The sequence below is a fragment of the Sminthopsis crassicaudata genome, chromosome 3 (assembly GCF_048593235.1).
Source record: "Sminthopsis crassicaudata isolate SCR6 chromosome 3, ASM4859323v1, whole genome shotgun sequence".
Lineage (NCBI taxonomy): Eukaryota > Metazoa > Chordata > Mammalia > Dasyuromorphia > Dasyuridae > Sminthopsis > Sminthopsis crassicaudata.
Window position 1 is genome coordinate 187,329,498 of NC_133619.1, and position 144,179 is coordinate 187,473,676.

The 144,179-nt window shown below is 34.5% G+C and overlaps 1 long non-coding RNA gene and 1 pseudogene across 1 annotated transcript; both read left to right on the forward strand.

Annotated features, from left to right (window-relative positions):
* Window positions 1-27,990: 27,990 nt before the first annotated feature.
* On the forward strand, window positions 27,991-103,187 carry LOC141561973 (nuclear cap-binding protein subunit 3 pseudogene; annotated as a pseudogene).
* A 17,637-nt stretch (window positions 103,188-120,824) lies between these two features.
* LOC141559420 (uncharacterized) lies at window positions 120,825-135,502 on the forward strand. Its single transcript, XR_012487401.1, has 5 exons — window positions 120,825-120,879; window positions 121,598-121,722; window positions 129,318-129,442; window positions 133,620-133,696; window positions 134,684-135,502. It is a non-coding gene; the product is annotated as an uncharacterized LOC141559420 (long non-coding RNA).
* Window positions 135,503-144,179: the final 8,677 nt, after the last annotated feature.

The window sequence follows — 144,179 nt, forward strand, 5'->3', positions numbered from 1 at the left end:
AGAAAAGTCTCTTTTCTAAAGACAACAAAAGGAAAAGTATCTAAAAATGTTTTCTTGAATGAGGCTCCAGAAAACAATCTCACAAAAAAACTTTATTTCAAGGGAATTGATCTATAAAAGAATCTAAAAAAGAATGTGTTTTTTTTTGTTGTTGTTGTTGTTTTTTGTTTCTTAGGTTGAGGCTGTAGAAAAGAATCTAGAAAAGAGTTGTTTCTAGAGAGAGAATCCAGAAAAGAATCTAGAAAATGTTTTCTAGAATGGGGCTCTTGAAAGGAATCTAGAAAAGACTTGTTTCTACACAGACGATCTAGAAAACTATGTTTTCTAAGTTGAGGCTTTAGAAACGGATCTGGTAAAGAATTCTTTCTAAATAGAGAATGCAGAAAAGTTTGTAGAAAATATTTTTGTCTAGATTGAGATTCTAGAAAATCATCTAGAAAAGACTTGTTTCTAGAGAGAATAACTAGAAATGTATCTAAACAAATATTTTCTAGATTGAGGCTCTACAAAATAATCGACAAAAACTGTGTTTCAAGAGAGATGATTCATAAAACAATCGAGAAAAGTAGGCTTTCTAGATTGAGGGTCCAGAAGAGAATCTAGAAAATAGTTGTTTCCAGAGAGAGATTCAAGAAAAGAATGTTTTCTCCATTGAGGCTCTAAAAATTATCTCAAAATGTATTATTTCCAGAGAGAGGATCTAGAAAAGTTTCCAGAAAAGGTTTTTTTTCCTAGTTTGAGGTTTTCGGAAAGAACCTAGAAAAGTCTCTTTTCTAAAGACAACAAAAGGAAAAGTATCTAAAAATGTTTTCTTGAATGAGGCTCCAGAAAATAATCTCACAAAAAAACTTTATTTCAAGAGAGTTGATCTATAAAAGAATCTAAAAAAACATTTTTTTTGTTTTGTTTTTTAGCTTGAGGCTTTAGAAAAGAATCTAGAAAAGAGTTGTTTCTAGAGAGAGAATCCAGAAAAGAATCTAGAAAATGTTTTCTAGAATGGGGCTCTTGAAAGGAATCTAGAAAAGACTTGTTTCTAGACAGACGATCTAGAAATCTATGTTTTCTAAGTTGAGGCTCTAGAAAGGGATCTTGTAAAGAATTCTTTCTAGATAGAGGATGCAGAAAAGTTTGTAGAAAATATTTTTGTCTAGATTATTTTTCTAGAAAATCATCTAAAAAAGACTTGTTTCTAGAGAGAATAACTAGAAAAGTATCTAGACAAATATTTTCTAGTGTGAGGCTCTACAAAAGAATCGAAAAAAACTGTGTTTCAAGAGAGATGATTCATAAAACAATCAAGAAAATTAGGCTTTCTAGATTGAGGCTATAGAAGAGAATCTAGAAAATAGTTGTTTCCAGAGAGAGATTCAAGAAAAGAATGTTTTCACCACTGAGGCTCTAAAAATGATACCAAAATGAATTATTTCCAGAGAGAGGATCTAGAAAAGTTTCCAGAAAAAAAATTTTATTTTCCTAGATTGAGGTTTTCGGAAAGAACTTAGAAAAGTCTCTTTTCTAAAGACAACAAAAGGAAAAGTATCTAAAAAAGTTTTCTTGAATGAGGCTCCAGAAAACAATCTCACAAAAAAACTTTATTTCAAGGGAATTGATCTATAAAAGAATCTAAAAAAGAATGTGTTTTTTTTTTGTTGTTGTTGTTGTTTTTTGTTTCTTAGGTTGAGGCTGTAGAAAAGAATCTAGAAAAGAGTTGTTTCTAGAGAGAGAATCCAGAAAAGAATCTAGAAAATGTTTTCTAGAATGGGGCTCTTGAAAGGAATCTAGAAAAGACTTGTTTCTACACAGACGATCTAGAAAACTATGTTTTCTAAGTTGAGGCTTTAGAAACGGATCTGGTAAAGAATTCTTTCTAAATAGAGAATGCAGAAAAGTTTGTAGAAAATATTTTTGTCTAGATTGAGATTCTAGAAAATCATCTAGAAAAGACTTATTTCTAGAGAGAATAACTAGAAAAGTATCTAGACAAATATTTTCTAGTGTGAGGCTCTAGAAAAGAATTGACAAAAACTGTGTTTCAAGGGAGATGATCCATAAAAGAATCAAGAAAAGTAGGATTTCTACATTGAGGCTATAGAAGAGAATCTAGAAAATAGTTGTTTCCAGAGAGAGATTCAAGAAAAGAATGTTTTCTCCATTGAGGCTGTAAAAAATGATCTCTAAATGAAATATTTCCAGAGAGAGGATTTAGAAAAGTTTCCAGAAAAGGTTTTTTTTCTAGATTGAGGTTTTCAGAAAGAACCTAGAAAAGTCTCTTTTCTAAAGACAACAACAAGAAAAGTATCTAAAAAATGTTTTCTTGAATGAGACTCCAGAAATGAATCTAAAAAAAAAAAAAAAAAAAAAAAAAACAATGGTTCAGATGATATGATCCATAAAAGAATCTAAAAAAAACGTGTTTTTTTTTTGGGTTGTGGCTATAGAAAAGAATCTATAAAAGAGTTGTTTCTAGAGAGAGAATCCAGAAAAGAATCTAGAAAATATTTTCTAGAATGGGGCTCTGGAAAGGAATCTAGAAAAGACTTGTTTCTACACAGACGATCTAGAAAACTATGTTTTCTAAGTTGAGGCTTTAGAAACGGATCTGGTAAAGAATTCTTTCTAAATAGAGAATGCAGAAAAGTTTGTAGAAAATATTTTTGTCTAGATTATGGTTCTAGAAAATCATCTAGAAAAGACTTGTTTCTAGAGAGAATAACTAGAAATGTATCTAAACAAATATTTTCTAGATTGAGGCTCTACAAAATAATCGACAAAAACTGTGTTTCAAGAGAGATGATTCATAAAACAATTGAGAAAAGTAGGCTTTCTAGATTGAGGCTCCAGAAGAGAATCTAGAAAATAGTTGTTTCCAGAGAGAGATTCAAGAAAAGAATGTTTTCTCCATTGAGGCTCTAAAAATTATCTCAAAATGTATTATTTCCAGAGAGAGGATCTAGAAAAGTTTCCAGAAAAGGTTTTTTTTTCCCAGTTTGAGGTTTTCGGAAAGAACCTAGAAAAGTTTCTTTTCTAAAGACAACAAAAGGAAAAGTATCTAAAAATGTTTTCTTGAATGAGGCTCCAGAAAATAATCTCACAAAAAAACTTTATTTCAAGAGAGTTGATGTAGAAAAGAATCTAAAAAAGAATGTTTTTTTTTTGTTGTTGTTGTTTTTTGTTTCTTAGGTTGAGGCTGTAGAAAAGAATCTAGAAAAGAGTTGTTTCTAGAGAGAGAATCCAGAAAAGAATCTAGAAAATGTTTTCTAGAATGGGGCTCTTGAAAGGAATCTAGAAAAGACTTGTTTCTACACAGACAATATAGAAAACAATGTTTTCTAAGTTGAGGCTTTAGAAAGGGATCTGGTAAAGAATTCTTTCTAAATAGAGAATGCAGAAAAGTTTGTAGAAAATATTTTTGTCTAGATTGAGATTCTAGAAAATCATCTAGAAAAGACTTATTTCTAGAGAGAATAACTAGAAAAGTATCTAGACAAATATTTTCTAGTGTGAGGCTCTAGAAAAGAATTGACAAAAACTATGTTTCAAGGGAGATGATCCATAAAAGAATCAAGAAAAGTAGGCCTTCTAGATTGAGGCTCCAGAAGAGAATCTAGAAAATAGTTTTTTCCAGAAAGAGATTCAAGAAAAGAATGTTTTCTCCATTGAGGCTGTAAAAAATGATCTCTAAATGAATTATTTCCAGAGAGAGGATCTAGAAAAGTTTGCTGAAAAGTTTTTTTTGTCTAGATTGAGGTTTTTGGAAAGAACCTAGAAAAGTCTCTTTTCTAAAGACAACAACAAGGAAAGTATCTAAAAAATGTTTTCTTGAATGAGGCTCCAGAAAATAATCTCACAAAAAAACTTTATTTCAAGAGAGTTGATCTATAAAAGAATCTAAAAACGAACGTTTTTTTTTTGTTTGTTTGTTTTGTTTTGTTTTTTAGGTTGAGGCTGTAGAAAAGAATCTAGAAAAGAGTTGTTTCTAGAGAGAGAAGCCAGAAAAGAAAGTAGAAAATGGTTTCTAGAATGGGGCTCTTGAAAGGAATCTAGAAAAAACTTGTTTCTAGAAAGACGATCTAGAAAACTATGTTTTCTAATTTTAGGCTCTGGGAAGGGATCTGGTAAAGAATTCTTTCTAATTAGAGAATGAAGGAAAGTTTGTAGAAAAGATTTTTGTATAGATTGTGGTTCTAGAAAAGCATCTAGAAAAGACTTGTTGCTAGAGAGAATAACTAGAAAAATATCTAGACAAATATTTTCTAGAATGAGGCTCTAGAAAAGAATCGACAAAAACTGTGTTTCAAGAGAGATGATCCATAAAAGAATCAAGAAAAGTAGGATTTCTAGATTGAGGCTCCAGAAGAGAATCTAGAAAATAGTTGTTTCCAGAGAGAGGTTCAAGAAAAGAATGTTTTCTCCATTGAGGCTCTAGAAAATGACCTAAAAAGAATTGTGTCTAGAGAGGGGATCTAGATAAGTTTCGAGAAAAGATATTTTTCTAGATTGAGGTTCTCGAAAAGAACCTAGAAAAGTCTCTTTTCTAAAGATAACAACAAGAAAAGTATCTAAGAAATGTTTTCTTGAATGAGGCTCCAGAAAAGAATCTAAAACAACAACAACAACAACAACAACAACAACAATATTTCAGAAGATATGATCCATAAAAGAATCTACAAAAGACTGTTTTTTTAGATTAAGGCTCTAGAAAACAATCTAGAAAAGAGTTGTTTCTAGAGAGAGGATCCAGAAAAGAATCTAGAAAATGTTCTCTAGAATGGGGCTCTTGAAAGGAATCTAGAAAAGACTTGTTTCTAGATAGACGATCTAGAAAACTATGTTTTCTAAGTTGAGCCTCTAGAAAGAGATCTGGTAAAGAATCCTTTCTAGATAGAGGATGCAGAAAAGTTTGTAGAAAAGATTTTTGTCTAGCTTGACATTCTAGAAAATCATCTATAAAAGCCTTGTTACTAGAGAGAAAAATTAGAAAATTATCTAGACAAAAATTTTCTAGAGTGATTCTCTAGGAAAGAATCGACAAAAACTGTGTTTCAAGAGAGATGATCCATAAAAGAATCAAGAAAATTGGGATTTCTAGATCGAGGCTCTAGAAGAGAATCTAGAAAATAGTTGTTTCCAGAGAGAGATTCAAGAAAGGAATATTTTCTCCATTTAGGCTCTAGAAAATGACCTAAAAAGAATTGTGTCTAGATTCTTTTAAGGAGCCTCATTCAAGAAAATATTTTTAGGATACTTTTCTTGTTGTTGTCTTTAGAAAAGAGACTTTTCTAGGTTCTTTTCGAAAACATTAATCTAGACAAAAATCTTTTCTAGAAACTTTTCTTTATCTTCTCTCTAGAAAGAATTCTTTACTAGATCATTGTCTAGATCCTCAACTTTGAAAACATAGTTTTCTAGATCTTCTATATAGAAACAAGTCTTTTCTAGATTCTTTTCTAGAGCCCCATTTTAGAAAACATTTTTCTAGATTCTTTTCTGGATACTCTCTCTAGAAAGAACTCTTTTCTAGATTCTTTTCTTGAGCCGCAACTCAAAAAATTCTTTTATGGACCATCTCTCTTGAAACAAAGTTTTTCTAGATTCTTTTCTAGAGCCTCATTCTAGAAAATATTTTTCTAGATACTTTTTTTAGTTCTCTCTAGGAACATATCTGTTCTAGATGATTTTTTAGAATATCTTTCCACGCAAAAATCTTTTTAAGAAAGTTTTCTCCATCCTCTCTGTAATAAGAATTCTTTATTAGTTCCTTTTCTAGAGTATCAATCTAAAAAATACCTGCTTTTCTGGCTTCTTTTATGGATCATCTCTCTTGAAACAAAGTATTTTTGTTAGATTCTTTTCTGGAGCCTCATTCAAGAAAATATTTTTAGATACTTTTGTTGTTGTTTCCTTTAGAAAAGAGAGTTTTCTAGATTATTTTACAGATCATCTTTCTTGAAAGTTTTTATAGATTCTTTTCTAGAGCCTCTCTAAAAAAAAACAAACTATTTTCTAGATTGTTTTCTAGAGCTTCAACTTAAAATAACTGTTCTTTTCTAGATTCTTTTATGGATCAACACTCTTGAAATAAAATATTTTTATTAGATTATTTTATGGATTCTCATCCAAGAAAACATTTTAGGTACTTTTCTTCTTGTTCCCTTTGAAAAGAGACTTTTCTAGATTCATTTGGAAAACCTCAATATAGAAAAAAGTCTTTTCTGGAGACTTTACTAGATCCTCTCTCTGGAAACAATTCTTTTAGAGATCACAATCTTTTCTTGATCCTCTCTTTAGAAACAACATTTTTCTAGATTCTTTTCTAGAGCCTCATTCTAGAAACCCTAATTTTCTTGATTCTTTTATGGATCATCTCTCTTGAAACACAATTTTTCTTGATTTTTATCTAGAGTCTCATTCTAGAAAATATTTGTCTAGGTACTTTTCTAGTTATTTTCTCTAGAAACAATCTTTTCTAGATGATTTTCTAGAACCTCAATCTAGACAAAAAGCTTTTCTACAAACTTTCCTGCATCCTCTATCTAGAAAGATTTCTTTACCAGATCCTATTCTAGAGGTTCAACTTAGAAAACATAGTTTTCTAGATCGTATATCTAGACAAAAGTCTTTTTAGATTCTTTTCTAGAGCCCAATTCTAGAAAACATTTTCTAGATTCTTTTCTGGATACTCTCTCTAGAAATAACTCTTTTCTAAATTCTTTTCTGGAGCCTCATTCAAGAATACATTTTTAGATACTTTTCTAGTTGTTCTCTTTATAAAAGAGACTTTTCTAGATTCATTTTGAAAATCTGAATCTAGAAAAAAATCTTTTCTGGAAACTTTTCAGCATATGGTCTCTTGAAACAATTCTTTTCTAGATCATATTCTAGAGCCTCAAGCTAGAAAACAATCTTTTCTTGATCCTCTCTCTAGAAAGATTTTTCTAGATTTGTTTCTAGAGCTTCAATCTAGAAATCATTCTTTTCTAGATTCTTTTATGGATCATCTCTCTTGAAATAATGTTTTTTTGGTTAGATTCTTTTCTGCAGCCTCATTCAAGAAAACATTTTTTAGATACTTTTCTTGTTGTTCTCTTTAGGAAAGAGACTTTTCTAGATTCTTTTACATATCATCTCTCTTGAAACGAGGTTTTTATAGATTCTCTTCTAGAGACTCATTCTAGAAAATGTTTTCTTAATTCTTTTCTATTTCTTCTCTCTAAAACAATTCTTTTCTAAATGATTTTCTAGAACCTCCATCTGGACCAAAATCATTTCTAGAAACTTTTCTGCATTCTCTCTCTAGTAAGAATTCTTTAATTGATCCCTTTCTACAGCCTTAAGCCAGAAAACATAATTTTCTACATGTTCTATCTAGAAAAAACTGTTTTCTCGATTTTTAACTAGAGCCCCATTCTAGAAAACATTTTTTTGATTCTTTTCTGGATCCTCTCTCCAGAACCAACTCTTTTCTAGATTCTTTTCTAGAGCCTCAAACTAAAAAAAAAAAACCTTTCTTTTCTAGATTTTTTTTTTTATGGATCATATCTTCTGAAACAATGTTAGTTCTTCTATCTAGAAACAAGTCTTTTTTTGATTCTTTTCTAGAGCCCCATTCTAGAAAACAGTTTTCTAGATTCTTTTCTGGATACTCTTTCTAGAAAGAACTCTTTTCTAGATTGTTTTCTTGAGCCTCAACCTAAAAAAAAAACAAAAACAAAAACAAAAAAAAAAACATTCTTGTCTAGACTTTTGTATGGATAATATCTTGTGCAACAATGTTTTTGGTTTTTTTTTTCTTAGATTCTTTTCTGATGCTTCATTCAAGAGAATAGTTTTTAGATACTTTTCTAGTTGTTATCTTTAGAAAAGAGTCTTTTCTGGATTCTTTTCTGGAGCCTCAATCTAGAAAACGTACTTTTCTAGATTCTTTTACGCACCATCTCTCTTGAAACAAAGTTTTTCTAGATTCTTTTCTAGAGTCTCATTCTAGAAAATATTTTTCTAGATACTTTTTTAGTTCTTATCTTTAGAAACAAGTCATTTCTAGATGATTTTCTAGAACATCTGTCCACACAAAAATCTTTTCCAGAAAGTTTTCTCCATCCTCTCTCTAGAAAGAATTCTTTAGCATATCCTTTTCTAGATCCTCAATCTAAAAAAACCCTTCTTTTCTAGATTCTTTTATGGATCATCTCTCTTGAAAAAAAGTTTTTTTTTGTTGGATTCTTTTCTGGAGCCTCATTCAAGAAAACATTTTTTTGGAGACTTCCGGCCAAGATGGCGGCGTGGAGGCTGACAGCTGCTTGAGCTCCTCATTTTCTCTCAGAACTTACTTCATGACAAGCCTCTGACTTAATGCTTGACCCAGAAAGAAATCCACAAATAATCACCAAGAGAAGACATCCTTGAAAGTCGCCAGAAAAGGTCTGTGTTTGCTCGTGGGGCAGTCACTCAGACTGGGCACAGACATTCAAGCCAGAGTGAGACAGGCAGCTCACACAGCTCAGACCAGATGGGGAGGGGTACAATCTCTGCCGTTTCTGCGAAAACACTTTTTTCCCCAGAGTGGATACTCTGTCTTGGCAGCAAGCCAGGAGCAGAGGAGAGGGTGTAAATACCGGAGGTGACAATTAAAGCCCCAGAAAGCCAGCTTCTCTCAGAACCCGGCCACCCCCAACCCCCACCTGGACTTACTCAGTGCTTTCTCAGAGCCTCAGAGTGCAGACTCAGTACAGTCATTGCTGTTCTGTTAGTGGCTCTCTGCTGCCCTACCGCCAGTCTATAGAAGAAGCCCATTAATACCATCCAGCCCCATCCCCCGCAAAACAGACCAATTGTTTCTCTTGTCAATTTGTTTTCTTCGATTCTTACTCTGACAAAATGAACAAAAAGTTCAAAAGGGCTCTAACCATTGACAGCTTTTGTATGGAGAGAGAGCAGACTTCAAACACTGAGGAGACTAAAAACAGACTGTCCCCAGAGGAATCCCCTAAGGGGGATATGAGCTGCTCCTCAATACAAAAGAATCTCATAGAGGAAATCAAAAAGGCTCTCACAAGAGAGCTGGAAGAGAAATGGCAAAAGGAAAGGGAAACTTGGCAAGAGAGCCTGGAGAAGTCATCCCATGCATTCAAAGACAGAGTGGATAAAGAAATCAAATCATTGAGAAACAAGATTAGTGAGCTGGAAAAGATAAACAACTCCAAGGAAAACAGGATTAGTGAGCTGGAAAAAGAAAACAGCTCTCTAAAAAATAAAATGGATAAAATGGAAAAAAATTCCATAGAAGATAAAAACTCAATTGGACAATTACAAAGAGATATAAAAAAAGTGAGTGAAGAAAATACATCATTGAAAATTAGACTGGAACAAGTAGAAATGAATGATTCAAGGAGAAACCAAGAGGTAGTCAAGCAAAACAAGAGAAATGAAACAATTGAAAAGAATGTCAAGTACCTTACTAGAAAGACAACAGTCCTGGAAAACAGATCCAGGAGAGACAATTTGAGAATAATCGGACTCCCTGAAAAATGTGGGGAAAAAAAGAGCTTGGATACCATTTTCGAGGAAATTATCAAAGAGAACTGCCCAGACGTTCTGGAAACAGAGAGTAAAATAGACATTGAAAAAATTCACTGATCACCTACTGAAAGGGACCCTAAAATCAAAACACCAAGAAATATAGTGGCCAAGTTCAAGAACCATCAGACAAAGGAAAATATATTGGAAGCTGCTAGAAAAAAATCAATTCAGATATGGAGGATCCACAATAAGGATAATCCAGGATCTAGCAGCATCCATATTAAAAGAACGAAGGGCCTGGAACATGATATTCCAAAAGGCTAATGAACTTGGTATGCAGCCAAGAATAACATACCCAGCAAGAATGAGCATCCTTTTCCAGGGAAGAAAATGAACATTTAACAAAATAAATGAATTCCATCTATTTTTGATGAAAAAACCAGACCTACATGAAAGGTTTGATCTTCAAATACAGAACTCAAGAGATTTCTAAAAAGGTAAAAAGAAATCTTGAGAACTATACTTCTGCCAAAAAAAATATGTAAAGAACATATGTACAATTTGTCTTAGAAACTACAGGTGGAAAGGAAATTATATCATAAAAAAGGGTAAAGTGGTGGTACTACATCTCATGAAGAGGCAATGTAACCTATTATATCTAAGAGAAAGAAAGGAGGGAGATGAACATAGTGTGTATCAATAGACCTATTCAATTTATGGTGAAACTTCTTCCACTTAGCTGAAAAGTGAAAGGGAAGGAGTAAGCTAAGGGGAAGGGAATACAGAAATTTCGAGGAAAAGGGGTAAAATAAAGGGAGGATCTTTAAGGTGGCAGAGGGATCCTAAAAAGGGAGGGCTGTGAGAAGCTGGTTTAATACTTGTTGGGGGGTAAGAGGGAAGGAAAGGGGAAAAGCATAAGCAGGGGTTAATAGTATGGCAACCAATATAGAATTAGTCCTTCTAACCATAAATGTGAATGGGGCAAACTGCCTCATAAAGAGGAAGCAGTTAGCAGACTGGATTAAAAGTCAGAATCCTACTATATGTTGTTTACAGGAAACACACCTGAAACAGGGTGATCCATTCAAACTAAAAGTAAAAGGGTGGAGCAGAATCTATTATGCTTCAGGCAAAGCCAAAAAAGCAGGGGTAACCATCCTCATCTCAGATCAAGCAAAAACAAAAATTGATCTAATTAAAAGAGATAAGGAAGGCCATTATATCCTGCTAAAGGGCAGCATCAATAATGAAGCAGTATCAATATTAAACATATATGCACCAAGTGGTGCAGCATCTAAATTCTTAAAAGAGAAATTAAGAGAGCTGCAAGAGGAAATAGATAGCAAAACTATAATAGTGGGAGATCTCAACCTTGCACTCTCAGAATTAGATAAATCAAACCACAATATAAATAAGAAAGAAGTCAAAGAGGTAAATAGAATACTAGAAAAGTTTGATATGAAAGATCTTTGGCGAAAGCTAAATGGAGACAGAAAGGAATATACTTTCTTTTCAGCAGTTCATGGAACCTATACAAAAATTGATCATATACTAGGGCATAAAAACCTCAAAATCAAATTCAGTAATAGTAAATAGTAAATGCATCTTTTTCAGACCACAGTGCAATCAAAATTACATTTAATAAAAAGCCAGGGGAAAATAGACTAAAATAATTGGAAACTAAATAATCTTATACTAAAGAATGATTGGGTAAAACAGCAAATCATAGACATAATTAATAACTTCACCCAAGAAAATGACAATAATGAGACATCATACCAAAATGTGTGGGATACAGCCAAAGCAGTAATAAGGGGAAGTTTTATATCTGTACAGGCCTACTTGCATAAAATAGAGAAAGAGAGAGCCAATGAATTGGGCTTACAACTAAAATTGCTAGAAAAGGAACAAATTAAAAACCCCCAGACAAACACAAAACTTGAAATTCAAAAAATAAAAGGGAAGATTAATAAAATTGAAAGTAAAAAAAACTAGTGAATTAATTAATAAAACTAAGAGTTGGTTCTATGAAAAAACCAACAAAATAGACAAACCCTTAGTAAACCTGATTAAAAAAAGGAAAGCGAAAAAGCAAATTGTTAGTCTTGAAAATGAAAAGGGTGAACTCACCATTAATGAAGAGGAAATTAGAATAATGGTTAGGAGCTCCTTTGCTCAACGTTATGCCAATAAATTCGATGACTTAAATGAAATGGAAGAATACCTTCAAAAATATAGCTTGCCCAGATTAACAGAGGAAGAAGTAAGTAGTCTAAATAGTCCCATCTCAGAAAAAGAAATAGACCAAGCTATTAACCAACTTCCTAAGGAAAAGTCCCCAGGACCACATAGATTTACATGTGAATGCTACCAAACATTTAAAGAACAACTAACTCCAATGCTATTTAAACTATTTGAAAAAATAGGGATTGAAGAAGTCCTACCAAATTCTTTCTATGACACAGACATGGTACTGATACCTAAACCAGGTAGATTGAAAACTGAGAAAGAAAACTATAGACCAATTTCCTTAATGAATATTGATGCTAAAATCTTAAATAAGATATTAGCAAATAGACTTCAGAAAATCATCCCCAGGATAATACACTATGACCAAGTGGGATTTATACCAGGAATGCAGGGCTGGTTTAATATTAGGAAAACTATTAGTATAATTGACCATATTCATAATCAAATTGATAAAAACCATATGATCATCTCAATAGATGCAGAAAAAGCATTTGATAAAATCCAACATCCATTTCTACTAAAAATGCTTTAGAATATAGGAATAAATGGACTATTTCTTAAAATAATAACGAACATATATTTAAAATCTTCAGTAAACATCATATGTAATGGCGATAAACTAGAACCTTTCCCTATAAGATCAGGAGTGAAACAAGTTTGCCCACTATCACGATTACTTTTCAATATAGTACTAGAAACTCTAGCCTCGGCAATAAGAGCCGAGAAAGAGATTGAAGGAATTAGAGTAGGAAATGAGGAAATCAAATTATCACTTTTTGCAGATGACATGATGGTATGCTTAGAGAACCCCAAAGACTCTGCTAAAAAGCTATTAGAAATAATTCAGAATTTTAGGAAAGTTGCAGGATACAAAATAAATCCACATAAATCCTCAGCATTTTTATACATTACCAACACAATCCAACAGCAAGAGATACAAAGAGAAATTCCATTCAAAATAATGGTCGATAGCATAAAATATTTGGGAATATATCTACCAAATGAGAGTCAGGAAGTATATGAGAAAAATTACAAAACACTTGCCACAAAAATAAAGTCAGATTTAAATAATTGGAAAGACATGCAGTGCTCTTGGATAGGCCGAGCGAATATAATTAAGATGACATCCTCCCTAAACTAATCTATTTATTTAATGCTATACCAATGAATCCAAGAAACTATTTAAATAACCTAGAAAAAATAACAACAGAATGCATATGGAACAACAAAAGGTCGAGAATTTCAAGGGAAACAATGTTTTTTTTCTTAGATTCTTTTCTGATGCTTCATTCAAGAGAATAGTTTTTAGATACTTTTCTAATTGTTATCTTTAGAAAAGATTTTAGAGAGAAGAAATAGAAAAGAATTCTTTCTAGAAAGAGGATGGAGAAAACTTTCTAGGAAAGATTTTTGTCTGGATAGATGTTCTAGAAAATCATCTAGAAAAGACTTGTTTCTAGAGAGAAGAACTAAAACAGTATCTAGAAAAATATTTTCTAGAATGAGGCTCTAGAAAAGAATCTAGAAAAACTTTGTTTTAAGAGAGATGGTCCCTAAAAAAAAAGTACGCATGGACAATTTGATTTTACTGATATAAAAGAAAAAAAGAGGGGGTGTAGTAAAGGGAAGGGGGTAGTATCAGAAAAAGGGGAGGGAGTGATAAAAAGAGGGAAACTATATCACAGGAAGAGACATAGAAAATACACCATATCTGAGGGAATTTAGAGAGGGGGAGAAACATTGTGTGAATCTTACTCTCATCAGAAGAGGCTCAAAGAGTAAATAATTGACATATTTGTTTTTCAAAGAATTCTCTCTCACCTCATTAAAAGGGGGGAGAGGAAAAGGGAAAAGGAAAAGGGGAATAAGGAAAGGAACTTAGAAGGAGAGGGGAGGGATATTAAAAAAGGGAGGGCTGTGCGTCACAAGTGGCATCTATAAATTAAATATTGGGGAAGGGGTTCAGGGGGGTCAAGGGAAAAGGCATAATCTGGGGATAATATGATGGCAGGAATTACAGAATTAGTAATTTTAACTGTAAATGTGAATGGGATGAACGCTCCCATCAAACGGAGACGGATAGCAGATTGGATCAAAAATCAGAACCCTACAGTATGTTGTCTGCAAGAAACACACATAAAGCAGGGAGATACATACAGAGTAAAGGTAAAAGGTTGGAGCAGAATCTATTATGCTTCAGGTAAAGCCAAAAAAGCAGGGGTAGCTATCCTTATCTCAGATCAAGGAAAAGCAGAAGTTGATCTAGTTAAAAGAGATAAGGAAGGAAACTATATCCTGCTGAAAGGTAGCATAAATAATGAAGCCATGTCAATACTACACATATATGCACCAAGTGGCATAGCATCTAACTTTCTAAAGGAAAAGTTAAGAGAATTGCAAGAAGAAATAGACAGTAAAACTATAATAGTGGGAGATCTCAACTTTGAACTCTCAGATTTAGACAAATCAAACCACAAAACAAATAAGAAAGAAATTAAAAAAGTAAATAGAACATTAGAAAAACTAGGTATGATAGACCTTTGGAGAAAACTGAATGGCAATAGAAAGGAATATACTTTCTTCTCAGCAGTTCATGGATCCTATACAAAAATTGACCATATATTAGGACATAAAGATCTCAAAATTAAATGTAGCAAGGCAGAAATAATAAATGCCTTCTTCTCAGACCACAATGCAATAAAAGCTTCATTCAGTAAAAAGTTAGGGGTAAATAGACCAAAATGTAATTGGAAACTGAATAATCTCATCTTAAAGAATGACTGGGTGAAACAGCAAATAATAGAAACAATTAATAATTTCACCCAAGATAATGACAATGATGAGACATCATACCAAAATCTGTGGGATGCAGCTAAAGCAGTAAAAAGGGGAAATTTTATATCTTTAGAGACTTATTTGAAGAAAATAGAGAAAGAGAAGATTAACGAATTGGGCTTACAACTTAAAAGGTTAGAAAAAGACCAAATTAAAAAAACCCAACCAAAAATTAAACTTGAAATACAAAAATTTAAAGGAGAAATCAATAAGATTGAAAGTAAAAAAAAAAAAAAAAAAAAAAAAAAACTATTGAATTAATAAATAAAACCAAGAGTTGGTTTTATGAAAAAGCCAATAAAATAGACAAACCTTTGGTAAATCTGATCAGAAAAAAGAAAGAGGAAAATCAAATTATTCGTCTTACAAATGAAAAGGGGGATCTTTCCACCAATGAAGAGGAAATTAGAGAAATAATAAGGAGTTACTTTGCCCAACTTTATGCTAATAAATTTGATAACTTAAGTGAAATGGATGACTTTCTCCAAAAGTATAGGCTTCCTAGATTAACAGAGGAGGTAATAAATTGCTTAAATAGTCCCATTTCAGAAAAAGAAATAGAACAAGCTATTAATCAACTCCCCAGGAAAAAATCCCCAGGACCAGATGGATTTACATGTGAATTCTACCAAACATTTAAAGAACAATTAGCCCCAATGCTACATAAACTATTTGAAAAAATAGGGGATGAAGGAGTCCTACCAAACTCCTTTTATGACACAATCATGGTACTGATACCTAAACCAGGTCGATCGAAAACTGAGAAAGAAAATGATAGACCAATTTCCTTAATGAATATTAATGCTAAAATCTTAAATAAGATATTAGCAAAAAGACTTCAGAAAATCATCCCCAGGATAATACACTATGATCAAGTAGGATTCATACCAGTAATGCAGGGCTGGTTTAATATTAGGAAAACTATTAGTATAATTGACCATATTAATAATCAAATTAATAAAAACCATATGATCATCTCAATAGATGCAGAAAAAGCATTTGACAAAATCCAACATCCATTCCTACTAAAAACTCTTGAGAGTATAGGAATAAATGGACTATTCCTTAGAATAATCAGGAGCATATATTTAAGACCGTCAGTAAGCATAATATGAAATAGAAATAAACTGCAACCTTTCCCAGTAAGATCAGGCGTGAAACAAGGTTGCCCACTATCACCATTACTATTCAATATAGTACTAGAAACACTAGCCTCAGCAATAAGAGCCGAGAAAGAGATTCAAGGAATTAGAGTAGGAAATGAGGAAATCAAACTATCACTCTTTGCAGATGAAATAATGGTATACTTAGAGAACCCCAAAGACTCTGCTAAAAAGCTATTAGAAATAATTCAGAATTTTAGCAAAGTGGCAGGATACAAAATAAATCCACATAAATCCTCAGTATTTTTATACATCACCAACAAAATGCAACAGCAAGAGTTACAAAGAGAAATTCCATTCCAAACAAATGTTGAGAGTATAAAGTATTTGGGAATCCATCTACCAAAGAATAGTCAGGAATTATATGAGAAAAATTACAAAACACTTGCCACAAAAATAAAGTCAGATTTAAATAATTGGAAAGATATTCAGTGCTCTTGGTTAGGCCGAGCGAATATAATAAAGATGACAATACTCCCCAAACTAATCTATTTATTTAGTTCAGACTCCCAAGAAACTATTTTAATGACCTAGAAAAAAATAAGATCAAAATTCATATGGAAGAATAAAAGGTCGAGAATTGCAAGGGAACTAATGAGAAAAAACTCAGAGGAAGGTGGTCTAAGTGTACCTGATCTAAAGCTATATTATATAGCAGTAGTCACCAAAACCATTTGGTACTGGCTAAGAAATAGAAAGGTAGATCAGTGGAACATATTAGATACAAAGGACAAAAAAAGGGTACATCTATAGCAATCTAATCTTTGACAAACCCAAAGATACCAACATTAGGGATAAAAATTCATTATTTGGAAAAAACTGTTGGGAAAACTGGAAATTAATATGGCAGAAATTAGATATGGATCCACACTTAACACCATATACCAAGATAAGATCAAAATGGGTCCATGATTTAGGCATAAAGAATGAGATCATAAATAGATTAGAGGAACAGAGGATAGTCTACCTCTCAGACTTGTGGAAGAGGAAGGAATTTATGACCAGAAGAGAACTAGAGATCATTATTGATCACAAAATAGAAGATTTTGATTACATCAAACTAAAAAATTTCTGTACAAACAATACTAATGCAAACAAGATTAGAAGGGAAGTAACAAATTGGGAAAATATTTTTAAAAGCAAATGTTCTGACAAAGGTCTCATTTCCAAAATATATAGAGAACTGACCCTAATTTATAAGAAACCGAACCATTCTCCAATTGATAAATGGTCAAAGGATATGAACAGACAATTCTCAGATGAAGAAATTGAAACTATATCCACTCATATGAAAGAGTGTTCCAAATCACTACTGATCAGAGAAATACAAATTAAGACAACTCTGAGATACCACTACAAACCTGTCAGATTGGCTAAGATGACAGGAACAAATAATGATGAACGTTGGAGGGCATGTGGGAAAATTGGGACACTAATACATTGCTGGTGGAGTTGTGAAAAATCCAGCCATTCTGGAGAGCAATTTGGAACTATGCCCAAAAAGTTATCAAACTGTGCATACCCTTTGACCCAGCAGTACTACTACTGGGCTTATATCCCAAAGAAATACTAAGGAGCGGAAAGGGACCTGTATGTGCCAAAATGTTTGTGGCAGCTCTTTTTGTTGTAGCTAGAAACTGGAAGTTGAATGGATGCCCATCAATTGGAGAGTGGTTGGGTAAATTATGGTATATGAAGGTTATGGAATATTATTGCTCTGTAAGAAATGACCAGCAGGAGGAATACAGAGAGGCTTGGAGAGATTTATATCAACTGACGCTGAGTGAAAAGAACAGAAGCAGAAGATCGCTATACACTTCAATGCTGTATGAAGAGGTATTCTGATGGAAGTGGATATCTTCAACATAAAGAAGATTCAACTCACTTCCAGTTGATCAATGATGGACAGAAATAACTATATCCAGAGAAGGGACACAGGGAAGTGAATGTAAATTGTTAGCACTACTGTCTAGCTACCCAGATTACTTATACCTTTGGAAGCTAATACTTAATGTGCAACAAGAAAATTGTATTTGCACACATATATTGTATCTAGGTTATATTGTAACACATGTAAAATGTATGGGATTACCTGTCATAAGGGGAGGGAGTGAAGAGAGGGAGGAGATAATTTAGAAAAATGAATTAAAAAAAAAAAGAAACTTGAAAAAAAAAGAGACTTTTCTAGGTCCTTTTGGAAAACCTCAATCTAGACAAAAATCTTTTCTAGAAACTTTTCTGTATCCTTTCTCTAGAAAGAATTCTTTACTAGAACCTTGTATAGAGCCTCAACTTAGAAAATGTAGGTTTCTAAATCTTCTCTCTAGAAACAAGTCTTTTCTAGAGCCACATTCTTGAAAACAATTTTTCTAGATTCTTTTTTGGATACTCTCTCTAGAAAGAACTTTTTTCTAGATTCTTTTCTTGAATCTCAACCTAAAAAAAACATTCTTTTCTAGAATTTTGTATGGATAATATCTTGTGAAACAATGTTTTTTTTTTTCTTATATTCTTTTCTGCAGCTTCATTCAAGAGAATATTTTTTAGATACTTTTCTAGTTGTTATCTTTAGAAAAGTGTCTTTTCTAGATTCTTTTCTAGAGCCTCAATCTAAAAAAAACTTTCTTTTCTAGATTCTTTTATGGATCATGTCTTCTGAAATAATTTTTTTGTTAGATTCTTTTCTGGAGCCTCATTAAAGAAAATATTTTTTAGATTCTTTTCTTGTTGTTGTTTTTAGAAAAGAGACTTTTCTAGGTTCTTTTCGAAAACCTCAATCAAGAAAAAAATCTTTTCTAGAAATATTTCTAGATCCCCTCTCTAGAAACAATTCTTTTCTAGATCATTTTCTAGAGCCTCAATGAAGAAAACATTCTTTTCTGGATCCTCTCTCTGGAAACAACTATTTTGTGGATTCTATTCTAGAGCCTCAATCTAGAAATCCTACTTTTTTTTCTTGATTCTTTTAGGGATCATCTCTCTTGAAACATAGTTTTTGTCAATTCTTTTGTAGAGCCTCAATCTAGAAAATATTTGTCTAGATAATTTTCTAGTTATTCTCTCTAGAAACAAGTCTTTTCTAGATGATTTTCTAGAACCTCAATCTAGACAAAAATCTTTTCTAGAAACTTTTCTGCATCCTCGCTCTAGTAAGAATTATTTAAGAGATCCTTTTCTAGAGCCTCAACCCAGAAAATATAATTTTCTATATGTTCTATCTAGAAAAAAAATATTTTCTAGATTCTTAACTAGAGACGCATTCTAGAAATTTTTTTTTATTCTTTTCTGGATCCTCTCTCTAGAAACAACTCTTTTCTAGATTCTTTTCAAGAACCTCAACCTAAAAAAAAGTTCTTTTCTAGATTCTTTTATGGATTAACTCTATTGAAATAAAGTTTTTTTGTTAGATTATTTTATGGATTCTCATCCAAGAAAACATTTTAGGTACTTTTCTTCTTATTCTCTTTAGAAAAGAGACTTTTCTAGATTCATTTTGAAAACCTCAATCTAGAAAAAAAATCTTTTCTGAAAACTTTTCTAAATCCTCTCTCTGGAAACAATTCTTTTAGAGATAATTTTCTAGAGCCTCAATCTAGAAAACATTATTTTCTTGATCCTCTCTTTAAAAAGAATTTTCTAGATTCTTTTCCAGAGCCTCAATCCAGAAATCGTACTTTTCTTGTTATTCTCTTTAGAAAAGAGATTTTTCTAGATTATTTTACAGATCATCTCTCTTGAAACAAAGTTTTCCTAGATTCTTTTCTAGAGCCTCATTCTAGAAAATATTTTTCTAGATACTTTTGTAGTTCTCTCTAGAAACAAGTCTTTTCTAGATGATTTTCTAGAACATCTGTCCACAAAAAAATCTTTTCTAGAAAGTTTTCTCCATCCTCTCTCTAGAAAGAATTCTTTATTAGATCCCTTTCTAGAGCCTCAATAAAAAAAAAAAAAAACCTTCTTTTCTAAATTCTTTTATGGATCATCTCTCTTGAAACAAAGTTCTTTTTGTTGGATTCTTTTCTGGAGCCTCATTCAAGAAAACAATTTTTAGATACTTTTCTTGTTGTTCAATTTAGAAAAGAGGCTTTTCTAGATTCTTTTACAGATCATCTCTCTTGAAAGTTTTTATAGATTCTTTTTTAGAGCCTCATTTTAGAAAATATTTTCTTGATTCTTTTCTATTTCTTCTCTCTAAAAACAATTCTTTTCTAGATGATTTTCTAGAACCTTAATCTAGTCAAAAATCTTTTCTAGAAACTTTTCTCCATCCTCGCTCTAGTAAGAAGTCTTTAAGAGATCCTTTTCTAGAACCTCAAACCAGAAAACATAGTTTTCTGGATGTTCTATCTAGAAACAACTGTTTTCTACATTCTTAACTAGAGCCCCATTCTAGAAAATATTTTTTTGATTCTTTTCTTGATCCTCTCTCTAGAAACAACTCTTTTCTAGATTCTTTTCAAGAGCCTCAACCTAAAAAAATTTCTTTTCTAGATTCTATGGATTAACTCTCTTGAAATAAACTTTTTTTTTGTTAGATTATTTCATGGATTCTCATCCAAGAAAACATTTTAGGTACTTTTCTTCTTGTTCTCTTTAGAAAAGGGACTTTTCTAGAGTCATTTTGAAAACCTCAATCTATAAAAAAATCTTTTCTGGAAACTTTTCTAGATCCTCTCTCTGGAAACAATTCTTTTAGAGATCATTTTCTAGAGCCTCAATCAAGAAAACATTCTTTTCTTGATTCTCTCTCTTGAAACAACATTTTTCTAGATTCTTTTCTAGAGCCTCATTCTAGAAATTGTAGTTTTCTATATTCTTTTATGGATCATCTCTCTTGAAACCCAATTTTTTTCCGATTCTTTTATAGAGCCTCAATCTAGAAATCCTACTTTTCTTGATTCTTTTATGGACCATCTCTCTTGAAACACAGTTTTTGTCAATTCTTTTCTAGAGCCTCATTCTAGAAAATATTTGTCTAGATACTTTTCTAGTTCTTCTCTCTAAAAACAAATCTTTTCTAGATGATTTTCTAGAACATCTGTCCAGACAAAAATCTTTTCTAGAAAGTTTTCTCCATCCTCTCTCTAGAAAGAATTCTTTATTAGATCCCTTTCTAGAGCCTCAATCTAAAAAAAAAAAAAAAAAAAAAAACCAAAAAACTTTCTTTTCTAAATTCTTTTATGGATCATCTCTCTTGAAACAAAGTTCTTTTTCTTGGATTCTTTTCTGGAGCCTCATTCAAGAAAACAATTTTTAGATACTTTTCTTGTTGTTCTCTTTAGAAAAGACACTTTTCTAGATTCTTTTACAGATCATCTCTCTTGAAAGAAAGTTTTTATAGATTCTTTTTTAGAGCCTCATTTTAGAAAATATTTTCTTGATTCTTTTCTATTTCTTCTCTCTAAAAACAATTCTTTTCTAGATGATTTTCTAGAACCTCAATCTAGACAAAAATCTTCTCTAGAAACTTTTCTGCATCCTCTCTCTAGTAAGAATTCTTTAATAGATCCTTTTCTACAGCCTCAATCCAGAAAACATAGTTTTCTACATGTTCTATTTAGAAACAACTGTTTTCTAGATTTTTAACTAGAGCCCCATTCTAGAAAACATTTTTTTTGATTCTTTTCTGAATCCCCTCTCCAGAAACAACTCTTGTTCACTTCCAAGCCCACCCTCTTTTTTCCACACTCTAGACTTGAGTTTCACGCGCTATCTCGCTCGCTTCTGCGATCCCCCACTCTTCCACATGGTCAAGTGTTGAGTTTCGCAAGCTAACTGGCTCGCTTCCATGCTCCCACTCACTTCTGTGTGCTAAAGGCTTTAGTTTTGCACGCTATCTCCCTCACTTCCGTGTGCTCCCGCACTCTTCCGCGTGGTTAAGAGTTGAGTTTTGTGCACTATCTCACTTTCTTCCGCTCTCCCGAACTCTTTGGAGCATTCAAGGGTTGAGTTTTGCACACTATCTCGCTTGCTTCCGCGATCCCGCTGGCTTCCACAAGCTCAAGAATTGAGTTTCGTGCACCATCTCATTTGCTTCTGCTCTTCCGCTTGCTTCCAGCTCTCAAGATTTTAGTTTTACGTGCTCTCTCGTTCTTTCTGCACTCCCGCACTCTTCCACATGTCAACAGTTGAGTTGTGCGCACTCTCTCTCTTGCTTCCTCGCTCCCACTAGCTTCCGTGCACTCAAGACTATTTTCACATGCCCTCTCGTTCGCTTCTGCTCTCCCACTTGCTTTCAGAGCTCAAGACTTGAGTTTTGGGCGCTATCTCGATCTCTTCCGTGCTCATGCACTCTTCCGCTTGGTCAAGAGTTGAGTTTTGTGCACTATCTCAGTTGCTTCCTCAATCCCTTGCGATCCCGCTGGCTTCCACAAGCTCAAGAATTGAGTTTCGTGCACCATCTCATTCGCTTCCGTGCTCCTGCTTGCTTCCAGAGCTCAAGACTTGAGTTCCACGTGCTGTCTCGTTCTTTCTGCGCTCCCGCAATCTTCCACGCAGTCAAGAGTTGAGTTGTGTGCACTCTCTCTCTTGCTTCCTCGCTCCCGCTAGCTTTCGTGCGTTCATGACTAGTTTCACACACCCTCTCATTCGCTTCCACACTCCCACTTGCTTTAAGAGCTCAAGACTTGAGTTTCGCACACCATCTCATTCGCTTCCTCGCTCCTGTACTGTTCCGCATGGTCAAGACTTGAGTTTGGTGCACTATCTCTCTTGTTTCCTCGTTCCTGCTGGCTTCCACGTGCTAAAGACTTTAATTTCTCGCGCTGTCTCGCTTGCTTGCATGGTCCCGTTAGCTTCCGTGCACTCAAGACTTTAGTTTCGCGTGCCCTCTCATTCGCTTCCGAGCCCACCCGCTTGCTTCTGTACTCTCAAGACTTGAGTTTTGCGTGCTAACTCGCTCGCTTTCGTGCTCCCGCACTCTTCTGCGCATTCAAGAGTTGAGTTTCGCATGCTAACTCACTTGCTTCTGTGCGGTCAAGACTTTAGTTTCACACGCTGTCTCACTTGCTTCTGTGGGCCCCCCTTGCTCCTTACTCTCAAGAGTTGAGTTTCATGCGCTAACTCGCTTCTGCGTGCTAAAGACTTGAGTTTCGCACACTATCTCCCTCACTTCCATGCACTCCCGCACTCTTCCACATGGTCAAGAGTTTATTTTCGCGCACTTACTCGTTCGCTTCCATGCTCCCGCTTGCTTCCGCGCTCCTGCTTGCTTCCAGCTCTCAAGACTTGAGTTTTACGCGCTATCTCATTCTTTCTCTGCTCCCGCACTCTTCTGTGCGGTCAACAGTTGAGTTGTGCGCACTCTCTCTCTTGCTTCCTCGCTCCCGCTAGCTTCCATGCACTCAAGACTATTTTCACACGCCCTCTCGTTTGCTTTTGCGCTCCCACTTGCTTTCAGAGCTCAAGACTTGAGTTTTGGGCGCTATCTCGATCTCTTCCACACTCCTGCACTATTCCGTGTGGTCAAGAATTGAGTTTTGCTCACTATCTCTCTCACTTCCGCGCCCCCACACTCTTTCACGTGCTCAAGACTTGAGTTTCGCACACCATCTTATTCACTTCCATGCCAACCCCTTCGCGTCCAGCGCTCAAGACTTGAGTTTTGGGCGCTATCTCGATCTCTTCCACACTCCTGCACTCTTCCACTTGGTCAAGAGTTGAGTTTCGCACGCTAACTCTCTCAATTCAGCGCTCCAACATTCTTACCCGCGCTCAAGACTTGAGTTTCGTGCGCCCTCTTGTTCGCTTCCAAGCCCACCCCCTTTTTTCCGCGCTCAAGCCTTGAGTTTCGAGCGCTATCTCACTCACTTCTGCGATCCCGCACTCTTCCACACAATCAAGATTTGAGTTTCACACGCTGTCTCTCTTGATTCTTCGGGCTCCACTTGCTTCCTTACTCTCAAGAGTTGAGTTTCTCACGCTAACTCGCTCTCTTCCGCGCTCCCACTCGCTTCTGCGTGCTAAAAACTTGAGTTTCACACGCTATTTCCCTCACTTCCGTGTGCTCCCACATTCTTCCAAGTGGTCAAGAGTTGAGTTTGGCACACTAACTCGTTCACTTCCGTGCTCCCGCTCACTTCCAGCGCTCAAGACTTGAGTTTTACGCGCTATCTCGTTCTTTCCTCACTCCCGCACTTTTCCGCGCATTCAAGAGTTGAGTTTCGCGCACTAACTCGTTTGCTTCTGCAGGCCCCGCTTGCTTCCTTACTCTCATGAGTTGAGTTTCACGTGCTAACTTGCTTCTGTGTGCTAAAGACTTGAGTTTCGCACATTATCTCCCTCACTTCCGTGCGCTCCCGCACTCTTCTGCTTGGTCAAGAGTTGAGTTTTGCGCACAAGCTCTCTTGCTTCCTCGCTCCTGCTAGCTTCCGTGCACTCAAGACTTTAGTTTCACTCACCATCTCATTCACTTCTGCACCCACCTGCTTGCTTCCCTGCTCAAGTTTCGCGCTCTATCTCGCTGGCTTCTGCGATCCCGCACTCTTCTGAGCACTCAAGAGTTGAGTTTTGCACGCTAACTTGCTCGTTTCCGTGCTCCCGCACTCTTCTGCGCGTTCAAGAGTTGAGTTTCACACACTATCTCGCTTGCTTCCACACTCCCGCTTGCGTCCAGTGCTCAAGACTTGAGTTTTGTGCGCTATCTCACTCTATTCCGTGCTCCTGCACTCTTCCGCTTGGTCAAGAGTTGAGTTTCGCACACTAACTTGCTTGCTTCCGTGCAGTCAAGACTTTAGTTTTGCACGCTGTTTCGCTTGATTCTTCGGGCCCCGTTTGCTTACTTACTCTCAAGAGTTGAGTTTCACACGCTAACTCGCTCACTTCCACGCTCCCACTTGCTTCTGCATGCTAAAGACTTGAGTTTCGCAAGCTATCTCCCTCACTTCCGTGCACTCCCACACTCTTCCGTGTGGTTAAGAGTTGAGTTTGGCGCACTAACTCGTTCGCTTCCACTCTCCTGCTCGCTTCCAGCACTCAAGACTTGAGTTTTACGCACTATCTAGTTCTTTCCTCACTCCCGCACTCTTCCGCGCATTCAACAGTTGAGTTTCACGCACTATCTCACTTGCTTCTGTGATCCCGCTGGCTTCCTGAAGCTCAAGAATTGAGTTTCGTGCACCATCTCATTCGCTTCCATGCTCCCGCTTGCTTCCAGCGCTCAAGACTTGAGTTTTACGCACTATCTCATTCTTTCTGTGCTCCCGCACTCTTCCGCACAGTCAAGAGTTGAGTTGTGCACACTCTCTCTCTTGCTTCCTCGCTCCTGCTGGCTTCCATGCACTCAAGACTTTAGTTCCACGCGCTGTCTCGCTTGCTTGCACGTTCCCACTAGCTTCCGTGCGCTCAAGACTAGTTTCACACATCCTCTCGTTCGCTTCCACGCTCCCACTTGCTTTCAGAGCTCAAGACTTGAGTTTTGCACACCATCTCGTTCGCTTCCTCGCTCCCGCACTCTTCCGCGTAGTCAAGCCTTGAGTTTGGTGCACTATCTCTCTGGATTCCTCATTCCTGCTGGCTTCCACGTGCTCAAGACTTTAGTTTTTCGCGCTGTCTCGCTTGCTTGCACGGTCCCGCTAGCTTCTGTGTGCTCAAGACTTTAGTTTTGCGTGCCCTCTCGTTCGCTTCCACGCTCACCCACTTGCTTCTGTACTCTCAAGACTTTAGTTTCGCGTGCTAACTCGCTCGCTTTCACACGCTCAAGCCTTGAGTTTCTCACACTATCTCTCTCACTTCCACACGCTCCCACACACTTCTGTGTGGTCAAAACTTGAGTTTCGCGTGCTGTCTCGCTCACTTCTGCGCGCCTCCGCTTGCTTCCATACTCTCAAGACTTGAGTTTCGCGTGCTAACTCGCTCGCTTTTGCACTCCCGCACTCTTCCGCGTGGTCAAGAGTTGAGTTTTGTGCATTAACTTGCTCGCTTGAAAGAGTGCGGGAAGCTCATGAAAGATAACATGGAGCATGCAAAAGCGACTGAGGAGCGTGTGAAAGAGAGCAGAGAGCATGTGAAAGCAAGCGGGATGTGTGAGAATGCAAGCAGAGAGTGTGTGAAAACGAGCGGCTAAGTGCATGAAAGTGTGTGAGTCAGTGCACAAAAGCAAGCAGGCAGTGTGTAAAAGTGAGTGGGGAGCGTGCAAAAGTGAGTGGAGAGTGTGCGAAAGCAATCAGGGAGCATGCGAAAGCGAGTCAGTGAGCATGCAAAAGCATATGAGTAAGCCCCCAAAAGCGAATGGGAAGCACCCAAAAGCGAGTGGGCAGCACCCAAAATCAAGTGAGGAGTGTTGAAAGTGAACATGGGTGGAGCGTTGAAAGCGAGTGGAAAGTACACAAAAGCGAGCAGGGAACGTGCGAAAGTGATCGGGTGATTGCCCAAAAGTGTGTGAATCAGCATGGGAAGGAGAGAAAAAAGCACACAAAGGCGAGCCAAAAGTGCACAAAAATGAGCGAGGAGTGTGTGAAAGTGAGTGGGGAGTGTGCAAAAGCGAGAGGGTGAGTGTGTGAAAGCCTATGAGTCTGCTTGCAAAAGCAAGCAAAGGCTAGCAAGTCAGTGTGCAAAAGCGAGTCAAAGGCACGCAAAAGCAAGCAGGGAGCAGGCCAAAGTGAGCAGGGAGCGGTCCAAAGCCAGCAGGGAATGTGCAATAGCAAGTGGGTGAGCACACAAAGGCGAGCGGGAAACATGCAAAAGTGATTGGAGAGCATGTGAAAGTGAGTGTGAAACACACAAAAGCAAGTGGGAAGCACAGAAAAGCAAGTGGGGAGCATGTGAAAGTGAGTGGACAGCAGGTGAAAGCGATCCAGAAGTGGGTAAAAGCGAGTGGGGAGCGTGCAAAAGTGATCAGGGAGCGTGCAAAAGCAAGCGGGTGAATGCAAGAAAGTGTGTGAATAAGCGGGCAAAAGTGAGTGGGGAGCATGCATAAGCAAGTGGATAAGTGTGTGAAAGCGATTGGAAAGTGGGCAAAGAGGCTAAGCACGCGAAAGTGTGCAAGTCAGTGCATAAAACAAGCAAAAGCTAGTGAGTCAGCATGCAAAAGCGAGCCAAAAGCATGCCAAAGTGAGGGGGGAACGTGCAAAAGCGAGCGGGTGAGTGCGCGAAAGCATACAAGTCAGCGCGCAAAAGAGAACAGGATGCACACAAAAGTAAGCGGGGTGTGTGTGAAAGTGAGCAGAGAGCGTGCGAAAACGAGTGGCTAAGTGTGAAAAAGTGCGGGAATCAGCATGTGAAAGCAAACGTGTGAGCGCATGAAAGCGTACGAGTCAGCGTGCAAAAGTGAGTGGGAAGCACACCAAAGCAAGCACAGAGCATGTGAAAGCAAGTCAAAAGTGTGTAAAAGCAAGCAGGGAACATGCAAAAGCAAATGGGAAGCATGCAAAAGCAACCGTGTGAGCACGCAAAAGCGTACGAGTCAGCACCCAAAAGAGAACGGGAAGCGCACAAAAACAAGTGGGGTGCATGCAAAAGGGAGCAGAGAACAGCAAAAGCGTATGAGTTAGTGTGAAAGCATATGAGTCAGCACATAAAAGAGAGCGGGCAGCGCCCAAAAGCAAGTGGGAAGCGAGTGGGAAGCGCGGAAAAGCAAATGGGGAGTGTGTGAGAGTGAGTGTGGAGCGTGCAAAAGTGAACCAGAAGCATGTAAAAATGACCAGGGAGCGTGTGAAAGTGGGCAGCTTGCATGCGAAAGTGAGCAAAAGCATATGAGTCAGCCTGCAAAAGTGTATGAGTCAGCACACAAAAGCGAGCGGGAAGTGCCCAAAAGTGAGTGGGAAGCATGGAAAAGCAAGCGGGGAGCATGCGAAAGAGAGTGGGGAGCTTGCAAAAGCAAGGATGTCTGAACTGAAAGCGTATGAGTCCGTGTGTGAAAGGGAATGGGAAGCATGCAAAAGTGAGTGGGGTAGGTGCAAAAGCTAGAGGAGAGCGTGTGGAAGCAAGTGGGTGAGCATGTGAAAGCAAGTGGAGAGAATGAAAAAGTGAGCAAGTGAGCACGTGAAAGCGTGCAAGTCAACACGTGAAAGAGAGCCAAAAGTGCGCAACAGCGAGCAGGGAGTATGCAAAAGCGAGCGTTTGAGTGTGTGAAAGCGTACGAGTCAGTGCACGAAAGAGAACGGGAAGCGCGCAAAATCAAGCAGGGAGCATGCAAAAGCGAGTGGGTGAGTGCTCAAAGACGAGCAGGAAGCACGCAAAAGCAAGAGGAGAGTGAGTGAAAGCATGCGAGAAGCACACAAAAGAGAGCATGGAGCATGCAAAAGCTACTGAGGAGCGTGTGAAAGTGAGCAGAGAGCGTGCAAAAGCAAGTGGGGTGCGTGAGAAAGAGAGCAGAGAGTGTGTGAAAGCGAGTGGCTAAGTGCACAAAAGTGTGCAAGTCAGCGTGCAAAAGTGAGTGTGAAGTGCACAAAAGTGAGTGGGAAGCACACAAAAGCAAGTGGGGAGTGTGTGAAAGTGAGCAGAGAGCACATGAAAGTGATCCAAAAGTGGGTAAAAGCTACCAGGGAGCATGCAAAAGTGATTGGAGAGTGTGCAAAAGTGAAAAGACAAGGACTGAATAGAAAATTTGATCTTCAAATATAGAACTCAAAAGAAGCATAAAAATATAAAAAGGAAAGAAAAAATAACTTTCTTTTAAAAGTTAAAAAGCTTATATACCTATATAGGAAGATAATATGTTTAACTCTTGAGATCTGGATCTCTGTTATGGATATACTTAGAGGGTGCAGGTATAATGTGATTTATATTGTGATGATATAAAAAAAGAAACTAGAGGAGGAAAGGAAATTCTATGGGAAGAGAATGAAAATGGAATCAAAATGGGGTTGGTTAATATCTCATGAAAAGGCAAAAAAAAAAAAAGACCTATTACAATTCAGGGAAAGAAGGGATGGGGGTGAGCATTTTGTGAATCTTATTAGATTTGGCTCAAAGAGAGAACATCAAATACATTTAGCTTCACAGAAAAGCTTGTCTCACTTATAGGGAAGTAGGAAGGGAATGGGGAAAGGAAAAAAGGAATCTAATAGAAGGGAGAATAGAAGTAGGTGGGAAAGGGATAAAAAAGAGGGAGATGTAAAAGAGGAGGCTCTTTAAGGGAGAGGGAGATCAGAAGCAAAGTACTGGGAAGGAGTGAAAGGGGGAAAGGGAAAAGTATAGCTGGAGGAAAACAAGAGGGAAGGTAATACATTTAAATTATGAATGTTAATGGAATGAACTCTCCCATAAAATTGAAATGGATAGCAGACTGGATTAAATTTGTTGTTTACAAGAAATACATTTAAAGCAGAGTGATACATTCAGAGTAAAGGTAAATGTAATGACTGTGTTGGGGGCACATCTTCTTCTCCTTTTAGATAGCCATCTCTTCTTCCTTCTTTTTCTCTTCAGTTCTATGGACAACTCTGAGATGTCTGGTGGGAATCCACTGCTGAAGGTTTTCTCCTGTGCAGATACAAGCATATCCTGGCCCCCACATTAGAACCCTATAGGATCCCTCCCATCCTTTAGGTCCTATTTTCATTACCATGGTCTCATTCTTATTAGGGGACCTTCTTAATGAAGATAAGGTGTTATCTTTGAGTGATTCTCTGTCTATGTTCATCAAAGAATATTTCATAGCTAAACTTAAATTATTTGAATCAAATTTTAAGTAATTTATTGAGTATACTGCTTTATCTTTGTCTTTCTGAGTGACTTTACCTCCAGCTCCTTGTTTTTGTTTTTTGATAAATCTCTTGATGGTGTGATTAGTCCTTTCTACAATGGCCTGTCCTGTAGTGTTATAAGGAATCCTAAAAATAAGATGTATGGAGAATTCCTGTGATAACTGTTTTAATTTTTTTTAAGTATATGAGGGCCTATTATCAGTCTTAATGGTGTGTAGGATACCCATAGAGGCAAAACAGTGAAATAAGTGATTTATTACACATGAAGCAGCTTCCCCTCATTGAGAAGATACAGATACAAAGCCTGAATAAGTGTCAACTGTAACATGAATGCATGTTTTTCCCATATGTGTAACATCCATTTGTCATATATCATTTGGCCTGTCACCCCTGGGGTTAGTCTCCAGCCCTACATGTCTTTGAAAATATGGTACACACGTTACATATCTTTTTATTATGCTTGCTGCTTTTTTGCCAGGACACTCCATACAATCTCCGGAGAGATGTGGCAGATAGAGGCAGATATTCATGAACTTTTATTGCTTCTTCTAGAGGACAGAGAAGAATACATTGTGTAACCAGACCATCCACTACTTTGTTCCCTTCAAATATAGGTCCTAGTCTGTCCGTATGAAAGTGGATGTGCATTATATAAAAAGGATGCATTCTCATTAAAATCACCTCTTATACCTCCTGAAACAATGAGAAGATAGGTCCTGTTGGGGCCTTTCTATATGCTGTTCCTATTTTCTGGATCACCCCAATTGCATAGTGACTATCTAAAATGATATTGATGTGCTTGTCTATTTCCAATGAGTGTAGTAAATATATTAGAGATGCCCAATTGTAGGGAATATATGGCTGCTATTTTGCTTGGTGGCATCAGTAAACACATTAGAGTCTTTAAGTCGATGTGTTTTTGGTTTTGTGGGAAATATCTTATTGCTACTGTTCATAGAATGGCAACTGGTTCAGGATTTTTCCTGCTCTTACTTCTCCTCATCCTAACAAAATAGTCCAGGTTTCCTGAGTAGCTATTAAGTAATCCAACCTATCCTTGTCTTTGCTAATCCATGTAATTCCTGCTTCTCCTGTTAAATGGATAATTCTGAGCAATGTTTTCCTTACTATTTCATCTGTCATGTCTTTTATTTAAAACAAATACAGGGGAGTTCCCTGAGCTATTTGTTTCCTCAATATGTCCTAATTCTAATTATTCTTGTACTAACTGGTATAAAGCAGCTATTTATAATTTGGTCAGAGGCCATTGTTCTACCCATATTGATGTATTGGTAGTCCAAATCATTTTTAGAGTGGTGGAAGTCGCAGTAGCAATGACCCCTTCTAATAATAGGTGGTGATCTTCATCCCTAATTGATGAAATATATCCCTACCCCATAAGTTAATATGAAAGCCATCTATTATTAAAGGAAAAATGGTTCCTGTCTTTCCATCTTTTTGCCACTTTACCAGTTCAGCCGACAACAAAGCCTCTTCATTGCCTCCTATCTCTACCACTCTATTGTTAACTGAAATCATAGGCCACCAAGGGGGCCACTGAGAAGCAGCCACCACAGTCCTGTCAGTTCCAGCATCTATTAATCCTTCAAACTGTTGGTTATTAAAAGTAAGGGTAAGTGTAGGCTGAGTGAATATGATAGCTTTTATAAAATATGTTTGTACAACAGCCTCTGAATTTGGACCCATCTGCGGGGCTAATTCACAATTATTATCTTCTATTTTAACTGTATGTTCAAATTATACATTTAATAGCCCTAGTTTCTACTTACAGTGAAATACTATATTAATTTTAAAGACTATTTTCCTACCTATAACTTTGAAATCTACTAAAATATTTTGATCTAATGCAAAGTAACAAAATGACTTATTGAAGAATTTATAGATTGTTATTGTGTTTTTAAATATTATGAATGTGTACATATATATACAAATACATATACAAACACTCCTTTATACATATATACATGGACAAAAAAAAATTAAATATTCCTAAATCCTCAAAGCAGGAAGGTCATTGAAAAAAATTAGAGGAAAAAATTTACTATCAACTTATGTTTGGCAGCTAGGTAAACCAGAAGCCAAGTTGTCTATTTACTGTAGCTGATGCCAATTGGAATCCAACACACAGTTTGTAACAGCTGAAAGCTGTCAACTTTGAGAACAGCATAAGGACAATATGATAGTCAAAACAGGATGAAACTACAGTCTAAACAAAATGACACATGCATTTGTGCAATTAGCAGCATCAGCAAAAGGAAAGTAGTTTGAAATATTGTCAGTTGTCCAAAAATAGGAGAAAGCTTATTTTATCAGAGCAATTAAGTCAGAATCTGGCTAAATTGAATTAAAGATATAGGATAGTGTGGGGAAGAGCATTGGTAATATGAAAGGAATGGTAAGCTTTCATTAATATCTATCTTATCATACATATCACATTCCCCAAATATGAGTGTAATCATTTCATAAGCCTCTAAATATTTATATAAGCTATCACAGAAATATAGGAATACATTTTTCTTTTGAAAATCTATCAATAAATAAATGAAATTTAAGCTTGTTGAGTAAATTACTTGGAGTATTACAGCTGCAGAACCTAAAGTGAGAAAACATCTATTTAGGAGAGCTTTTCATGTATCTTAGTTGTTGGCCATCTGGCTTCTGCATCTGCCATCACCAATGTTCAAAATTGATCTTTTAATTCCCAAATATTTGTTTCTCAGTCTTCAACCCTCCTGATCTCTGTTGTATTTTTATCCTATTCACTTATTTCCCCTGGATATTCTTTATTCTGGTTTTTCTTCTATAAATCTGATCATGCCTTAATTTCTTTTACTAGTTTATCATCTATATCATACTCCTTAAATGTGAATGTTTCCAAGGCCCTATCCTTGATCATTTTCTCTTCTCTTTCTGCAGTCTGTGGTGTAACTACTTGCTCCTGTGGATTTACTTATAATCTTCATGTTAATGACTCAGATCAATATATCTATCCCCAATCTCTCTCTTGAACTCCCCATTTTCAATTCCCTGTTAGACATTTCAAATTGGATGCTCAGGAGATATCTCAAATGCCTGAAACATAACTGAATATATTTCCCCAAAGTCTACCTTCTTCCAAACGTCTATACTTCTGTTAAAGGCACTATGATTGTTCCAGTTTCTAAGGATTTTAACTTTAACATTATTTTCAACTCATCACTTTCCCTTACTCCATGTACACAATCAGTTGCCAAATCTTGTCATTTCTGTTTCCATAGCATTTATCTCATCAAACTTTTTGTCTTTACTCACATATTTACCACCTTAAGTCAGGCCTGATTACCTCCTATTTAGACTATAAATATCCACCTAAATGATCTCTTTATCTTAAGGTTTTCCCCATGACAGTCTTATTTCTACACATTTGCCCAAGTGATTTTTCCTTAAAACAAAGATCTGTTATTTCCATACTAACTGCTCCCTGTTACCTTGTCTGTTTAATTTATAAAGCTTGTCAACACATCATCCTGATTTTTATTTCCAATCTCATTATATATTACTTTCCTACCCGTACTCTAAAATGTGGACTAACTTTTCTATTCCTCCCTCATGGATGTATAACTCTAGTTCTCATTACTTTGAACAGTCTCTTTCTCTAATTTCTCTAATGTCCTCTCTCTTCACGATTACCTCATCTATGTCCTTTATTCATTCAACAATTTACACATGCATTACCTTCTATATGAAGCTTTTCTTAATTGTTTAATGGTTAGTGCCCTCTACCAGTACTTTATAATTAATTACCTTGTTTGTATTTGCATTTTTTACATTTATTCTGCACAAATGAAAAAGATGATAGAAAGAAGGGAAGAAAAAAAGAAAGGAAGGAAGGAAGAAAAAAAAATTTCTCTTAAATAATGTAAGCTCCCTTAGAATAGTACAGTGGATAGAGTCTGTTCATTTCACTCCCCCCTTTTACTTGTGACTGGTTAGAAGCTGCACTCATCAGAGGCCTAAGGGGAGTTTTGGCAACAAACAACTTAACTGCTTGGATCCTTTTCCTGATATATGTGGTTAAACAGTTAATCAAACAAGGGGCGCATTTAGTAGAGCTAGCAGGAATAGAACAAGGGGACCTATCAGGGACATTATAAGCAAGGTCATCCAGAGGGACCAATTAAAAATGTGACTGGTACCAGGACATTGATTGTAGTTGAGTGGTCTCCCCCACTCTTTGATTGTAAATAGAGATTCCCTTACCTCCCCTGAGTCATTAGCATAGAAATAGGAAGCCTCCCTGAGGGCCATACATAGACCTGCCTGTTTAAGGTAGAGTAAATCCAGGCCCTGAAGATTTTATAGGATCATCTCTGCCAAAGGGTTTAAAGAGTTCTCCAGGAAGGATATTTCATTTTTCTAGGTCCTTTAAGTCCTGGTCCACCTGGGAACCCAAAGCTAACAGCTGGCTGTCACCATGGATCAGGGTAGTGGTCCCAACAGCCGCGGAGCTTGCTATTCCTAGTCATACTAGCAAGTGATTAGAATAGGAGCAGCTCTGCATGCCCTACCCAATAAACCAAAATGTTCTTCAGCCCCTTCCTTAGAGTACAAATAAATTTGAGGGATTACATATACAAGTAAGCAAAGCTCAGGGGATTCTTCCAAAGTATTTTGACCAATACATGGAGTTAGTCTCATGCAAAATAGGATCCTGTCAGGCCTGTATTGGGGAGTTGGCAGTAACCACTACACAATACTTTTTGTACAGGGAGTGCTCCAGATCATAGCATCCCTCCCAAAATTAATCTGAGAATGTGGGTGGTGCATTCTGGGGGCAGGTTCTCAGCTGAGAGTGAAAGATTCTGGTTCCAGTGGGTCTCTGACCCTCAAGTGGCGCTTATGCCTATGTCCACAAAGTAGGAGGTGCTGGGTCCAGGCAGATCCAACAACTTGTGGAGAGGGTGGGACTGATTAGGTTTATCAGCTGGTATGCTACATCAAGGGCTGACATAAAGGTTTTATAGGGAGACAGCAGTCTCTGGGAAATGGAGGCTGAGGGAGTGTTAAGACAATTGTCATGGTTTCCCCCTCCAGCCTAGAAGTGGTCATGGCTGGTTTCAGGAGTAAAGGAGGAGGATTAATACCTGCATTAGGGCCTTAGGGGATGTTTTCCCTCAGGAGGGTCCTGAGATTGTGAAACTAAGATTTTGAACATGGCTCCCAAATCTCTTCCTGCCACATAAAATCTGATATCCCAGGTCCTTTCCAATTCCCAGGCCTCATTATATGATTCTTTCATTGTGACTGCAATGGGATTGTAAATTCCTTCCTTCTGGCATTGTGATGGTGGTGTTAATCTATGCCCCTTAATGTAGGAGTCCTGGCTTTTGTCAAAGAACCAATCTGCTATGGTCTCACAGCCCTATGATCTGCATTGGTACTGGCCCATCCCCTAACAACATCCACCAAGAATATATAAGTACTGGGATTTTCCCCAATCCTTTCTCCATGCTCAAGGACCACCCACATCCATATGAGGGGAGGATCTTGTTCTCATATTCCCTTTCCTCAAATTGAAGGGATTGTTCTTTTCATGAGTGTTGTAAAACAATGCTGGTGGGAGGGGGGGAGGGAATTCCAAGAGCTTCCCAAGAACTGGCATAGATCTAAAAAGAACCATTGCTGCCTGTAAGTCCCATTTTGGGCTGCAACCTCCTCCCACCCCCACCCCTGTGCTTCTTATTTAAGTCTATACATATATATATATATATATATATATATATATATATATATATATATATATCTATGGGGGAAATAGTGGCTAGGCTCCCCCAGTAGGGGGGAGGAGGTATAAGCGAGGATCAGGCTGCAAAATGGGGTAAGATGCAAAACATGTTTTTTGATCCCAGGGCTGAATGAGACTTTGGTCTCCAAGAATCCAGCAGTGAATGTGAATTCTCAATGACATGTATATGACTCCAAGCTCAAGTAGCTAAATAAAGGCAGGTGAGCAGAAATCTCCAAGCAGGGACCATCAATCCAGTTCTGACAGGTTCGGGGGTAGGACCATAAATTCTAACTAACTTAAGGAGGTGTCCAACTAGAGCCAGTAAGTCTGGAATTAGGTATGAGATAGGACATCTGGAATTTTATCTTCTGGAATGCCAGATCTCCATAGGCCTAATTATCTTAATTCTAATGAGCAAAAAAAAGAGCTTGCAAATAGGGGAACTGAGGCAGAACAATTAGGGAAACTGAGTCAGGGCAATAAAAGGGAACTGTGGCACAATATTTCACACTCTTTCTTTTGAATATTCAAATTATTGAATTACCTAAGATAGGGGGTGAAGCAGAAGGGCCTAAAGCAAAGAGAATAGGAATTAGGGATTTCCATTTGTTCAGGTTTTTTGAGAAAAATCCATCAGTTTTTCCCAATTTCCTTTCTCTTCTTCCTTTTTTTAGGCAAAAGGAATCATTCACCCAAAAAAGCAAATAAATTGTCAATAACCAGCCCACATATAAATCTCGAGTGAATTAAAATTCCTATATATATCAGATTAATACAGAAGGTTTCCTAAAAAATCCCTCAAACATAAAAGCAATAGTTACAAAATTGTAACAATTTCCATCCCCAATCTTAAACACACAGTGATATATGATCCAGTCAGGGTTTAACACTCATTCATCAATTATTACCAAATTCCCCATCATAAAGTCCATGGGGGGAGGAGTAAAGCTTCTCACTCAAAAACTGCTTCATTCTGATAAAGGGCAGAGACTCTCAGTTCAAAGCAGGGGAATGGGTGTGGTGTGCTGATCCCAGTCCTAGAAGTAGTTCAATATAGTTGTAGTTTGACCAAAATCTAGAACAAATCTAATAAAAAAAGCTTAGAACAGTCTGAGATACAAAGATATGGTTCACAAGACTGCTGCAAAATGTGAAGAGGCTCAGCAGCTTCCTATGTGAAGAGATGACATTGCTTCACAGGACAGGCAAATAGCTATAGTACCAATGAAAACAGCAGTTAGGTTTCACAGACCACTATGCTAATTGTCCTCTCACTAGCTAGAAACCTATAAAAACCTGAATATCCACAGACACAATATCCAGTAACAGATAGATGACCAGGGCTAAATACTTATTTGCCTAAGTATTTAGGACATAATGGTTACATACAATCAGATTGGAAACAGCAAGATGAGACATAATTGAATTGCATTAACCATTCTTATTGACTATAGTCTCTGATCAGTCACAGGAGGAAAAAATGCAGGGACATAACTATAACATAACATAAGCAATTAAAACTGATCCTTTAGGACATACAGAATAAAATAGCCTTGACTCAGTTTTATTCCAGTTAATTGTCCCACTAACTGTCGAAGGGCAGAGCTTTAAAACTCCCAAATAGCATTAACTACAAGCCCAAGAAATTTTACCTCCAATAACAAATCCCAATTAACCAAATTTTCAGATAAATCCCAAACAGGTATTTACCATAACCTTATATTGATAACAGTAGGAACTTTGTCCCAGTTAAGTTAACAACTTATCTTTCATATTTAAGTAGACAATTTCATAAGTGAACATTATATAAATCATTTTGTTTTAAAATACCCAATACATAGAAACATTCCAAATTGCATATTGTCCATAACAGAAACATTTTCAATGGACACAGGAAAAAAAAAAAAAAAAAAAAAAACTATCATTTTAGAAGCCCTTTAAATGACCTCCAATATAAAATATTAATTAATTTTTTAAAGAAATAACCCTGTCAAATTATAGATCATATTTATGACCATATTCCTAAACAAAGAAACCATTATGTATCTAAAAATATATTCAGTCAGTTAACTTAAAAATAAACTTGTCTCTTTAAAATTACAGTTTTCTTCTTTCAAGGCAGCGTCAACTTGATAAAGAAAAAAAAAAAAAAACAGCTGGAACACACTTAGTAGAGGGGGGATTCCATGTGGCTGCCCTTCCCCCCACTCCACCTCCAAAGAGGCAGGGGGGAGGGAAGGTGAGCTAAACTGTGCCTTTGGACAAAAGATTTCCTCCTGGTTCTCAATTTTCCTCACAAAGAAATCCTTCCATTAAAAACTTTCTTCTGGGGCAGCTAGGTGGCACAGTGGATAGAGCACCAGACTTGAATTCAAGAAGACCCAAGTTCAAATCTGGTGTCAGACACTTAACACTTCCTAGCTGTGTGACCCTGGGCAAATCACTTAACCCCAGCCTTAGGAAAACAAAACAAAACAAAATAAAACAAACAAACAAAAAAAAACTTTCTTCTTTCTGTTCCTACTTAACTTTTCTCTTTTCCTCCTGTTACAAACTTTAAACAAATTCTAACAGCCTTTCTAACTAAATGCTCCATTGCTAAAGTAGCAGAAAGCAGTAGGGGGCAGTGTGAGTTGAATCTTTAACTTTGAAGACAAAAGATCCTCTCCCATTTCTCCCTCCCCCACCTCTTCTCTTTCTTACTCCTAAAACCATTCAAACCTATAATTGCTCCTACAAACCAATCTTTCATAAATCACCTTGATTCACCTTTCCTTTCCCTTCAAAAGTTTTAAGATTCACAATACAGTGAATAGCTAAATAACTCTATAAAACCCACATGTCCAGCAAAGCATAACTTATAATGTTAACATATTACCTGATATTTCAGAAGGTAACAAACTGAAGCAAACCAAATACAGTTGTTTGGTTTTTTTTTTAGTTTTTCTTTCCTCTGCCTGAGTGTTCTTCCCACAGCAATTAGCTCTCTTATCTCTAGAATTTTTTAAGGCCCAGCTTGAATTTTATTGTTTTTTCCCTTCCCCCCAACTACAGCAGGATGCTTTTGGAGAGAAAACTTTTCTTCCATTCTTAAAATAGCCAAGTTTATTTTCTTTTTCCTCTTTAGTAATAAAGGTTTCAATATTCAAACAAATTCCAAGATCTTATTCTCAGAATAAACAATTCTAGCATGCACAGGCTCTAGTAAAATTACTTCCCACAACTTCAGAATCATCCTAAAATTCCTAATCAAATGTTTTCTCCTGCCAGAGTTATAAAGCAACTATTATAAACTTCTTTTTTCCAGGTGACTTCAATCAGATAAAGTTTTTATTGTCCTTTACTCCTCTCTAGCATGCTTTGAAAACCTGTCTGCCAGTTTTAAAATAACCAAGCTTTTTTTTTTTCCTTTTATTTACAAGTTAGTACAATAGGTTAAAAAGTTTAAAATCACAAGCAAATTTTTATACTAAGCACAATTACAACCTTGAAATAACCAAGTCTTAATCATTGTTCTTAAAACTTTAACAGAACACTTACACAGAACACAAATCACACAGAACAAAACATTTAACATTCCCATTTCAATAGGCACACTTAAATACAAAGAGACAATAGACAAACAATTCCAGAATACAAAAGATAGACAATCCAAACCGAAAAATCAGGGCACTCCAATGGTATCCTGTGGAGGCCAGTAGGGGGTACTGATGTCTCATTCAGTGTAGCCACCTACTATCCCTTACTCACCAGAAAATGAACAAGTTCCCAAAATACTTGATGCCACTTGAGCTAAATTAAACCTCACTTTCCTGGTCTGCAAAAGGAGGTTACAGAAGTCCGGGCCTGAGGAATGTCTTCTTGGTGGCCATCCCCTAGAGATGGTAATCCTCTTTGCCTTCCAGGGAAAGGGACTAGCTGTCAGAGCCAAAGGCTATCTCACTGGGGAACTTCTACTGAAATACCAGGGCAAGAGAAAATACAGGACAGACAAAATAATGTAAATTTAAGAGCACCACCAACTGAGTCCCACCAGAACAAACCTAGGGAAGTCAGTCCTGAGCAGTTTCAGGGACACATATTTATAGGAAAAAACCACAAGAATATTCTGAAATATTTATCACACTAAAATTCCATTCTCAGACAGGCAGCAAAGGGAAACAATATTTCTTTAACTTTTATGCTTGTCAAGTTGTCAAATTCTTCGGTTATTGATAAGGTTAAGGTGGCACATCTGGGGGCCTGTGGTAGGAAATGCCACCTGCATGAAGGAATAAAGAGCTGGTGACATATTTTTGACTGAAGACAGAATTCAGAGGTAATATTCTCACAGTCTCAGGAGTGCAGGACAAGGGACAGAGTATGTCCATTACAACACCACCTTGGAAGTACTGAAAACTTTGAAATCCCAAGAATTAGCTCTGAAAACAACACTGTGAGAAAGCCCAAAATCTGAAAGGATGCTTTTCCTACACAATATTGGGAACAAAACCCAATGTTAAACAAAAGTTGAAGATCAAGAAATAAGGTGGAAAAATAAACAAACAACAACAACAAAGAATCTGACCAAAAGAAAAAAACCACTGTGATGACAGGAAATATGAAGCCACAAACTCAGAGATGACAATAATGTCAAAAACAACTACAGTCAAAGCCACAAAAAATAGAGAAAAGTGCAAAAGAATTCCTAAAAAAGTTAAAAATTTATTTTCAAAATCATGTGAGAATAGTACAGAAAAATATAGATAAATGAAATCAAAGAAAGAAAATTATAAAAAAGAAAAGCTTAGTAAAAGAGTTCAAATATATTATATATATACATTTGCATATACAAACCACACACCATGCATGTGTATGTTTATACATGCATATATATGTATACTTACACACATATATGTGGCTATATTACCCTTTGATGCAATTTAGATGTGAAGTTCAAACATTGCTCTCTCCCTTCCAATTTTCCCTCCACTGGAAAAATTCTTCCTTGTATACACAGTCTCCATCATTTTTCCTCTCTCAATCTTTCAGGTCATTCCTGTTTTATTGCCTGTTCACTTTTGACTCACTCTTAAACCATCTTTTAGAATTCTTCTAATTGCCCTAATAATGATTAAGTTCCTAGAATTTACATTATCATCCTAGAAAAAAAGACAAAAAAGATAAAATCTTAGTAAAATTTATATTAACAGATAATATATCTGTCGATATAAATTTTACTAAGATTTTATCTTTTATCTTTATTTTATTATATTATATTATATTATATGTTATATATATATACACACACTAAAACATACATACACATATACTAATACATATATATACACTAATACATACATACACAAATACAGACATACTATGTATTAGGGAATAAAAACCTCACAAAATGCAGAAAAACAGAAATATTAAATGTGTCCTTTTCAGACGATATTATTAAAGGACCATAGAAGCACAGATTAAAAATAAATTAGAAATTGGTAAAAGAGATATAAAAATATTGCCCCAAAAAACCGCTTTCACAGAATTGGCCAAATGGAAAAGAATGAAAGAAAACTCACTATATAAAATAACTCCTTTAAAATTTGAATTGGTCAACTAGAAGTTAATGTCTTCATGAGAGAAGAAAAGAAAAAACTCAAAAAAAACCCTCAAAAAAAAGTCAAAAGAATGGAGGGAAAATTTTAACATGAATTTATTCATCACAAAAAACAAGTAAACTGGAAAATAAAAGAATTATTGGACTTCATAAGAGACATAATCAAAGGAAGAGCTACACATCATATTTCAAGAAATTATCATGTAAAATTTCTTGGTGTTCTAAAACCAGAAAGTAAAGCAGAAATTCAAAGAGTCCAACAAAATGAGAACTAACAGAAATATTATGGGCAAATTTTAGAGATCATAGTTCAAGAAGCATTCAAATACCATGAAATCAAAGTCAGCATTATACAAGATATAGCAGTTTCAATGTTCAGGGACCAAAGGGCTTAGGATTTACTCTATTTCATTTCCCTTGAAGCATAGCACTCAGTTTTTCTGGGTAGTCCATTCTGTTTATAATCTCAGATCTTTCACCTTGAAAAAAATTAATAGGCAAGAAACAGAGTTATCCTGAGATATTGGGAAAGGCAGAGGAAAAATGGGGAAAATATTTGTGTATATAAGGAAGTTTTTACAGTGGAGAAAAAATTGGGGGGGTTTCAATGTTTGAATTTCACATTTAAATTGAATCAAAAGGGGGAAATAAGGCACATACTTGTGTTTGTATGCACATATAGATGTGAGAACGCCTACATGCATGCACACACATGTGGTTTCTATGTATACATATATACATACATAAAACATATGATACACATGCATACATACAATACATTAGGGGAGAAAACCCTCACAAATTAATGCAAAAAAACCAGAAATATAAAATATACCCTTTTCAAATGATGATACAATAAAAATTAATAAAGGGCCATCAAAGCATAGATTAAAAACAAATTAGAAAAATAGAATGTAATCTAATATTATACCATGTAATTTTTAGGTTACTTTTTATAATTTCCCTTTTACTTTTAGGTTATATATGTACATTATTTTTTCATATTTTCATATTATTCATGTTGGGAGAGAAAAATCAGAACACAAAGGGAAAACAAGAGAGGAAAAAAATGAAAATAGTATGTGCTGATCCATATCCAGTCTCCATAGTTGTCTCTCTGGGTGCAAATGGAGATTTCCATTCAAAGTTTATTGAGATTGCCTGAGATCACTTAATTGGTAAGAAAAAGCAAGTCTGTCATAGTTAATTATCACACAGTCTTGTTGTTTCTATTTACAATGTTTTCCTACTGGTGCTTATTTCACTCAGCATCAGTTCATGTAAACCTATACAGGTTTTTCTAAAATCAGCTTGTTCATTATTTTTTATGGAAGGATAATATTCCATTACTTTGATATACCATAACTTATTCAGCCATTTCCTGATTGATGGGCATCTACTCATTTCCCAATTCTTTGTCACAATAAAAGTAGGTGCTACAAACATTTTTCCACAAGTAGTTCCTTTTCTCACTTTTATGATATCTGGGTGCCAATAGTGGCACTTCTGAATCAAAGGTTATGGACTGTTTGAAAGCCCTTTGGGCATAATTTCAAATTACTGTCCAGAATGCTTGGATTAGTTCACAACTTCATCAGCAATACATTCATATCCTCTTCAATATTTATCATTATTATTTTTTGGTCAATTTAGCCAATCTGATAGGTACAAAGTATCTCAGAGTAGTTTTAATTTACATTTCTTTAATCAATAATGATTTAAAACATTTTGTTTATATTACTACAGATGGTTTTAATTTCTTTATCTGAAAATTGTCTACTCACGTTTTTAATCATTTATAAATTGCAGAATGACTTGTATTCTTATAAATTTGACTCAGTGTTCTATATATATATATTCTAGAAATTAGGCCTTTATAAAAATACTGGCTATAAAACCTGTTTTCCAGCTTTCTGGTTCGCTTCTAATCTTAGCTGCATTGGTTTTGTTTGTGGGGGAAAAAACCCAAAACTTTTTATTTTACTGTAATAAAAGTTCTCAAATTTGCATTTCATAATGCTCTCTATTTTTTGCTTAGTTATAAATTCTTCCCTTCTGCAATGATTTAATAAGTAAACTATCATTTGCTTATAGTATCATCTCATGTGTAATTTATATACTCATTTAGATCTTATTTTGATATGGAGTATGAGATGTAAGTCTGTACTGACTTTTTGACAAGCTATTTTTCAGTGTTGCCAGCAATTTTTGACAAATACTAAATTCTTATCCTAGAATTTGGAGTCTTTGGATTTATCACAGTAGGTTATAAAAGTCATTGACAATTATGTCTTGCATATCTAAACTATTTCATGTATATACTACTCTATTTCTTTGTCATTACAGGATATTTTTGATGACTGCTGCTTTAAAATAGACATTTAGATCTGGTGCTGTTAGGCCATTATCTTTTGAATTTTTAAAAAACTCCCTTCATATTTTAAATTTTTTTCCAGATGAATTTTGTTAGTATTTTTTCTAATTCTATAAAATAACATTTGTCAGTTTGATTGGCATGGCACTATTAGACTAATTTAAGTAGAAGTATCATTTTTACTATATTAGCTCAGCTTACCAAGGAGCAATTGATATTTTCTAGTTGCCTGAGTGTGACTTTGTGTAAAAAGTGTTTGTAATTGTGCTTGTATATTTCCTGAATTTGTCTTGGCAGATAGACACCCAAACACTTTATTTTGTCTATAAAGGTTTTAACTGGAATTTCTCTTTCTATCTCTTGCTACTGGGCTTTGTTAGTAACAGATAGATACACTGATAATTTATGTGGATTTATGAAACATTCTGCAACTCTGCTAAAGTTAATTGGTTCAAGCAGTTTTTTTTAGTACATTCTCTTTTTTTTGCACATTTAAAAAAATTAGACTTTAAATTTTCAAAAGATATACATGGATAATTTTTCAACATTCAACCTTGCAAAACCATGTGTTCCAATTTTTCTCCCTGTCTGCCCCCCCCCAGATGGCAAGTGGTCTAATATATATTAAACATGATAAAATATATTTTAAATCCAATATATGTTTATATATATATATATATATTTATACAATTATCTTGCTACACAAAAAAAATCAAATAAAAATGGGAAAAAATAAAATGCAGGCAAACAACAACAGAAAGAATGAGAATGCCATGTTGTGATCCATATTCAGTTCCCATACTCCTCTCTCTGAATGTAGATGGCTCTCAGCATCACAAGACCATTGGAACTGGTCTGAATCATCTCACTGTTGAGAAAGTCACATCCATTAGAATTGATCATCATATAATATTGCTGTTGCCCTCTACAATGATCTTCAGGTGCTGCTCATGTCACTTAGCATCAGTTCATTTAAATCTCTACAAGTCTCTGAGAAATCATGCTGCTAATCATTTCTTATAGAACAATAATATTCCAAAACATTCATGTATTATAAATTATTCAGCCATTCTCCAACTGATGTATAGACACTCAGTTGCCAATTTCTTCTCACAACAAAAAGGGCTACCACAAACACTTGCATATGTGGGTCTCTTTCCCTCCTTGAAGATCTTTTTGGGATATAAGCCTAGTAGAAACACTGCTGGATAAAAGGATATGCACAGTTTGATAGCCCTTTGGGCATAGTTCCAAATTGCTGTCCAGAATGGTTGGATCTTTTCACAACTCCACCAACAATGTATGTATCCCAGTTTTCCCATATTCCCTCCAACATTCATCATTGTCTTTTCCTGCTATCTTAGCCAATCTAAGAGATGTGTAGTGGTATCTCAGAGTTGTCTTAATTTGTATTTCTTTGATTAAGGACCTTTTCATATAACTACAAAATGTTTTAATTTCTTCATCTGAAAATTGTTCATATCCTTTGACCATTTATCAATTGGAGAAAGGCTTGAATTCTTATAAATCTGAGTCATTTTTCTATATATTTTAGAAATGAGGCCTTTATCAGACTCTTAAATGTAAAATTATTTTCCCAGTTTACAACTTCTCTTTTAATCTTGTCTGCATTAGTTTTGTTTCTACAAAAGAACTTTTAAATTAATGTAATCAAATTATCTATTTTTTGTTCAGTAATTGTTTTTAATTCTTCTTTAGCCACAAATTCATTCTTCTCCATAGATCTGAGAGATAAACTATACTTTGTTCTTTTAATTTGCTCATAAAATCACTATATCTAGTGTGGGTCAATGCCTAGTTGCTGCCATATTAGTTTTCAATATTTCCATAAGTATTTGTCAAATAATGAGTTTTTGATCTCAAAAACTAGGGTTTGGGACATGTCAAACACTAGATTCCTATTGTCATTGACTTTTTGTCTTGTAAACCTAATTTTTTCTACTGATCAATTATTCTGCTTCTTAGCCAGTACAAAATGATTTTGATGACTGTTACTTTGTAATACAGTTTTAGATCTGGCACAGCTAGACCACTTTAATTTGCATTTTTTCATGAATTTCCTTGAAATTCTTGATCATTTGTTTTTTCAGATGAACTTTGTTATTTTTTTTAGAGCTGTAAAATAATTTCTTGGGAGTTTGATTAATATGGCACTAAATAAGTAGAGTAATTTAGATAATATTATTATTCTTATTATATTTGCTTGGCCTACCCATGGGCACTTGATACTTTTCCATTTGATGAGATCTGACTTTATTTGTGTGAAAAGTGTTTAATAGTTGTGTTCATAAAATTCCTGACTTTGCCTTGGTAGGTACAGTCCCAAATCTTTTATGTTATCATCAATTATTTTAAATGGAATGTCTCTTTGTATTTCTTCCTGTGGGGCTTTGTTGGTAATATATAAAAATGCTGATGCTTTATGTGGATTTATTTTGTATCCTTCAACTTTGCTAAAGATGTGAATTCTTTCTAGTAGTTTTTCAGTTGATTTTCTAAGGTTCTCTTAATATATCATTTCCAAAGAGTGATATATAGTTTCTTCATTACCTATTCTAATTCCTTTAATCTTATTTTCTTCTCTTATTGCCAAAGTTAACATTTCTAATACAATATTGAATAGTAATAGTGACAACCTTGTTTCATTCCTGATCTTACTAAAAATGGTTTTAGTTTGTCTCCTTTATTTATGATGATTGCTGGTGGTTTTCAATAGATGCTACTGATCATTTTAAGGAAAAGCCCTTTTATTCTTATGCTTTCTACTGTTTTTAATAGGGATAGATGTTGGATTTTATCAAATGTATTTGTGCATCTATTGAGATAATCCTATGATTTTTGTTAATTTGGTTATTGATATAGTTGATTAAGCTAGTCGTTTTCCTAATATTGAACTAGCCCTGCATTCCTGGTATAAATCCTATTTGGTCATAGTGTTTTATCCTGAGGATAACTTTCTGTAATCTGGTTGCCAATATTTTATTTAAGATTTTTGCATCAATTTTCATTAGGGAAATTGGTCTATAATTTTTTTTCTCTGTTTTACCCTATGTGATTTAGCTATCAGCACCATATCTGTGTCATAAAATGAATTTGATAGGATTCATTCTTTCCCCATTTTTTCAAATAGTTAATATGTATGGGAATTAATTGTTCTTTGATGTTTGGTAGAATCCACATGTAAATCCATTTGGCCATGGAGATTTTTTCCCTTAGTTAGTTGATTAATAGTTTGTTTTTACTTTTTTTTCTAAAATGGGACTATTTAAATATATTTTTTTCATTTTGCCTTTTTTCCCTATTGCCTATAGACTATAGACAATCTATATTTTTGTAGGTATTTCTCCATTTCACTTAGATTATTGATTTTATTGACATATAGTTTGGCAAAACAACTCCTAATTATTGCTCTAATTTCCTGATCATTGGAGAAAAATTCTCCCTTTTCATTTTTGAGATTAATAATTTGATTTTCTTCTTTTCTTTTTCTAATCAAATTAATAGGAGGTTTATTATTTTGTAGGTTTTTTTCATAAGAACCAATTCTTAGTCTTATTTATTGAAGAATTTATTTATTAAAGTATTTAATTACTTTTCTTACATTTATTTTATTAATCTCCTCTGTTACTTTCAGAATTTCAAATTTGGTATTTAATTGGGGGTTTTTAATGTGATCTTTTTCTAGCTTTTTTAGTTATAAGCCCAATCCATCGATCTTCTCTTTCTCTATTTTATGCAAGTAATCATCTAGAAACATAAAATTTCCTGATAACTACTTTGGCTACATCCCACAAATTTTGGTATGTTGTTTCATTATTGTCATTCTCTTAGATGAATTATTGATTGTGTCTATGATTTATTGTTTCACTGACTCATTCTTTAGGATTAGATTATAATTTTCAATTAATTTTTAGTTTATTTTTCCCCTGGCCTTTTGTTGCATGTGTAATTTTTATTGCATTATGATCTGAGAAAAATGCATTTGTTATTTCTGCCTTTCTGCATTTGATTTTGAGGCTTTCATGCCTTATACATGGTTAATTTTTGTATAGGTTGCCAAGAAAAAGGTATATTTCTTTCTGTTTCCATTCAATTTTTTTCCAAAGGTCCATCATCCCTAATTTTTGTTAGGATTCAATTTGCTTCCTTAACTTCATTTTTATTTATTTTGTGTTTCACTTTATCTAATTTTTTATTTTTATTTTTAAATTATTTACAAAGCATATGCATAGGTAATTTTTCCAACTTTGCAAAACCTTTTGTTCCAAATTTTTCCTTACTTCCCTCCTCCCCTTCCCCAGCTGTCATGTAGTCCAATACATGTTAATATGTTGAAATATATGTTAAGTCCAAGAGTTGTATACATACTTATACAATTGTCTTGCTGCAGAGGAAAAATAAGATCAAGAAGGAAGGAAAAGAAAAGCTGAGAAATAAAACAAAATACAAGCAAATAACAATAGAGAAAATGATTACGCTATGTTGTGTTCCACACTCTGTTCCCACTGTTCTCTTTCTGGGTGTAGATGGTTCTCTTCATCACTGAACTAGTGGAACTGGTTTGAATCCCCTCCTTGTTGAAGAGAGCCATGCCCATCAGAACTGATCATCATGTAGTCTTGGTGCTGTTCAATATGTTGTTTTTCAAGAAACACATTTAAAACAGAGTGATTCTTTTAGAGTAATAGTAAAAAGCTAGAGTAGAAAAAATGATCAGCAGAAGTGAAAAAAGCAGGAGTAACCATCCAGATCTCATATCAAGCAAAAGCAAAAATTGATCTAATTAAAAGAGATAAGGAAGGAAACTATGTCCTGCTAAGGGGTATCATAGATAATGAAGCAATATCAATACTAAACATATATGCACCAAGTGGTATAGCATGCAAATTCCTAAAGGATAAGTTGAGATATGCAGAAAAAAAAGACAGCAAAACTATACTAGTCTCAATCTTCCTCTCTCAGACCTAGATAAATTGAACCACAAAATAAAGAAGGTAAGGAGATAAATAGAAATTTAGAAAATTTAGATATGATAGATCTTTGGAGAAAACTGAGTTGAGACAGAAAGCAGCATAAATTTTTCTTGTCAATTGATGGAACCCATAAGAAAATTGACCATATATTAGAGCACAAAGCCTTCAAAATTAAATACAAAAAGGCAGAAATAGTAAATACATTTTTAAAGATCATGGTGCAATAAAATCACATGCAATAAAAGGCCAAGAGGAAATAGACCAAAAGTTAATTGGAAACAAATTAATCTAATTCTAAGGAATGAAGGGGTGAAACAATAAATCATAGACACGATCAATAATTTCATCTAAGGTAATGATAATAATGAGATATCCCAAATTTGTGAAATGCAGCCAAAACAGTAATTAGGGGAAATTTATATCTATAGATGCTTATTTGCATAAAATAGAGAAAGACAAGATCTTTGAATTGGGCTTGCAACTAAAAAAAGCTAGAAAAAGAACAAATTGAAAGCACCCAGTTAAATGCCAAACTTGAAATTCTAAAAATAAAAGGGGAGACTAAGAAAATGTAAGAAAACTACTGAAGTAATAAATAAAACTGAGCATTGGTTTTATGAAAAAAAAAACATGTAAAATAGAGAAACATTTTGTTAATTTGATTAAAAAAAGGAAAGAAGAAAATGAAATTGTTAATCTTAAAAATAAAAAAGGGGAATTTTCACCAATTAAAAGGCAATTAGAGCAATAATTAGGAATAATTTTGGCCAAATATATGTCAATAAATATGATAATCTAAGTGAAATGGAGGAATACTTACAAAATATTAATTGCCCAGATTAACAGAAAGGGAAATAAATTATTTAAATAGTCCCATTTTAGAAAAAGAAATAGAACAAACTATTAATCAACTCCCTAAGAAAAGTCAGATGGATTTACATGTGAATTCTACATTTAAAGAACAATTAATTCCAATACTATGCAAACTACTTGAAAAAATAGGAAAGAAGGAATCCTACCAAATTACTTTTATGATTGAGATATGGTGCTGATTCTTAAACCATGTAGGGTCAGAAACAGACAATGAAAATTATAGACCAATTTCCCTAATGAATGTTGATGCAAAAATCTTAAATAAAACAATAGCAAAGAGATTACAGAACAACCAGGTTAATACATCACTGGTATTATCACAAGTAAGATTTATACCAAGAATGCAACACTAGTTCAATATTGGGGAAAGTATTAGCATAATTGACTATCAATAACCAAACTAACAAAAATCATGACTATCTCAATAGGTGCAGAAAAAGCATTTGATAAAATGCAACACCCATTCCTATTAAAAACACTAGAGAGTATAGGACTAAATAGACTTCTTTTCCTTAAAATGATCAGAAGCATTTATTTAAAATCATCAGCAAGCATCATACGTAATTGGGACAACCTAGAACCATTGCCAATAAGATTAGGGTAAACAAGGTTGCCTATTATCACCATTACGATTCAATATTATATTAGAAATGTTATCTTTGGCAATAAAAGAAGAGATTAAATGAATTAGAGTAGGGAATGAGGAAACTTGATTTCACTCTTTGCAGATGATATGATGAAATTCTTAGAAAATCCTAGAGAATCAACTAAAAAACTACTAGAAAAAATTCACAACTTTAGCAAAGTTGTAGGATACAGAATTAATCTACATAAATCACCAGCATATATATATATAGATATATTTATATATCTATATATATGCCTGCTAACAATATGAACACAACTACAAAAATTTTTTTGACACAAATGAAGTCAGATCTAATCAATGGGAAAAAAATATCAAGTGCTCATGGGTAGGCTGAGGAAATGCAATAAAAATGAAATACTCCTAAATTAATCTACTTAATTAGTACCATTTCAATCATACTCCCAAGAAAGTATTTTACAGATCTTGAAAAAATAATAACAATAACTATAAATAATAAAATAATAACAAAGATAATCTGAAGGAACAAAAAGTCAAGAATTTCAAAGGGAATTAATGGGGAAAAAAAAAGAAAAAAGCAAATGATCATGGACTAGCTATGTCAGACCTAAAACTATATTATAAAGAAACAGTCATCAAAACCATTTGATATTGGCTAAGAAACAGATCAGTCTATCAGTGGAAGAGATTGGATTCATAGGCTAAAACAATCAATGACTAGAGTAATCTAATTGTTGACAAACCGAAAGACCCCTGCTTTTGGGATAAGAACTTACTCTTTGAACTGCTGGGTAAATTGGCAACTAGTAAGCCAGAAACTTGGCATTGATTGATAACACCATATACAAAATAAGGTAGAAATGATCTAGACATAAGGACTAATAGTATAAGTAAGTTAGAAGAACATAGGATAGTTTACCTCTCGGATCTGTGGAGAAGGAAGGAATTTGTGACCAAAGAAGAACTGGAACTCATTACTGAACACCAAATAGATAATTTTGATTATATTAGGTTAAAAATTGTGTACAAACAAAAGTAATGCAGACAAGATTAAAAGGGAAGAAATAAACTGGGAAAACATTTTTACATTCAAGGGTTCTGATAAAGGCTTAATTTCTAAGATATGTAGAACATTGACTCAAATTTATATAAGAATTTAAGCCATTCTCCCAATTGATAAATGGCCAAAGGATATGAACAGACAATTTATGAAAAAGTATTGTAAGTCAGGATTAATCAGAGAAATGGAAATTATGACAACTATCAGACACCATTACACACCTCTCAGATTGGTTTAGATGTCATGAAAAGATAATTATGAATGATGGATGGGATGTGTAAAAAACTGGGACACTAATATATTGCTTGTGGACTTGTGGACTGATTCAACTATTCTGGATAGCAATTTGGTACTATGCTCAAAGGGTTATCAAACTGTGCACACCCTTTGATATAACATTTTTTTCTGTTGGGCTTATATCACAAAAAGATCTTTAAAAAGGAAAAGGAACCCACATGTGCAAAAATGTTTGTGGTAGCTCTGGCAAGAAACTGGAAACTGAATGGATGCCCATTAGTTGGAGAATGGCTGAATAAATCATGATAGATGAATGTTATGGAATATTATTGTTCTATAAGAAATGACCAGCAGGGTGATTTATGAGAGGCTTAAAAAGAGATATGAACTTTTGCTAAGTAAAATGAGAAGAACTAGGATATCATCAGCAACAGCTGTGTTGCTGTACATGGCAACGACAAGACTATAAGATCACTTCTGATAAATGTGGCTCTTTTCAACAATGAGATGATTCATGCCATTTCCAATTTTCTTGTGATGATGAGAGGCATCTACTCCCAGAGAGAGGTCTGTGGGAATTGAGTGTGGATCACAGTATAGCATTTTCATTCTTTTTATTGTTTGCTTGCATTTTATTTTTTCTCATTTTTTTCCTGTGTGATCTGATTTTTCTTGTGCAGCAAGATAATTATATAAATACAATTTATTTATATTTATTATACAATAAACAAACCAATAAAAATAAATAATCAAGGAAAACTGTCTTGATGTCTCAGCACTGAAGGGTAAAATAACCATCGAAAGAATCCACCTCCTGTAAGCAACCCAAAAATGAAAACTCCAGAATTACCACATCAAGGAGGAAATATTGCAAACATCCAGGAACAATTCAAATATCAAGAAGCCACAATCATAATTACCCAGGACCTAACAACTTCTGCTTTAAAAGATTAAAGGGCCTGGATTATGATATTCTGGAGGGGAAAGGAACTTGGACCACGGGAACAATTAACTTTCCAACAAAATTAAGTATTGTTTTTCAGGGGGAAAAGATGGACATTCAATAAAATAGGGGGTTTTCATTTATTTTTGGTGAAAACATTAGAGTGGATCAGAAAATTTGATCCTCAAATACAAGACACAAAATAAGCATAAAAAGATAAATGGAGAAGAAAATAATTATGTTTTTAATCTGTGTAAACTTCTTTATGCAATTCTCTTGTTACACAAGAAAAATCAGATCAAAAAGGAAAGAAAATGAATAAGAAAACTAAATGCAAGCAAATAACATCAAAAAGAGTCAAAATATTATGTTGTGATCTATATTCAATTCCCACAATCCTCTCTGGGTGTAAATGACTCTCTTCATCAAAAGATCATTGGAAATGGCATCAATCATCTCATTGTTGGAAAGAGTCAAATTCATAAGAATTGAGTGTATAACATTGATGTTGCTATGCACAGTGATCACCTGATTTTGTTCATTTCACTTAGCACCAATTTATGTAAGTGTCTCCAGGACTCTGAAATCATCTTGCTGATCATTTCTTACAGAACAATAATATTCCATAACATTCATATACTATAACTTATTCAGCCATTCTTCAACTGATGGGCATCCACTCATTTTCCAGTTTCTTGTGGCTATGAAAAAGGCTGCCACACATATTTTTGCACAGGTGGGTCCCTTTCCCTTCTTTAAGATCTCTTTAGGATACAAGCCCATTAGAAACACTGCTGGAACAAAGGGTATGCACAGTTTGATAACCCTTTGGACATAGGTCCAAATTGGTCTCCAGAATGGTTGAATTTGTTCCTTGTTCCACCAACAATGTATTAGTGTTCCAATTTTCTCAAATTGTCCTCCAACATTCATTATTATTTTTTTCCTTCAATCTTAGCCAATCTGAGAGGTGTGTAGTGGTATCTCATAGTAGCCTTAATTTGCATTTTTTCTAATCAATAATGATTTTAAGCATCTTTTCATATGACTTCAAAAGGTTTTAATTTCTTCATCTTAAAATTGTCTGTTCATATCCTTCCACAATATATCAATTGGAGAATGGCTTCAATTCTTATAAATTTGAGTCAATTTTCTATATATTTTAGAAATGAGGCTTTATTGAGAACCTTTTAATGTAAAAATATTTTCCCAATTTATTGCTTCCCTTCTAATCTTGTCTGCATTAGTTTTGTTTGTACAAAACCTTTTTAATTTCATATAATCAAAATTATCTATTTAGTGTTCAATTATGAATTCCAGTTCTTATTTGGAAACAAATTCCTTCCTTCTCCACAAATCTGACAGGTAAACTAAATTTGGTATAATATCACTCTTTATGTCTAAATCATTTCGACATTGTCTTGGTATATGATGTTAGGTGTGGGTCAATGCCTAGTTCCTACTATATTAGTTTCTAATTTTCCCAGCAGTTTTTGTCCAATACTAATTTTTATCCCCAAAGTTGGGGTCATTGTGTTTGTCAAAGACTAGATTGCTATAGTTATTGACTACTTTGTCCTGTAAACCTAATTTATAGATATATTAATCTTTTTCTTAGACAGTATGAAATGGTTTTGATGAGCACTGCTTTATAATATAGTTTTAGGTCTGGCACAGCTAGACACTTTCATTGACATTCTTTTTCATTAATTCCCTTGAATTTTTTGACCTTTTGTTCTTGCAGATGAATTTTATTATTTTTTCTAGGTTCATAAAATAATTTCTCGGGAGTTTGATTGGTATGGCACAAAATAAATAGTACTGTCATTTTCATTATATTTGCTTGGCCTATCCATGGGCACTTGATACATTTACATTTGATGAGATCTGGCTTTATATTTACGGAAAGTATTTTGGAATTGTGTTCATGTAGTTTCTGACTTTCCCTTGTCATATATTCCCATATATTTTATACTATTGACAATTATTTTTAATGGAATTTTCTTTTTCTATCTCTTGCTGTTATATATAAACTTTGTTGTTATATATAAAAATGCTGATGATTTATGTGGATTACTTTTGTATCCTGCAACTGTAATAAAATTGTGAATTTTTTCTAGTAGTTATTTAGTTGATTCTCTAGAATTCTCTAAGTATACTACCATATCATCTAAAGAGTGATAATTTGGATTCTTCCTTCCTTACTCTAATTCCTTTAATCTCATTTTCTTCTCCTATTGCCAAAGCTAACATGTTTGTTAGCCAATACAATATTGATTAGTTAGCTTCAATATTGATTAGTAATGGTGATATGTTGGTGAATGTTTCACTCTTGATCTTACTGGGAATGGTTCCAGTTTGTCTCCATTAAATTTGAAGCTTGCTGATGGTTTTAAATAGATGCTACTGATCATTTTAAGGAAAAGTCCTTTTATTCCTATACTCTCTAGCATTTTAATAAAAATGGGTGTTACATTTTGTCAAATGCTTTTTCTATATCTATTGAGATAATCATATGATTTGTATTAGTTTGGTTATTGATATAGTCAATTATACTAATAGTTTTCCTCATATTGAACCAGCTCTGAAATCCTGGCATAAATCCTATTTGATCATGGTGTATTATCCTGGGGATGATTTGCTGCATCCCACAAATTTTGGTATGTCGTCTCATTATTGTCATTCTCTTGGATGAAATTATTGATTTTTTCTAAGATTTGTTGTTTTACCCAGTCATTATTTAGGATTAGATTATTTTGTTTCTAATTAATTTTTGGTCTATTTTCCTCTAGCCTTTTTATTGCATAATTTTTATAGTGTCATGATCTGAAAAGAATGTATTTACTATTTCTGGCTTTCTGCATTTTATTTTAAGGTTTATATGCCCTAATGCATGGTAAATTTTTATATAGGTTCCATCAACTGCTGAGAACAAAGTAAATTCCTTTCTATCTCCACTTAATTTTTTTCTCAAAGATGTATCATATCTGGGTTTTCTAACATTCTGTTTACCTTCTTAACTTTTTTCTTATTTATTTTGTTATTTGATTTATCTAGTTCTAAGAGAGCAAAGTTTAGATCCCCCACTAGAATGCTTTTGCTGTCATCCCAGAAAATGACAATAATGAGATAACATAGAAAATTTATGGGAGGCAGTCAAAGCAGTTCTTTGGGGAAGTTTTATATGTATATGCTTGCTCACATAGAATAAAGAGAGAGAAAGTCAATCAACTGGGCTTGCAACTAAAAAGGCCAGAAAAAAACAAATGAACTCTCAATTAAATATCAAACTTTATAATCTGAAAATAAAAGTGGAGATCCAAAAAACTGCAATTAAGAAAACTATTGAACGAATAAACAAAATTAAGATTTGATTTTATGAAAAAAATCAACAAAATAGATAAAACTTTAGTTAATTTTATTAGAAAAAGAAGAAAATCAAAGTCTTACTATAAAAAATGAAAAGGATGGACTTTCTACCAATGAAGAAGAAATTAGAGCAGTGATTAGGAGCTATTTTGACCAACTATATGTCAATAATTCGGATAATCTGAGTGAAATGTAAATTTCCCAGATTATCAACAGAGGAAATAAATTACTTACATAGTCCCATTTTAGAAAAAAAGAAATTGAATAAGCTATTAATCAGATGTCTAAGAAAAATCTCCAGGGCCAGATGGATTTACATGTGAGTTTTACAAACATTTAAGGAACAATTTTTCCAAAGCTCTGCAAATTATTTGGAAAAATAGAGAAACCATGAGTCCTACTAAATTCCATTTATGATTCAGATGTGGAGCTGAAATCTAAAGCAGGTAGAATCAAAAGATAAAAAGAAAAGTATAGATCAATTTCCCTAATGAATATTTATGCAAAAGTCTTTAATAAAATATTAATCAAAAGATTACAGGAAGTTATCCCTAGGATAATACATAACAGCCAAATAGGATTTATACTAGGAATGCAGTATTGGTTCAAAATTGGGGAAAATATTAGCATAATTCACTTTATCAACATCACAATTGTTATCTCAATAGATGCAGAAAAAACAATTTACAAAATCCAACACCCAATCCTATTACAACACCAGAGAATATAAAAATAAATGGAGTTTTCCTTATCAGTAGCATCTATTTAAAATCATAAGTATCATATGTAATAGGCATAACTAGGATCATCCCAATAAGACCAGGGGTGAAACAAGGTTGTCCTATATCATCATTACTATTCAATATTGTATTAGAAATGTGAGCTTTAGCCATAAGAGAAGAAAAAGAAATTAAAGGACTTAGAGTAGGTAATGAGGAAACCAAACTATCACTTTTTGTGATGCCATTATACTTAGAGAATCCTGGAGAATCAACTAAAAAATTACCAGAGACAATTCACAACTTTATCAAAGTTATAGGATACAACATAAATGCACATAAATCATCAGCATTTCCATTTTACCATGAAAGTTCGGCAGCAAGAGCTACAAAGAGAAACTCCCTTTAAAATAACTATATACAATATAAAATCTCAAAACCTACCTGCTAATAAATAGTCAAGAAGCATATGAGCACAGTTACAAAAAACTTTCCACACAAATAAAGTCACATCTAAACAATTGGAAAAATGTCAAGTGCTCATAAAGTAGGTCAAGATAATGTATTGAAAATGACAGGGACTTCCGACCAAGATGGCGGCATGGAGGCAGACAGCTGCTTGAGCTCCTCATTTTCTCTCAGAATTTACTTCATGACAAGCCTCAGACTTAATTCTTGACCCAGAAAGAAATCCACAAATAATCACCAAGAGGAGATATCCCTGAAAGTCGCCAGAAAAGGTCTGTGTTTGCTCTGGGAGAGGGTCAATCAGACTGGGAGCAGACTGAGGGCAGGCAAGCCAGAGCGGGGCAGGCAAGCCAGAGCGAGACAGGCAGCTCACACAGCTCAGACCAGAGGGGGAGGGGTACTATCTCTGCCGTTTCTGTGAAAAGACTTTTTCCCCAGCGTGGATACTGCATCTTGGCAGCAAGCCTTGAGCAGCAGAGAGGGTATAAACACCGGAGGTGAAGATTAAAACCCCAGAAAGCCAGCGTCTCTCAGAACCCGGCCATCCCCAACCCCTACCTGGACTGACTCAGTGCATTCTCAGAGGCTCAGAGTGCAGACTCAGTACAGTCATTGCTGTTCTGTTAGTGGCTCTCTGCTGCCCTACCCCCAGTCTGTAGAGGAAGCCCATTAATACCATCCAGCCCCATCCCCTGCAAAACAGACCAAATGTTTCTCTTGTCAGTTTGTTTTCTTCGATTCCTACTCTGACAAAATGAACAAAAAATTCAAAAGTGCTCTAACCATTGACAGCTTCTGTGTGGAGAGGGAGCAGACTTCAAATGCTGAGGAGACTAGGAACAGACTGTCCCCAGATGTATCCCCTGGGAGGGATATAAGCTGCTCCTCAATACAAAAGAATCTCATAGAGGAAATCAAAAAGGCTCTCACAACAGAGCTGGAAGAGAAATGGGAAAAGGAAAGGGAAGCTTGGCAAGAGAGCCTGGAGAAGTCATTCCATGCATTCAAAGACAGAGTGGATAAATCAAATCATTGAGAAACACGATTAGTGAGCTGGAAAAGGTAAACAACTCCAAGGAAAACAGGATTAGTGAGCTGGAAAAAGAAAACAGCTCTCTAAAAAATAAAATGGAAAAAAATTCCATAGAAGATAAAAACTCAATTGGACAATTACAAAGAGATATAAAAAAGTGAGTGAAGAAAATACATCATTGAAAATTAGAATGAAACAAGTAGAAATTAATGACTCAAGGAGAAACCAAGAGGTAGTCAAGCAAAACAAGAGAAATGAAACAATTGAAAAGAATGTCAAGTACCTTACTAGAAAGACAACAGACCTGGAAAACAGATCCATGAGAGACAATTTGAGAATAATCGGACTCCCTGAAAAATGGGAGGAAAAAAAGAGCTTGGACACCATTTTCGAGGAAATTATCAAACAGAACTGCCTGGATATTCTGGAAACAGAGGGTAAAATAGACATTGAAAAAATTCATCGATCACCTACTGAAAGGTACCCTAAAATCAAAACGCCAAGAAATATAGTGGCCAAGTTCAAGAACCATCAGACAAAGGAAAAGATATTGGAAGCTGCTAGAAAAAAGCAATTCAGATATGGAGGATCCACAATAAGGATAACCCAGGATCTAGCAGCGTCCACATTAAAAGAATGCAGGGCCTGGAACATGATATTCCGAAAGGCTAAGGAACTTGGTGTGCAGCCAAGAATAACTTACCCAGCAAGAATGAGCATCGTTTTCCAGGGAAGAAGATGGACATTTAACGAAATAAATGAATTCCATCTATTTTTGATGAAAAAAACAGACCTACATAAAAGGTTTGATCTTCAAATACAGAACTCAAGAGATTTCTAAAAAGGTAAAAAGAAATCTTGAGAACTATACTTCTGCCAAAAAATGTGTAAAGAACATATGTACAATTTGTCTTAGAAACTAGAGGTGGAAAGGAAATTATATCATAAAAAAGTGTAAAGTGGTGGTACTACATCTCATGAAGAGGCAAAGGTAACCTATTATATCTGAGAGAAAGAAAGGAGGGAGATGAACATAGCGTGTATCAATAGACATATTCGATTTATGGTGAAACTTCTTCCACTTCATTGAAAAGTGAAAGGGAAGGAGTAAGCTAAGGGGAAGGGAATACAGTAATTTCGAGGAAAAGGGGTAAAATAAGGGGAGGATCTTTAAGGTGGGGGAGGGATCCTAAAAAGGGAGGGCTGTGAAAAGCAAATGGTGTTCACCAGTTTAACATTGGGTAGGGGGGTAAGAGGGAAGGAAAGGGGAAAAGCATAAGCAGGGGTTATAGGATGGCAAGCAATATAGAATTAGTCCTTCTAACCATAAATGTGAATGGGGCAAACTGCCTCATAAAGAGGAAGCAGTTAGCAGACTGGATTAAAAGCCAGAATCCTACTATATGTTGTTTACAGGAAACACACCTGAAACAGGATGAGACATTCAAACTAAAAGTAAAAGGGTGGAGCAGAATCTATTATGCTTCAGGCAAAACCAAAAAAGCAGGAGTAGCCATCCTCATCTCAGATCAAGCAAAAACAAAAATTGATCTAATTAAAAGAGATAAGGAAGGGCTTTATATCCTGCTAAAGGGCAGCATCAATAATGAAGCAGTATAAATATTAAACATATATGCACCAAGTGGTGCAGCTATCTAAATTCTTAAAAGAGAGCTGCAAGAGCAAATAGATAGCAAAACTATAATAGCGGGAGATCTCAACCTTGCACTCTCAGAATTAGATAAATCAAACCACAAAATAAATAAGAAAGAAGTCAAAGAGGTAAATAGAATACTAGAAAAGTTCGATATGATAGATCTTTGGTGAAAGCTAAATGGAGACAGAAAGGAATATACTTTCTTCTCAGCAGTTCATGGCACCTATACAAAAATTGATCATATACTAGGGCATAAAAACCTCAAAATCAAATGCAGTAAGGCAGAAATAGCAAATGCATCCTTTTCAGACCATAATGCAATCAAAATAACATTTAATAAAAATCCAGGGGAAAATAGACCAAAAAATAATTGGAAACTAAATAATCTTATACTAAAGAATGATTGGGTAAAACAGCAAATCATATACATAATTAATAACTTCACCCAAGAAAATGACAATAATGAGACATCATACCAAAATGTGTGGGATACAGCCAAAGCAGTAATAAGGGGAAGTTTTATATCTCTACAGGCCTACTTGCATAAAATAGAGAGAGGGCCAACGAATGGGGCTTACAACTAAAATTCCTAGAAAAGGAACAAATTAAAAACCCCCAGACAAACACAAAACTTGAAATTCAAAAAATAAAAGGTGAGATTAATAAAATTGAAAGTAAAAAAAAAAAAAGTATTGAATTAATTAATAAAACTAAGAGTTGGTTTTATGAAAAAACCAACAAAATAGACAAACCCTTAGTAAACCTGATTAAAAAAAGGAAAGAGAAAAAGCAAATTGATAGTCTTGAAAAGGAAAAGGGTGAACTCAGCACTAATGAAGAGGAAATTAGAACAATAGTTAGGAGCTACTTTGCTCAACTTTATGCCGATAAATTCGATAACTTAAATGAAATGGAAGAATACCTTCAAAAATATAGCTTGCCCAGATTAACAGAGGAAGAAGTAAGTAGTCTAAATAGCCCCATCTCAGAAAAAGAAATAGAACAAGCTATTAACCAACTTCTTAAGAAAAAGTCCCCAGGACCAGATGGATTTACAGGTGAATTCAACCAAACATTTAAAGAACAACTAACTCCAGTGCTATGTAAACTATTTGAAAAAATAGGGATTGAAAGAGTCCTACCAAATTCCTTCTATGACACAGACATGGTACTGATACCTAAACCAGGTAGATCGAAAACTGAGAAAGAAAACTATAGACCAATTTCCTTAATGAATATTGATGCTAAAATCTTAAGTAAGATATTAGCAAATAGACTTCAGAAAATCATCCCCAGGATAATACACTATGACCAAGTGGGATTTATACCAGGAATGCAGGGCTGGTTTAATATTAGGAAAACTATTAGTATAATTGACCATATTAATAATCAAATTAATAAAAACCATATGATCATCTCAATAGATGCAGAAAAAGCATTTGATAAAATCCAACATAAATTCCTACTAAAAACGCTTGAGAGTATAGGAATAAATGGACTATTCCTTAAAATAACAAGGAGCATATATTTAAAACCTTCAGTAAACATCATATGTAATGGTGATAAACTAGAACCTTTCCCTGTAAGATCAGGAGTGAAACAAGGTTGCCCACTATCACCATTACTATTCAATATAGTACTAGAAACTCTAGCCTCAGCAATAAGAGCCGAGAAAGAGATTCAAGGAATTAGAGTGGGAAATGAAGAAATCAAATTGTCACTTTTCACAGATGACATGATGGTATACTTAGAGAACCCCAAAGACTCTGCTAAAAAGCTATTAGAAATAATTCAGAATTTTAGCAAAGTCGCAGGATACAAAATAAATCCACATAAATCCTCAGGATTTTTATACATTACCAACACAATCCAACAGCAAGAGATACAAAGAGAAATTCCATTCAAAATAAGAGTAGATAGTATAAAATATTTGGGAATATATCTACCAAAGGAGAGTCAGGAATTATATGAGCAAAATTACAAAACACTTGCCACAAAAATAAAGTCAGATTTAAATAATTGGAAAGACATTCAGTGCTCTTGGATAGGCCAAGCGAATATAATAAAGATGACAATACTCCCCAAACTAATCTATTTATTTAGTGCTATACCAATCAGACTCCCAAGAAACTATTTTAATGACCTAGAAAAAATAACAACAAAATTCATATGGAAGAATAAAAGGTCGAGAATTGCAAGGGGACTAATGAAAAAAAGTCAGAGGAAGGTGGTTTAAGTGTACCTGATTTAAAGCTATATTATAAAGCAACAGTCACCAAAATCATTTGGTATTGGCTAAGAAATAGACTAGTTGATGAGTGGCATAGGTTAGGTTCACAGGGCAAGATAGTGAACAAAAATAGCAATCTAATCTTTGACAAACCCAAAGATCCCAAATTTTGGGATAAGAATTCATTATTTGACAAAAACTGCTGGGAAAACTGGAAATTAGTATGGCAGAAACTAGGCATGGACCCACATTTAACACCACATACTAAGATTAGATCAAAATGGGTCCAAGATTTAGGCATAAAGAACGAAATCATAAATAAATTGGAGGAACATGGGATGGTTTACCTCTCAGACTTATGGAGGATGAAGGAGTTTGTGTCCAAGGGAGAACTAGAGACCATTATTGATCACAAAATAGAACATTTTGATTACACCAAATTAAAAAGTTTCTGCACAAACAAAACTAATGCAAACAAGATTAGAAGGGAAGTAACAAATTGGGAAAAAATTTTTTGCAGTTAAAGGTTCTGATAAAGGCCTCATCTCCAAAATATACGGAGAATTGACTTTAATTTATAAGAAATCAAGCCATTCTCCAATTGATAAATGGTCAAAGGATATGAACAGACAATTTTCAGATGATGAAATTGAAACTATTTCCACTCATATGAAAGAGTGTTCCAAATCACTATTGATCAGAGAAATGCAAATTAAGACAACTCTGAGGTATCATTACATACCTGTCAGATTGGCTAAGATGACAGGAACAAATAACGATGAATGTTGGAGGGGCTGTGGGAAAACTGGGACACTGATGCATTGTTGGTGGAGTTGTGAAAGAATCCAACCATTCTGGAGAGCAATCTGGAATTATGCCCAAAAAGTTATCAAAATGTGCATACCCTTTGACCCAGCCATACTACTACTGGGCTTATACCCCAAGGAACTACTAAAGAAGGGAAAGGGACCTGTATGTGCCAAAATGTTTGTGGCAGCCCTTTTCATTGTGGCTAGAAGCTGGAAGATGAATGGATGTCCATCAATTGGAGAACGGTTGGGTAAACTATGGTATATAAATGTTATGGAATATTATTGTTCTATAAGAAATGACCAACAGGAGAAATGCAGAGAGGCTTGGAGAGACTTACATCAACTGATGCTGAGTGAAATGAGCAGAACCAGAAGATCATTATACACTTCAAAAATGATACTGTACAAGGATGTATGCTGATGGGAGTGGATTTCTTCAACATAGAGAAGAGCTAATCCAATCCCAATTGATTAATGATGGACAGAACCAGCTACATCCAGAAAAGGAACACTGGGAAATGAATGTAAACTGTTATTTTTACCTTCTGAATCCAATTCTTCCTGTGCAACAAAAAAATCGGTTCTACACACATATATTGTATCTAGAATATACTGTAATATATTTAACATATATAAGACTGCTTGTCATCTGGGGGAGGGGGTTGGGGGAGGAAGGGAAAAAATCTGAATAGAAGTAAGTGCAAGGGATAATGTTGTAAAAAATTACCCATGCATATGTACTGTCAAAAAAATGTTATAATTATAAAATAAAATAAAAAATTAAAAAAAAATAAAAGAGTCTTTTCTAAAGATAACAACTTGAAAACTATCAGATACATATTCTCTTGAATGAAGGTGCAGAAAAGAATCTAAGGAAAAAACATTGTTTCACAAGATATTATCCATACAAAAGTCTAGAAACAACGATTTTTTTTTTAGGTTGAGTCTCAAGAAAAGAACCTAGAAAAGAGTTCTTTCTAGAGATAGTTTCCAGAAAAGAATTTAGAAAAATGTTTTCTAGAATGGGGCTCTAAAAAAGAATCTAAAAAAGACTTGTTTCTAGATAGAAGATCTAGAAAACTATGTTTTCTAAATTGAGGATTTAGACAAGGACTTAGTAAAGAATTCTTTCTAGAGAGAGGATACAAAAAATATTCTAGAAAAGGTTTTTGTCTATATTAAGGTTTTAGAAAAGAACCAAGAAAAGTCCCTTTTCTAAAGACAACAACAAGAAAAGTATCTAAAAAATGTTTTCTTGAATGAGGCTCCAGAAAAGAATCAAAAAAAAAAAAACAACTTTGTTTCAAGAAAGATGATTCATAAAAGAATCTAGAAAAGTACGATTTCTAGATTGAGGCTCTAGAAAAGAATCTAGAGAAATCTTTCTAGAGAGAGGATCAAGAAAAGAATGTTTTCCAGAATTGAGTCTCTAGAAAATGATCCTGAAAAGAATTGTTTCTAGAGAACGGATCTAGAAAAGTTTCCAGAAAAGATTATTTTCTAGATTGAGGTTTTCCAAAAGAACCTAGAATAGTCTCTTTTCTAAAGAGAACAAGAAGAAAAGTACCTAAAAATGTTTTCTTGGATGAGAATCCATAAAATAATCTAAGAAAAAAATTTTATTTCAAGAGAGTTGATCCATAAAAGAATCTAGAAAAGAAGGTTTTTTTTTTAAGGTTGAGGCTGTAGAAAAAAATCTAGAAAAGAGTTGTTTCTAGAGAGAATAACTAAAAAAGTATCTAGAACAATATTTTATAGAATGAGGCTTTAGAAAAAATCAACAAAAACTGTGTTTCAAGAGAGATGATCCATAAAAGAATCAAGAAAAGTAGGATTTCTAGATTGAGGCTCTAGAATAGAATCTAGAAAATAGTAATTATCAGAAAGAGGATCAAGAAAAGAATGTTTTCTCCATTGAGGCTCTAGAAAATTATCTCTAAAAGAATTGTTTCCAGAGAGAAGATCTAGAAAATTTTCCAGAAGAGATTTTTTTCTAGATTGAGGTTTTCAAAATGAATCTAGAAAAGTCTCTTTTCTAAAGAGAACAAGAAGAATAGTACCTAAAAATGTTTTCTTGAGTGAGAATCTATAAAATAACCTACCAAATATACTTTATTTCAAGAGAGTTGATCCATAAAAGAATCAAGAAAAGTAGGATTTTCTAGATTGAGGCTCTAGAATAGAATCTAGAAAATAGTTATTTCCAGAAAGAGGATCAAGAAAAGAATGTTTTCTCCATTGAGGCTCTAGAAAATGATCTCTAAAAGAATTGTTTTCCAGAGAGAGGATCTAGAAAATTTTCCAGAAAAGATTTTTTTGTAGATTGAGGTGTTCAAAATGAATCTAGAAAAGTCTCTTTTCTAAAGAGAACAAGAAGAAAAGTACCTAAAAATGTTTTCTTGCATGAGAATCCATAAAATAATCTACCAAAAATACTTTATTTCAAGAGCGTTGATCCATAAAAGAATCTAGAAAAGAACTTTTTTGTAGGTTGAGGCTGTAGAAAAGAAACTAGAAAAGAGTTGTTTCTAGAGAGAGGATCCAGAAAAGAATATAAAAAAAAATGTTTTCTAGAATGGAGCTCTAGTTAAGAAGCTAGAAAACAGTTGTTTCTAGATTGAACATCTAGAAAAGTATGTTTTCTGGGTTGAGGCTCTAGAAAAAGGTCTCTTCAAGAATTCTTAATAGAGAGAGGATGCAGAAAAAACTTTCTTTCTAGAGAGATGATCTGTAAAAGAATCTAGAAAAGTCTCTTTTCTAAAGAGAACAAGAAAAGTATCTAAAAATGGTTTCTCGAATGAGGCCCCAGAAAAAATCTAACAACAAAAAAAACAATGTTTCAGAAGATAAGATCCATAAAAGAATCTACAAAAGACTTGTTTTTTTAGATTGATGATCTAGAAAAGAATCTAGAAAAGAGTTGTTTCTAGAGAGAGTATCCAGAAAAGAATCTAGAAAAATGTTTTCTAGAATGGGGCTCTAGAGAAGAATCTAAAAAAAGACTTGTTTCTAGATAGAAGATCTAGAAAACTACGTTTTCTAAGTTGAGATCTCGACAAGGACCTAGTTAAGAATTCTTTCTAGAGAGAGGATACATCAAAGTTTCTAGAAAAAGAATCTAGAAAAGAGTTGTTTCCAGAGAGATTATAAAGAAAAGAATGTTTTCTCCATTGAGGCTCTAGAAAATGATCTCTAAAAGAATTGTTTCCAAAGAGAGGATCTAGAAAATTTTCCAGAAAAGATATTTTTCTAGATTGTTGTTTACAAAATGAATCTAGAAAAGTCTCTTTTCTAAAGAGAACAAGAAGAAAAGTACCTAAAAATGTTTTCTTGCATGAGAATCCATAAAATAATCTACCAAAAATACTTTATTTCAAGAGAGTTGATCCATAAAAGAATCTAGAAAAGAACTTTTTTGTAGGTTGAGGCTGTAGAAAAGAATCTAGAAAAGAGTTGTTTCCAGAGAGAGGATCCAGAAAAGAATCAAAAAAAATGTTTTCTAGAACGGAGCTCTCGTTAAGAAGGTAGAAAACAGTTGTTTCTAGATAGAACATCTAGAAAAGTATGTTTTCTTAGTTGAGGCTCTAGAAAAGGGTCTCTTCAAGAATTCTTACTAGAGAGAGGATGCAGAAAAAAATTTCGAGAAAAAATTTTTGACTAGATTGAGGTCCTAGAAAATCTTCTAGAAAAGAATTGTTTTTAGAGCAAAGAAATAGAAAAGAATCAAGAAAATATTTTCTAGAATGAGGCTCTAGAAAAGAATCTATAAAAACTTTGTTTCAAGAGAGATGATCTGTAAAAGAATCTAGAAAAGTCTCTTTTCTAAAGAGAACAAGAAAAGTATTTAAAAATGTTTTCTTGAATGAGGCCCCAGAAAACAACCTAACAACAACAACAACAACAACAACAACAACAAAAAAAAAAAAACAATGTTTCAGAAGATAAGATCCATAAAAGAATCTACAAAAGACTTGTTTTTTTTAGATTGATGATCTAGAAAAGAATCTAGAAAAGGGTTGTTTCTAGATAGAGTATCCAGAAAAGAATCTAGAAAAATGTTTTCTAGAATGGGGCTCTAGAGAAGAATCTAAAAAAGACTTGTTTCTAGATAGAAGATCTAGAAAATTACGTATTCTAAGTAGAGGATCTCGACAAGGACCTAGTTAAGAATTCTTTCTAGAGAGAGAATACAGAAAAGAAGCTAGAAAAATGTTTTCTAGAATGGGGCTCTAGAGAAGAATCTAAAAAAGACTTGCTCCTAGATAGAAGATCTAGAAAACTACGTATTCTAAGTTGAGGATCTCAACAAGGACCTATTTAAGAATTCTTTTTAGAGAGAGGATACAGAAAAGTTTCTAGAAAAGATTTTTGTCTAGATTGAGGTTTTCCAAAAGAACCTCGAAAAGTCTCTTTTCTAAAGAGAACAATTAGAAAAGTATCTAAACAATGTTTTCTTGAATGACGCCCCAGAAAAGAATCTAACAAAAAAAAAATAATGTTTCAGATTATAAGATCCATAAAAGAATCTACAAAAGACTGGTTTTTTTAGATTGATGATCTAGAAAAGAATCTAGAAAAGTGTTGTTTCTAGAGAGAGGATCCAGAAAAGAATCTAGAAAATGTTTTCTAGAATGGGGCTCTTGAAAGGAATCTAGAAAATACTTGTTTCTAGACAGACGATCTAGAAAACTATGTTTTCTAAGTTGAACCTCTGGAAAAGGATGTGGTAAAGAATTCTTTCTAGATAGAGTATGCAGAAAAGTTTGTAGAAAAGATTTTTGTGTAGATTGAGTTTCTAGAAAATCATCTAGAAAAGAAGTGTTTCTAGAGAGAATAACTAGAAACGTATCTAGACAAATATTTTCTAGAGTGAGGCTCTAGAAAAGAATCGACAAAAACTGTGTTTCAAGAGAGATGATCCATAAAAGAATCAAGAAAAGTAGGATTTCTAGATTGAGGCTCTAGAATAGAATCTAGAAAATAGTTATTTCCAGAAAGAGGATCAAGAAAAAAATGTTTTCTCCATTGAGGCTCTAGAAAATGATCTCTAAAAGAATTGTTTCCAGAGAGAGGATCTAGAAAATTTTCCAGAAAAGATTTTTTTGTAGATTGAGGTGTTCAAAATGAATCTAGAAAAGTCTCTTTTCTAAAGAGAACAAGAAGAAAAGTACCTAAAAATGTTTTCTTGCATGAGAATCCATAAAATAATCTACCAAAAATACTTTATTTCAAGAGAGTTGATCCATAAAAGAATCTAGAAAAGAACTATTTTGTAGGTTGAGGTTGTAGAAAAGAATCTAGAAAAGAGTTGTTTCTAGAGAGAGGATCCAGAAAAGAATCAAAAAAAATGTTTTCTAGAACGGAGCTCTCGTTAAGAAGGTAGAAAACAGTTGTTTCTAGATAGAACATCTAGAAAAGTATGTTTTCTTAGTTGAGGCTCTAGAAAAGGGTCTCTTCAAGAATTCTTACTAGAGAGAGGATGCAGAAAAAAATTTCGAGAAAAGATTTTTGACTAGATTGAGGTCCTAGAAAATCTTCTAGAAAAGAATTGTTTTTAGAGCAAAGAAATAGAAAAGAATCAAGAAAATATTTTCTAGAATGAGGCTCTAGAAAAGAATCTATAAAAACTTTGTTTCAAGAGAGATGATCTGTAAAAGAATCTAGAAAAGTCTCTTTTCTAAAGAGAACAAGAAAAGTATTTAAAAATGTTTTCTTGAATGAGGCCCCAGAAAACAACCTAACAACAACAACAACAACAACAACAACAACAACAACAAAAAACAATGTTTCAGAAGATAAGATCCATAAAAGAATCTACAAAAGACTTGTTTTTTTTAGATTGATGATCTAGAAAAGAATCTAGAAAAGGGTTGTTTCTAGAGAGAATATCCAGAAAAGAAGTTAGAAAAATGTTTTCTAGAATGGGGCTCTAGAGAAGAATCTAAAAAAGACTTGTTTCTAGATAGAAGATCTAGAAAACTACGTGTTCTAAGTTGAGGATCTCGACAAGGACCTAGTTAAGAATTCTTTCTAGAGAGAGGATACATCAAAGTTTCTAGAAAATATTTTTGCCTAGATTGAGGTTTTCCAAAAGAACCTCGAAAAGTCTCTTTTCTAAAGAGAACAATTAGAAAAGTATCTAAACAATGTTTTCTTGAATGACGCCCCAGAAAAGAATCTAACAAAAAAAAAAAATGTTTCAGAAGATAAGATCCATAAAAGAATCTACAAAAGACTGGTTTTTTTAGATTGATGATCTAGAAAAGAATCTAGAAAAGTGTTGTTTCTAGAGAGAGGATCCAGAAAAGAATCTAGAAAATGTTTTCTAGAATGGGGCTCTTGAAAGGAATCTAGAAAATACTTGTTTCTAGACAGACGATCTAGAAAACTATGTTTTCTAAGTTGAACCTCTGGAAAAGGATGTGGTAAAGAATTCTTTCTAGATAGAGTATGCAGAAAAGTTTGTAGAAAAGATTTTTGTGTAGATTGAGGTTCTAGAAAATCATCTAGAAAAGAAGTGTTTCTAGAGAGAATAACTAGAAACGTATCTAGACAAATATTTTCTAGAGTGAGGCTCTAGAAAAGAATCGACAAAAACTGTGTTTCAAGAGAGATGATCCATAAAAGAATCAAGAAAAGTAGGATTTCTAGATTGAGGCTCTAGAATAGAATCTAGAAAATAGTTATTTCCAGAAAGAGGATCAAGAAAAAAATGTTTTCTCCATTGAGGCTCTAGAAAATGATCTCTAAAAGAATTGTTTCCAGAGAGAGGATCTAGAAAATTTTCCAGAAAAGATTTTTTTGTAGATTGAGGTGTTCAAAATGAATCTAGAAAAGTCTCTTTTCTAAAGAGAACAAGAAGAAAAGTACCTAAAAATGTTTTCTTGCATGAGAATCCATAAAATAATCTACCAAAAATACTTTATTTCAAGAGAGTTGATCCATAAAAGAATCTAGAAAAGAACTTTTTTGTAGGTTGAGGCTGTAGAAAAGAATCTAGAAAAGAGTTGTTTCTAGAGAGAGGATCCAGAAAAGAATCAAAAAAAATGTTTTCTAGAACGGAGCTCTCGTTAAGAAGGTAGAAAACAGTTGTTTCTAGATAGAACATCTAGAAAAGTATGTTTTCTTAGTTGAGGCTCTAGAAAAGGGTCTCTTCAAGAATTCTTACTAGAGAGAGGATGCAGAAAAAAATTTCGAGAAAAGATTTTTGACTAGATTGAGGTCCTAGAAAATCTTCTAGAAAAGAATTGTTTTTAGAGCAAAGAAATAGAAAAGAATCAAGAAAATATTTTCTAGAATGAGGCTCTAGAAAAGAATCTATAAAAACTTTGTTTCAAGAGAGATGATCTGTAAAAGAATCTAGAAAAGTCTCTTTTCTAAAGAGAACAAGAAAAGTATTTAAAAATGTTTTCTTGAATGAGGCCCCAGAAAACAACCTAACAACAACAACAACAACAACAACAACAACAACAACAAAAAACAATGTTTCAGAAGATAAGATCCATAAAAGAATCTACAAAAGACTTGTTTTTTTTAGATTGATGATCTAGAAAAGAATCTAGAAAAGGGTTGTTTCTAGAGAGAATATCCAGAAAAGAAGTTAGAAAAATGTTTTCTAGAATGGGGCTCTAGAGAAGAATCTAAAAAAGACTTGTTTCTAGATAGAAGATCTAGAAAACTACGTGTTCTAAGTTGAGGATCTCGACAAGGACCTAGTTAAGAATTCTTTCTAGAGAGAGGATACATCAAAGTTTCTAGAAAATATTTTTGCCTAGATTGAGGTTTTCCAAAAGAACCTCGAAAAGTCTCTTTTCTAAAGAGAACAATTAGAAAAGTATCTAAACAATGTTTTCTTGAATGACGCCCCAGAAAAGAATCTAACAAAAAAAAAATAATGTTTCAGATTATAAGATCCATAAAAGAATCTACAAAAGACTGGTTTTTTTAGATTGATGATCTAGAAAAGAATCTAGAAAAGTGTTGTTTCTAGAGAGAGGATCCAGAAAAGAATCTAGAAAATGTTTTCTAGAATGGGGCTCTTGAAAGGAATCTAGAAAATACTTGTTTCTAGACAGACGATCTAGAAAACTATGTTTTCTAAGTTGAGCCTCTGCAAAAGGATGTGGTAAAGAATTCTTTCTAGATAGAGTATGCAGAAAAGTTTGTAGAAAAGATTTTTGTGTAGATTGAGGTTCTAGAAAATCATCTAGAAAAGAAGTGTTTCTAGAGAGAATAACTAGAAACGTATCTAGACAAATATTTTCTAGAGTGAGGCTCTAGAAAAGAATCGACAAAAACTGCGTTTCAAGAGAGATGATCCATAAAAGAATCAAGAAAAGTAGGATTTCTAGATTGAGGCTCTAGAATAGAATCTAGAAAAGAGTTGTTTCCAGAGAGATTATAAAGAAAAGAATGTTTTCTCCATTGAGGCTCTAGAAAATGATCTCTAAAAGAATTGTTTCCAAAGAGAGGATCTAGAAAATTTTCCAGAAAAGATATTTTTCTAGATTGTTGTTTACAAAATGAATCTAGAAAAGTCTCTTTTCTAAAGAGAACAAGAAGAAAAGTACCTAAAAATGTTTTCTTGCATGAGAATCCATAAAATAATCTACCAAAAATACTTTATTTCAAGAGAGTTGATCCATAAAAGAATCTAGAAAAGAACTTTTTTGTAGGTTGAGGCTGTAGAAAAGAATCTAGAAAAGAGTTGTTTCTAGAGAGAGGATCCAGAAAAGAATCAAAAAAAATGTTTTCTAGAACGGAGCTCTCGTTAAGAAGGTAGAAAACAGTTGTTTCTAGATAGAACATCTAGAAAAGTATGTTTTCTTAGTTGAGGCTCTAGAAAAGGGTCTCTTCAAGAATTCTTACTAGAGAGAGGATGCAGAAAAAAATTTCGAGAAAAGATTTTTGACTAGATTGAGGTCCTAGAAAATCTTCTAGAAAAGAATTGTTTTTAGAGCAAAGAAATAGAAAAGAATCAAGAAAATATTTTCTAGAATGAGGCTCTAGAAAAGAATCTATAAAAACTTTGTTTCAAGAGAGATGATCTGTAAAAGAATCTAGAAAAGTCTCTTTTCTAAAGAGAACAAGAAAAGTATTTAAAAATGTTTTCTTGAATGAGGCCCCAGAAAACAACCTAACAACAACAACAACAACAACAACAACAACAACAAAAACAACAACAACAAAAAACAATGTTTCAGAAGATAAGATCCATAAAAGAATCTACAAAAGACTTGTTTTTTTTAGATTGATGATCTAGAAAAGAATCTAGAAAAGGGTTGTTTCTAGAGAGAATATCCAGAAAAGAAGTTAGAAAAATGTTTTCTAGAATGGGGCTCTAGAGAAGAATCTAAAAAAGACTTGTTTCTAGATAGAAGATCTGGAAAACTACGTTTTCTAAGTTGAGGATCTCGACAAGGACCCAGTTAAGAATTCTTTCTAGAGAGAGGATACATCAAAGTTTCTAGAAAATATTTTTGCCTAGATTGAGGTTTTCCAAAAGAACCTCGAAAAGTCTCTTTTCTAAAGAGAACAATTAGAAAAGTATCTAAACAATGTTTTCTTGAATGACGCCCCAGAAAAGAATCTAACAAAAAAAAAATAATGTTTCAGATTATAAGATCCATAAAAGAATCTACAAAAGACTGGTTTTTTTAGATTGATGATCTAGAAAAGAATCTAGAAAAGTGTTGTTTCTAGAGAGAGGATCCAGAAAAGAATCTAGAAAATGTTTTCTAGAATGGGGCTCTTGAAAGGAATCTAGAAAATACTTGTTTCTAGACAGACGATCTAGAAAACTATGTTTTCTAAGTTGAGCCTCTGCAAAAGGATGTGGTAAAGAATTCTTTCTAGATAGAGTATGCAGAAAAGTTTGTAGAAAAGTTTTTTGTGTAGATTGAGGTTCTAGAAAATCATCTAGAAAAGAAGTGTTTCTAGAGAGAATAACTAGAAACGTATCTAGACAAATATTTTCTAGAGTGAGGCTCTAGAAAAGAATCGACAAAAACTGTGTTTCAAGAGAGATGATCCATAAAAGAATCAAGAAAAGTAGGATTTCTAGATTGAGGCTCTAGAATAGAATCTAGAAAAGAGTTGTTTCCAGAGAGATTATAAAGAAAAGAATGTTTTCTCCATTGAGGCTCTAGAAAATGATCTCTAAAAAAATTGTTTCCAGAGAGAGGAACTAGAAAATTTTCCAGAAAAGATTTTTTTCTAGATTGTTCTTTTCAAAATGAATCTAGAAAAGTCTCTTTTCTAAAGAGAACAAGAAGAAAAGTACCTAAAAATGTTTTCTTGCATGAGAATCCATAAAATAATCTACCAAAAATACTTTATTTCAAGAGAGTTGATCCATAAAAGAATCTAGAAAAGAACTTTTTTGTAGGTTGAGGCTTTAGAAAAGAATCTAGAAAAGAGTTGTTTCTAGAGAGAAGAAAAAAAAAAGTATCAAGAAAAATATTTTCTAGAATGAGGCTCTAGAAAAGAATCTAGAAAAGGGTTGTTTCTAGAGAGAGCATCCAGAAAAGAATAAAAAAAAAATGTTTTCTAGAATGGAGCTCTAGTTAAGAAGCTAGAAAACAGTTGTTTCTAGATAGAACATCTAGAAAACTATGTTTTCTGGGTTGAGGCTCTAGAAAAGGATCTCTTAAAGAATTCTTACTAGAGAGAGGATGCAGAAAAAATTACTAGAAAGATTTTTGACTACATTGAGGTTCTAGAAAATCTTCTAGAAAAGAATTGTTTTTAGAGCGAAGAAATAGAAAAGAATCAAGAAAATATTTTCTAGAATGAGGCTCTAAGAAAGAATCTATAAAAACTTTCTTTCTAGAGAAATGATCTGTAAAAGAATCTAGAAAAGTCTCTTTTCTAAAGAGAACAAGAAAAGTATCCAAAAATGTTTTCTTGAATGAGGCCCCAGAAAACCACCTAACAACAACAACAACAACAAAAAAAAACAATGTTTCAGAAGATACGATCCATAAAGAATTTACAAAAGACTAGTTTTTTTTAGATTGATGATCTAGAAAAGAATCTAGAAAAGAGTTTTTTCTAGAGAGAGTATCCAGAAAAGAAGTTAGAAAAATGTTTTCTAGAATGGGGCTCTAGAGAAGAATCTAAAAAAGACTTGTTTCTAGATAGAAGATCTAGAAAACTACGTGTTCTAAGTTGAGGATCTCGACAAGGACCTAGTTAAGAATTCTTTCTAGAGAGAGGATACATCAAAGTTTCTAGAAAATATTTTTGCCTAGATTGCGGTTTTCCTAAAGAACCTCGAAAAGTCTCTTTTCTAAAAAGAACAATTAGAAAAGTATCTAAAAAATATTTTCTTGAATGACGCCCCAGAAAAGATTCTAAAAAAAAAAAACAATGTTTTAGAAGGTAAGATCCATAAAAGAATCTACAAAAGACTTGTTTTTTTAGATTGATGATCTAGAAAAGAATCTAGAAAAGTGTTGTTTCTAGAGAGAGGATCCAGAAAAGAATCTAGAAATTGTTTTCTAGAATGGGGCTCTTGAAAGGAATCTAGAAAATACTTGTTTCTAGACAGACGATCTAGAAAACTATGTTTTCCAAGTTGAGCCTCTGGAAAAGGATGTGGCAAAGAATTCTTCCTAGATAGAGTATGCAGAAAAGTTTGTAGAAAATATTTTTGTCTAGATTGAGGTTCTAGAAAATCATCTAGAAAAGAAGTGTTTCTAGAGAGAATAACTAGAAAAGTATCTAGACAAATATTTTCTAGAGTGAGGCTCTAGAAAAGAATCGACAAAAACTGCGTTTCAAGAGAGATGATCCATAAAAGAATCAAGAAAAGTAGGATTTCTAGATTGAGGCTCTAGAATAGAATCTAGAAAATAGTTATTTCCAGAAAGAGGATCAAGAAAAATGTTTTCTCCATTGAGGCTCTAGAAAATGATCTCTAAAAGAATTGTTTCCAGAGAGAGGATCTAGAAAATTTTCCAGAAAAGATTTTTTTCTAGATTGTTCTTTTCAAAATGAATCTAGAAAAGTCTCTTTTCTAAAGAGAACAAGAATAAAAGTACCTAAAAATGTTTTCTTGCATGAGAATCCATAAAATAATCTACCAAAAATACTTTATTTCAAGAGAGTTGATCCATAAAAGAATCTAGAAAAGAACTTTTTCGTAGGTTGAGGCTTTAGAAAAGAATCTAGAAAAGAGTTGTTTCTAGAGAGAAGAAAAAAAAAGTATCAAGAAAAATATTTTCTAGAATGAGGCTCTAGAAAAGAATCTAGAAAAGGCTTGTTTCTAGAGAGAGCATTCAGAAAAGAATAAAAAAATGTTTTCTAGAATGAGCTCTAGTTAAGAAGCTAGAAAACAGTTGTTTCTAGATAGAACATCTAGAAAACTATGTTTTCTGGGTTGAGGCTCTAGAAAAGGATCTCTTAAAGAATTCTTACTAGAGAGAGGATGCAGAAAAAATTACTAGAAAGATTTTTGACTACATTGAGGTTCTAGAAAATCTTCTAGAAAAGAATTGTTTTTAGAGTGAAGAAATAGAAAAGAATCAAGAAAATATTTTCTAGAATGAGGCTCTAAGAAAGAATCTATAAAAACTTTCTTTCTAGAGAGATGATCTGTAAAAGAATCTAGAAAAGTCTCTTTTCTAAAGAGAACAAGAAAAGTATCCAAAAATGTTTTTTTGAATGAGGCCCCAGAAAACCACCTAACAACAACAACAACAACAACAAAAACACAATGTTTCAGAAGATACGATCCATAAAAGAATTTACAAAAGACTAGTTTTTTTTAGATTGATGATCTAGAAAAGAATCTAGAAAAGGGTTGTTTCTAGAGAGAGTATCCAGAATAGAAGTTAGAAAAATGTTTTCTAGAATGGGGCTCTAGAGAAGAATCTAAAAAAGACTTGTTTCTAGATAGAAGATCTAGAAAACTACGTGTTCTAAGTTGAGGATCTCGACAAGGACCTAGTTAAGAATTCTTTCTAGAGAGAGGATACATCAAAGTTTCTAGAAAATATTTTTGCCTAGATTGCGGTTTTCCAAAAGAACCTCGAAAAGTCTCTTTTCTAAAAAGAACAATTAGAAAAGTATCTAAAAAATATTTTCTTGAATGACGCCCCAGAAAAGATTCTAAAAAAAAAAAACAATGTTTTAGAAGGTAAGATCCATAAAAGAATCTACAAAAGACTTGTTTTTTTAGATTGATGATCTAGAAGAGAATCTAGAAAAGTGTTGTTTCTAGAGAGAGGATCCAGAAAAGAATCTAGAAATTGTTTTCTAGAATGGGGCTCTTGAAAGGAATCTAGAAAATACTTGTTTCTAGACAGATGATCTAGAAAACTATGTTTTCTAAGTTGAGCCTCTGGAAAAGGATGTGGCAAAGAATTCTTCCTAGATAGAGTATGCAGAAAAGTTTGTAGAAAATATTTTTGTCTAGATTGAGGTTTTAGAAAATCATCTAGAAAAGAAGTGTTTCTAGAGAGAATAACTAGAAAAGTATATAGACAAATATTTTCTAGAGTGAGGCTCTAGAAAAGAATCGACAAAAACTGTGTTTCAAGAGAGATGATCCATAAAAGAATCAAGAAAAGTAGGATTTCTAGATTGAGGCTCTAGAATAGAATCTAGAAAATAGTTATTTCCAGAAAGAGGATCAAGAAAGGAATGTTTTCTCCATTGAGGCTCTAGAAAATCATCTCTAAAAGAATTGTTTCCAGAGAAAGGAACTAGAAAATTTTCCAGAAAAGATTTTTTTCTAGTTTGTTCTTTTCAAAATGAATCTAGAAAAGTCTCTTTTCTAAAGAGAACAAGAAGAAAAGTACCTAAAAATGTTTTCTTGCATGAGAATCCATAAAATAATCTACCAAAAATACTTTATTTCAAGAGAGTTGATCCATAAAAGAATCTAGAAAAGAACTTTTTTTTAGGTTGAGGCTGTAGAAAAGAATCTAGAAAAGAGTTGTTTCTAGAGAGAGGATCCAGAAAAGAATCAAAAAAAATGTTTTCTAGAACGGAGCTCTAGTTAAGAAGGTAGAAAACAGTTGTTTCTAGATAGAACATCTAGAAAAGTATGTTTTCTTAGTTGATGCTCTAGAAAAGTGTCTCTTCAAGAATTCTTACTAGAGAGAGGATGCAGAAAAAAATTTCGAGAAAAGATTTTTGACTAGATTGAGGTTCTAGAAAATCTTCTAGAAAAGAATTGTTTTTAGAGCGAAGAAATAGAAAAGAATCAAGAAAATATTTTCTAGAATGAGGCTCTAGAAAAGAATCTATAAAAACTTTGTTTCAAGAGAGATGATCTGTAAAAGAATCAAGAAAAGTAGGATTTCTAGATTGAGGCTCTAGAATAGAATCTAGAAAATAGTTATTTCCAGAAAGAGGATCAAGAAAAGAATGTTTTCTCCATTGAGGCTCTAGAAAATGATCTCTAAAAAAATTGTTTCCAGAGAGAGGAACTAGAAAATTTTCCAGAAAAGATTTTTTTCTAGATTGTTCTTTTCAAAATGAATCTAGAAAAGTCTCTTTTCTAAAGAGAACAAGAAGAAAAGTACCTAAAAATGTTTTCTTGCATGAGAATCCATAAAATAATCTACCAAAAATACTTTATTTCAAGAGAGTTGATCCATAAAAGAATCTAGAAAAGAACTTTTTTGTAGGTTGAGGCTTTAGAAAAGAATCTAGAAAAGAGTTGTTTCTAGAGAGAAGAAAAAAAAAGTATCAAGAAAAATATTTTCTAGAATGAGGCTCTAGAAAAGAATCTAGAAAAGGGTTGTTTCTAGAGAGAGCATCCAGAAAAGAATAAAAAAAAATGTTTTCTAGAATGGAGCTCTAGTTAAGAAGCTAGAAAACAGTTGTTTCTAGATAGAACATCTAGAAAACTATGTTTTCTGGGTTGAGGCTCTAGAAAAGGATCTCTTAAAGAATTCTTACTAGAGAGAGGATGCAGAAAAAATTACTAGAAAGATTTTTGACTACATTGAGGTTCTAGAAAATCTTCTAGAAAAGAATTGTTTTTAGATAAAAACTAAATTGGACAATTACAAAGAGATATAAAAAAAGTGAGTGAAGAAAATACATCATTGAAAATTAGACTGGAACAAGTAGAAATGAATGACTCAAGGAGAAACCAAGAGGGAGTCAAGCAAAACCAGAGAAATGAAACAATTGAAAAGACTGTCAAGTACCTTACCAGAAAGACAACAGACCTGGAAAACAGATCCAGGAGAGACAATTTGAGAATAATCGGACTCCCTGAAAAATGGGAGGAAAAAAGAGCTTGGACACCATTTTCGAGGAAATTATCAAAGAGAACTGCCCAGACGTTTTGGAAACAGAGGGTAAAATAGACATTGAGAAAATTCATCGATCACCTACTGAAAGGGACCCTAAAATCAAAATGCCAAGAAATATAGTGGCCAAGTTCAAGAACCATCAGACAAAGGAAAAGATATTGGAAGCTGCTAGAAAAAAAACAATTCAGATATGGAGGATCCACAATAAGGATAACACAGGATCTAGCAGCATCCACATTAAAAGAACGCAGGGCCTGGAACATGATATTCCGAAAGGCTAAGGAACATGGTATGCAGCCAAGAATAACTTACCCAGCAAGAATGAGCATCATTTTCCAGGGAAGAAGATGGACATTTAACGAAATAAATGAATTCCATCTCTTTTTGATGAAAAAACCAGACCTACATAAGAGGTTTGATCTTCAAATACAGAACTCAAGAGACTTCTAAAAAAGGTAAAAAGAAATCTTGAGAACTATACTTCTTTCAAAAAAATATGCAAAGAACATATGTACAATTTGTCTTAGAAACTAGAGGTGGAAAGGAGATTATATCATAAAAAAGTATAAAGTGGTGGTACTACATCTCATGAAGAGGCAAAGGTAACCTATTATATCTGAGAGAAAGAAAGGAGGGAGATGAACATAGCGTGTATCAATAGACATATTCGATTTATGGTGAAACTTCTTCCACTTCATTGAAAAGTGAAAGGGAAGGAGTAAGCTAAGGGGAAGGGAATACAGTAATTTCGAGGAAAAGGGGTAAAATAAGGGGAGGATCTTTAAGGTGGGGGAGGGATCCTAAAAAGGGAGGGCTGTGAAAAGCAAGTGGTGTTTACCAGTTTAATACTGGATAGGAGGGTAAAAGGGAAGGAAAGGGGAAAAGCATAAGCAGGGGTTAATAGGATGGCAAGCAATATAGAATTAGTCCTTCTAACCATAAATGTGAATGGGGCAAACTGCCTCATAAAGAGGAAGCAGTTAGCAGACTGGATTAAAAGTCAGAATCCTACTATATGTTGTTTACAGGAAACACACCTGAAACAGGATGAGACATTCAAACTAAAAGTAAAAGGGTGGAGCAGAATCTATTATGCTTCAGGCAAAACCAAAAAAGCAGGAGTAGCCATCCTCATCTCAGATCAAGCAAAAACAAAAATTGATCTAATTAAAAGAGATAAGGAAGGCATTATATCCTGCTAAAGGGAAGCATCAATAGTGAAGCAGTATCAATATTAAACATGTATGCACCAAGTGGTGCAGCATCTAAATTCTTAAAAGAGAAATTAAGAGAGCTGCAAGAGGAAATAGATAGCAAAACTATAATAGTGGGAGATCTCAACCTTGCACTCTCAGAATTAGATAAATCAAACCACAAAATAAATAAGAAAGAAGTCAAAGAGGTAAATAGAATACTAGAAAAGTTTGATATGATAGATCTTTGGCGAAAGCTAAATGGAGACAGAAAGGAATATACTTTCTTCTCAGCAGTTCATGGAACCTATACAAAAATTGATCATATACTAGGGCATAAAAACCTCAAAATCAAATGCAGTAAGGCAGAAATAGTAAATGCATCCTTTTCAGACCATAATGCAATCAAAATAACATTTAATAAAAAGCCAGGGGAAAATAGACCAAAAAATAATTGGAAACTAAATAATCTTATACTAAAGAATGATTGGGTAAAACAGCAAATCATAGACATAATTAATAACTTCACCCAAGAAAATGACAATAATGAGACATCATACCAAAATGTGTGGGATACAGCCAAAGCAATAATTAGGGGAAGTTTTATATCTCTACAGGCATACCTGCATAAAATAGAGAAAGAGAGGGCCAACGAATTGGGTTTACAACTAAAATTGCTAGAAAAGGAACAAATTAAAAACCCCCAGACAAACACAAAACTTGAAATTCAAAAAATAAAAGGTGAGATTAATAAAATTGAAAGTAAAAAAACTATTGAATTAATTAATAAAACTAAGAGTTGGTTTTATGAAAAAACCAACAAAATAGACAAACCCTTAGTAAACCTGATTAAAAAAAAGAAAGAGAAAAAGCAAATTGATAGTCTTGAAAATGAAAAGGGTGAACTCACCACTAATGAAGAGGAAATTAGAACAATAGTTAGGAGCTACTTTGCTCAACTTTATGCCGATAAATTCGATAACTTAAATGAAATGGAAGAATACCTTCAAAAATATAGCTTGCCCAGATTAACAGAGGAAGAAGTAAGTAGTCTAAATAGTCCCATCTCAGAAAAAGAAATAGACCAAGCTATTAACCAACTTCCTAAGAAAAAGTCCCCAGGACCAGATGGATTTACAGGTGAATTCTACCAAACATTTAAAGAACAACTAACTCCAATGCTATGTAAACTATTTGAAAAAATAGGGATTGAAGGAGTCCTACCAAATTCCTTCTATGACACAGACATGGTACTGATACCTAAACCAGGTAGATCGAAAACGGAGAAAGAAAACTATAGACCAATTTCCTTAATGAATATTGATGCTAAAATCTTAAATAAGATATTAGCAAATAGACTTCAGAAAATCATCCCCAGGATAATACACTATGACCAAGTGGGATTTATACCAGGAATGCAGGGCTGGTTTAATATTAGGAAAACTATTAGTATAATTGACCATATTAATAAGCAAATTAATAAAAACCATATGATCATCTCAATAGATGCAGAAAAGGCATTTGATAAAATCCAACATCCATTCCTACTAAAAACGCTTGAGAGTATAGGAATAAATGGACTATTCCTTAAAATAATAAGGAGCATATATTTAAAACCTTCAGTAAACATCATATGTAATGGTGATAAACTAGAACCTTTCCCTGTAAGATCAGGAGTGAAACAAGGTTGCCCACTATCACCATTACTATTCAATATAGTACTAGAAAATCTAGCCTTGGCAATAAGAGCCGAGAAAGAGATCCAAGGAATTAGAGTAGGAAATGAAGAAATCAAATTGTCACTTTTCGCAGATGACATGATGGTATACTTAGAGAACCCCAAAGACTCTGCTAAAAAGCTATTAGAAATAATTCAGAATTTTAGCAAAGTCGCAGGATACAAAATAAATCCACATAAATCCTCAGGATTTTTATACATTACCAACACAATCCAACAGCAAGAGATACAAAGAGAAATTCCATTCAAAATAACAGTCGATAGTATCAAATATTTGGGAATATATCTACCAAAGGAGAGTCAGGAATTATATGAGCAAAATTACAAAACACTTGCCACAAAAATAAAATCAGATTTAAATAATTGGAAAGACATTCAATGTTCTTGGATAGGCCGAGCGAATATAATAAAGATGACAATACTCCCCAAACTAATCTATTTATTTAGTGCTATACCAATCAGACTCCCAAGAAACTATTTTAATGACTTAGAAAAAATAACAACAAAATTCATATGGAAGAATAAAAGGTCGAGAATTGCAAGGGAACTAATGAAAAAAAAGTCAGAGGAAGGTGGTCTAAGTGTACCTGATTTAAAGCTATATTATAAAGCAACAGTCACCAAAACCATTTGGTATTGGCTAAGAAATAGACTAGTTGATCAGTGGCATAGGTTAGGTTCACAGGGCAAGATAGTGAATAAAAATAGCAATCTAATCTTTGACAAACCCAAAGATCCCAAATTTTGGGATAAGAATTCATTATTTGACAAAAACTGCTGGGAAAACTGGAAATTAGTATGGCAGAAACTAGGCATGGACCCACATTTAACACCACATACTAAGATTAGATCAAAATGGGTCCAAGAATTAGGCATAAAGAACGAAATCATAAATAAATTGGAGGAACATGGGATGGTTTACCTCTCAGACTTGTGGAAGAGGAAGGAGTTTGTGTCCAAGGGAGAACTAGAGACCATTATTGATCACAAAATAGAACATTTTGATTACACCAAATTAAAAAGTTTCTGCACAAACAAAACTAATGCAAACAAGATTAGAAGGGAAGTAACAAATTGGGAAAAAATTTTTACAGTTAAAGGTTCTGATAAAGGTCTCATCTCCAAAATATACAGAGAATTGACTTTAATTTATAAGAAATCAAGCCATTCTCCAATTGATAAATGGTCAAAGGATATGAACAGACAATTTTCAGATGATGAAATTAAAACTATTTCCGCTCATATGAAAGAGTGTTCCAAATCACTATTGATCAGAGAAATGCAAATTAAGACAACTCTGAGGTATCATTACACACCTGTCAGATTGGCTAAGATGACAGGAACAAATAACGATGAATGTTGGAGGGGCTGTGGGAAAACTGGGACACTGAGGCATTGTTGGTGGAGTTGTGAAAGAATCCAACCATTCTGGAGAGCAATCTGGAATTATGCCCAAAAAGTTATCAAAATGTGCATACCCTTTGACCCAGCCATACTACTACTGGGCTTATACCCCAAGGAACTACTAGAGAAGGGAAAGGGTCCTGTATGTGCCAAAATGTTTGTGGCAGCCCTTTTCATAGTGGCTAGAAGCTGGAAGATGAATGGATGTCCATCAATTGGAGAATGGTTGGGTAAACTATGGTATATGAATGTTATGGAACATTATTGTTCTATAAGAAATGACCAACAGGAGAAATACAGAGAGGCATGGAGAGACTTACATCAACTGATGCTGAGTGAAACGAGCAGAACCAGAAGATCATTATACACTTCAACAATGATACTGTACAAGGATGTATGCTGATGGAAGTGGATTTCTTCAACATAGAGAAGAACTAATCCAATTCCAATTGATTAATGATGGACAGAACCAGCTACATCCAGAAAAGGAACACTGGGAAATGAATGTAAACTGTTATTTTTACCTTCTGAATCCAATTCTTCCTGTGCAACAAAAAATTCGGTTCTACACATATATATTGTATCTAAATTATACTGTAATATATTTAACATATATAAGACTGCTTGCCATCTGGGGGAGGGGGTTGGGGGAGGAAGGGAAAAAATCTGAATAGAAGTAAGTGCAAGGGATAATGTTGTAAAAAATTACCCATGCATATGTACTGTCAAAAAATGTTATAATTATAAAAATAAAATAAAAAATTAAAAAAAAAAGAAAAGAAAAGATTTTTGTCTAGATTATGGTTCTAGAAAATTATCTAGAAAAGACTTGTTTCTAGAGACAATATATAGAAAAGTCTCTAGACAAATATTTTTCTACAATGAGGCTCTAGAAAAGAATTGACAAAAACTGTGTCTCAAGAGAGATGATCCATAAAAGAATCAAGAAAAGTAGGATTTCTAGATTGAGGCTTTAGAAAAGAATCTAAAAAAGACTGGTTTCTAGATAGAAGGTCTAGAAAACTACGTTTTCTAAGTTGAGGATCTCGACAAGGACCTAGTTAAGAATTCTTTCTAGAGAGAGGATACAGAAAAGTTTCTAGAAAATATTTTTGCCTAGATTGAGGTTTTCCAAAAGAACCTCGAAAAGTCTCTTTTCTAAAGAGAACAATTAGAAAAGTATCTAAACAATGTTTTCTTGAATGACGCCCCAGAAAAGAATCTAACAAAAAAAAAAATAATGTTTCAGATTATAAGATCCATAAAAGAATCTACAAAAGACTGGTTTTTTTAGATTGATGATCTAGAAAAGAATCTAGAAAAGTGTTGTTTCTAGAGAGAGGATCCAGAAAAGAATGTTTTCTCCATTGAGGCTCTAGAAAATGATCTCTAAAAGAATTGTTTCCAGAGAGAGGATCTAGAAAATTTTCCAGAAAAGATTTTTTTTATAGATTGAGGTGTTCAAAATGAATCTAGAAAAGTCTCTTTTCTAAAGAGAACAAGAAGAAAAGTACCTAAAAATGGTTTCTTGCATGAGAATCCATAAAATAATCTACCAAAAATACTTTATTTCAAGAGAGTTGATCCATAAAAGAATCTAGAAAAGAACTTTTTTGTAGGTTGAGGCTGTAGAAAAGAATCTAGAAAAGAGTTGTTTCTAGAGAGAGGATCCAGAAAAGAATAAAAAAAAAAATGTTTTCTAGAACGGAGCTTTAGTTAAGAAGCTTGAAAACAGTTGTTTCTAAATAGAACATCTAGAAAAATATGATTTCTGGGTTGAGGCTCTAGAAAAGGATCTCTTAAAGAATTCTTACTAGAGAGAGGATGCAGAAAAAATTACTAGAAAGATTTTTGACTAGATTGAGGTTCTAGAAAATCTTCTAGAAAAGAATTGTTTTTAGAGCGAAGAAATATAAAAGAATCAAGAAAATATTTTCTAGAATGAGGCTCTAGAAAAGACTCTATAAAAACTTTGTTTCAAGAGAGATGATGTGTAAAAGAATCTAGAAAAGTCTCTTTTCTAAAGAGAACAACAAGAAAAGTATCTAAAAATGTTTTCTTGAATGAGGCTCCAGAAAAGAAGCAAACAAAAAAAAAAACTTTGTTTCAAGAGAAATGATCCATAAAAGAATCTAGAAAAGAAGGGTTTTTTTTTTTTTTTTAGATTGAGGCTCTAGAAAAGGATCTTATAAAGAATTCTTTCTAGAGAGAGGATGGAGAAAACTTGCTAGAAAAGATTTTTTTGTGGACAGATGTTCTAGAAAATCTTCTAGAAAAGACTTGTTTCTAGAGAAAAGAACTAAAAAAGTATCTAGAAAAATATTTTCTAGAATGAAGCTCTAGAAAAGGATCTAGAAAAACTTTATTTCAAGAGAGATGGTCCGGAAAAGAAGCTAGAAAAGTACATTTTCTAGATTGAGGCTCTAGAAAAGAATATAGAAAGGACTCTTTTGTAAACATAACAACTAGAAAAGTATCTAAAAATATTCTCTTCAATGAAGCTGCAGAAAAGAATCTAAGAAAAAAAATTTGTTTCATAAGATATTATCCATACAAAAGTCTAGAAAAGAATGGTTTTTAAAAAATTGAGGATCAAGAAAAGAATCTAGAAAAGAGTTCTTTCTACAGAGAGTATCCAGAAAAGAATCTAGAAAAATGTTTTCTAGAATGGGGCTCTAGAGAAGAAGCTAGAAAACAGTTGTTTCTAAATAGAACATCTAGAAAACTATGTTTTCTGGGTTGAGGCTCTAGAAAAGGATCTCTTAAAGAATTCTTACTAGAGAGAGGATGCAAAAAAATTTCTAGAAAGATTTTTGACTAGATTGAGGTTCTAGAAAATCTTCTAGAAAAGAATTGTTTTTAGAGCGAAGAAATAGAAAAGAATCAAGAAAATATTTTCTATAATGGGGCTCTAGGAAAGGATCTATAAAAACTTTCTTTCTAGAGAGATGATCTGTAAAAGAATCTAGAAAAGTCTCTTTTCTAAAGAGAATAAGAAAAGTATCTAAAAAGGTTTTCTTGAATGAGGCCCCAGAAAAAATCTAACAAAAAAAAAAAAAAAAAAAAAAAACAAACAATGTTTCAGAAGATAAGATCCATAAAAGAATCTACAAAAGACTTGTTTTTTTAGATTGATGATCTAGAAAAGAATCTAGAAAAGTGTTGTTTCTAGAGAGAGGATCCAGAAAAGAATCTAGAAATTGTTTTCGAGAATGGGGCTCTTGAAAGGAATCTAGAAAATACTTGTTTCTAGACAGACGATCTAGAAAACTATGTTTTCTAAGTTGAGCCTCTGGAAAAGGATGTGGTAAAGAATTCTTTCTAGATAGAGTATGCAGAAAAGTTTGTAGAAAAGATTTTTGTGTAGATTGAGGTTCTAGAAAATCATCTAGAAAAGTCTTGTTTCTAGAGAGAATAACTAGAAACGTATCTAGACAAATATTTTCTAGAGTGAGGCTCTAGAAAAGAATGGACAAAAACTGTGTTTCAAGAGAGATGATTCATAAAAGAATCAAGAAAAGTAGGATTTCTAGATTGAGGCTCTAGAATAGAATCTAGAAAAGAGTTGTTTCCAGAGAGATTATAAAGAAAAGAATGTTTTCTCCATTGAGGCTCTAGAAAATGATCTCTAAAAGAATTGTTTCCAAAGAGAGGATCTAGAAAATTTTACAGAAAAGATTTTTTTCTAGATTGAGGTTTTCAAAATGAATCTAGAAAGTTCTCTTTTCTAAAGAGAACAAGAAGAAAAGTACCTAAAAATGTTTTCTTGCATGAGAATCCATAAAATAATCTACCAAAAATACTTTATTTCAAGAGAGTTGACCCATAAAAGAATCTAGAAAAGAACTTTTTTGTAGGTTGAGGCTGTAGAAAAGAATCTAGAAAAGAGTTGTTTCTAGAGAGAGGATCCAGAAAAGAATCAAAAAAATGTTTTCTAGAATGGAGCTCTAATTAAGAAGGTAGAAAACAGTTGTTTCTAGATAGAACATCTAGAAAAGTATGTTTTCTTAGTTGAGGCTCTAGAAAAGGGTCTCTTCAAGAATTCTTACTAGAGAGAGGATGCAGAAAAAAATTTCGAGAAAAGATTTTTGACTAGATTGAGGTTCTAGAAAATCTTCTAGAAAAGAATTGTTTTTAGAGCGAAGAAATAGAAAAGAATCAAGAAAATATTTTCTAGAATGAGGCTCTAGAAAAGAATCTATAAAAACTTTGTTTCAAGAGAGATGATCTGTAAAAGCATCTAGAAAAGTCTCTTTTCTAAAGAGAACAAGAAAAGTATTTAAAAATGTTTTCTTGAATGAGGCCCCAGAAAACAACCTAACAACAACAACAACAACAACAACAAAAAAAAAAAAACAATGTTTCAGAAGATAAGATCCATAAATGAATCTACAAAAGACTTGTTTTTTTAGATTGATGATCTAGAAAAGAATCTAGAAAAGGGTTGTTTCTAGAGAGAGCATCCAGAAAAGAATCTAGAAAAAATGTTTTCTAGAATGGGGCTCTAGAGAAGAATCTAAAAAAGACTTGTTTCTAGATAGAAGATCTAGAAAATTACGTATTCTAAGTTGAGGATCTCGACAAGGACCTAGTTAAGAATTCTTTCTAGAGAGAGAATACAGAAAAGAAGCTAGAAAAATGTTTTCTAGAATGGGGCTCTAGAGAAGTATCTAAAAAAGACTTGGTCCTAGATAGAAGATCTAGAAAACTACGTATTCTAAGTTGAGGATCTCAACAAGGACCTATTTAAGAATTCTTTCTAGAGAGAGGATACAGAAAAGTTTCTAGAAAAGATTTTTGTCTAGATTGAGGTTTTCCAAAAGAACCTCGAAAAGTCTCTTTTTTAAAGAGAACAATTAGAAAAGTATGTAAACAATGTTTTCTTGAATGACGCCCCAGAAAAGAATCTAACAAAAAACAAAAAAAAAAACAAAACAATGTTTCAGAAGATAAGATCCATAAAAGAATCTACAAAAGACTGGGTTTTTTTAGATTGATGATCTAGAAAAGAATCTAGAAAAGTGTTGTTTCTAGAGAGAGGATCCAGAAAAGAATGTTTTCTCCATTGAGGCTCTAGAAAATGATCTCTAAAAGAATTGTTTCCAGAGAGAGGATCTAGAAAATTTTCCAGAAAAGATTTTTTTTATAGATTGAGGTGTTCAAAATGAATCTAGAAAAGTCTCTTTTCTAAAGAGAACAAGAAGAAAAGTACCTAAAAATGGTTTCTTGCATGAGAATCCATAAAATAATCTACCAAAAATACTTTATTTCAAGAGAGTTGATCCATAAAAGAATCTAGAAAAGAACTTTTTTGTAGGTTGAGGCTGTAGAAAAGAATCTAGAAAAGAGTTGTTTCTAGAGAGAGGATCCAGAAAAGAATAAAAAAAAAAATGTTTTCTAGAATGGAGCTTTAGTTAAGAAGCTTGAAAACAGTTGTTTCTAAATAGAACATCTAGAAAAATATGTTTTCTGGGTTGAGGCTCTAGAAAAGGATATCTTAAAGAATTCTTACTAGATAGAGGATGCAAAAAAATTTCTAGAAAGATTTTTGACTAGATTGAGGTTCTAGAAAATCTTCTAGAAAAGAATTGTTTTTAGAGCGAAGAAATAGAAAAGAATCAAGAAAATATTTTCTATAATGGGGCTCTAGAAAAGAATCTATAAAAACTTTGTTTCAAGAGAGATGATGTGTTCAGAAGAGGCTCAAAGAGTAAATAATTAACATATTTGTTTTTCAGAGAATTTTCTCTCACCTCATTAAAAGGGGGGAGAGGAAAAGGGGAAAGGAAAATGAGAATAAGTGAAGGGACTTGGAGGGAGGGGGGAGGGATCCTAAAAAAAAAAAAAAAGAGGGAGGGTTGCGCGTCACAAGGGGGGTCTGTAAATTAAATATCGGGGAGGGGGATCAGGGGGGTCAAGGGAAAAAAGTATAATCTGGGGAAAATACGATGGCAGGAAATACAGAATTAGTAATTTTAACTGTAAATGTAAATGGGATGAATGATCCCATCAAACGGAGACGGATAGCAGATTGGATCAAAAAGCAGAACCCTACAATATGTTGTCTACAGGAAACACACTTAAAGCAGGGAGATACATACAGAGTAAAGGTAAAAGGTTGGAACAGAGCTTATTTTGCTTCAGGTAAAGCCAAAAAAGCAGGGGTAGCTATCCTTATCTCAGATCAAGCAAAAGCAGAAGTAGATCTCGTTAAAAAAGATAAGGAAGGAAACTATATCCTGCTGAAAGGTAGCATAAATAATGAAGCCATATCAATACTAAACATATATGCACCAAGTGGTATAGCATCTAACTTTCTAAAGGAAAAGTTAAGAGAACTGCAAGAAGAAATAGACAGTAAAACTATAATAGTGGGAGATCTCAACCTTGCACTCTCAGATTTAGACAAATCAAACCACAAAACAAACAAGAAAGAAATTAAAAAAGTAAATAGAACATTAGAAAAACTAGGTATGATAGACCTTTGGAGAAAACTGAATGGCAATAGGAAGGAATATACTTTCTTCTCAGCAGTTCATGGATCCTATACAAAAATTGACCATATATTAGGACATAAAGATCTCAAAATTAAATGTAGGAAGGCAGAAATAATAAATGCCTTCTTCTCAGATCACAATGCAATAAAAGCTACATTCAGTAAAAAGTTAGGGGTAAATAGACCAAAAAGTAATTGGAAACTGAATAATCTCATCTTAAAGAATGACTGGGTGAAAGAGCAAATTATAGAAACAATTAACAATTTCACCCAAGATAATGATAATGATGAGACATCATATCAAAATCTTTGGGATGCAGCTAAAGCAGTAATAAGGGGAAATTTTATATCTTTAGAGGCTTATTTGAAGAAAATTGAGAAAGAGAAGATTAACGAATTGGGCTTACAACTTAAAAGGCTAGAAAAAGACCAAATTATAAACCCCCAACCAAAAATTAAACTCGAAATACAAAAATTAAAAGGAGAAATCAATAAAATTGAAAGTAAAAAAACTATTGAATTAATAAATAAAACCAAGAGTTGGTTTTATGAAAAAGCCAATAAAATAGATAAACCTTTGGTAAATTTGATCAAAAAAAAGAAAGAGGAAAATCAAATTGATAGTCTTACAAATGAAAAGGGGGATCTTGCCACCAATGAAGAGGAAATTAGAGAAATAATAAGGAGTTACTTTGCCCAACTTTATGCCAATAAATTTGATAACTTAAGTGAAATGGATGACTTTCTCCAAAAATATAGGCTCCCTAGATTAACAGAGGAGGAGATAAATTGCTTAAATAGTCCCATTTCAGAAAAAGAAATAGAACAAGCTATTAATCAACTCCCCAGGAAAAAATCCCCAGGGCCAGATGGATTCACATGTGAATTCTACCAAACATTTAAAGAACAATTAGCCCCAATGTTATATAAATTATTTGAAAAAATAGGGGATGAAGGAGTCCTACCAAACTCCTTTTATGACACAGACATGGTACTGATACCTAAACCTGGTAGATCGAAAACTGAGAAAGAAAATTATAGACCAATCTCCTTAATGAATATTGATGCTAAAATCTTAAATAAGATATTAGCAAAAAGACTTCAGAAAATCATCTCCAAGATAATACACTATGATCAAGTAGGATTTATTCCAGGAATGCAGGGCTGGTTTAATATTAGGAAAACTATTAATATAATTGACCATATTAATAATCAAATTAATAAGAACCATATGATCATCTCAATAGATGCAGAAAAAGCATTTGACAAAATCCAACATCCATTCCTACTAAAAACTCTTGAGAGTATAGGAATAAATGGATTATTCCTTAGAATAATCAGGAGTATATATTTAAGACCGTCAGTAAGCATAATATGCAATAGAAATAAACTGCAACCTTTCCCAGTAAGATCAGGAGTGAAACAAGGTTGCCCACTATCACCATTACTATTCAATATAGTACTAGAAACGCTAGCCTCGGCAATAAGAGCCGAGAAAGAGATTCAAGGAATTAGAGTAGGAAATGAGGAAATCAAACTATCACTTTTTGCAGATGACATGATGGTATACTTAGAGAACCCCAAAGACTCTGCTAAAAAGCTACTAGAAATAATTCAAAATTTCAGCAAAGTGGCAGGATACAAAATAAATCCACATAAATCCTCGGCATTTTTATATATCACTAACAAAATGCAACAGCAAGAGATACAAAGAGAAATTCCATTCCAAACAAATGTTGAGAGTATAAAATATTTGGGAATCCATCTACCAAAGAAAAGTCAGGAATTATATGAGAAAAATTACAAAACACTTGCCACAAAAATAAAGTCAGATTTAAATAATTGGAAAGACATTCAGTGTTCTTGGATAGGCCGAGCGAATGTAATAAAGATGACAATACTCCCCAAACTAATCTATTTATTTAGTGCTATACCAATCAGACTCCCAAGAAACTATTTTAATGACCTAGAAAAAATAACAACAAAATTCATATGGAAGAATAAAAGGTCAAGAATTGCAAGGGAACTAATGAAAAAAAACTCAGAGGAAGGTGGTCTAAGTGTACCTGATCTAAAGCTATATTATATAGCAGCAGTCACCAAAACCATTTGGTATTGGCTACGAAATAGACCGGTAGATCAGTGGAACAGATTAGATACAAAGGACAAAAAAGGATACATCTATAGCAATCTAATCTTTGACAAACCCAAAGATTCCAACATTAGGGATAAAAATTCATTATTCGGAAAAAACTGTTGGGAAAACTGGAAATTAGTATGGCAGAAATTAGATATGGATCCACACTTAACACCATATACCAAGATAAGATCAAAATGGGTCCATGATTTGGGCATAAAGAGGGAGATAATAAATAGATTAGAGGAACAGAGGATAATCTACCTCTCAGACTTGTGGAGGAGGAAGGAATTTATGACCAGAGGAGAACTAGAGATCATTATTGATCACAAAATAGAAGATTTTGATTACATCAAACTAAAAAGTTTCTGTACAAATAATACTAATGCAAACAAGATTAGAAGGGAAGTAACAAATTGGGAAAATATTTTTAAAAACAAAGGTTCTGACAAAGGTCTCATTTCCAAAATATATAGAAAACTGAATTTATCGGCATAAAGTTGAGTGAAGTAGCTCCTAACTATTGTTCTAATTTCCTCTTCATTAGTGGTGAGTTCACCCTTTTCATTTTCAAGACTATCAATTTGCTTTTTCTCTTTCCTTTTTTTAATCAGGTTTACTAAGGGTTTGTCTATTTTGTTGGTTTTTTCATAAAACCAATTCTTAGTTTTATTAATTAATTCAATAGTTTTTTTACTTTCAATTTTATTAATCTCACCTTTTATTTTTTGAATTTCAAGTTTTGTGTTTGTCTGAGGGTTTTTAATTTGTTCCTTTTCTAGCAATTTTAGTTGTAAACCCAATTCGTTGGCCTTCTCTTTCTCTATTTTATGCAAGTAGGCCTGTAGAGATATAAAACTTCCCCTAATTACTGCTTTGGCTGTATCCCACACATTTTGGTATGATGTCTCATTATTGTCATTTTCTTGGGTGAAGTTATTAATTATGTCTATGATTTGCTGTTTTACCCAATCATTCTTTAGTATAAGATTATTTAGTTTCCAATTATTTTTTGGTCTATTTTCCCCTGGCTTTTTATCAAATGTTATTTTGATTGCATTATGGTCTGAAAAGGATGCATTTACTATTTCTGCCTTACTGCATTTGATTTTGAGGTTTTTATGCCCTAGTATATGATCAATTTTTGTATAGGTTCCATGAACTGCTGAGAAGAAAGTATATTCCTTTCTGTCTCCATTTAGCTTTCGCCAAAGATCTATCATATCAAACTTTTCTAGTATTCTATTTACCTCTTTGACTTCTTTCTTATTTATTTTGTGGTTTGATTTATCTAATTCTGAGAGAGCAAGGTTGAGATCTCCCGCTATTATAGTTTTGCTATCTACAAAAGACTTGTTTTTTTAGATTGATGATCTAGAAAAGCATCAAGAAAAGTGTTGTTTCTAGAGAGAGGATCCAGAAAAGAATCTAGAAAATGTTTTCTAAAATGGGGCTCTTGAAAGGAATCTAGAAAATACTTGTTTCTAGACAGACGATCTAGAAAACTATGTTTTCTAAGTTGAGCCTCTGGAAAAGGATGTGGTAAAGAATTCTTTCAGATAGAGTATGCAGAAAAGTTTGTAGAAAATATTTTTGTCTAGATTGAGGTTCTAGAAAATCATCTAGAAAAGACTTGTTTCTAGAGAGAATAACTAGAAACGTATCTAGACAAATATTTTCGAGAGTGAGGCTCTAGAAAAGAATCGACAAAAACTGTGTTTCAAGAGAGATGAGTCATAAAAGAATCAAGAAATGTAGGATTTCTAGATTGAGGCTCTAGAATAGAATCTAGAAAAGAGTTGTTTCCAGAGAGATTATAAAGAAAAGAATGTTTTCTCCATTGAGGCTCTAGAAAATGATCTCTAAAAGAATTGTTTCCAAAGAGAGGATCTAGAAAATTTTTCAGAAAAGATTTTTTTCTAGATTGAGGTTTTCAAAATGAATCTAGAAAATTCTCTTTTCTAAAGAGAACAAGAAGAACAGTACCTAAAAATGTTTTCTTGCATGAGAATCCATAAAATAATCTACCAAAAATACTTTATTTCAAGAGAGTTGATCCATAAAAGAATCTAGAAAAGAACTTTTTTGTAGGTTGAGGCTGTAGAAAAGAATCTAGAAAAGAGTTGTTTCTAGAGAGAGGATCCAGAAAAGAATCAAAAAAAATGTTTTCTAGAACGGAGCTCTAGTTAAGAAGGTAGAAAACTGTTGTTTCTAGATAGAACATCTAGAAAAGTATGTTTTCTTAGTTGAGGCTCTAGAAAAGGGTCTCTTCAAGAATTCTTACTAGAGAGAGGATGCAGAAAAAAATTTCGAGAAAAGATTTTTGACTAGATTGAGGTTCTAGAAAATCTTCTAGAAAAGAATTGTTTTTAGAGCGAAGAAATAGAAAAGAATCAAGAAAATATTTTCTAGAATGAGGCTCTAGAAAAGAATCTATAAAAACTTTGTTTCAAGAGAGATGATCTGTAAAAGCATCTAGAAAAGTCTCTTTTCTAAAGAGAACAAGAAAAGTATTTAAAAATGTTTTCTTGAATGAGGCCCCAGAAAACAACCTAACAACAACGACAACAACAACAACAAAAAAAAAACACAATGTTTCAGAAGATAAGATCCATAAAAGAATCTACAAAAGACTTGTTTTTTTTAGATTGATGATCTAGAAAAGAATCTAGAAAAGGGTTGTTTCTATAGAGAGTATCCAGAAAAGAATCTAGAAAAATGTTTTCTAGAATGGGGCTCTAGAGAAGAATCTTAAAAAGACTTGTTTCTAGATAGAAGATCTAGAAAATTACTTATTCTAAGTTGAGGATCTCAACAAGGACCTATTTAAGAATTCTTTCTAGAGAGAGAATACAGAAAAGAAGCTAGAAAAATGTTTTCTAGAATGGGGCTCTAGAGAAGAATCTAAAAAAGACTTGGTCCTAGATAGAAGATCTAGAAAACTACGTATTCTAAGTTGAGGATCTCAACAAGGACCTATTTAAGAATTCTTTCTAGAGAGAGGATACAGAAAAGTTTCTAGAAAAGATTTTTGTCTAGATTGAGGTTTTCCAAAAGAACCTCGAAAAGTCTCTTTTCTAAAGAGAACAATTAGAAAAGTATCTAAACAATGTTTTCTTGAATGACGCCCCAGAAAAGAATCTAACAAAAAAAAAAAAAAAAAAAAAAAAACAATGTTTCAGAAGATAAGATCCATAAAAGAATCTACAAAAGACTGGTTTTTTTAGATTGATGATCTAGAAAAGAATCTAGAAAAGTGTTGTTTCTAGAGAGAGGATCCAGAAAAGAATGTTTTCTCCATTGAGGCTCTAGAAAATGATCTCTAAAAGAATTGTTTCCAGAGAGAGGATCTAGAAAATTTTCCAGAAAAGATTTTTTTTACAGATTGAGGTGTTCAAAATGAATCTAGAAAAGTCTCTTTTCTAAAGAGAACAAGAAGAAAAGTACCTAAAAATGGTTTCTTGCATGAGAATCCATAAAATAATCTACCAAAAATACTTTATTTCAAGAGAGTTGATCCATAAAAGAATCTAGAAAAGAACTTTTTTGTAGGTTGAGGCTGTAGAAAAGAATCTAGAAAAAAGTTGTTTCTAGAGAGAGGATCCAGAAAAGAATTAAAAAAAAATGTTTTCTAGAACGGAGCTTTAGTTAAGAAGCTTGAAAACAGTTGTTTCTAAATAGAACATCTAGAAAAATATGTTTTCTGGGTTGAGGCTCTAGAAAAGGATCTCTTAAAGAATTCTTACTAGAGTGAGGATGCAGAAAAAATTACTAGAAAGATTTTTGACTTGATTGAGGGTCTAGAAAATCTTCTAGAAAAGAATTGTTTTTAGAGCGAAGAAATAGAAAAGAATCAAGAAAATATTTTCTATAATGGGGCTCTAGAAAAGAATCTATAAAAACTTTGTTTCAAGAGAGATGATGTGTAAAAGAATCTAGAAAAGTCTCTTTTCTAAAGAGAACAACAAGAAAAGTATCTAAAAATGTTTTCTTGAATGAGGCTCCAGAAAAGAAGCAAACAAAAAAAAAACTTTGTTTCAAGAGAGATGATCCATAAAAGAATCTAGAAAAGAAGGGTTTTTTTTTTTTTTAGATTGAGGCTCTAGAAAAGGATCTTATAAAGAATTCTTTCTAGAGAGAGGATGGAGAAAACTTGCTAGAAAAGATTTTTTTGTGGACAGATGTTCTAGAAAATCTTCTAGAAAAGACTTGTTTCTAGAGAAAAGAACTAAAAAAGTATCTAGAAAAATATTTTCTAGAATGAAGCTCTAGAAAAGGATCTAGAAAAACTTTATTTCAAGAGAGATGGTCCGGAAAAGAAGCTAGAAAAGTACATTTTCTAGATTGAGGCTCTAGAAAAGAATATAGAAAGGACTCTTTTGTAAACATAACAACTAGAAAAGTATCTAAAAATATTCTCTTCAATGAAGCTGCAGAAAAGAATCTAAGAAAAAAAATTTGTTTCCTAAGATATTATCCATACAAAAGTCTAGAAAAGAATGGTTTTTAAAAAATTGAGGATCAAGAAAAGAATCTAGAAAAGAGTTCTTTCTACAGAGAGTATCCAGAAAAGAATCTAGAAAAATGTTTTCTAGAATGGGGCTCTAGAGAAGAAGCTAGAAAACTGTTGTTTCTAAATAGAACACATAGAAAACTATGTTTTCTGGGTTGAGGCTCTAGAAAAGGATCTCTTAAAGAATTCTTACTAGAGAGAGGATGCAAAAAAATTTCTAGAAAGATTTTTGACTAGATTGAGGTTTTAGAAAATCTTCTAGAAAAGAATTGTTTTTAGAGCGAAGAAATAGAAAAGAATCAAGAAAATATTTTCAATAATGGGGCTCTAGGAAAGGATCTATAAAAACTTTCTTTCTAGAGAGATGATCTGTAAAAGAATCTAGAAAAGTCTCTTTTCTAAAGAGAACAAGAAAAGTATCTAAAAAGGTTTTCTTGAATGAGGCCCCAGAAAAAATCTAACAAAAAAAAAAAAAAAAAAAAACAAAACAAAACAAAAAAAAAACAATGTTTCAGAAGATAAGATCCATAAAAGAATTTACAAAAGACTTGTTTTTTTAGATTGATGATCTAGAAAAGAATCTAGAAAAGTGTTGTTTCTGGAGAGAGGATCCAGAAAAGAAGCTAGAAAATGTTTTCTAGAATGGGGCTCTTGAAAGGAATCTAGAAAATACTTGTTTCTAGACAGACGATCTAGAAAACTATGTTTTCTAAGTTGAGCCTCTGGAAAAGGATGTGGTAAAGAATTCTTTCTAGATAGAGTATGCAGAAAAGTTTGTAGAAAAGATTTTTGTGTAGATTGAGTTTCTGGAAAATCATCTAGAAAAGATTTGTTTCTAGAGAGAATAACTAGAAACGTATCTAGACAAATATTTTCTAGAGTGATGCTCTAGAAAAGAATCGACAAAAACTGTGTTTCAAGAGAGATGATCCATAAAAGAATCAAGAAAAGTAGGATTTCTAGATTGAGGCTCTAGAATAGAATCTAGAAAATAGTTATTTCCAGAAAGAGGATCAAGAAAAGAATGTTTTCTCCATTGAGGCTCTAGAAAATGATCTCTAAATGAATTGTTTCCAGACAGAGGATCTAGAAAATTTTCCAGAAAAGATTTTTTTTCTAGATTGAGGTTTTCAAAATGAATCTAGAAAAGTCTCTTTTCTAAGGAGAACAAGAAGAAAAGTACCTAAAAATGTTTTCTTGCATGAGAATCCATAAAATAATCTACCAAAAATACTTTATTTCAAGAGAGTTGATCCATAAAAGAATCTAGAAAAAAACTTTTTTGTAGGTTGAGGCTGTAGAAAAGAATCTAGAAAAGAGTTGTTTCTAGAGAGAAGAAATAAAAAAGTATCAAGAAAAAATATTTTCTAGATTGAGGCTCTAGAAAAGTGATCTAGAAAAGAATTGTTTCTAGAGAGAGTATCCAGAAAAGAATAAAAAAAAATGTTTTCTAGAATGGAGCTCTAGTTAAGAAGCTAGAAAACAGTTGTTTCTAGATAGAACATCTAGAAAACTATGTTTTCTTGGTTGAGGCTCTAGAAAAGGATCTCTTAAAGAATTCTTACTAGAGAGAGGATGCAGAAAAAATTACTAGAAAGATTTTTGACTAAATTGAGGTTCTAGAAAATCTTCTAGAAAAGAATAATTTTTAGAGCGAAGAAATAGAAAAGAATTAAGAAAATATTTTCTAGAATGAGGCTCTTAGAAAGAATCAATAAAAACTTTCTTTCTAGAGAGATGATCTGTAAAAGAATCTAGAAAAGTCCTCTTTTCTAAAGAGAACAAGAAAAGTATCCAAAAATGTTTTCTTGAATGAGGCCCCAGAAAACAACCTAACAACAACAAGAAAAAAAAAAAAAACAAAAAAAAAAAAACAAAAACAAAAAACAATGTTTCAGAAGAGAAATGATCCATAAAAGAATCTACAAAAGACTTGTTTTTTTTAGATTGATGATCTAGAAAAGAATCTAGAAAAGGGTTGTTTCTAGAGAGAGGATCCAGAAAAGAATCTAGAAAAATGTTTCCTAGAATGGGGCTCTAGAGAAGAATCTAAAAAGACTTGTTTCTAGATAGAAGATCTAGAAAACTATGTTTTCTAAGTTGAGGATCTCGACAAGGACCTAGTTAAGAATTCTTTCTAGAGAGAGGATACAGAAAAGTTTCTAGAAAATATTTTTGCCTAGATTGAGGTTTTCCAAAAGAACCTCGAAAAGTCTCTTTTCTAAAGAGAACAATTAGAAAAGTATCTAAAAAATGTTTTCTTGAATGACGCCCCAGAAAAGAATCTAACAAAAAAAAAAAACAAAAACAATGTTTCAGAAGATAAGATCCATAAAAGAATCTACAAAAGACTGGTTTTTTTAGATTGATGATCTAGAAAAGAATCTAGAAAATGTTGTTTCTAGAGAGAGGATCCAGAAAAGGATCTAGAAAATGTTTTCTAGAATGGGGCTCTTGAAAGGAATCTAGAAAAGACTTGTTTCTAGATAGAGGATCTAGAAAACTATGTTTTCTAAGTTGAGCCTCTGGAAAAGGATGTGGTAAGAATTCTTTCTAGATAGAGTATGCAGAAAAGTTTGTAGAAAAGATTTTTGTCTAGATTGAGGTTCTAGAAAATCATCTAGAAAAGAAGTGTTTCTAGAGAGAATAACTAGAAACGTATCTAGACAAATATTTTCTAGAATGAGGCTCTAGAAAAGAATCAACAAAAACTGTGTTTCAAGAGAGATGATCCATGAAAAGAATCAAGAAAAGTAGGATTTCTAGATTGAGGCTCTAGAAAAGAATCTAGAAAAGAGTGTTTCTAGAGAGAGTATCCAGAAAAGAATCTAGAAAAATGTTTCTAGAATGGGGCTCTAGAAAGAATCTAGAAAAGAATTTTTTCTAGAGCGCAGATCTAGAAAAGTTTCCAGAAAAGATTATTTTCTAGATTGAGGTTTTCTAAAAGAACCTACAAAAGTCTCTTTTCTAAAGAGAACAACAAGAAAAGTATCTAAAAATGTCTTCTTGGGTGAGGCTCCAGAAATGATTCTAACAAAAAAAAATTGTTTCAGAAGATATGATCCATAAAAGAATCTACAAAAGACTTTATTTTTTTTTAGATTATGGCTCTAGAGAAGAATCTAGAAAAGAGTTGTTTTTAGAGAGAGGATCTAGAAAAGAATCTAGAAAATGTTTTCTAGAATGGGACTCTTGAAAGGAATCTAGAAAATACTTGTTTCTAGACAGACGATCTAGAAAACTATGTTTTCTAAGTTGAGGCTCTAGAAAAGGACCTGGTAAAGATTTCTTTCTAGATAGAGGATGCAGAAAAGTTTGTAGAAAAGATTTTTGTCTACTAGAAAATTATCTAGAAAAGACTTGTTTCTAGAGACAATATAAAGAAAAGTCTCTAGACAAATATTTTTCTACAATGAGGCTCTAGAAAAGTTTGTAGAGAAAGATTTTTGTCTAGATTGAGGTTTCTAGAAAAATCATCTAGAAAAGAAGTTGTTTCTAGAGAGAATAACTAGAAACGTATCTAGACAAATATTTTCTAGAGTGAGGCTCTAGAAAAGATTTGTTTTCTTGAATGAGGCTCCAGAAAAGAATCAAAAAAAAACTTTGTTTCAAGAGAGATGATCCATAAAAGAATCAAGAAAAGTAGGATTTCTAGATTGAGGCTCTAGAATAGAATCTAGAAAATAGTTGTTTCCAGAGAGAGGATGAAGAAAAGAATGTTTTCTCCATTGAGGCTGTAGAAAATGATCTAGAAAAGAATTTTTTCTAGAGAGTGGATCTAGAAATGTTGCCAGAAAAGATTTTTTTCTAGATTGAGGTTTTCAAAAAGAATCTAGAAAAGTCTCTTTTCTAAAGAGAAGGACAAGAATATTATCTAAAAAAAATGTTTTCTTGAATGAGGCTCCAGAAAAGAATCAACAAAATGTTGTTTCTAGAGACAGGATCAAGAAAAGAATGTTTTCTTGATTGAGGCTCTAGAAAAGAATCTAGAAAAATGTTTCTAGAGACAGGATCAAGAAAAGAATGTTTTCTAGATTGAGGCTCTAGAAAGTGATCCAGAAAAGAATTTTTTCTAGAGCGCAGATCTAGAAAAGTTTCCAGAAAAGATTATTTTCTAGATTGAGGTTTTCTAAAAGAACCTACAAAAGTCTCTTTTCTAAAGAGAACAACAAGAAAAGTATCTAAAAATGTCTTCTTGGGTGAGGCTCCAGAAATGATTCTAACAAAAAAAAATTGTTTCAGAAGATATGATCCATAAAAGAATCTACAAAAGACTTTATTTTTTTTTAGATTATGGCTCTAGAGAAGAATCTAGAAAAGAGTTGTTTTTAGAGAGAGGATCTAGAAAAGAATCTAGAAAATGTTTTCTAGAATGGGACTCTTGAAAGGAATCTAGAAAAGATTTGTTTCTAGACAGACGATCTAGAAAACTATGTTTTCTAAGTTGAGGCTCTAGAAAAGGACCTGGTAAAGATTTCTTTCTAGATAGAGGATGCAGAAAAGTTTGTAGAAAAGATTTTTGTCTAGATTGTGGTTCTAGAAAATTATCTAGAAAAGACTTGTTTCTAGAGACAATATATAGAAAAGTCTCTAGACAAATATTTTTCTACAATGAGGCTCTAGAAAAGAATTGACAAAAACTGTGTCTCAAGAGAGATGATCCATAAAAGAATCAAGAAAAGTAGGATTTCTAGATTGAGGCTCAAGAAAAGAATCTAGAAAAGAGTTATTTCTAGAGAGAGTTTCCAGAAAAGAATCTAGAAAAATGTTTTCTAGAATGGGGCTCTAGAAAAGAATCTAAAAAAGACTTGTTTCCAAATAGAATATCTAGAATACTACCTTTTGTAAGTTGAGGTTCTAGAGAAGGACTTAGTAAAGAATTCTTTCTAGAGAGAGGATACACAAAAGTTTCTAGAAAAGATTTTTGTCTAGAATAAGGTTTTTGAAAAGAACCTAGAAAAGTCTCTTTTCTAAAGACAACAACAAGAAAAGTATCAAAAAAAATATTTTCTTGAATGAGGCTCCCGAAAAGAATCTAACAAAAAATACTTTATTTCAAGAGAGATGATCCATAAAAGAATCCAGAAAATTATGATTTCTAGAATGAGGCTCTAGAAAAGAATCTAGAAAAGACTTGTTTCTAGATAGAAGATCTAGAAAACTATGTTTTCTTAGTTGAGGATCTAGACAAGGACCTAGTAAAGAATTCTTTCTAGAGAGATGATACAGCAAAGTTTCTAGAAAAGATTTTTGTCTAGATTGAGGTTTTCCAAAAGAACCTAGAAAAGTCTCTTTTCTAAAGAGAACAACTAGAAAAGTATCTAAACAATGTTGTCTTGAATGAGGTCCCACAAAAGAATCTAACAAAAAAAAAAAAAAAAAAAAAAAAAAAAAAAAAACAATGTTTCAGAAGACAAGATCCATAAAAGAATCTAGAAAAATATTTTTTTACATTGATGGCTCTAGAAAAGAATCTAGAAAAGAGTTGTTTCTAGAGAGAGGATCCAGAAAAGAATCTAGAAAATGTTTTCTAGAATGGGGCTCTTGAAAGGAATCTAGAAAATACTTGTTTCTAGACAGACGATCTAGAAAACTATGTTTTCTAAGTTGAGCCTCAGGAAAAGGATGTGGTAAAGAATTCTTTCTAGATAGAGGATACAGAAAAGTTTGTAGAAAAGATTTTTGACTAGATTGGGGTTCTAGAAAATCATCTAGAAAAGTCTTGTTTCTAGAGAGAATAACTAGAAAAGTATCTAGACAAATATTTTTCTAGAGTGAGGCTCTAGAAAAGAATCGACAAAAACTGTGTTTCAAGAGAGATGATCCATAAAAGAATCAAGAAAAGTAGGATTTCTAGATTGAGGCTCTAGATAGAATCTAGAAAATAGTTATTTCTAGAGAGAGGATCCAGAAAAGAATGTTTTTCTAGATTGAGGCTCTAGAAAATGATCTCTAAAAGAATTGTTTCCAGAGAGAGGATCTATAAAATTTTCCAGAAAAGATTTTTTTCTAGATTGTTGTTTTCAAAATGAATCTAGAAAAGTCTCTTTTCTAAAGAGAACAAGAAGAAAAGTAACTAAAAATGTTTTCTTGCATGAGAATCCATAAAATAATCTACCAAAAATACTTTATTTCAAGAGAGTTGATCCATAAAAGAATCTAGAAAAGAACTTTTTTGTAGGTTGAGGCTGTAGAAAAGAATCTAGAAAAGAGTTGTTTCTAGAGAGAAGAACTAAAAAAGTATCAAGAAAAATATTTCCTAAAATGAGGCTCTAGAAAAGAATCTAGAAAAGGCTTGTTTCTAGAGAGAGCATCCAGAAAAGAATAAAAAAAAATGTTTTCTAGAATGGAGCTCTGGTTAAGAAGCTAGAAAACAGTTGTTTCTAGACAGAAAATCTAGCAAACTATTTTTTCTGGGTTGAGGCTCTAGAAAAGGATCTCTTAAGAATTCTTACTAGAGAGAGGATACAGAAAAAATTACTAGAAAGATTTTTGACTAGATTGAGGTTCTAGAAAATCTTCTAGAAAAGAATTGTTTTTAGAGCGAAGAAATAGAAAAGAATCAAGAAAATATTTTCTAGAATGAGACTCTAGGAAAGAATCTATAAAAACTTTCTTTCTGGAGAGATGATCTGTAAAAGAATCTAGAAAACTTTCTTTTCTAAAGAGAACAAAAAAAGTATCTAAAAATGTTTTCTTGCCCCAGAAAACAATCTAACAAAAAAAAAAACAATGTTTCAGAAGATAAGATCCATAAAAGAATCTACAAAAGACTTGTTTTTTTTTAGATTGATGATCTAGAAAAGAATCTAGAAAAGAGTTGTTTCTAGCGAGAGTATCCAGAAAAGAATCTAGAAAAATGTTTTCTACTCCGATGACGAGACCGAGGAAGGGGAGGTCGAAGATGACGCCGCCAGTGACCTGGAGTTGGAGGCGCTGTCCCAGGTGGAAGAAGACTCCCTCCTGCGCAACGACCTCCGGCCGGCCAACAAGCTGGCCAAGGGGAACAAGCTGTTCATGAGGTTTGCCACGAAAGATGACAAGAAGGAGCTGGGGGCCGCCCGGAGGAGCCAGTACTACATGAAGTATGGGAACCCCAACTACGGGGGCATGAAGGGCATCCTGAGCAACTCCTGGAAAAGAAGGTACCATTCCCGCCGCATCCAGAGGGACGTGATCAGGAAGCGGACGCTGATCGGAGATGACGTGGGCCTGACCTTGACTCCTCCCTACAAGCACAGGCATGCAGGTCTGGTGAATGTTCCGGAGGAGCCTATTGAGGAAGAAGAGGAGGAGGAGGAGGAGGAAGAGGAAGACCAGGACATGGATGAAGATGACAGGATTGTGGTGGAATACCGGGACGAGCTGCAGGCCTTCAAGCAAGCGCGCGAACGAAGCGGCTCCCGCCGCCCCAGCGCCAGCGGCTCGGGCTCCGACTCGGACGAGATGGATTACGACCTGGAGCTGAAGATGATTTCCACGCCCTCGCCAAAGAAGAGCTTGAAGATGACCATGTACGCCGACGAGGTGGAGTCCCAGCTGAGGAGCATCCGGAACTCCATGAGGGCGGACAGCGTGGCCGCCAGCAACGTCAAAAACCGCATCGGGAGCAAAGGGTCGTCGGACAAAGTCGCCGACGTGCGGCTCCTGCTCGAGGAGAAGCGGCAGAGCACGGCGCAGAGGCCGCCCACGGGCAGCGTCAAGTCTGATGTCCGGCAGAGACTAGGAAAGAGACCGCACTCTCCAGAAGGGAAGACTCTGAGCAGCGCCTTCACCCCCCGCCGGGAGCCCATGTCCGACGTCCACAGCCGGCTGGGCATCCCCAGGCAGGACGTCAAGGGCCTCTACTCCGACACGCGGGAGAAGAAGTCAGGCAGCTTATGGACGCGCTTGGGCTCCGCCGCCAAGGCCAAAGAGAAGGGGGCCGAGAAGGCGGAGCCGGCGGTGGCGGCGGCGGCCCCCGAGGAGGAGGACTCGGAGCTGCAGCGGGCCTGGGGCGCGCTGATCAAGGAGAAGGAGCAGTCGCACCAGAAGAAGAGCCGCCTGGAGCGCCTGCCCAGCCTGCAGATCGAGATCAGTCGGCAGAGCAGCTCCGACTCGGACGCCGAGTCCTGAGGCCGGCCCGGCGCGGCCAGATAGGATGGCCCGGCCCCGGCGTCCAGGTCTCTCGTGACTTCAGCCAGCCCACTTTCCTCCTCTTCCTAGCGGGAAACGACCGTCCGGAGAGCCGCAGACTGACCTCCCCCTCTGGCCTCGGCCTTGACAGTCGTGGCTCCCGGCACCTCCAGCCCGCCGGAGCCCGAGGGAGCGTGGGGGTTCCTGGGGGCCGGCGCCCGCTGGGGGACGAGGACTCCCCCTGGAGGCCGGCCCGGTCCCGGCCGGGCCGCGGGAGGACGCTTCGTGGAGCCGACCTCCGGGTCCCCGGGCCGTCAGTGGCGGCCGAGGGCCCCGGCATCGGGGGACGTCCGTCCGTCCGTCTCGTTGGTCGCTTTGACGTGAAGAGCAGCCCCTCCGGTGCTGGGGGGTTTTCTAGGACACAGCCTGGGACTTGGGGTGGTTTTTGTGTGAAGGGGGGTCAATGTTGAACAGTTCTGTTCAGTCCATTATGTTTTAAAACTATTCCTGATTTCGAAGCTTAAAAAAAAAAAAAAAAAAAAAAAAGAAAAATGTTTTCTAGAATGGGGCTCTAGAGAAGAATCTAAAAAAGACTTGTTTCTAGATAGAATATCTAGAAAACTACGTATTCTAAGTTGAGGATCTCGACAAGGACCTACGTAAGAATTCTTTCTAGAGAGAGGATACAGAAAAGTTAATAGAAAAGATTTTTGTCTAGATTGAAGTTTTCCAAAAGAACCTCGAAATGTCTCTTTTCTAAAGAGAACAATTAGAAAAGTATCTAAACAATGTTTTCTTGAATGACACCCCAGAAAAGAATCTAAAAAAAAACAAAAACAATGTTTCAGAAGATAAGATCCATAAAAGAATCTACAAAAGACTGTTTTTTTTAGATTGATGATCTAGAAAAGAATCTAGAAAAGTGTTGTTTCTAGAGAGAGGATCCAGAAAAGAATCTAGAAATTGTTTTCTAGAATGGGGCTCTTGAAAGGAATCTAGAAAATACGTGTTTCTAGACAGACAATCTAGAAAACTATGTTTTCTAAGTTGAGCCTCTGGAAAAGGATGTAGTAAAGAATTCTTTCCAGATAGAGTATGCAGAAAAGTTTGTAGAAAAGATTTTTGTCTAGATTGAGGTTCTAGAAAATCATCTAGAAAAGAAGTGTTTCTAGAGAGAATTACTAGAAAAGTATCTAGACAAATATTTTCTAGAGTGAGGCTCTAGAAAAGATTCGACAAAAACTGTGTTTCAAGATAGATGATCCATAAAAGAATCAAGAAAAGTAGGATTTCTTGATTGAGGCTCTAGAATAGAATCTAGAAAATAGTTCTTTCCAGAGAGAGGATCAAGAAAATAATGTTTTCTCCATTGAGGCTCTAGAAAATTATCTCTAAAAGAATTGTTTCCAGAGAGAGGATCTAGAAAAGTTTCCAGAAAAGATTTTTTTCTAGATTGTGGTTTTCAAAATGAATCTAGAAAAGTCTCTTTTCTAAAGAGAACAAGAAGAAAAGTACCTAAAAATGTTTTCTTGCATGAGAATCCATAAAATAATCTAACATAAAAAACTTTATTTCAAGAGAGTTGATCCATAAAAGAATCTAGAAAAGAAATTTTTTTTAGGTTGAGGCTGTATAAAAGAATCTGGAAAAGAGATGTTTCTAGAGAGAAGAACTTAAAAAGTATCTAGAAAAATATTTTCTAGAATTAGGCTCTAGAAAAGAATCTAGAAAAGGGTTGTTTGTAGAGAGAATAACTAGAAAAGTATCTAGACAAATATGTTCTAGAGTGAGGCTCTAGAAAAGAATCAACAAAAACTGTGTTTCAAGAGAGATGATCCATAAAAGAATCAAGAAAAGTAGGATTTCTAGATTGAGGCTCAAGAAAAGAATCTAGAAAAGAGTTATTTCTAGAGAGAGTTTCCAGAAAAGAATCTAGAAAAATGTTTTCTAGAATGGGGCTCTAGAAAAGAATCTAAAACAGACTTGTTTCCAAATAGAATATCTAGAATACTACCTTTTGTAAGTTGAGGTTCTAGACAAGGACCTAGTAAATAATTCTTTCTAGAGAGAGGATACACAAAAGTTTCTAGAAAAGATTTTTGTCTAGATTAAGGTTTTTGAAAAGAACCCAGAAAAGTCTCTTTTCTAAAGACAACAACAAGAAAAGTATCTAAAAGTATTTTTTTGTATGAGGATCCCGAAAAGAATCTAACAAAAAATAATTTATTTTCAAGAGAGATGATCCTTAAAAGAACCTAGAAAATTACGATTTCTAGAATGAGGCTCTAGAAAAGAATCTAGAAAAGACTTGTTTCTAGATAGAAGATCTAGAAAACTACATTTTCTAAGTTGAGGATCTAGACAAGGACTTAGTAAAGAATTCTTTCTAGAGAGATGATACAGAAAAGTTTCTAGAAAAGGTTTTTGTCTAGATTAAGGTTTTCGAAAAGAACCTAGAAAAGTCTCTTTTCTAAAGACTACAACAAGTAAAGTATCTAAAAAATGTTTTCTTGAATAAAGTTCCAGATAAGAATGTAAAAGAAACATTATTTCAAGAGAGATGATCCATAAAAGAATCTATAAAAGTACGATTTCTAGATTGAGGCTCTAGAAAAGAATCTAGAACAATGTTTCTAGAGAGAGGATAAAGAAAAGAATGTTTTCTAGATTGAGGCTCTAGAAAGTGATCTAGAAAAGAATTGTTTCTAGAGAGTGGATCTAGAAAAGTTTTCAGAAAAGATTTTTTTTCTAGATTGAGATTTTTAAAAAGAACTTAGAAAAGTCTCTTTTCTAAAGACAACAACAAGAAAAGTATCTAAAAATGTTTTCTTGAATGAGGCTCCAGAAAAGAATGTAACAAAAAATACTTTATTTCAAGAGAGATGATCCGGGAGATGTTGAAGCACTGTATAAATGTCAGATACTACTCTTACTACTACTATTATTACTCGTACTCTTACCCCTATTATTATTACTACTACTTCTACTATTACTCCTCTTCCTACTCCTATTAGTATTACTCCTATGATTACTATTATTACTCTTTCACCAACTACTACAATTACTCCCACTCTTATTACTGTTATTATTCCTTCTAGATCTCTTCCTCCTGCTACTAGTACTATCATTGCTCCTATTCCTATTAATACTCCTTTTACTACCACTACTATTATTTCTACTACCACTTTTACTATTACTATTACTACTACTACTCTTACTCCTACTACTCCTACTAGTAGTGTAACTCCCATACCTATTATTATTACTATTGCTATTACTACTTCTTCTACTACTATTATTCCTACTGCTATTATTATTAGTACTACTACCATTACTATTACTTTTATCATTACCACTATTCCTACTACTTTTATCAGTACTATTATTCCTCCTCCTATTACTGTTACTACTTATACTACTCCTACTTCTTCTACTCCTCCACCTCCTACTACTACCACTACTCCTTTCTCCCTACTATTACTATAATTACTACTACAACTACTACAACAACAACAACAACAACTACTACTACTACTACTACTACTACTACTACTACTACTGCTACTCTTATTTCTATTACTATTATTACTCCTACTAGGAGTACTGTTAAGTTTTCCTAGTGCCATGACCAATTTCTTGCCCTTCTAGGAGCAGACAACAACCATTACAACACCAGAAAGGGTGAAAGTGAGATGGTACAGTGGATAGAAGACAGTGGCTTCGAGGCAGGAAGACTTAGAGTCTAATTTACCTTCCAAAACTTACTATATGTTTTGACCTTAAACTAGTCATTTTACATCTGCCCACAGTTTTCTCAATAGTGAAACGTTGTTTACAATAATCCCTATTGCCTAAGTTGTTGTGAGAGTCAAATGAGATAATAATAATTATAAAATAGTACAAATGTCAGCAAGTTATTATTATTTTTATTGATTTTTAATTATAGCATTTTTTTTGACAGTACATATGTATAGGTAATTTTTCTTTACATCATTATCCCTTCTACTCCTTTCTGTTCTGAATTATTCCTCTACATCCCTCTAGGCCCTCCCAAAGAGGGCAGGCATTCCCATACATATTAAATATCTTATAGTATATTCTTGGTACAATATATATGTGCAGAATCAAATTTTATTGTTGTTGTTATTGCAAAGGAAGAATTGTATTCAGAAGGTAAAAATAATCTGTGAAGAAAAATAAAAAACAAACAAAAAAAAATGCTCACAATTTACATATCCCAGTGTTCAGTTTCTGGGTGTAGCTGATTCTGTCCATCATTGATCAAGTGGAATTGTATTAGCTATTGTCTATGTTGAAGATATACACTTGCATCAGAATACATCCTCATACAGTATCATTGTTGAAGTGTATAATGATCTCCTAGTTCTGCCAGTTTGACTCAGCATCAGTTGATGTAAGTCTCTCCAAGCCTCTCTGTTTTCCTCCTGTTGGTCATGGCTTAGAGAACAATAATATTCCATAACATTCTTATACCATAATTTACCCAACCCTTCTCCAATTGATGGACATCCTTTCATTTTCCAGTTTCTAGCCACTACAAAAAGTACTGCCACAAACATTTTGGCACATACAGGTCCTTTTCCCTTCTTTAGTATTTCCTTGGGATATAAGCCCTGTAGTAGCACTGCTGGGTCAACGGATTTGCAGATTTTGATAACTTTTGGGGCATAATTCCAGATTGCTCTCCAGAATGGTTGGATTCTTTCACAACTCCACCAACAATGCATCATTTTCCCAATTTTCTCACAGCCCCTCAAACATTCTTCATTATTTTTTCCTGTCATCTTAACGAATGTGACAGGTGTGTAGTGGTATCTCACACTTGTGATTTGGAACTTGTGAATGGAAATACTTTTAATTTCATCATCTGAAAATTGTCTGTTCATATCCTTTCGCCATCTTTCAATTTGAGAATGGCTTGATTACTTATAAATTAGCGTCAATTCTCTGTATATCTTGGAGATTACGCCTTTATCAGAACCTTTAACTGTAAAAATGTTTTCCCAATTTGTTACTTCCCTTCTAATCTTGTTTGCATTAGTTTCCCCCCCTTGGGGAAACTTTTTAATTTGATGTAATCTAAATTTTCTATTTTGTGATCAATTATGATCTCTTGGTTTCCTTTGGTCACATAATCCTTCCTCTTCCACAAGTCTGATTGGTAAACTATCCTATGTTCCTCTAATTTATTTATGATCTCGTTCTTTATGCCTAAATCATGGACCCATTTTGATCTTATCTTAGTATATGGTGTTAAGTGTGTGTCCATGCCTAGTTTCTGCCTTACTAATTTCCAGTTTTACCAGCAGTTTTTGTCAAATAATGAATTCTTATGCCAAAAGTTGGGATCTTTGGCTTTGTCAAACACTAGATTGCTATTTTTATTCACTATCTTGCCCTGTGAAAGTATCCTACTCCACTGAACAACTAGTCTATTTCTTAAGCAATACCAAATGGTTTTGGTGACTGTTGCTTTATAATATAGTTCTAGATCAGGTACAGCTAGACAGCTAGACCACCTTCATTTTTTTTTTTCATTCCTTCCCTTGAAATTCTCGAACTTTTGTTGTTCCATATGAATTCTGTTGTTATTTTTTCTAGGTCTTTAAAAAAGTTCCTTGGGAGTCAGATTGGTATAGCACTAAATAAATAGATGAGTTTAGGGAGTATTTTCATCTTTATTATATTCTCTCGGCCTGTCCAAAAGCACTGAATGTCTTTCTAATTATTTAAATCTGACTTAATTTTTGTGGCAATTGTTTCGTACTTTTACTCATATAATTCCTAACTTTCCTTTGTTAGATATATTCCCAAATATTTTATACTATCGACAGTTATTTTGAATGGAATTTCTCTTTGTATCTCTTGCTGTTGGATTGTGTTGGTAATGTATAAAAATGCTGCGGATTTAGGTGGATTTATTTTGTATCTTGAAACTTTGCTAAAGTTCTTAATTTATTCTAATAGCTTTTTAGCAGAGTCTTTGGGGTTCTCTAAGTATACTATCATGTCATCTGCAAAGAGTGATAGTTTGATTTCCTCATTACCTACTCTAATTCCTTGAATCTCTCTGGGCTCTTATTGCCCAGGCTAGCATTTCTAATCCAATATTGAATAGTAATGGTGATAGTGAGCAACCGTTGTTTCACTCCTTATTTTACAGGGAAAGGTTCCATAAGATATTTACTGATGGTTTTAAATATATATTCCTTATTATTTTAAGGAATAGTCCATTTATCCCTATACTTTCAAGTGATTTTTGTAGGAATGGATGTTGGATTTTATCAAATGCTTTTTCTTCATCTATTGAGATGATCATATGATTTTTATTAATTTGATTATTAATATGGACAATTATACTAATAGTTTTCCTAATATTAAACCAACTCAGCATTCCTGGTATAAATCCTCCTAGATCCTAATGTATTATCCTGGGGATGATTATCTGAAGTCTTTTTGCTAATATCTTATTTAAGATTTTAGCATCAATATTCAAGAAGGAAATTGGTCTTTAGTTTTCTTTCTCAGTTTACAATCTACTTGGTTTTAGGTATCAGTACCATGTCTGGGGCATAAAAGTAATTTGGTAGGCCTCCTTCAATTCCTTTTTTTTTTTTTTTCAAATAGTTTATATAGTATTAGAGTTAGTTGTTCTTTAAATGTTTGGTAGAATTCACATGTCAATCCATCTCTTCCTGACGATTTTTTCTTAGGGTGTTGGTTAATAAGTTGTTCTATTTCTTTTTCTGAAATGGGACTATTTAGACTTCTTACTTCTTCCTCTGTTAATTTGCACAAGCTATATTTCCTCCACAAGTCTGAGAGCTACACTATCCTATGTTCCTCTAATTTATTTATGATCTCATTCTTTATTCCTAAATCATGGACCCATTTTGATCTTTTCTCAGTATTTGGTGTTAAGTGTGGGTCCATGCCTAGTTTCTGCCATACTAATTTCCAGTTTTCCCAGCAGTTTCTGTCAAATAATGAATTCTTATTCCAAAATTTGAGATCTTTGGGTTTGTCAAAAACTAGATTGCTATTTTTATTCAATATCTTGCCCTGTGAAGCTAACCTATTCCACTGATCAACTAGTCTGTTTCTTAGCCAACACCCAATGGTTTTGGTGACTGCTGCTTTATAATATAGTTTAGATCAGGTACAGCTAGGCTACCTTCATTTGATTTTTTTTTTCTTTACTTCCCTAGCTATTCTCGACCTTTTGTTCTTTCCTATGAATGTTTTTGTTATTTTTTCTAGGTCATTAAAATAGTTTCAGATTGGTGTAGCACTAAATAAATAGATTATTTGTCATCTTGATAATCTTCACTCTGCTTATCCAAGAGCACTGATTGTCTTTCCAATTATATAAATCTGACTTTATTTTTGTGGCAAGTGTTTTGTAATTTTTTTCATATAATTCCTGACTATTCTTTGGTAGATGGATTCCCAAATACTTTATACTCTCAACATTTGTTGGAATGGAATTTCTCTTTATATCTCTCGCTGTTGGATTGTGTTGGTAATGTATAAAAATGCTGCGGATTTAGGTGGATTTATTTTGTATCTTGAAACTTTGCTAAAGTTCTTAATTTATTCTAATAGCTTTTTAGCAGAGTCTTTGGGGTTCTCTAAGTATACTATCATGTCATCTGCAAAGAGTGATAGTTTGATTTCCTCATTACCTACTCTATTTCCTTGAATCTCTCTGGGTTCTTATTGCCCAGGCAAGCATTTCTAATCCAATATTGAATAGTAATGGTGATAATGAGCAACCATTGTTTCACTCCTTATCTTACTGGGAAAGGTTCCAGTGTATCACCATTACATATGATGTTTACTGACACTTTTAAATATATAATCATTATTTTAAGGAATAGTCCATTTATTCCTATACTCTCAAGCATTTTTAGTAGGAATGGATGTTGGATTTTATGAAATGCTTTTTTTTTTCATCTATTGAGATGATCATATGGTTTCTGGTAATTTGGTTATTGATATAGTTGAATATAAAAATAGTTTTCCTAATATTGAACCAGCCCTTCATTCCTGGTATAAATCCCACTTGGCCATAGTTTATTATCCTGGGGATGGTTTTCTGTAGTCTTTTTGATAATATTTTATTTAAGATTTTATCATCATGAGGAAGATTGGTCTATAATTTTGTCTCTCTGTTTTCACCCTACCTGGTTTAAGTATCAGTACCATATCTGTGTCATAAAAGGAATTTGGTAGGACTCCTTCAATCCCTATTTTTTCAAATAGTTTATACAGCATTGGAGTTAGTTGTTCTTTAAATTTTTGGTAGAATTCACATGTAAATCCATCTGGTCCTGGGGATTATTTTGTGTTAGCAGTTGTAGCGAACTGTCGTCTCCAGAAGCTGCTGGATCGCTCTCTGGGAAGAGATCTGCTGTGTCTACTCAAATCTCTCAGACAGATTCTTCTTCCTGTAACGAACCGTTGTCTCCAGGCAGTTGCTGTTAACTCTTGTCCAAAGAAGTGACTTCCCTTCCTGCAGAGAGCCCCGTCAAGCCTGATGCAATTCAAAGTCTTCTTCTTGAATCCTGGCTCTGAATCTCCTCCAGCTCTTATCCTTCTCCAGGCCGATCTGCTCTCTGGGCCCAGTGCTATCTCTTTTATCCTCCCAGAGAATGGGCATGGGATAATGCAAGGGCTTCTGGGAAGAACCACCCCAGCCAATGAGCTTGCCCCCTCTATCAAGTCAACCTGAGTTCTCACCTTGTAATTGTCCAGAAAACCTGAATTCTCACCTTGTCACTGTCCAGACAACCTGAGTTCTCACTTAGTAATCCTAACATCTCCCCCTTTCTTTTGATTTAGAACATAGGACAGTCATGACCTTGAAACATAAATCCATCAATATGGGAAGTATTACAGATAATTACATAAATGACCTTGAAACATAAATCCATCAATATGGGAAGTATTACAGATAATTACATAAATTACATAAGCACATAGTAACATAGTAACGTAATACATGCTAGAAGTATATAACATAATCATAAATTGAAAATTTATAAATGTCCATAAGTCCATTGTCCATTAGTCTCATCTTGTGTGAGGAAGTCCAATGATTCCTGCTAGTTTTTAAAGTTCTTTAACAGTCTTCTTATTATCCATGCTCTTTCAGTGTCAGATGTTTCTTAGATCTTCTCCTTTATTTTGAGGCCTTTCTCTTTTTCTGTCTTTCTCTGATGGACAAGGCGAATATGACTTGTTGGCACCCATCTGATTCCTTCTCCTGCTGAAGAAATAAAAGCAAACCCTCTCTCCCAGGCAGTTAACCTATCTAATTACCTTCTATTTACCATTTTCTAAATCTCTTCTCATCATCTGGCAATTACATTGGAATTGTTTGCACTGGACACAGCCCTGTTGGTTTAAAAGGCCTGTATTCTCCCCAAGTGTAATCCATTTTTGCAATCTGATTGCCTTTTGGCTCACTTATCAGGTAATCCCGTTCTGCCATGTGATTGCTTTTCTGCTGGTTGATCAAATCAGAGTCCTGACCTTCTAATGACTCTTTGGGTATAACATCAGCTGCCATCATGCCGCAAGTCTTTTTTGCCTGGGGCCCTGGACCTGGGTCCCTCATCCCATTTCCCTGAATTATTCTACACTCTGATGCCCAATGGAGTCCTCTGTTGCATTTTGGACATGGGGTTTTAGGTCTTCTTTCACCCTGTCTTCTCACTGTATCTCCATACCTACACTGAGCTCTTAGATGTCCAATTTTTCCACACTGAAAACATCGCCGAGTTTCTCTAGAAGTCCCTTGCCAGGAGGGACCCTGCCTTTCCACATTCATCATTGTCCGGGTGTAAAAAGCATTTGTTCCCACTGTAGCACAACGTCTTATGATCTCCTCTAAAGGAGCATCTTTTTCTAATCCCCATATAATTCTTTTGCAAATCTCATTGGCATTTTCCTTAGCTAGATGTCTGGTCATTATTTCTGTAGCTGAATTTTCTCCAATAGTTCTTTTGACAGCAGTTTGCAAACGTCCCACAAAATCTGCAAAAGGTTCATTGGGACCTTGCTGTATTTTAGTGAAAGCCTCTCCCTGATCTTTCTGTCCAGGGAGGACACCCCAAGCTTTTATTGCAGCCTTAGCAATTTGTTCATATATTGTCATGGTATAATTAATCTGTTCCGAATTCTCTCCATATTGACCTTCACCAGCTAAGTGCTCAAAAGTGAATTGTGTGTTAACTCCTATTTCCAAATTGCATCTGACTTGAATTTTACATAATTCATGAAATTCCGCAAGCCATAATAAATTTTCTCCAGGTTCCAGACATGTCCTTGCTATGGATTTCCAATCATTCGGGGTTAGGACTTCATAAGACAAACCATCTAGTAACATTTTGACATAAGCTGATGTAGCCCCATAAAGGGTACAACCTTTTTTCAAATCCTTAATTTTATTCAAATCTAAAGGTGCATATCTTCTCCTTTTTTTACCTACAGAGTCAGTATTTTCAATCACAGGATATGCATGTATAAAATCACTTATATCCTGTCCTTCTCTCTTAGCTTTAACCAATGCTTTTTCTAATCTTGTCATAGGCTTAGGCTGCTTCACAGGCAATTCTGTTTGTGTTTCTGCCTCTTCCCCTCCTTCTTCCTCCACCTCTGAAGGTGGGGTTGATGTGGGCTTGTCAATAATCTGTTCTCTAGGCAGGGTTGAAGCTTCTTCAAGAGAATCATACCATAATTCCTCATTTAAATCCTCTTGCTCTAGGGAAAGATCTTGATCTTTCCTTTTTTCCTCACACTTCCTCCTCTGTTAATTTTTAGAACTTTTCCTTCTCCTACAACTTGCTTGATAGTTTAAGGCTAATTGAACTATGTTGTAGATATAAAATACTTCTGCAGAAATTGAACGAGGCCCATTTTTTGCTTGAAATTCTTTCATTTCATATCCCACTAGCTTCCATTTATCTACATCTATCTTTTCTTCCTCTAAGAACCAAGGGGATGTGCGTCTTAATGCAGCCAAGAGTTTAGCAATCTGTACCCAGGTTACAAGTAAACTCTGCTCCTCAATTATCTTGATAATACTCTCTACAGTACCACTCCTGAATGGGGGTGGAGCTGAAGTTGCTTCTGTGGCTGGGGTTGAATCGGCTGAGGTCCAGGGATTGAATGTAGCTAACATCTGCCCCATTTCAGCTATAAGAGATTCCTGGTTTAGCCCTTAACAAGTTAAGTTCCTTATTTATCTATTAGCACGCTCACTTAATCTTTAACAAAGTTTCCTAGTTACTCACGGTTCTGGGTCAGAGAGACTGAGATCTGGATGGGAGGCTTTTCCACTGAATCAGGACCGTGTCTGTCCCTGTTCGGGCGCCAAATTGCGAAGGTCTGGTCTAGCTCCTCTTGTCAGGATAAGCAAATGTCCTTGCCCCACGTGTGGACGCCAATTGTAGCGAGCTATCGTCTCCAGAAGCTGCTGGATCGCTCTCTGGGAAGAGATCTGCTGTGTCTACTCAAATCTCTCAGACAGATTCTTCTTCCTGTAACGAACTGTTGTCTCCAGGCAGTTGCTGTTAACTCTTGTCCAAAGAAGTGACTTCCCTTCCTGCAGAGAGCCCCGTCAAGCCTGATGCAATTCAGAGTCTTCTTCTTGAATCCTGGCTCTGAATCTCCTCCAGCTCTTATCCTTCTCCAGGCCGATCTGCTCTCTGGGCCCAGTGCTATCTCTTTTATCCTCCCAGAGAATGGGCGTGGGATAATGCAAGGGCTTCTGGGAAGAACCACCCCAGCCAATGAGCTTGCCCCCTCTATCAAGTCAACCTGAGTTCTCACCTTGTAATTGTCCAGAAAACCTGAATTCTCACCTTGTCACTGTCCAGACAACCTGAGTTCTCACTTAGTAATCCTAACAAGCAGTTGGTTAATAGCTTCTTCTATTGCTGTTTCTGAAATGGGACTATTTAGACAATTTTTACTTCTTCCTCTGTTAATCTGGGTAAGCTTATTTTTGAAGGTATTCTTCCATTTCATTTAAGTTATCGAATTTATTGCTGTAAAGTTGGGCCAAGTAGCTCCTAAATATTGTTCTAATTTCCTCTTCATTAGTGGTGAGTTCTCCCTTTTCATTTTAAGACTAACAATTTTTGTTTCAAATACAGACAACTACAGGCACACAGTAGTAGACTGAGTCTAATCTTCTTTTTAACATCCTTTATTAACTTTTTTGGATCATGGACTTTTTTGACAGTCTGGTGACTGCCTCTTCTAGGAATAGTCATTTTTAAATGCTTAAAATAAAGGAACAGGATAACAAGGGAATCAGTCTTACTGAAATATAGTTTTAAAATATGTTTTTTTCTCAATAGTATTTTATTTTTTTCCAAATACAGGTAAAGATAGTTTTCGACATTCATTATTACAATTCGTTTTGAAAATCAACCTGATATATCCCAGGTTGAGAACCTCTGCACTAGGCACTTGGAATTTTCCCCCTCTCTCTGATCCTGGAAATGTCTCCATTCTTTATGAGGTCACTCTGTTGGTCCCCTCTTTCCAACCTGAGGTTGCTCTGAGTTCCTGGGGAAACTGAAGGAGGGATAGACTTGGCTGAGTCTCCCCAGGCCTACTCCTTGGTTACTTGAGCTGTGGTTCTGTGAGGAACCCATACAGAACTATCAGCCTCCACCTTGGAGCTGGTGAAGAACCAGTTCTATTTCTGTGGGCAATGCCAGAGGCACTTGTTGCTTCTCTGTTGCCAATTACTTCTTTAAAAGCCTGGCTGTATTTATTAATACAGACAGCACTCCCTGGGATGTAAGGCACACATAGACACACAAAGGGAGGCTTTGCATCCCACAGCACCAAGCTCTAATCACTCTTAGTCTGCAAACTCAAAAATTCCATTAATGAGGACAATCATGAAGCATAAAAGAATGGTAAATAATTGTAGGGAGTCACCCTGGCATCCTTTTAGGAGGGTCTCTGCAAACAGCTTAGAGCCCCTTCCGCCTCCTGGAAGGCTCTAAATCTTACCCATGCTCACTGAGCAGAGAAGGAGCTCCCCGGCTGCCGTGATGCTGGCATGGGAAGGCGCTGAGTGCTTTTCCTTCATTGTGCATTGGTTACCAGGAGATGCAGCCGCTCCAGTGTCCATGGCACAGCCTTGGGCTTCATGGGGCAGAGACAGGTTACTGAGGGGAGGGGTAAGTTGGAAGTCTGAGCCAGTGAGGCAGTGGTAATGTTCTTGGTTTTTAGTCACCAAGCATTCATCAAATGCCCAGTGCAGCAGACAGATCCCAGGCCTGAAGCCAGATGTGGCCTCAGGCTCACTGGCCTTGTCACCCAGGGAGAGGTTGCCCAGCTGCCTCATTTTTAAAAGGGGGAAAAAAGAATACCTCCACTTCCAAGTTTGAGAGGAGGATCCAACTGGGATAAATGCAAAGTTTAGCATGGGAGGTAGCATCTGCTGTGCTAGCTGAGATGGTGAGGGTGCTGGGGACTGGAATGGGGATGATGAAGATGATGATTACCAGGCATTGTACAAAGCACTTTCTTAAGGATAGAATGTCCCTATCACCTTTTTTTCTTTTTGGAAAGCCTGGTAGGAGAAATATTTGCCAGGGTTTCTCCACAACCTGGATTAGGGCCATACCTCCCTCCAACCTCAGCAGCTCCAGACTCACTCCCCTTCAATTCACTCTCCCTAAAAGGGAGACATCCTGGCCTGTTCTTAGCCTTGGATTTAAATTGGTTGGATTTATTCAGGGGACTCGGCTGCCTGACGATTGGAATTCCTCGTTTTATTTCATTGAAAAGGGTCTTTACCCTACAATTTCTCAAAGCAAATGCTTCTGTTTAATGTGAGTTTCAATCTCTTCCCCCAGTTGTTGCAACATTTGATTTATTGGTGTATTAAGCAGATCTTGTTCTTAGGGCATGTTGCTCGTGACCTCTTCCAGACTTACTATCCTATGGATCTAACATGATAACCTTGGCATAAGATTGGACGTGTCTTGTACAGACAACCCTGGCCTAATTAACAAAGGGATCCAAAATCTGTATCGTTCAAAGGGGTATTTCCCAAATTTTCCAAGATGAAAGGTACCTGATGAAGAGGCCCTAGGCTCCATCCCAAGAGCAATATGTGGGCTTAGCTCCCTTTCCCGCTGGCTGCTTCTACTCATGTCCCCAGATTCTGGTCCCTGTGCCTTTTGTGACCGTATCATTCATTTGGTAGCCTACCTCATCAATCAGCCTTAGATTACTCCATCAGCAAAGCACAAATAAACAAGGAGCAAACATATATTACAGACTTGCTATGTGTCATATGTTACACTAGACCCTGTAGACATAAAGATAAAAACAAAATCGTCTTGCCCTCAAAGTTTATATATTATTGCGGAAAATGATGTCAACAAAATAAAGTAGGAAGAAAATCTCTGCATAAGAAAGATAATTGCATAAATATTTTTATATACATTGGATTTTTCATATATTTTCACATATTTAACATGTAATTACCAGTCATCTAGGGAAGGAGTTGGAAGGAAGGAGGGGGAATGTTGGAACAGGAGGTTTCACAAGGCTCAGTGTTGAAAACTTGCCACTTCATATGTTTTCTAAATAAAAAGGGTTCCTAAATTTTTTTTTTAAAAGAAAACCTCCACATACAGCCTGAGCAAAATCCTCATCTGATGAGCAGTTGCCTTGCTTACCTTCTCCATGGAGACCTCATTGTGTGATGCCCATTGTGACACGCCGGAGAACACCCAAGGTTTTCTGACTTAAAGGTGATGATGTTGCCACAGCAACCCAATTGGATCCTGACAGCAAAGGGAGTAGTATGTTAATAGAGGAATGGATGAGTGGAGAAATAGACTAATAGACTAGATACATAGATAACTGGTGATGGATGGATGGGATAGATAGGATAAACAAATAGATTGAATAGATACACTTGATGCATAGTTAAAAAGATAATGATGGATAGATAAGTAAAAAGATAGATTTATAGTAGAAATGTTTGTAGGTAGAAAAGTGATTTTTAGGTAGCAAAGAGCTCTATAGGAAGAAAAGCGATTTATAGGTAGAAAAGAGATTTATAATAATTAAAGTGATTTATAATAGAAAAGAGATTTTTAGATTAAAAAAGGGATTTATAAGTAGAAAAGAGATTGATAGGTAGAAAAGAGATTTATAGGCAGAAGAGAATGAATAGCTGGATTAAAATATACATACACTCCCCCCCCAAAATATTGCAGTTTGTGGATGGTTTTTCCAGTATATCAGATGGACACATATCTTTCACTTATGCTGTAACATTTTACATTTTCAGGCAACCTATATGCCAGTTCTGAAGTAAAGGAGATACTGAACCCAGAGTGACCAGATTCTGGCGATATTGAACACATTTCTTCGGGCCTCGGTGATCTATTTAAAACAGGATTTAGATTGCTGTTGGGGAGTTTTGATCTATACTGTGGAGTTTATTGTACTGGTCGGAGGTAGGGGAGAGATGATGTTGCTGAGTTTGATGTGGTTTTAAAAAAAAAGTTTTTTTCTGTTTCCAAAAGTGTCAAGTTGTCATTCTTTCAGCTCCCACATGATTAGTGATATTTCCCAGTTTCTTCTGTGCTATCTGGTGATTAGATTTGCCAGCTCGTTAATCTAAAGAAATACTTGTTGGCAAACTTATTGAGTAAATTACATTTTTCCCTTATTTGCAGCTAGACCATACTGCTGATGGGTAAAGCTGGCTATCCTATCTGGGTTTGGGAATAAGAGAGGGAGGCAGATTTGTTCTTCTTTGAGATTGTGAAACAACTGTAACCAGGACCTTTGCCATCAGAGGCTGGGGACCGTCTGAAAGTCTGGGAGCAAAGAGCTATTGGGGGTTAACAAGCAGCAGGGCTGTTGTGTTCTAGCCAGAGAAGTCCCAGAGAAGCTAGGAACTGGCCCTGCTGAAGTCTTTTGGATCTTCCTGGAGGAGCAGAGCAGCCATTCCACACCTGGAGGGCAATTCAGAATGACAAGGGACTGGCTTAGAGATTTGCATCCAGGTGCTTCTCCTCAGCTCCAGGGGAAGGCTGAGCCAGAAAATAATTGGTGTCCCCACAGGCTTGTGCTAGAGCCCCCCATTCCCCTTTGAAGTTTCTTCTGCCTGACTTATGCTCATTATACTCCATATGACTCAAAACTAAAACTTCTGTTTCTGAAAATCTAACCTTTCTTCAGAAGCTGGGAACCTAAATCCCCTGGATGAAGAAGGGGGATAGTAAGAGTGCTAGAAAAGCAAATGGGTGCTTTGGAGCCGGCAAGATTTGAGATGGGAAAACCCTGTCTGATTTGATTCCATAGATAGTGGCAAACCTCAGGTTAGCCAAAAAAGTTGTTTGCACTGATTGATAAAGCTGGAACAATCCCTCTTGTGAATTGATGTACAGGCCCTGGCAATAAAATGAAACCAAACTAACTCCCAAGCAGAATGCAGCCTTAATTGGCTGAAGGGCCCCAGAAGGCCCTGGACAAGCCCGTCAAGCCTGCTTCCAGAGCTAGTCCTTAGCTTGGCCTTGGGAATCCTGCCAGGGGGTGGAAGAGAAGGAGGTCTGGATTGCTCTCTGACAGCACCTTCTCATCCTCCATCTTGGGCTTTCCACTTCTGGGCTTGGGCTTGGAGGGTCTCATCTACTGAAAACCACCACCTTGAGGGCAAGAACTGTTGGAGTTTTTCCTTGGTAGCTCTGCCATTTTTCCACTTTGAATCACTTCCAATTTACCAATATTTATTAAGGAAACAAGCTTTTATTAAAGCCCTATGTACCAAGCACTGTGCTAAGCACTTTACATATATTCTCTCCTCAACAACACTGGGAGGTAGGTGCTATTATCCACTCTCTTAGTTAAAGAAACTGAGGCAACAGGTCAGCAAAATAGAGGCTAGACTGAAACAGATCTTGTCTTATACAGACAACACTGGCCTAATTAACAAGGAGATTCTAGATCTGCAGCGTTCAATGGGGTGTTTTCCAAATTCTACATGATGAAAGGTACCTGATGAAGCGGTCCGGGGACTTAACCGTGGCCCTAGGCTCCATCCCAAGAGCAATATGTGGGCTTAGCTCCCTTTCCCGCTGGCTGCTTCTACTCATGTCCCCAGTTTCTGGTCCCTGTGTCTTTTGTGACCATATCATTCATCTGGTAGCCCACCTCATCCATCTTCCTTAGACTACTCAATCAGCAAAGCACAACTAAAGTAGGAGCAAACCTATATTACATACTAACTAGGGGTTCTATATTACACTAGATCCTGGAGGCATAAAGATAAAAACAAAATGGTCTTGCCCTCAAAGTTTATATTCTATTGGGGAAAATGATGTCAACAAAAAGAACTAGGAAGAAAATCTATGCATAAGCAAGATAATTGTATAAATATTTTTACATACATTGGATTAAGCCTATATTTACACATATTTAACATGTAATTACCTGTCATCTAGGGGAAGAGGTGGAAGGAAGGAGGAAAAAAGTTGGAAGAGAAGATTTTGCAAGGGTCAGTGTTAAAACTTACCCCTTCATATGTTTTTTAAATAAAAAGCTTTCCTAAAACAATTTTTTAAAAGAAAAATCTCCACATACAGGCTGAGCACTATCCTCATCTGATGAGCATTTGCTTTGCTTACTTTCTCCATGGAGACCTCATTGTGTCATGCCCATTGTGACACGCCTGAGAACACCCAAGGTTTTCTGACTTAAAGGTGATGTTCTCTTCACAACAACTCAGGTGGATCCTGACAGCAAAGGCTGAAGGAAGTGTGTATAGAAGAATGGATGAGTGGACAAATAGACTAATAGACAAGATACATAGATAACTGGTGATAGATAGATGGGATAGATAAGATAAACAAATAGATCGAATAGATACACTTGATGCATAGTTAAATAGATGATGCATAGATTAGTGAAAAGATAGATTTACAGTCGAGAAGTTTATAGGAAGAAAAGGTATTTATAGGAAGAAAAACGATTTATAGTTAGAAAAGAGATTTACAGGAAGAAAAGCAATTTATAGATAGAAAAGAGATTTATAGGAAAAAAGTGATATATAAGTAGAAAACATACATAAAGGTAAAAAAAAGTGACTTAGAAGTAGAAAGGAGATTTATAGGTAAAAAAGAGATTTATAGGCAGAAGAGAATAGTTGGATTAAATTATACATTGATAATGAATGAGTCAATGGAGGGTTAGGTAAATCAGTAAATAAATTACTGGATAGAGAGATCCTTTCTGGCCCTCATCAGCATCATACCAAGGGCTACTATCAAAGATTGAGACTGCCTTCACATCAGTATTAAACTATTATATTTTATCCTACAAGATTATAGAAGCTAAAATGGTTGCTTTCTCTCTGGCTTTCTCTATCCTCCCCTCTTCCCCCACCCCCCAAAAAATTTTAGTTTGTGGATGGTTATTCCAGTAGATCAATTGGACACATATCTTTCACTTATGCTGTAACATTTTACCTTTTCAGGCATCCTATAAGCCACTGCTGAAGCAGAGGAGATACTGAACCAGATGTGACCAGATGCTGGCGATATTGACCGCATGTTCGGGCCTCGGGATCTACTTAAAATAAGATTTAGCATGTTCATGAAGGTAAAGCAGCTAAATAGAGATATTATTGAGTGCTTACTATGTGCCAGATGGTGTACTAAATGCTGGGAATGCAAAGGAAGATAAAACAGTCCCTTCCTGCAAGAAATTTATATTCTAATGGGGAGATTGTGTAAATAAATAGGTAGGTACAAAACAAGATACATTCAGAATAAATGGGGAGTTGTCTCAGAGGAGGCAACTAGGTAGCATAATGAATAATCTGGGAAATAAAAAGGCAGAAGTAAAGAAGGATAGAATTCCAGGTAAAGTTACTGAGGTGGAAGATAGAGTTTGGTAAGAAAGGAATAATAAATAGGCCAGCATCAGTGGATTGTGGTAACCATAGAACAATGAAAAACTTAAAAAGACTGGAAAGTAGAAGTCATATTTTAAAAAGCCTTACATAGCAAAGAAGGACCTTAACAAAATTCTGGAGGCAATAGGGAATCAGTAAAGTTTATTTAGTGTAGGTGGAGAGGAGTAACACTAGGAAAATTACTTAACAGTTGAATGAATGATGGATTGGAGAGGAGAGTTTTGAGGGAGGAAGATCAGTTAAAAGTCTGTTGAAATAGTCTAAGTAATATGTGATGAATGTATGGACCAGAGTGATGGTTATGTGAATGGATGAAGGGGAGATAGGTGATAGATATTGTGAAAATGGAGATAACAAGGATTAACAACAGATGGCATATGTGAATGAGGTATTTAAGAATTGTGTTGCACGTGAAAATACTAGGGAAGTTTGAGAAGGGAAAATAAAGGGGACTTGAAATGAAATGAGCTCCAGGTTAAGAACAAAGAATACAGTAATCAGTACAGTAATCAGTATGATTGGAAGAGGTCACTTAATCCCAAATGTAACACATAATTGGTAATTTTGGAGAGAGTAGTAGTAGAGTGATATCTAAGACTTATGCTGCTTCTCTACATCCACGTATGCATCCCCTCTCAGGTTAAGCTCACCACCTCTAATCTTCTCACCACACAGCAAACTCAAACCTTGATTAACACCATCTCCCTCAGCCTCCTCTCTACTCTGACTGAGACCAAATTCCTCCCAATGTCTTTCTTTATAGAAGGCTGAAATGTGATTGCTCAGCTCTCTCCACTCTGCGTCTGCTGCTTTGTCTGGTTTCAACTATACAGATCAAGATGCTCCTCTAGATAGCTCCTGTTTCCCCCCATTCTCACATCCTTTAGGTATGTTGTCTCTCTCTACCCCCAGCCCCCCATCATTAATTGCTTGTGAGCTCCTTGAAGGCAGGGAATATTTTTCTTTTAATTAATTATGGCCCTTTTGTTTAACTCAGTGCTGGGCCCATAGTAGGCACTTAAAATATTTTTATTGCATTGGATTGTATTATCAGAATGATGAGAGGTAATTGAAAGATTTAGTGAAGGTATGTATGTTGACCATTATCGGGATAGTAAGATGAAGGAAGGATTTATTTCATTATGAATTATGGGAAAAATATTACTAGACTGGTGAGTATGTTTCTGGTACTCTGACAGATTGAATGAAGACCAAAGAATCATAATATTTCTTTTGTAAGGTCTCTTATCTGTACTACAGAAGACTATAGGATTACAGATTTAAAGTTAGAAAGAACTTCAGAGATAATCTGTCCAAGCCACCATTTTACAGGTGAGAAAACAAAGGCCCAGAAAGGTGGTGACTTGCCCAAGGTTTCAAAGTAGTAAAATCTGATTTTCCTTAAGCACCATGATAATTGTGGAAATATGTATAGAAGAATTGTACATGTTTAACATATTGGATTAGAAGAGGGGGTGGGGAGAAGGGAAAGAAAAAAAATTTGGAATACAAGGTTTCGTAAAAGTGAATGTTGAAAATTATTATGAAAATAAACAGCTTTAATAAAAACAGTTACCAATTGTATATGTGAGTAAAAGGAAAGTTTATAACCAAATATGTGAGTAAAAGGAAAGTTTATAACCAAACAAGAAATAGAGTGAATAATGTAAGAAAAATTATTATTATATAAAATTGTTTTTTTTTTTTTTTTACACTTCCAATAAAGCTAAGATTAAAAAGGGAAACAATAAACAGGAAAAAATTTTCACAGAAAGTTTCTTTGCCAAGGTGTATAAGGAACTGACCAAAACTTATAGGAATTAGAGCTACTCCCCAGTTGGCATAAATGGTAAATGGCATAAGAGGATGGTTTCAAGAGAAAACCATACTATCTATAACAAATTTCAACTTCCCTCCAAAAAAATAAAAATCAACCTTCTCTTCCAAATCACTAATAACAACAGAAATGAACATTTCTGATCAGTTCTGAGGCTTTCATTCGCAAATTGGCAAAGATGCAAAAACAAAGACAATGATATGTGTTGGAGGGAATGTGATATAATAAGAAGATAAAATTACTGCTAATTAGTTCTGGCATGGGTATAACAATTCTGGAAAATAATTTGAAATTATACAAGTTATGCAACAATTATACAACAAGGTCACTAAACTGTGCATGTTCTTTGACCCAGATAGACTACTTATAGGCCAATGCCCAAAGATTTTTAAAAAGACAAAAAGGTCTTATATTTTAAAACATATTTATTGTAGTTCTTTTGCTGATGGCAATTTAACCTGGAAACTAAGGGGATGACCATAAACCATGGAAAATTTGAAGAAACTGAAGCATAAAAATATGATACAATACTATTATGTTGTAAGAAATGAGAAAATAGATAATTTTCAAGAGAAATGAGAAACTTTAGGAACTGATGCAGACTAAAATGAGCACAACCAAGAGGACAATTTATACTACAATATCAATATTTTTTTTTAAAAAGAGAATTTAAAACTTTAGTTAAATGTATGGGCAACTAGGTGGCATTGAGACTGAAGTCAGGAGGATCTAAGTTCAAATCTGGTCTCAAAACTTACTAGCTGGGTCACCCTGGTTAATTCATATAATCCTGTTTGTTTCAGTTTCCTCATATGTAAAATGAGCTGGAGAAAAAGATGGAAAATTCCTGTATCTTTGCAAAACAAAAAACAAAAAAAACCCAAAAATACTTTAATTCAGATAGGACTGAAATGACTGAACAACATTAACTGTTGAAGAATGAAATGAAAAGCATTGGGGAACAATTAATACAATAATAACAGTATAAAGACAAATCCGCTTTGAAATCAGAAAGAACTATGACCAATGTCATGATCAACAAAAGACGGATGATAAAACACATTATTTACTTCCTGACAGAGAGGGGATAAATTCAGGATATAGATGAAACATACTATTTGGACACAATGAGGGAGTCTGCTTAATTATGCATATTTGTTACATATTTGTTTTTCTATTGGGAGGAAGAGAAAATAGATTTCTGTTAATTTGAAAGAAAATATTATTCATTTATTTGTAATGTTCTTTAAAATTTTTTTTTGAGTTCTTCTGCCCTCCCCTACTCTCCCCCACAAACACACTGAAAAGGAAAGCAAACTGATGTCAGTTATACATGCAAAACTTTTCCACAGTAGTCTTATCTCAAAAAAGCAATAAGAATGAAGAAAATTATACTTTAATTTGCACACAGAGTTGATCATTGCACTTCTGGAGGGAGATAGCATTTTTTTCCCATCATGATTCTTTTGGAATTATCTTGTGACATTGTATTGATCAGAGCAGTGAAGTCTTACATTATTGCTGTTACTGTAATTGATCTGCTCATTTCACTTTGCATCAGTTCCATATAGATCTTCCCATGTTTTTTCTGAAACTATTTGCCTTTTCATTTGTTATAGTGCAATGATACTCCATCAAATTATATGACACAAAATGTAGCCATTTTATTTCATCCTTTTAAGCATTTCTCATTTTTGATAGGTGTGAAGTGATAACAGTTATTTTAATTTGAATTTCTCTAATCAATAGTGATTTAGAGCCTTCTTCATATGACTATAGGTAACTTTTTTTTTTCTTCTGAAAACTGCCTTTTTGGAGAATAGCTTTGATTTTTATAAAATTGATTCAGTTCTTTCTACGTTTGAGATATAAGGTCTTTTTTAAAGTAACTTGCTGTATTTTTTAAAAATATGATCTATGGTATCTTTTAACAAAATGTATAATATTCCTGAGAGTTTCCTTTTGGGAATCTCTTTCAGAGGGTGATAAATGGATTTTTTTTTCAGTTACCCTATTGATCTAAAATATCAGAATTTCCTGAAATATTGATGTTTAGATTTTTTTTTTGATCATGGCTTTCAGGTAGTCCAATAATTCTCAAATTATCTTTTCTTAATCTGTTTTTCAGGTTAGTTGTTTTTTTTCCACTGACATAATTCACATTATCATCTCTTTTTGGTTCTTTTGATGTTGTTTTGGGGTTTCTCTTTCATATAGTTTTATTTTTTTCCTGCTTATACATTCCCATTAAATTTTTGTTTATATGTCTTAGTACCAAAAAAATAAGAACAAAAGGGGTAAAACCACAAGAGAAAAATAAAACAGAAGAAAAAGAATTTAAAAAGTGAACATAGTATGTGTTGGTCTCCAGAGTTCTCTCTCTGGATGCATATGGAATTTTTTATTTAAAGTTTATTGGAATTGCCTTGAATCACTGAGTAGCTGAAAAGAACCTTGTTTGTCCTACTTGATAATTGCACAATCTTGCTGCTTGTTTTGCTCAGCATTAGTTCATGTAAATCTTTCTAGGCCTTTCTAAAATCAGCTTGCTCATCATTTTTTATAAAACAATAATATTCCATTACTTTCATATGCCATATTCAACTATTATTCAACTTTTCCCCAGCTGATGGGCATCTTCTCAGTTTCCAGTTTCTTTCAACTATAAAAAGGCTGCTACAAACATTACCATTTTTCATGACTTTCTTGGGATACAGACCTAGTAGAGACAGTGATGGATCAAAGGATATGAAGATTTTTTTCTTGATATGAACAGTTTTAAAGTCCTTTGAATATAGTTCCAAATTGTTCTCCAGAATGGTGGGTTCACAATTCCATGAACAATGCATTAATGTCTCAGTTTTCCCACACCCCTACCAACATTTATCATTATCTCTTCTGTCATTTTAGCCAATCTGTGACTTTCTACCTAAGAGTTCTTTTAATTTGTATTTCTCTAATCAATAGTGAATTAGAGCATTTTTTACATGGTTGTAGATAGCTTTAATTTTTTCATCTCAAAACATTTTTGGAGGCTGGCTTGTATCTGTTTTCACATTAATATCTTGGTGCTTTTTATTGTAGAGGGCCAGAACTCTGGAGAAGTATACTTGAAACAAAGTGTTAACTCAGTGGAATTGATGAGATGATGGCTCTCTAGTTCACATATATACTTAGTACTTAGTATGGTGAGGTAATAATTCTCTAGTTCAGACATATTCAGTATGCTGTAATGATGCAATTGTACTAAGGTATATAAGGGCTGAGAATGACTGGAAAAGAGACATTCCATCTTTGACCATCCTCCTGGTGACTCTTCTGCTTTCATTACTTCTCCACCTAAAGACAAGGCCTGTCCGGAAGACCTCCAGAAAGCTAGACTGAACTTTACACTTTACCATTATAGTAGCTTTTTATGGCCAAATTATTTTTTGTTGCTTGTTAATTTGTAGAGTTTATTCATTTACTTTGAACTCTATGTGATAGTTAGACTATGCTCATCTTGGAGTGAGCATATTCCCCAAATTTCTTTCTTTCTTTCTTTCTTTCTTTCTTTCTTTCTTTCTTTTTTTTTTTTCCTTTTCTTTTCTTTTTTTTTTTTTTTTTTTGATGCTGCTCTTTTCAGAACTGTTTCTGGGCTCTAAACTTGTTGGTGTTTCCAAGATGGTGTTATTGGAGAGAACTAAGGTCATTTCTATCCTGATCTAAAGAGCCTTTGATGTCTTGCAAGAACAAGCAGTAATACTCCTTTGTCTTGGAACTGAGATCAGGCTCCAGCTAGTGACCAACCATAAGTGCTTTTTTCCTTCTTGGAACTGTGACTCAAAAGTACTTATGGGCAATTAAGTTGCCAATTGGTACCAATTGTACCCAGTACTAGCAAAGAATCCCTTGTAATCTTTTTCTGACCAGTTGTCTACATTAGCATACCATCACTGAGAAAATGACACAAGGCCCATTACATCTGCAAATGTGACATATTTAATATGATCAATTCCTTGGGATTAACTGTAAAAATTATGCAGGACAATGGGATCTGGGTACTTGGGGAATAGCTTCTGTCTACAAATAGATGCTGCTTTAAATGAGCCAACATCAAACGAATGAGGTTTCCTTTAAGTCATTCTTAAGACAGATTTCTCTTGAGATGAAATGCAGCTGCTCCTTGGTGCATATTTAGGTCAGACCCTTTTTTTCCTTACTAAAATGGTCTGGAGTCCTAGACTTTCATCAGTGCCCTGTCCTGATTTGTCTAAACAAAGGATGAAACAGTAGTTTTTAAGGCTTATAAATCTCAGTTTTCTTCACTCTGTGGGATTCCTTCATTAGGCACAATTAAATCATGCCTAGATAAGAGTATCAACAATCATTAGGGACCCTCTTGGCCTATGCTTTATATGTTTAAACTTTTATCATGGCAATTTTTTTGGGGGGGAGGTTCTATCTAGACTTTTCACTTCAACAATACAGAAACCTGAGAGTTTTCATTCAGGGTTAGGGCTTCCTAAGACAAACCATCTAGTAACATTTTAATAAGCTGATGTAGCCCTATAAAGGGTACAACTTTTTTTTTCAAATCTTTAATTTTATTCAAATATAAGGTGTATATTTTCTCCTATTTTTATTTTATAATTATAATTTTTGTGGACAGTATATATGCATGAGTAATTCTTTTTATAACATTATCCCTTGTAATCATTTTTCCAAATTATCCTCTCCCTCCCTCTACTCCCTCCCCTAGATGACAGGCAATCCCACACATTTTATGTGTTACAATATAACCTAGATACAATATATGTGTGTAAATCCCATTTTCTTATTGCACATTAAGTATTAGATTCCGAAGGTATAAGTAATCTGGGTAGATAGACAGTAGTGCTAACAATTTACATTCACTTCCCAGTGTTCCTTCTCTGGGAGTAGTTATTTCTGTCCATCATTGATCAACTGGAAGTGAGTTGGATCTTCTTTATGTTGAAGATATCCACTTCCATCAGAATACTCTTCATATAGCATTGAAGTGTACAGAGATCTTCTGGTTCTGTTCATTTCACTCAATATCGAACGAGGCCGCTGCTGCTGGGGGCGCGGCGGAGCCACAGACCAGCCCTGCCTCGAACGAGGCCGTTGGTGGTTGGTGTTAAAATAACTAGGCCAACAGACTACAAGGCAACAACTTGTGAGGAAGGTAGAAGACACTTACCCCAAAGGGCTGCCCAGAGATCACTCAGTAGCGAACACAAAGATTGTTTATTAAAACCTCCAGAGGATGAGCCCTTCTGTCACAACATAAGGGAAAGGAAAGCTTGTGGTAGGAGGGCTAAAGAAGCAGTAAATATACACAGCCACATCAAGGAAGAGAGCATCGAGAAGGGGAGGGGGAGGCATTTAATTGGTTGTTGCTATGGGAGAGATTGTAATGGAAGGTTTCTCTTTCCCAAGAATCACCTGAATCCAGAATCACCACAATCATCCTAGAAATCCTAGGAAACAGAAAAGCGGGCCTTCAGGCTTCGGAAGACTAAATATCGCTAAGTGTCCAAAACTGATCAATGTCATCAGCTCAGGTTAAGTAAATGTGGTTATAGCTGCCCAAGGCTCAAGTAAATATGAGCCTATACATATTATACGGGTCATAGGGGAAACACAGAAATAATGAAAATAAAATACAGAAAAATAATTCATACATTCATGTAAGTTCTTCACCCTATCTCTCTATTCCACAGTTTCCCTCTGGAATATATAAATGATTTCATCTATCATATTTCTATGAACTTATACACTGTTCAAAATCAATTGACGTATCTATACATCGTTTATCAAGTTCACCATCAAGATCATACTCATCTAATACATTCCAGCCTTTTCTCTGAAGAATCATCATTTTAATAGCATCTTCTGTATGCAATATTTTGATAGGGACTGTTGAACTGTTCCGGTTACTAATGTAATTATATAGGGTAGACATATTGCAATCAGTGAGGTTATCCTGTTGCCACAAAGTCCATACCATAAAAATTGCTTCCACCAACGGTCTTGGAAACAGTTATCCCAGAACAGATTGGCATTTGGCAGACATAAAGATACAAAGATGACAATCTAGGGAAACTGAGGCACATTACACACTCTGCTTCTGAATATTTGAATTATTGAATTCCTTCCCCCTGGATCCCTGGGAGGTCTCAGCACTATCATTTTGACCAACCCAATGTGAAGCAAATAAATCAAAAATAAAACTAGAAAATGCAAGAACTTATGTCAAGGGCAACCCTCTCCCTGACATCCCCAAAGTGATCAACAGTACAAAGGCCCTCATCTCAGCCAGAGAATCCAGTTTGACACGGACGGTTCATTGTGTTGGGTGGTCTGTAGTCATTTGTGCACTTAACTCAGTTTCTGTTTATTTAGGGAGTAGCAGTGCTCAAGACAGTCCATGCTAGGAGAGGCACCCCGAGTCTGTCAGGGATTCCAAAGGAGAGAAAGAGTGGGGGCTGGAGTAGCTCCACCTGTCCCCTCTGATAGAACAAGAACTGCTTCCATGATCCAGAAAGGATTTCTGAGCAAAATATGCACAGTTTAGACCACAAAGGCAGGCAAACCCGACCTTTAGAGGCTTCATCCCAAAACGGCAGGGTCTTCTGAAAATTCTGACATACCAAGTAAGAAAGTGGGGTTACAGGGCTGGAGAGTGCCAGTCCCAAGACAGATGTCTATATCTTGGAGATTTCCTAAAAACAGGCAGAGAACAGTCTGCCAGTGCAATTCCAACAGAATAAGGAATTTCTAACTTAAAGCATCAAATAATCATCCCACATTTAAAGTTCCCATACATCCATAACGGCAATAATTGCGCAACTTAACAATTTCCATCCCAAATCTTAAACACACACACACACACACACACACACACACACACACACACACACACACACAAAAAAAAAAAAAAAAAAAAAAAAAAACTATCGAATACCTACAACAAATAAAGGGGATGAATTGTAGTTACAGAAGGGAAGAATAGATCCAGTCCAACAATAACAAAATTTTTATGAAGAAATCTTCAATGCAAAGATTCTTGAAACTGGAAGCACTATGTACTAATTCCAACTCTGAAACTTAGTAGCTTCGTGATCTTGTCTGAGGCAACCAATATGAATATCATTTTTTCTTTTATAAAATTATTAAAAGAAGGTTGTCTGAGATAGAAAGCATGGTGAGAAGGTATAACATGTTGTTTATAATGAGAATACCTAGGTTCAAATCCTTCTGTTATTTGTGACCTGTGTGACCATTTCTATAGAAGTCAAGTTTCTTCATCAATAAACCTAACTCTAGATTTTTTCACTTTCTCCATAACTGTTTGGCTCACATTGGTCACCCTCTCCACTGCTCCTTCTAGGACCTTTTTTATGTTTTACATTCCTTATTAGAATGTAGTTATCTGAGGCCAGAAATTGCCTCTATGAGGTTTATATAAAAACCTCAGAAAGGGCTTTGGCCATATGGTCCATGGAAATTACAAACATCTTCCCAATTTGGAAATAAAAGAAACTAACAGCAAATCAAATGAGAAAATATTTGCAAAGTACTTAGAATAGTGCTTGCCATATACTTAATGCTACATAAAGTCCAATTATTATTACTGTTCTTATTCTTTTGTGGTTGTTAGATAAGTACTCAGATGGGGAAACTGAAGTCTTGCCTGTTTTTTTATGAGGCAGCTGATTTTTGAGGAACTCTCCAGAGAAAATAAAGAAAAAAAAGAGACAGGTGGCAACAGGTTAACTATCAGGAAGTGTCTGAAACATCTACGGTTTCTGTCTTCAAGACCATGAGTTTTGACTCCTAAATGATGAATTCTAGATGTATATGCTTGTAGCAGAAACATGAAAGAAAAAAGACAAGAAGAATGGGCAGCCTTTGTTCTGGCCTTGATTTTTGTCTTTTTATTTATGGGTATTTTAATCCTGTTAAAATGTGTTTGTAAATTTCTTCATGCATCATCATAACCTTAAGAAAACTGGACTGAGGAGATTGTGCATAATGTACTGAAAAAGAAAACAAGCCTTCAGTGAATTACAAGTCAAGGCAGTTTATTCCTAAGTGTGAGTCCCTGTAGTCTTTCAGTGAACAAGCACACATAGTGGGGTGGGCTTCTGCAGGAATGCAAACCCAGATTGAGAACCCAAAGCTCAGTTTCTGTCCTTACATCTGACATAAGAGGCTGGTGGATTCACAGGCACTACGAATGAGGGAAATCTTAAAAAGAGGGAATGAATCAGGTGAAAGTTCAACATGATGATTATTCCAGCAGCTCTCCCCTGTAGTCCAACATATGGCATCTGAACCTGGGGCAAGAATTACAAGAAAATCCAGAGCTGTTCATGAGAAGGATCCTTCCAGAATTAAGGAAGAAGAACCCCAGTAAGAAATTTTTATTTGGGGTAATTAAATGGGTCAACACATAAAGGGACATGCCAGGAGACTGATGTGATACTTAAATGCTTGTTCTAACCGCAGTCCTCTTCTCAGTTTGAAAGTTTGCCTCCGTGACATTTCACAAGATCAACACCTGCTACACTCATCCAGAAGTGATAGTGCCCCTTGCGTTCCTCAGTGTGGGGACCATGTGGTTGGGGGGGTGAGGCAGGAGGCAGGAGGGGGAATAACAGCAAAAAAACCCCCCCAAAACCCAGGTCAATTCCCCAAGAGCCTCCCCAGCTGTGGATCATAGCAGCTGAAGGAGTTGTAGGGCAACCTTTGTTGACACAGGTGTTGGGGACTGGGAATGAGATAAATTGGGGGCAGAGGGAAGAGGAGGGAGGTGAGACAATGCAACAGCCTCTCAGTCAGAGATGTCATGGAACAGCAACTGTCTCAGTCTCTTTGTTTCATCCCCTCACATGAGGAGATCCATTCTGGGTTGGGTCTCCAGCAGCCACTGTCACGTGACTCCTGTGTATTCCAGAAGCTCTTGTGTGTAGTCCAACATATGGCATCTGAACATGGGGCAAGAATCACAAGAAGAACCAGAGCTGTTCATGAGAAGGATCTTTCCAGAATTAAGGAAGAAGAGTCCCAGTAAGAATTTTTTTATTTGGGGTAATTAAATGGACCAATCCCTCAAAGGGCCAAGCCAGGAGACTGATGAGACACTTAAATGCTTGTTCTGACCACAGTCCTCTTCTCAGTTTGAAAGTTTGTAGACCATATAGAATAACAGAAGAACAGAAAAAAAAAACAAAACAAAACAAAAAACAAACAAACAAAAAAACAAACAAACCGGGGAAGTGTTAAGGGAAAGGTTAATTCCCTGAAAGCTTCCCCAGCTGTGGATCATAGCATTTGAAGGAGTTGCAGAGCAAGCTTTGCTGACACAGGTGTTGGGGACTGGGAAGCAGATAAGTTGGAGGCAAAGGGAAGAGAAGGGAGGTGAGACAATGCAATAGCCTCTCAGTCAGAGATGTCGGAGAACAGCAACTGTCTCAGTCTCCTTGTTTCATCCCTTCACAAGAGGAGATCCATTCTGGCTTGGATCTTCAACAGCCACTGTTGGGTAGTTCCCATGTATTCCAACAGAAAGTCCCTTCTTAGTAAGGGACACCCAAAGTAGTTTCAAATAAACGTGTGGTTTTCTTTTCAGTTAAGCTCTGAAATTATTCACTTCCAGTTAGGAGATTGAATTAATGGATGAGCTTCTACCTTCTTTCTCCTGAAACCATAATTAAAATGTCTCCAAAAATTTAGAAATGAGATGACTACAACTTTCCTGAGGTCACAGAGCAATGGAAACGAAACCAGCACATTGGGGTGGAATCACAAAGGTAAGGTTTTTTATTCAGACTTTCCTGCTTCGGTTTGTATGGAATAGAGAGATAAGGTGTGTGTTTAAGATTTGGGATGGAAATTGCTAAATTGTGCAATTATTGCTGTTATAGATGTATGTTATGGATGTATGGGAACTTAAATGTGGGATGTAATACGATGTGGGATAATTATTTGATATTTTAGCTTAGAAATCCCTTATTCTGTTGGAATTGCTCTGGCAGGCTGTTCTCTGCCTGTTTTTAGGAAATCTCCAAGATATAGACACCTGTCTTGGGACTCCAGCCCTGTAACCCCAGTTTCTTACTTGGTTTCTCAGCCCTTTCAGAGGACACTGCCTCTAAAGTTCATAATAAAAGCATGGTGAGAAGGTTTAAAGTATTGTTTATAATGAGAATACCCAGGTTCAAATCTTTCTTCTGTTATCTGTGACCTGTGTGACCATTTTTTTAGAAGTCAAGCTTCTTTAATAACAAACCTAACTCTCTAGATTTTTTCCACTTTCTCCATAACTCACTCACGGCTCACATTGGTCACCCTTTTCATTCCTCCTTCTAGGGCCTTTTTTATGTTTCTAATTCCTTATTAGAATGTAGTTATTCACATGTAAAATGTATGGGATTGCCTGTTCTCTAGGGGAAGGAGGGAAAAATTGGAAACATGAATACAAGTGACAATGTTATAAAAAAATTACTCATGCATATGCACTGTCAATTTTTTTTATAATTATAAAATTAATAAAAAAAAATGTAGTCATCTAAGGCCAGAAATTGCCTAGATGAGTTTTATATAAAAACCTCAGGTAGGGCTTTGGCCATATGATCCATGGAAATTACAAACATCTTCCCCAATTGGGAAATAAAAGAAACTAACACCAAATCAAATGAGAAAATATTTGCATAGTACTTAGAATAGTGCTTGCCATATACTTAATGCTACATAAAATCCAATTATTATTACTGTTCTTATTCTTTTGTGGTTGTTAGATAAGTACTCAGATGGGGAAACTGAAGTCTTGCCTGTTTTTTATAAGCAGTTGATTTTTGAGGAACTCTCCAGAGAAAATAAAGAAAAAATGAGACAGGTGGCAACAGGTTAACTATCAGGAAGTGTCTGAAGCATCTACAATTTCTGTCTTCAAGACTGAGTTTTGACTCCTAAATAATGAATTCTAGATGTATATTCTTGTAACAGAAACATGAAAGAAAATAGACAAGAAGAATGGGCAGGCTTTGTTCTGGCCCTGACTTTTGTCTATTTATTTATGGGTGTTTTAATCCTGTTAAAATGTGTTTGTAAATTTCTTCATGAATACCTCTGGATCACCATAACTTAAAGAAGACTAGACTGAGGAGATGAATAAAGTACTGAAAAGGAAAACAAGCCTTCAATGAATTACAAGTCAAGGCAGTTTATTCCTAATGGATACCCAAGTGTGAGGCCCTGTTGTCTTTCAGTGAACAAGCATACATATTGAGAACTCAAAGCTCAGTTTCTGCCCTTACATCTGACATAAGAGGCTGGTGGATTCACAGACACTACAAATGAGGGGAATCTTAAAAAGAGTGCACAAACCAGGTGAAAGTTCAACATGATGATTTTGGATCCAAGTTGTTTTGGGAGTCTTGGATAATAAGAAGCTGGTTGGATCCTCAATGAGGAATAATATACAAATCTGAAGATGCAATTTTCCTTCTTCAACTATTTAAACACTTCTAAGCATGTTTTTTTTTTCTCCATAAACTTTTCTGCTCTAAATCTACAGAAAAGTAGTATTATCAGCTAACAATAAATAAGACTGAAAGTATTTTTGTTTTGCTTTCCTTTGCTTGTATTTTGTTCTCATATTCAAAGATTAGCTTACTTCAAACTTGATACAGCCTAGGCTATAGTTCTTCTGGATTTCTTGGGAGTGTGAGCTAAAGGAACAGAATATAACAAGTAGAGAAAAGTACATACATTCAACTGTTGCAATGGTAAGAAGCATAAAAGTGGCCTCCCACACATTTTGTCAATGTTGCTTTTAATTTTAATTTTATTTATACATATGCTAAATCATTTTGGGTCCTTGGACTTGGGACTGATGGACTGATATTGATGCTATTATAATCATGTCTGTTCTTTATATTCAACAAATATCTTTTACTAAGGTAAAGTTGATATGGTATGACATATTGTAACTTGTTGATATGATATGAAACACTATCTTATCAACGTTATATTTTGCCACTTCCACATTGCTTTAAGAAAGAAAGTAAAGATTTTGTTTTTCAATCTGAGATTATAATCATTTCCATATGAGGTTTGTCAAACTACTAAAATGTTTGCATTTCACATATGTCTTGTAAATAAAAAAGCTAAAATTTTAAAAAGGCATGCTTAAGGAAAATAAAAAAAAAATAAAGTGATGGTGCTGTTTAGAAGTTTGACAAGTATGACTGGAGTTTGGAAGAGGGATTAGTACCAGAGATACACATAACATCAAAGCCAGATCACAGAAATGACAACTGAGACTAAATGGGGGAAAAAAGCAAAAACTCAAGGAGAGAATTTTGGGGGACATCAAGAGTGAGTGGCTAGGTAGGCAGAGTGAATAAAAGCTTCCAAAGGAGGGAGAATAATTCAGTAAAAGGGGTTGGGATGAAAATGAGGATAGTGTAAACATAATAGAAGGCACAGGAGAAATGTCAAGATAGGGGGTGGTAAAAAGTTGAATGATTCAGGGATCCAAAGGGATTAAAAACTAAGGGTATGAAGAGGATGATGCAGATTTGTCAATTACATGGTTGCAACCCAAAGAAAACTTCAGTAGAACAGTTATGAGGGCATTATAGAATGTGTGGGTGGTAAAGAACAGAAGTTGGGGATAAAGTTTAAGGACTTAAAATTTGAAATTGTAGATGTTAAAGTACCATATGAATATACAAAGACAAAAAGAGATTTCCTCTAAAGCAATCTTTGAAATAGATAATTCAAGTTTAAAAACAAGAATAGCAACAACAAAACCTTTTAAGGCAAACGAAAGTCATCAAGATATGACATGACTAAATATTAAGAATTCACCCTTCAATTCATCTCTTTCCTCCAAGATCATAACCATTCTTGTCTGCTCTATAGAAATCTCCACATACACTGCCAAATCACTCCATAGTCTCTGAAATGAATGTATATAAAATAGTTCTCAGCCGTGCGGAACTTTAACTTCATCTGTGATGGTGGCAGAAATATTGAGAGGGGGTATAGGGTTCATTGAGCTTAAGACATACAAAATTTTTAAAGAAATTATGAAAATTTATTTCATTGTGTTCTATAGAAGAGAGCTTATAAAATAATAACACAAATACTCAGGAGAGGGCAGGTGTGGTAGTGAAAGTGTGTCTATGACAGCTTTTCTTTTTCCTTGCTAATTTGCTCTACAGAAGCTGGGAGTCAGCAGTATTCTGTCATGAAACTAAGAAATGTCATTTCAATCAATTAACAAGTATTCAATTGTCTGTTATGTGCCAGACTAGGCACTCTGTTTCTGGCAATGTATTTATTAAAACAAAATTGCATTATATTAAAAGAGTTTGGAAGGCCCAAAGATTTTGCTATAAAGGGAATGCTGAATTTTATTAAACACTGCAATGTGCTTAACACTGTGCAAATACATAGGTGACATCATCTTTCCCCAAGAATTTTAAAACTGTGTATGCTTTCAATGCCGTACAGTTTGAAAGATCAAATTAGTTCTAGAACAGTTTTCCAACTACCTCAATGGTAAAATTTTACTTCCAAAGGGCCTCTCTCTTTAAAATCTATATGCTAAGTCATCTCCTTTATAATTACGATTCCCCCTGGTTCTTAATTCTTATCAATACGATATAAACATTTTACCATTGCTCAATGTAATTTGGGTTGGAAAAATAGCATTCTGAAGAGTTTTTGGAATCAGCAAGTCTTAGTGGATTAGCATCTAAGGCTGTCAAACCACTAAAATGTTTGTATTTCACAGCTCACATGAAGAGCTGCATTTATGAATAATTTTTATTTTTTGTGCCATTTCACTTACTATATACTTTAACAATCATAATTCACGCAAATATTTTCCATCAAAACTTTCCTAGAAGCTTTTATTCAATCAATAATTTTAAGAAACAAAAGAGATATTAAGCATGTTTTAAATTTTAAAGACATTTATTTTCCATGCAAAGAAGAGCCCAGTCTCATCATTATCTTTACATGTTTCATTCATGCAGATTCTCTTAAAACAAATGCTGGATGAAATCAACAAATAGTAATTTGTTTTAAAAGAGCATTTTCTATCTGGGACAAATTCAAATAATCAACTAAAAAGTTTTTAAAACTCAGTACTTTTGTTGGGTTTTGAGTGAGCAGATATAAAGTTGTGTTTATGCCTATATCTTAGAAGAGAAAAGTAACATTTTTACCTATGGGGAAAAGAAATCAAGAAGCCACCACACAGCCCATCCTATCCTTTATAAGGCATTTGAATTTGAGAATAAAGGAACTGAACTTCATTTTAAAAATGTTTCATTGATGGATATGGTTTTAAATATTCCAAAACATGAGAGATATAATTTCCCTTAGCAATAATGATATATCTAATTAACCTAAATATAGCTAGGAAAAAAAGACTAAAATGCAATTATACTAAATACTAAAATGAACATGGAAATTCTGAAAATAAAAATTAATGATCCAAAAGTATAACTTTACTTTTTAAATCTAAATCAAATATTAAATAAGAAACATACCCATTAAACATATCATTCTTTCTTCAATCATCTTACATTTATTTCTTGATGTTTATCTTTGGCTTTCCATCCAAGAAAACTTAGGTGCTAATCTTTTTTAATGAGGAATGAAATTACATAAGAGGTCCAAAGAAATCTTTGACCACAGGATAAAAAAGTAAAGAAAGTTATAGCCAATTGGCAACTAATTACACACACACTACAAAAATAAGCCTGATCCAAAGCTTAAAATTAGGCCAAAACTCTTCTTAAAATTAATGCACAGCATTAAGAGAAGGAAAAAGTGTGTTAATAGCAATTAAAATAGGATGTCCCATTACTGAGAAGGATGGAAACATGAAAATCCACAAAATGAAAACTTCAATTTATTAGATGGCTGAAATTGTGTTCTTGAATGCCCTCTTTACTGCGCCTTTACTGTACGATGGTCAAATAATAACATGTAAATATTCATAGTTGCATTAGAACAGAGAATTGCTCAAAATGAAACATTTCAGAAGTAGGCATAATGGAGGAAAGGAAAAAATAGGGACAAGAAGTTATAAGACATGAATTGTAGCATGACTCTACCACTAAATGGTTGTTTGACTTTGAGAAATACCCTGACCTTTCTCTGTACCTTTCTTTTCATATTGAGAATATAAAATGTTCAAAGAAAGATTGATTTCTGTTATTAAAAGTTTCATTGATAGTTACAGGTAAAGCAATTTAAAACCAACTCTGTAGACTTGAAAAAAAAAAAAATATATATATATATATATATGTGCTGGCAAACAGGTTAAAAGTTCTAGTGAAAGAATCTATGCTCTTATACTTAGAGAAATGAATTCCTAAGATATTAAGAAAAAATGTGCAGTAAATTAACAGAGTTCACTTATCTTCACTTTTATATATACACAGGAACAATATGTGGTTAAAAAATTAAATTCTTTTACAATTAATAGACTCTCATGTACCAAAGAATTATGATGAAAAATAGAATTACATTTTCACAAATATTAATCATTTCACTCAATCAAAAATATGTGATGGTGCATTATACCAAAAAATAATACATTGGGAAGTGTGGTTAAGGTTCAAAAGTTTGGGATCCTTTGAAAATGCTGTCTATATCCAGATAAAGAATTGATGGTCTCTGAATGCAGATAGAAGCATACTTTTTTCTCTTACATTATTTTTGTGTGTTTTTTGTCATTTTGACTTATTTCTTCTTTTACAACTATGACTAATATGGAAATATGTTTTACATGATAGCACATGCATAATCTATATCAAAGTGCCTACCATTTTAGGAAGAGGGGACCAGAGAAAAGGAAAAAAATTTGGAATTTAAAATCTTCTAAAAGGGACATGCTAAAAATTGTCTTGATGTTTAATTGGGAAAAAATACTATTTAAAAGAGAAAAACGTTTGGAGTCCTTTGGCAAGTTTTGGTGTCTGGTAGATATCATTACATGATTATTCCCAATCACTGCTTAATGGTGCTTTGAGTTGAACAGATAATGCCTTCTGCTTTAATACGCTCCATAGAACTCCTTTGTAAAAGGCCCTATCAAGCCTTTTGCTTTAATTTCACCTGAAAGAAAAAAATAAATGTATAATAATTAATAATAAAACAAGGGCAAGAAACTGTATAAACAAAGCATATTTCTACTAAAACTTAAGTTGAACTATTGGATGTCTGATGATTAAAGAAAATTCCACAGTGGCAAATTAAATACTAAGACTTTCAGGAAACTTGTTTCAAGCAATAGAAATTTTGGCTGAATCTAATCATATGACTAGGCAGAGCAGTGATAAATTAAAAAGTTAGCAACTGAAAGTATCCCAAGTACTCCTTAGGATGATCCATACAGAAAAAAGGGAAAAAAAAGAGAAAAGGAAACAAGCATATATTAAGTATCTATGTGTTAGGCACTATGCTAATGATATAATCAGTCTGATTCTTTTGGTCCCTTTCAGAATAATTTTCAATGACTCCATATATCATTAAGCAATTCTCTACTCAGCTTGGAGGAAAAAACAATCATTTTTACTTGATTTTAGCTAAGCTTAATAAATATTTCTTTGGTGACTCTATTCCTGATTATGTTTTTACCCAATTCAATTAGCAGTCATCTATACAACTGGCATGACTCTGTGATGTACTTGTTAATGTGTTCCTTTATAATTCTTTCTAGAATCTGACGTAAACTGACTGCTACTTTATAATATAGTCTGGTAGAGCTAGGCTACCTTCCTTTGCATTCTTTTTTTCATTAATCCCCTTGAAGTACTTGACTTTTTGTTCTTCCAGAGGATTTTTTAGCTTTAGAAAGTACTTTCTTAGCAGTTTGATTGAAAAATTAAATTAATTCATGTAGAATTGTCATTTGCGTATATTAGCTTATCCTACCCATGAATACTTGATCACATACATATTTTTATGGACAAAATAGGCTATGGTTACAAAATTTTATATCAGCAGTTATGCACCTATATCCAATAAAAGGACAGAAAATATGTTTCACTGAACTTTAAAAATGTGTATTTTATAGTATACAGATTAAATGCATAATTTTTGACTAATTGTTCAAAGGTACCTTAGAAGGGTGTTTGTACTAGAATATTTTAGGTATCTGTATTTTTCTTTTGTTAAACTAATATTCTAAATTTAGATAACAGAAGTAGAAATGGCAAGTTTTTTTTCCATTTGTTGACAACAGAAGTTATAGTACAGTAGAGACATCACTGGGCCTGCCATTTTCTTCTACGTATCCATTTGTATGAAAGAACAAAAGGATTTGGAATTAACAAAGATTCCTGAGAGAGACTCTTTGATAAATGCAGGGGAAAAGACTTAAGTGTGTGGATCCTAGCTGTCACCTGCCCAGAAAAAATAAATATGTATACAGCAGAGACTGAATGCTATGCTTCTAGGAGTGATACAGCTAGAGGGAAGGCACACAATAATGCCTCCAGAAGTGGCCTTGAAACATAAAAGTATAACTTGCTCTTCCTGGCCATGCATATCCCCCTATATCTATATTTGCCCATGTGTCCTCATGTATATTCCTCTCCTTACATTTTCCTATCATGGCATATGTATTTGTGGATTAGTATGTCCCAGTTTTATGGGAGGGAAATGTTTTATTACTTGTTTCTCATTACCCAATTTCACTAAATGGCTTTGATATTAATTAGCTTTACCCTTCTGCTGACTAGTAAAGATAAACATTTAGATGAATTCAAAAAGTGCAACTATCTAAATCACTATTGATCTGAGAAATGCAAATTACGACAACTCTGAGGTTCCACTACACTTAGATTGGCTAAAATGACAGGAAAAGATAATGATGAATGTTGTAGGGGATACAGGAAAACTGGGACACTAATACTTTTTAGGTGGAGTTGTGAACAAATCCAACCATTCTGGAGACTAATTTGGAACTATGCCCAAAGGGCTATCAAAGTGTGCATAGGCTTTGATCCAGCAGTGTTTCTTCTATTGGGCTTGTATCCCAAAGAGATCATAAAGGAGGGAAAGGGTCCCACATATACAAAAATGTTTGTGGCAGCCCCTTTTTTTTTAGAGGCAAGAAACCGTAAACTGAATGGATACCCATCAGTTGGAGAATGGCTGTATAAGTTATGGTATATGGAATATTATTGTTCTATAAGAAATGATCAGCAGGGTGATTTCAGAGAGGACTGGAGAGATTTACATGAACTGATGCTGAGTGAAGTGAACAGAACTAAGAAATCATTGTACACGGCAACAAGAAGTTTATATGAAGATCAACTCTGATGGACATGGCTCTTCTCAACAAGGAGATGATTCAGGCCAGTTCCAATGATCTTATGATGAAGAAAGCCATCTGCACCCAGAAAGAGGACTGTGGCAACTGAGTGTGGACCACAATATAGTATTTTCACTTTTTTGTTGTTGTTTGCTTACATTTTGTTTTTTTTTTCCTCATTTTTTCTTTTTTGAGATGATATTTTTTGTGCAACACGATAATTGTGGAAATATGTATAGAAAAAACTGAGAGAGACTATCCCTTATTCTACTAATTTGCTTATAGTGTCACCCTTTATGTCTATTTTGACCTTATCTTGACGGAGGGTATTAGGTATTGATCAATGCCTCTTTCTGCCATACTATTTTCCAATTTTCCCTGAACTTTTGTCAAATAGTGAGTTCTTATCCCAGAAGTTGGAATCTTTGAGTTTATCAAACACTAAAATACATGTTTAACATATAGTGGATTATTTGCCATCTAGGGGGTGGGGAGAGAGGGAGTGAAACAATGTGCAACACAAGGTTTTTCAAGAGTGAATGTTGAACATTATCCATGCATATGTTTTGAAAATCAAAAGCTTTAATAAAAAAGTATACCTTGAACTTGTTGCAACTTTGTTGAGGGTTGGGGATCTTTTATATTAGTTGAGGTACTACTTCTCGTTCTCCAGCCAGTAGGAAATTAGAAACAGCAAATTGGAGTTTAGTGATGAGGAGACACAAAATCCCTAAAAATCAGGAATAAAATTATAAAAGTTTTGGCCTATAACCCTTAAGAGTACTGCTAAAGAATAATTGATTTCCTTGTTGAATCATTCAGCATTTGTCTTGTGTTGTTTAAGAAGACAGAACAGTATAAAACACATTTTAGAAAGAGAAATGAAAATATTTGAAACAAGGAAAACAATACTTGGAAGGCCAAGTTTGAGTTCTAGACAATTTACTGAAGTTGAATAACTCATTTCTCTGTGATACCGGATATATGAGTCATAAATTAGGAGCTCTATAAAGTTTCTTCCACTTTTAGTCTTTGAACCTGCAAACACTCGTATGATAAAATTAAACAAAATTACACTTAAACATACAGTGGCTCATTTCTTCCTCTAGATTTTTGTTTATCCGTTCTTTGGATCTAGAAATAAGATCTTCACCTTCTTTTTCTGTTTATCTGCTACCTATGCATTCATAATAATGACTCAATACCTCTGTTTATTTTCATCCTCTATGAAGAAAGATTCTTGGGTTTACAAAAGTATCTTCTGTGGAAATCCTTTAAAAACTGAGCTCTTGCATTTTTTGAAATAGCTTTTTATTTTTCAAAATACATGTGAAGGTAGTTTTCAACATTTATTCTTGCAAAACTTTGTTCTAAATTTTTCTCCCTTCTTCCTTACCTTCCCCCTCCCCTAGACAGTAAGTAGTCTAATATTGGTTAAACATGTGCAATTCTTCTAAACATATTTCCACTTTTATCATGCTGCACAAGAAAAATCAGACCAAAAGGAAAAAAAATGAGAAAGAAAAAACAAGGAATTAAACAACAATAAAAGGTCAAAATACTATATTGTGATCCACATTCAGTGCCTATAGTCCTCTCTCTGGAAGTAGATGGTTCTCTCTAATACAAGTCTATTGGAATTGCCTTGAATCACTTCATTGTTGCAAAGAGCCAAATCCATCACAGTTGATCATCACATAATCTTGTAACTGTTCTCTTGGTTCTATTCACTTCACTTAACATCAGTTCATGTAAATCTCTCCACGCCTTTCTGAAATCAGCCTGCTGATTATTTCTTATAGAACAATAATCATAACAACAAAACAGAAAATGCCATGAAAAGAAAACAGAGGCACTGCAATTTCTTACATATAAACTAGTTTAACTAGTAATTAAAAAGACTTTTTGAGGCTAAGGAACTTGGTATGCAGCCAAGAATAACTTAC